Here is a 144,179-nt window from a genome sequence, read left to right on the forward strand (position 1 = left end):
CTAAGCCTGTAACCTCACTGCATGGAGCAGGAAAGGTAAGCTCACATTGCAGCCTCAGTCTGCCCAGTCTGTAAGTAGAAACACCACCTACTTAAATAACTTTACTGGTATGGCCTTCCCTGGTTCTCAAAAGCAGTACAGACTTCATCCTGGAAAAATAATTCCTTTTCAGCACGTTAAGTTCTTTAAACTTCAAAACCAAGATTAGGCTATTTTTTAGTGGTTTATTGTTATTTAGCACGGCAAATAGATTACAGATGGTCCTGCAATTTTAATTGTATGGCTGTGGCCTTTGGACCTACTGCTTCCCCTTGAGTGCACATGCTCCCTGCAGATCCCTACATGAAGTATTTTAGCTCTGCCTTAGGTTCCTCTCCTCCAGTGGGGCTGTCTAGTAAGATTGGAGCCACTCTTGCTCACAGCATGATGAGGATTTTTAATACAGCAGGTTTGAAAAGCTTCTGAGACTTGTAACTAAAGTTCTATGTGCAAAGTTACAGGGAGAAAGATGTAACTCAAGCATTCTAATGGCAAATTTAAAAACTATTTCTGGATGTATATCCAGGGTGGAAGATAAATTCTGAAATGAGAGCCCTTGAATTGCACACCAGGAGACAGGCAAGCAACCCAAAGTTTGGAAGAAACCTTGTAGATTCTGTAGTAGACTCTGTAGTCACTACTGGCATTCTCTCAGGTAGCTGGGCTGGCAACCTGAATACATGACTCCAGCTGGAGGAAGGAAGATGCAACCTCCCCCTCTTCCCAAAGATGAGGGATGAGGAATGCTTCCCGCTGAAGCCACGCCAGGGTAAAACTGGAGAAGAATCACCCCCAGGGACGAGCTGGGGAGAGGAGAGGAATCTCTGTTGGTGCTGCTGACTATGATGAGGACAACAGTTGTGCAGAACTGGCTGACAGGGATATGGAAATGTTGGTAAATATAACAGTGATTCTCAACAGCTCATATTGTGTGTGAGTGTTGGAGTTGTCACTTTTGTATGTTGTATAGCTACATTTTCCAAGATTGACTGAAATTATCTAAAGCATGAAAATACATTCTTTTGTAGACTGGATTGGATAAGGAGTTTTTTACATCATGCTCTGCAACTAAGTGGAAGATGCAGTGGTCTTAGTTTCAGGAAAAAAAAATGAACTGTGGATGTGTTCAAGGAGTTTTTAAGATGGTTGTGTCACGACAGTACTCAAAACAATACTCCTACTTAAGATCTCTGGTGAGAACCAATTTTAACATCAAACTCCTGGAGCTGCAATATTAATTCACACTCCAGTGAAGTAGTTGCCATGGAATAGCCAAAACATAATTCACTGACTTTGATGGGCAACAAAACACAGAAAATATCTACTTTGTTTTCCAAATACTGGTGAGTCAGTGTTTTACACACAGCAGCCAAATTTCACTCCTCAGGAGGTAGAATAAATTATTACTTAATTGTGACAAACAAGCAGACCATATCAGACCATGGATATAATGAATCAGTCTGTGAAGGAATTCTGCCTTGAGTCACAGAACAGCACATTTTTGTCCTGAAATAAAATACTCTTTAAATAAGTCAATTGGTTCCTGCATTAGTTTCTACTCTAAGACCTGCCACTAATATCATGTAACTCATTCTAGAAACTCCCACAGCTCTGCAAAATTTAACCTTTTGTAGAACCTTTACTATTACATGCAGACACTGCTTCTTTTCTTCCTGGGGGATTCCTAATAGGCCTGCAATCCCACAGTGAATTTTGCAATCAAAATGGAAATTAATGCATTCAAGCCACATAAGCAAATTATTTTAAACTCAGCAGCAGCTCCTTAACAAAAGCACAAACAAACAAAACACCCAAATATTTTACACCAATGCTTGTAGGAATTTGGCATGTTACACTCTGCAAAAGCTAAGGGAGTTAAGCAGATTCTGCCCCAATCTTGCCACCAGCCTCCTAAACCACAGAGCACACACAGTATGTGCACAGGTCAGGCTGTCAGTCAGTTGCATTAAAAAATCCACTGAAGATTCTTAGCATTTCAGAACAGTACTTTTTTAAGAAAAAAAAAAAAGTCTGCCCAGCTTTTCTTTCTTATATTTAAAAAAAGCATTAATCTGCATAAATTCACAATTTTTCAACACAGGCAAGATTTTGCCTTGTTATGAATGTCATCCCCTTATTCAAGTTCTGTACTGGGACAAAAATTTTTTCCATAACTGTTATACAAAAAGAAAAAAAATCACCTTTCACCACAGCTTGGGTGGGCTTCTTGCTCTCTAGTCTGCTGCTGGTACCTTCACTTCACTATCCTCTATTTGCTTGCTTCATCAGCCCAGCTGTTCATCCTGGAAAGGATGTCTGGTTTCTGTCACGGGCAGCTAGGATGGCTCCACAAGTCACAAGCATCCAGAGGAGCTCCAGGGTAAGTTTGTGCATCAAAGTAAACCCATGAGACCTGTGGAATAAGCCTTCCCCCTTTTATGCCTATTGTGGTCAATACTGCAACAACTTCTAGTGATTTTTTTATTACTTTGATCTACAAATGGAACAGGAGAACCCAGGCATAGGAAACCAAAGCTACATTCAAAAGTTTTTGGCTGTACCAGGAGTGCTGCATGGCCTGAATTTATCATAAATTTGAGAATCCAGAATGGTAATTGCTGTAAAAAAAAATCTGGACTTTTTTTCTCCCCTATGAAAATTTGTTGTATTGCACATTGACTTTTAATTGTTTGATGAGAAAAAAAAGAAGTAAAATGTTGTAGGCCATTTATATTGAGTAGTCAAGGCTTTGAAAATTCTTTTGATACTGAACTAATGCAGTTAGTTGCTTGACTGCAGAAGGCACAACCCTTATCAGGCTAATTACAAGTCAGATGGAGCCAATTGAACAATACTGAATTATTAAGGTCTTACTGTACATTCTCAGGCTGTTAATATCTATTAGATTACAGCTGCATTATACTGAGTGCTCATTTCAGCAGGAGATTAGAAAGTACATTTATAATTCTGGCTACCCTTTGGGTGGATCATGGTATTTACATACCATATGTCAGCATGAGATTACAGAATGATTTGTGCTTTTTTGCCCAGACCTTTTGGTAAACTGCAAGTGGCTTTGTAGTTAACTACAAAGCTGAAAACGCCCTTCCATCCTGACTGACAATTCAGCTCTCAGGAAAAGACCACCAGTGACTGGTACAATCACATTTCATTCAAAGCAACAATTGACTTGCTCTTTTCTCAACACAACTGAGTGATCCAGGCTGGTTTTCCTAAGTTGCATGCAGGGAAAAAAAATGAATAGCCACCTCATGTTTTGAAAAAAAAGAGCCAACTACCAACACTCAGGTACCCCAGTTCCTTCTGTAAGAACCAGACCACCTTCTGTAACCACCAGACAGTAACTGTCAACCAGGGAACAAGACAAGGAAAACCATCTGTGCTTGGGCAACTGTTATCTAAGAACAGTTACTCAAATACACTATTGATAATTTCAGCAGCGTGCATCAAAAGAGCTAAAGAGTAAGTACCTGGATGAATGCACAAATAGATTAATCAGTGAAAAAATCTAATGGAGTATAAGAAAATACATTGATACACTTGACTAGTGGTTCCAAAGTGGCAGTGAAGGACACTGGGATTTAACACAGTGTTATCTGTCTAAAGCTGAATGGAAGATATTTGAATGTGTATATTGCAAGGTATTTTAAAGACATCTCAAATGAGTTGTTACACTCTGATCAACAAAAAATGGTGTAAAATTTTAAGTAAATAATGCATCATCTGTGTGTGCACAGGCATGCATGGCAGTCTACCTTACCTTCAGTATGTAAAGCTGCCAAACACCAAAAGTAAGTGTGTTGATTACTGTACCACCAGGTTTGTTAAGTTTCACTGTTTCAGAGACTACTAACAGTATGGGCAGTAGAAAAAAACTCACCTGATTGCATTGTCTTTCCTTCCCAGCTATTTTGCCCTTTTCCTAAAATAGTCACACCTTTGACTATGTTTCAGTAAGAGAGCTGGATGTGACAGCAAAAGGAAACTATCATCTTTAATTAGAAAGCAGATTTCCAAGATGATGGTAGACAAAAGCACCATGACATCAACATCACATCTGCCCCTCCATCTGAAGCTTTTGTCCATTAGCTGCATGTCAAAACCCATTTACATGTGGAACACAAATGGAAAGGCTAAGCAGCAGAAGTATCCCTCCCTTTCCCTTATTTAGTTAGTAAAGGAGGCTCACTAATCTGTAGGGACAGAAGGGCTATTAATGCTGCAGTACAGGACAAGCCTGGGAGATTGAGCCTCATAAATATTTCAGTGGCAGCAAGAAGAGAGTGAGATCAAAATACCTTGTCTGTCATCAGCCTTGTCTGGTCTAACAGGTATCTGTGCCTCCTGTAAACATCCCATTAGCAGGAGGGGACACTTGGAGGAGAATCAATTTCAACTACTACCCTATGCTGCCATCCTCTCTCCTTACATGGCACTGACTGAAGAGCCTTCAAGGAGAGAGAGAGCACAGAGGAAGGGCCCCAGAAATAGATGCTTGTCAAAATATGAAGGTTTTTTCTTTTTACCACATCTTACTACTAGCCTGTGACAAATAACAAAAAGCCTTTTGCCAATGAGTGAGGAAATTCCTTTGAGAATTAGTTCAATTCCTTTCTTGACTAATGAAGTAGCAGGAAAGCAGAACGCAGAATTTCATCTAGAGCTACAAAACTATGTATGTCTTCAAAGCCATTTACCTTTGCCCCTGCTGGACAAAGAGCTGAAGGTAAAGTATTAGGCTGCTGTTCTCTTCTTCCTTCTTGGTTCCACAGGTGAACATGAAGTTTGAAAAAATCCCTGTAACTTTCAGTATTGGTTCCCACCACACTCAGGCTGGTGACAACATCCCATCTATTTCCCCATCTGTACAAGTGAAATAAGGGGGAGAAAAGGTAGCACCGGAGGAGGGGGAAATTTGGTAGGCTATCACCGCTCTTTGACACAAGGTAAGTGTGCACCAGTCTAAGAATTCACTCCAGGAAAACTTAGACAAAACTAGCATGGAGGGACAACATAAAACACTTTACAGATGCCAAGTTTAACCACCTGAAACTGAGACATTCTTTGTTCCAGGTCATGAGAGTAAATACAAAACAAGAGATCCTAGACCACATATATCCTGGACCAGTATTGGCAGGAGAATGTTCTCAATTTTCCAGGCCTGCCCTTGAATGGAAGACTTGAAAGAAAAATCTCAGCTGAATTTAAAAGACAGCAAAAGAATATAAATAGTATTGCACCCAACGCAATTCTGTTTTGTTTCTTTCAAAATACTGCACAAATACTTTTTATCATTTTAGACTACTGCTGTATTGCTCAGAAATACTGCTGCATCTGGGAATATGAATTCCTACACTGAAAAACAATGGTAGTTTGTACAGTGGGGTTACAACAGTGAAAAAATCGAAACCTTGAACTTGAAGGTCTCTGCTTGGCAGAAGTGAAACACAGCTCCCTGGATGTGTTTTATTTATTCACTGACTGTAGAAGGAAACATGCCCTCATTTATTTATTTATTTATTTACTTCTTGAACCAGCTAGGCCCACAGTCTTTGGCTGGTAGTTTCACTGACAGCACAAATCGCCTTGGTGCCTCCTACAGCAATAAGGGAACAAGAATACTCAGTAATTATTACCTACTGTTCACATTGCAACATCAATTCCCTCTACTGCCTAGAAAAAGGAATTTTTTTCCTTCTAAATAAACACTGGAATTTACGTTTCACATGGTTCTAGCCCTCCTTCTCTCCATCTGGGAACTTGGAAAATATTTTCAATTCAAGGTGTCCTTTAGCTAGGGAGGGATGGTATGGTTCTCTCCTGCACTGCAAGGCTGACAGCAAAACTAGAGCTTCATCTTCTCCAGGGGAAAAAAAAAAAAATATTTTTTTTTTAAAAAGCAAGATCAGCTTGCTTTTTAATGCTGATGAGAATGATCTTTACATGCAATGCTGATACAAAGGTTTCTCACTGTATCTGCCAATTTTCCAGCATTCTGTGGTATCCACCTCTTTCCTCACATTATGCAAATAAAATACAGACCCCAGTAACTGCTCTGTCACATGCACGCAATTCAATAGAAAATGCTCCTTAAAAATCAGTTGTTTTATCCTTCAACCCTCCTGTCTCTCCTCTTACGACAAGCAATTTTATTTTGTGTCAATTTAGAATATAAAAATTGTGCTAACCACCTCAGCAGCAGCATAGTCCAACAAATTATTCCATTTCAGGTAACATCTGGTTACTCAAGACAAAAAGGCCTGGTATCTTTTATTTTGCATTAGAATTTTCTTATATTCATTCACATATTCTTATATGCAGCCAAAATCTACTAAACTAAATCTAAAACTGTTGCCCCACCCCGATACAAACTTGGGTTTAGGAAACAAAGTAAGTTTTATTTGAAGTTAAAAAGAAGCACATGAACACCACAGCACAGTGTGTAAAAAGAGAGTCATTCTCAGTAATCTGCAAAGGAAAAATATAATTACTGGGTTGTTGCAAAAAGAAATCAGATTCTTTGGAATAGATAATAATGGTTATAAATTTAAATGGTTCTGAAACATTTCCACATTTCCCAAAAATAATCCAAAATATGTCAGATGTCTTGAGGTGTACACTTGTTATTTACCCCACAACCAAAGCAAATACATGGAATACATTAAATGTTATTTCTATAGCATCTTCAACTTATAAATACAGAAATGTCTGCACTTTGGCAAACCTCCAGAGTAGGATCTTCAATTGACTCTGAAGAAAAGAATGTGAAAGGGCATCAAAATGTTAGACTTCTCACAAAATATAAATATAACCCCAGTTAATTAGGAGAACAGTTTAAGATACGCGCCTTGGAAGCAGAGAAGCACAGAGTTTAAAATGCCAGGAAAAGAAAGAGTAACATTATAAAACATTTAACTCAAAATCAGAACGGTTCTTTAATAATTGCAAATGAACTTTTTACAATATCAGTTTTTTTAACCTCCTGGGCACACTTCCTGGTAAACACTTGAGTATTCTCTGTGAGTTACAAAGAGTAAGTTTCCTGTGTTATACAGCTAAAAAAACCTGGACATTCGTAACAACTTGGCATCACATCTTCTTTTAAAAAAGATCACACAATAATTTAGACAGCATTTATAGCATTATAAAATCAGACTCCCCCTCTTTAATCACTCACAAGACCAGTCATTAAGAATACAACAGCTTTAAGAATACAAATAATGAGGATGTAAAACTATTTGTGCAAAACTGCATTATTTTTACTGTCTAAAATTTCAGGGAAGTAACACCGCCAAAAGCAGAGAGAGGATAACAAAGACAAACAGTCATGAAAGCAATGCTACCTTAGATTTTCAAACAGGAATTACATTATGAAGTAAATATTAGGTAAAGAAAAAAAATCTGATGGCACCTTGAACAACAATGAGAAGTGTCCTGGTAATTGCAGATGAACAGGAATTGATACAGGTTCATGTTGAGTCTCTTTCAGGAGTAGCAATTGATCTGGGGGTATCAACTCTAGCATTTCTTCCCATGCAAAAATCTATCTTTCCAACATCTTTGCTTTGCGGGCTACTAATGCATTTAAGAATGAGCAGTCTTTTGAGGAGTGTGCTTTCTTCCATGCATCTGAAATCTTTAAAACAGCTGGATCATTGATTCCCTGGATTTCCCTACTCCAATCCATTTAACTGCAGGAGAGAAAAAGCAAACTTCTATTGTAAGTAATACAAAGCAAGAGTGGATTGTATCTATCTTAAGATACAAACTCATCTTCTTAAGCACCACATTTTGAAGAGAAACACAGCATATACTATTCACACATTAAGAAATGATAACTTTGTCTGTTGTTCTCAAAGAATACACTGACAACTTCAAAAGTAGATATTCTTGAAACTGCCACAATAAATTAATCACTTTTACAGATTTTAAGATAAAGGGTAGTTTAAAACGATCAGAAAAGTAAAAATTTGCATCATCTCCTAACTCCCAGCTTTGGATGGAAACACAGGATCACCTTTATTAGGGAGCATCAAGAAATGTATCATTCAGGAATATATATATATATATATATATATATATATATATATATATATACACACACACATATATATATATACACTCATATAAAATTCAATTCTCAATGTATACTCTCATGAATACTCATATATATTTATACACATATATACATATATACTTTCAATGTATACTATCATAAATAATTCATGATACTAATTAATAACCCATAGTCCCACTGACTTGATGATCATAGCAAAACTAAACCCTGATTATAACCAGTCTAAAAGACACTTCAGCAAGCTATCAAAAAAAAAAAAAAAATCGGAAAAAAAAAATCTTAATTGAAAAAAAAATCTTATCAGAAAAAAAAAAAATCTTAATTGAGCAAGAACTATAGTATAAGCCAGAGAAGGAATGTCTATTAAAACTTCTGAAGATTTTGAGTTCAACAACTAAATAAAAAGTAGTAACACCATAACCACCAGTGGCACCAGGTACATCACAATAAGCACAGTTAGAAACTAGTTTTCAGTACTTTGAGTGTTCATTAATACAAAATACCAAACAGGTTTCATGGAGCAGGAATAAGCCAGACAAGAAGAAGAAAATCTGTTCTACTCACCAGGAACACCCAACTCCATTTCTATAAAACGAACATAGTTTTGTGCATTTACAGGCAGCTCATCAAACGTCCTGGCATTTGATATGTCCGTAACCCATCCTGGGAGTGTCTCATACTGAACCTCTACTTTGTTTAAGACTTCGTGGTTGGCTGAGAAGCAAACAGAAACAAAAATTTTATGTCCATGGATACTGTATGTTCTCTGCCATGAAACACTAATGAGGTGTTACCTCTTACACAAAGAGGTTTGCTCAAAAGCTAATACAAGCACTGCAGCCACCAAAGTGTTGGGGGTTTTGTTAATATAAGCGTAAGGGGAAAAAAATCCAGTAACTACCTGGACTCAAGACTTCAGGAATTCCAGTGCTCAGTCACATGCATATATTTTGCTGAAACCACAATCTTTTCAGTTCAGAAAACAACTTTTCAGGGAAATAATTCCCCAAAATGTTCTTTTTTTTCTGAATACTGAGAATCAGATCCCTCTTCATAAGGGAATTGTGAAAGCAAAATTAAGAACCAGTCTGTAAGTATCAAGCAGCTAAAACATATTTTAAAATGGCATAGGAGTGTACCTTTTACTAAACAGTCATAAGATGTACTTAAGACTTAACTGACCTCTGATACCCACAGATCCTTTGCCCCAAAACTCTGCAATGAATTTCTCAACCAGTGTGGAGTCCCACAGAATGTACAAACAGTAAGTGTTCCCACGACTTCTCAGAAGACAAGCAATATTTTGTCCTTCATTTAGTAAATTGCTACAATGTTGTCCTTTAACTATGAATCCTGTGATGATTTCTAGTACTGAAAAACATCCTAGGCATACTGCTCTGGAACTGAATCGCTCCAGTAATTGTCTGAACATTAAGTCTTGGAATGACACAGGACAGCAAAACAAACTACTTAAATCTGAAAATGATCAAAATATATTGATTTAAAAATGGGAGGAGTCAGGCATTCCTTCTTGCCTTCATGAAGAAGAGGGCATAGTAATTAATTTATGCAGGCTCTGCGTCTCAGTTCGAGTCATTCCTGCCAGGACAGCTAGTCAGCCTGGGAAAAGGTTTGAAGTGCAAGAGGTACAGTAGAGATGCAAATACAAAACCACATGCTAATCCCCTCCTTGTGTGTAGCCAACAAACTCAAGCTCAGCACATTGAACAATTTGTCCTGATGCGGGCAACAGTTCAACAGCAGCAGTGTTGTAAGGACAGCCTTAATGGACTAGGCATTTTGAGAAAGGCTGAAAGAAGACTGCTCTGCTGTCCTTAAAGTCTATAACAGCAAAAAAATGTGCAAAATTTGTACCAAGGTGTTCCCAGGTTCAAGGACTCCTGAACCAATACTCATGGCAATGAGAAGAGACAGGTACATTAAGGATGTCTGGTTGGGGAAGCCAAGGATAAGCACTTTACTGTCAGAAGTAACAACTGAGGTGTTGTCTGCTATGCAGATGATCTGTACAATAGAACAGATGCACTCAAAGTGCACAAACACTAAGTGATCACCAGGCAGTGCAGATGGTCCCTAGCCTCCCTCTTTCAGAAGAGGGAAAGTGAATGAACACCTCATCTTGGATGTCCATAGGCCTTTGAAGCCTCTCTGCTGAGGTCAGAGAGACTGCTGAAAGCATTTGGTATTGAACGGTCTAATACTGACTAGAATTTTCCATTAGCCTGTATTCCTTACCTCCCCCTAAGAGAGAAGAAAAAGAAGGGATGCATTGCTTGATGTTTTAAATGCTTCTTTAATTTTGTCCCAGCAGGTGTAATAAAGATGATGTGTGGTAAAGACAAGCCACAAACTGAGCTCAGTGTAGTACCAGATCTAGTCACCACCTGATTTCTCTCAGCCTTTCACTGAGCTTTTCCCTCAGTGGGTTTTAGGGTTTCCAGATTATTCCTTAACTGCTTAACTATATAATAGAGCAAATACAATGATATCATAATTTGAAGAGCGCTGTGATGCTACTTCCAACTCAGAAAAAATATCTCAGATTTGGGACCTTGGAACCTCTGTAAGAGAAAGATCCTCCAGCAATTTCCAGAAACTGAACATGAAAATAGTCATGTAGGTCAGACCAAAGGTGCATCCAGAATAGTGTGCCAGCTCTTTAACCGACAGCAAATGCTCAGGGGAAAAGTGCAAGAAAAAAAAATTAAAAAAACAAGCATGAAAGAAAAGCTGGTCCAAAGTAATCTCCCAATTTCCTAAGCATCTGTGTTTTCAAACTTCCTAAGCTAGAAATTATGTCCCTCTGTGCTGAAATCAACTGATGTCTGAACTCGAACAGGAGGCATTAGAGAACTAGACAATAGCTTTTATATTCTTTTTTAACTGATTGGCTCAAAGCTAGCAGGAAGTTCTGTCTTCCATAAACTCCTATCATTGGCCAGCAAAAAACTACAGCCTCAGTAACACCAACTGAAGGCAGCCATAAATTCACAAGACATTTTAGGTTCCTGCTTAAGAGGTAATTATGAAATGCACACAGAAAGCTAAGCTAAAAAACCCTGAGTGAGACTTGTATGATTCTCCAATCCAGGTGGAAAAAGAAACAAAATATGAAACATGGCATGCTTTTCCTGAGATGGTGGGTATTGTGTGTCATTCTAATTTAGAGACAGTCATTTCACAAGAAGGGTAAATCATGAACATCTCTAAGACAGTGGGAGGGTAGGAAGGGGAGAGAGAAAGAAAAAGTCTGCCAGTGAGAGCTTCCCAGACTAGTTTTCTACTAAATTAAATTCCAATGTCAGTGGCACCTTTGAAAAAAAAAAAAATTATACAAGCACACAGCATGCAGAAATGTAGACATCAGAAACAGTCTAATGGTCTGCAAAACACACAGTGGGAATAAAGTTACCTTTTGTTTTTTATGCCAGGGGCAGGGGTTAACTGCAGCATGTGTGCTGAAAATGCTGCCAAATGTTGAGGAGTATAGCAAAGAGAAGTGTGGAACATAGAGGCACTGTGAGAGACAGCATCTTCCAGCTTACCAGAAGTTCAGCTCAAACTCCTTCCTGACGCCTTAAGGAAGACAGTATGTCAACAGCTTCTACTAAAGTTCTACCAGAATTCTTAATTGTTCATACAGTAAAGAAAAATACAGGCAGGTGAGCCACATTGTGCTGCTATGACCAAAGGTCAGCTGTTACCTAGAGGTATACAAGGAACAAAGTCTGCTCCCTCAAGAGTTGTATCTAAAAAGATTCTGGCCCTGAGACATACAATGAATGAAAAAAAACCCCACAAATTACTGACATCTTAGTACTGTACAACATGGCTACCTGCTCATGCCATCTTTAAGGATGGACTGCCAGAAAAGGTTTTCCTGGCTTGAGCACAAGATCATACAATGGGCTACAGCAAAAGCATTTACTGAGTAGTTCTCTATTCAAATGTGCAACCTCCATTATGTTCAAAGGCCATTTCAAGTAAACACAAATGTCCTTAATGTTTTGATACGAGTACCAATCAGATAATATGAGAGTCTTAAAAAGGGAAAAGCATTCCCTGGTTTAATGCAAGACGAGTACTAAATTTCCTGAATCAACATCATTCAGCGTGCATTCAGACTGGAACTAGCACTTTTGTTTGAAGATTCTGGACAGCAAATCACTTAGAAAAACTCCCACAAGCACATGGAGAAACAGAAGATTTTTTAAAATTCCTTATGAATTACTCTTAACAGATATGTGCTATTTTCAAGGACTAGTGGCACATCATCACTTACTCCTTTACAAATAATTACATTTTTGTACTACAAAAATCCTACTGTGAGTTGTATCCAATTAATATGGTTGATCTCCTCACCCACAAGAAGTTCTCTGATGATGATGATATCACATGAAAAATTGTAACTGGTGACCAGCCTCTAACCCTCAGGTACCAATTACAATGAAAATGGGCATATATGCGCACATTATGAAAATCAAAAAGCCCAATCCTTAGTACTGTTTTATGTTCTTCCTTTTTTTCTGCAGTATGTCTAACTATCACAAACTGAACACAACATACTATCTATAAAAACACTGGCTTGTGATATTTGAATATTTTAACATGCAGGTAACACTCTTCAAGTAAAAATGACCACTGTCCTCCTCAGGATCTACAGTTTCTATCATGCTAAGCTGATGTACATTGGCCATGCATTAGAAGATAAGTCTTGTTTTCACCTAAACTAGTTGCTAGTTTCTTGCCCCACCCCTTGTCCCTCTTTTACACTGTGTAGCTTTTGTAGGTTTTTGGCTGCTCTGTGAATCATTAAAAGGAAGTGAACTGTTAGAAATGTAACAGAAGGAAAGAAAAACTTGGCCTTTCAACAGAACCTGTTCTCTTATGGGGTTCACTGCATGCTTAAATGAAAAGCTGGCCTGCTAGTAATGGGCATCAATACAGTAGTGGAAACAAGATAACAGAGTTTAGAGTATGAAACAAGCTTCGAATTTAGCTTGAAGGTGATGCAGGCTGCATAAAATAAAAAGGACAAGTAGTAACATATACAGCTATTTGAATCTTTCTAGTAGACAAAATTCAGTATTTGGTACAGGTATCTTTAGGGTGCAAATACTGGTATGGTGTGAAAAGATATGTCTGGTACATCTGAAGACATTAACGGCTTGATGCTGAAGTAAGACACTCCTCTTGTAAGTTTTACAGTAGAAGTGAAATGCATTTAAAAGCACCACATGACATTTCACCAAAATCCAAAACTTTTAAATAAGCAGCCTTACCAGGAAAATGAGGTATGATTTCACCATCTAGTTTGTACGCAACACCAACTTTGATTTCTGGAAATACATCCAAGATATCCAATTTGGTAAGTGCCAATCTATAAAGAAACATTACTCTGGTTAAATCAGTTCAACAACCCTTAAATCTTATCACATTGTTAAAAAAAAAAAAAAAGAAAGAAAAAAAAATCAAACAAAATTGGTTCCTGTAACTAATTTTATTTCTTTAGGAAAATATCTCATATGGCACTATCTGTTAGCTGGTCTGACTTAAAAAAACACCCCGAACCAAAAAAAAAACCACCTCTGAAACAAGATGACAGCAACAAAAAAGGATTAAACAGATTAAACATTTTTTCTTGCATCCTTCAATCTAGTACTACATGAAAATACCCAAAAAAATCAAAGAACAGGTATTCTCCAATTGAATGAATTTGTCTATGGCTTTAAGTGTTATAATTTTAATTTTTGAGGGTGCTGCCAAGATACCTAACCATTTAAGGTATAACCATTTAAGATGACTGTTTCATTGCATAATGCCTGTTGGTGTCTGTTCCTGTCCTCTGCCAAATGCTCCTGTCCTACAGTGAAGGCAGAAAAATAATCAAACACTGGCTCTACATATACCTGGCTACATCTTATTTAAAACAAAACCCACAAAGAACAAGAAAAACAGAAGTATTTAAATAGAATATGTATTTACACTATTTGATCTGCTAGCAATTTTATACCAGTGTTTCAGGCACCTCTCATTTTGATTAACATCCCAAAGACATATCTGTATTTTTAATACTTAAACACACTAATGGAGATACTGATTGTTTCCCATCTATCTTATTTTGAAGACAAACTAACAAAAGAAATCTCCGTAAAGAAAGGAGAGAAAAATCTACATCTATGAAAATATCAAATGTAAAAATATTTCACGATAGGAAAAATGAGGAACAGCTAATTTATCAAAATATCAAAACAATCAACAGATCAGTAGTAACAGTGCAAATGTTACTAACTGGTATATGTACTATTTACAGTAATCTACAGCATTTCATGATTTCCTGTCAAGGTGCCAGCAAAGCTCAGCAAACCAACTCACGCAGTAAATCCATTAATCATATAGACATATCGGAGTGAGACAAGGTCCAGCCAGCCACATCTTCTCTTCCTACCAGTGGTAACACCAAACTCTTTGCCTCTCTGTTGCAGCAATTCTCCAATTTCCTAACAAAGAGTAAGACACATCAGCGTGTGGATTTCTTTGATTTGCAACACATGATGCAGGCGCTTACTTAACATTTTGCAATATATTGTAAATTACCTTTAAAGTCCTTCCCCCAGTTTTTCACAATGCTGTCCACTTGGATGAAGACAGCAATACAAAATGTTCTTTCTAATTCAAGAGAACGATTTTTAGGCAAACCGCAAAATTTGTTCCTGCTCTAACCTTCTATTCCACAGAAATGTCTAAGAAAATTGCAATCATGTTTGGCAGTCCTGTAAGCTCAGTCTAGAATCAGAAGACTGAGACATCCAAACACATTGTCACTTACATACCTGCACTTAACCATTGCTAACACTGACTTAATGAAATTCAGACAGGACACACCAAGTTACTTCACCCCACAGGTCACACCTGAGGCTGTAATACTCACATTATCCTGTTCTGTAGGAAAGGCACCAATTCCAACCCTGGTTGTGTAGGCTTTCACAACCCCGTACACTTCCCCAACGTTCTGCGGCGGCATGCCCAGACCTGTGCACACACCTCCAACTGTGCAGTTTGATGAAGTCACAAAAGGATATGTGCCTATTAAAAACCAAAACATTTGGTTTAGAAAATTATTAAAACACTGGGTTTAAGCTGTTTTTTTCAAAAAAGTCTAATCTGGTGAGAAATACTACTTGCACTGCACTTACCTAGATTTTACAACACTCAAAATCAAAACAACGCAATAAATGTATTTTACAGTCAAGAACACATTCAGTAAGCTCTTAGCTTTGTATGTACATTGTCTGACTCACCTTCATTGGAAAAGGTAGGAATCTCTTCAACTGGTAAAAATGGACTACATAACAATTCTGAATGATGGTACATCATGTAATAACAAAAAACTGGAGTAAGACACCAGAAAAACATGCCTTGCTTTCTTACACTAAATAAACTCACTAACTGAACATTGCAAAAATTTGAAAGGAGACCCTTAAGAAACCAGTATTAAAAGATTAGAGAATGGAGATTTACTATCTTTAATTTTTGGAGGAAAAATAAAATACAAACTCTACAAACCAATCAGCACATTATAAGGATAAGAAATTGCAATGAAATGCAGAGTTCTGGAAAGAACAACTTTGTTTGCATAATCAAATGAAAAAAGATCATTAAAAAAAGAAGACTACTGGAACACAGTCTAGTAGTACAAGTCTGTCTCTAGTTAAATATTCAGCTGTCATTTAAAATGCAGCCTGGACTGCAAAGAAGAGACTTGAACATCTCAAAATCCTTAGGTTTATACCTTTTTTTAATTAAGTAGTGGCAAATGAAACTGAGCATGCCAGTCCCCAGCTGAATTGTGAACAAATACTTCAGCCTCACTATAACTGCACATAAGCAAGATACTTCTACCTGCTGTGTCAGACTTTTTTTGTTATGTCTTTTGACATGAATCAGAGATAGGTAAGAGAGGAACAACCAAGACAAAAGGAATTAAAAGCAATACAGTTCTTTCAGCAATATAGATATCTTTACAAAGTCAAAAATCCTTCAGAGACTCATCAGTGAGGTTTCACAGATTCGCTTTAGGTACTCAAATCACTCCAGAGACAGATTCAGGCTTACAGGTGATACGTAACAGCAGTTTGCAAGCATTAATCAGGTTTTTAATCGTAGAACACAGTGGTAAGACTTTTCTTAGTACTGACAGGTGAATATAGCTAGTGGATGTCAAAACCAGAGTCAATGAACAGTTCTTACTCACTTTCACCTCCCAGTCTGATATACTTACATTGCTTTGTCATTACTCTGTGCTTAAAAACACAGAAGACCATACATCCCCACACCTGCCCCCCCATTCCCAGACAAATGCACACATGAGCTTCATTATAGGCTCCAGGAAAGTGGGATGGATTGCAAGCCTGGGGATTTACTATCCTCACAGCCAATAGACACACATTCAGAAAACTCACTTCAATATTAAGACTTCTATGCAACAAAGCACAGACAACAGCCTCATTCAGAACGCTTAATAATCAAACTGGCAACGTCAAACCTTTTGACTAGGGCTTGTCTATTGTTAATACAAGTGTTCAATCCACTGATGGTATCTACCTATGGAGAGCACGTTTCCTCATGTGCTTGGGTCTCTCAGCAGAGGCAGGAAAAAAATCAAACTAATCTGAACAACTCTGTATGTATTATAGACATACCTGATGTGTTTCAGACTGTCTGCACCTCCTGTTCACATGAAATCCAAAATACTCACCATTTACAAGAAAACAACCCTCCTTGATAGACTTTTTTGCAAATATCTCAGTTTTGCATCAAAGATTTCCCTGTGACAAGTATATCTGAAGACTTCTTTCCTATTAATTTTGTCTTGTAAAAAAAGGATGTGTCTTCTAATATTCAGACTGAGAAAGATTAGTCTCTGTAAGTATAAGCACCAAACTAAGACACATGTTACTCTTAAAATAAGAGGCTTTAAGACTGAGTATGTTTGAAAATACCCAATACCTCAAATCATATTGGTTGAAAGCTGAGTGCATGCCAGTTTCATAATTGTTTGACAGCAGTCCTTACAGGTTTCAATTTCAGGTGTTAGTATCTTCCTAACAATAAAAATGATGTTGTTACAAGGCCAGTGAGACTGAAGAAAAATGTGACAAAATGCAGGAGCCAATCACACAGGCTCACAGTAGCAGATTATCTGTTGTTACAACATAATAACAAAACAATCATTCCATTACAAAAAAAGCTGCCTCTACAACCTAGAATCTTCTAATTTATTAGCAAACTTACAGTGTTTTAAGAAAAACTGCATAATTTTGAATATCAAACAGACTGGGATAATCTTTTCAGTCTTTCCTCATTAGCAATCCAGATTACCAACACTTTTCCCAACAATGTGAAACAATGGAAAACTGAGTGTTAACTAAAGACGTTTTTTAAAAAGCAAGCTGATTTTTCAAAAGTCAAGAAGTATTTTGCATATATGCTTTGCCTCTCAAAGCTCTCCATTTTTATTCTCAAGTGATTTCCACAGATGTAAAAAATGGTGAGTGATTTCATTTACAATTTAGAGATGCTGAAGTAATAGCTACACTCTAAGAGGAGCTACTTGATCTTTACCGTCATTCAAATTATTACTCCCGGGAGAGTCTACAGCTTTTTGAAATAATTTAATTAACAACCCACTCACCCACCCCTGTATTATTTCCTAGTCATAGAGAGTGCTGTTCTTCCAAAACAAAAAACACTTCTGGCATGAGAACAGCTTATCACAGGAGAGTTTATATTTAATGTTCCTTTTACACAATGCAAGTGTATATCAGCATGTGTCTCAAGAAGACCATACCTACCAAAATCTATGTCCAGCAGTGCTGCATTTGCACCTTCAACTAAGATCTTCTTTGGTGGTCCATGTAAAGCCTCATACATGAAATAAACACCATCCCTTACCATTGGTTTTACTTTTTCCATGTAGCCCTGAATAACACAAAAGACTATTGTATAGTATAATTTCATTATGATAAAGGCAGCCAGAGAAGAATTGCTGTTGTTCCCTCATAAAAATGCTCATATTCCTTTCAAAGAGGAAAAGCAAACAAAGAAATGTTAAGTATGCCATAATGTGAACAAAGGGAAGAAGAATGTGAAACTCAGATTTACACAACAGATATGTACACTCTCCCTAGGAGGAAAGAAAAAAGGGGGAAGGATGAGGAGGAAAGAAAAATCCAAACTTCTGAATGCTTTAGAAACATTCCAAGCATGAGTATTATCACTGTACTGCATTTGGTCTTTCACTTCCAAGTGTTCAAAATGTCTCCCCCAAAACCTGCATGTAGGGAGTTCAGCTTCTGGCCATCTGAAGTAAACAAATGCACACAATTGTGAGCTATAATTTTTAAGTAAAAGTGAAGTTATTTATTGGAATTCAGCATCAAATGCCTGATTGCCACTGAGTAGCTGGATGCAAGAAGCCAATAATGTTCAGATTATCACTTGGTACACAGCCTTTCTTCACGAGAACACATGGAAGTTCTCATTTTAACAATTTACTCCATGAGAAATGTAATACTTTGCCTTTCAGAATGGAATCAAGTGCATTAGCATAAGGCAAGTAATTTTCCTCAAGCTACAAATATGTGCAGTGTCTCCACCTTAACAAGGAGTTTCAGATAGTCCATAATCCTGAACTGCATTAAGTAAAGTATAAAGTATTAGGAAGTAATCAACTGTAACTGGTTTCTACACCTACAATCTAATAAAAATACAACAACACCTGTGCAACAGGCCTTACTTAGAGTAAAACAAACAGAAGTGCTAAGAACTCCCATATATTCTACTCTAGAGCTGTAAAAATTAAAGGTAGAGGAAGGATGATTTCTTTGGCCTGATTTTCTTAAAGAATTATCATGCAATTGTGTGTGCCCTCCCTGTTCCCCACACACCTCAGTGGTTTTAAACAATGTCACATTTGGTTGACATTTTAAGGGTTAAAAAAAAAATAATCTCACACAGGTAAGTTTCTACAAAAAGCATGAATAAAAAGGTTGGGTAGAACAGTAAGACACCTCACAAGATTTTCACATAACTTGGATGCTGTGCAAATAAAACCTAATACCAGTGAGGAAACTCTCAACTCTCCCAATCTCATGGAAAACATCAAATCAGAATTCATTATTAACCAAAGACTACTTTGCTGGCAATCAGGCTTCATTAGCTCTGCTGCTATCAATTTCCATTTTTCTATGTTGCTAGACAGTATTTTAAGAGTTATTACTTAGAAAAACTATTTACTTCAATTCTCAACTTACTGAGACAAGTGCTTAACATTCTGCTTTACAATGAAACATACTTCCCCCAACTACAATCTGGTTTTTCTCCTAGACTGTATGTTTGAGTGAGTAGAAGTCAAGAAGAAATCACCCCACACAAGCCTTTTTCTTAAAATTCAAGCATCTCTTTTGAATGTAAGTTTTGAAATGTTACATAAAACAGAGCCAAGAGTGTCCTTAAGGATAGCAGCAGACTCTGCAACACTGATACACATGGTTTCCCATGACACAGTCTAACTCCTCACACAAGCACAAGCATCAGTCACGCCAAGGGATTTGCGTATCAGTAACTGCACACAGTGATTATATAATCAGAGAGACAGAAGCAGGCTTACCTTCAGCTTTTCCAATTCCCCTTCAATATCTATTTTTAAGGTTGGATATATTGCTTTGTACTGATTGGCTAACACTTTGAACCTGAAAGGCAAAAATGCTTGACTGAGGTTTCTGTTTGTTTCCTTCCCACCAACCCTTGATTTTTACTGGTTACGTATCTGCATTTATTTGGTAATTTAACCATTTCAAACAATGAATTATGATAATAATTATGATTGTATAATTTAATAAAATTTTATATAATTTTTTAATTTTAAAAGAACTTTTAATTAAGAAAATTAACAGGAACCAGATGTAATTGCTTACACAGGGTAATATCCAGAAACTGAAAACTATGCTTACAACTGTGTACAGTAATTACCTCTCAGAAAAGTCATCAAAATCAGAAACAAGATCACACATTCTGAGTCCACTTCGAGCTGCCTTTGAAGAATATACTGGACCAATTCCTTTTTTGGTAGTTCCCAAACTTTGAAAAGATAATAATAAAGAGTTATTGATATAAAGATGTTTTTTTCTCTAAAGCTATTACATCCTAAGCATAAAATGAAATGCTGTTAATTGTGAGTATTTAACCTTGTTTCAAGCATTGAAAACAAAAGATACTTTTAGGATGCAATCTAATGTCAGAATATCTCTGTTTATACAAGCAAATATCTTCTACATACCTCCGTTTTTAAATCAATATTTTTTTGTAGTTTAGTGAATGCTTACATATTTATTTTTACACAATTCTAAACCTTTATACCTAAGGAACCAAATGTGAAGAAAACATCCTTCAGTATTATGAACCGAAATGAAATAAACATCTTCCTAAAACACTGTCCTGAAAACCTAAAGAAAGTCCTCCCTAAAGCAACAGCACAAAGAGTATGGATTTCATGTCTGTGTGTAAGAAATATTTCATTTCATTCTAAATACCTCAGTTGGAGCCAGGAAAACAGAAGACACTGTCAAATATCCGAAAGTGACAGAGACACTCAAAATGCTCTCCCTGTGTTAAGAGTACAGGCATGGATTTTCCATTGTAGCTGATTCTGAAAAACTGAACTCTTTTTCTTACCCTTACCTGACCACTCTCCCTGAAAAGCCTTTTCCAGCTTAAGTCCTGATGATATAATATAAAACTTGCTTGCACTGACTTTACTGTGAGAGAAGTACGGCTACTTCAGATAATGTCTTCTGCCAGAGTCATGCTAAGTAGCTATCAAAATGGAGCCAAACTGTACTCATCACAGGCAGATTATCAAATATCTTCCCCATCATGCTCAATACATTAAGTAACTTTTTAAGGAGAAGTGAACAGTCTGCAAGATTGCGATATTGCACAAGTGTGCGATATGTTGCTAAGCTTAATTGTGCACTTAGTTTTAACTGGTTTGGGTTTCCCCCCCAATCAGACACAGACTCTTCTTCAGTTATAAATTCTGCAGATGCAGAGTGTCCCATAGTTCTTCAAAGAGCCTTTGAAGGTACCATACCATAACTCAATTCAAGAGGGCCCTCAGGGAAAGTAGGAGGCACAGGTCATATCAAAACTTTATGTTATTGAGTATCACTTGATATGTGAATGAACAGAAAGACAACTCATACTAAGTATATAACTCCTTAGCAGTATGGATTAGATTCAAAAATACCTTGGGAAAAAACTTCAATTCTTCCAATTAGACTCAATACCAAGTTAACTCAGGGAGTGATGCTTACCTCTAGTCCAAAAAGAAAACAAAAACCCCATTTTAATGAACTTTGCACCACACTGTATCCTTTAACCAGACCAGGACACTGTGGCTTAAACAACTGACTAGCCTCCACCCCAATTCACACTCTCCAGAGAGAAGGGTTGGTTTCCATTTATTTTGTTTCATTAAGACATACAAATTAATAAAGAAGTTGTCAGAAGACTGTACTTACAGAAGCTAAAACAACTGTATAAGCAGAATACATTGTATTAGATTTTGAGACTAGATTGTACTAGGCTTTTCTATAACCTTCCTGCAAAGGAAGCTACAAGATGAACCTTACTGGTGATGGTTTTTGAGCTACATTTGACCAGACAAAAGCATTCAGTTAAAAGAAAAAATAAACTTAACATTTAGAATGGTAATTCTAATGGTAATAGTTAAAGTCTTTTAGCTTGTGCTCCATAAATACTGAAGAATAGCTGATACACAGTGATAATAGCTGATAATGGCTCATTAAAATAAGAATATTCTTCCATATCTATCTATATGTTCTGTTTGCTTTTTAAATCCTAAACCAGCAGGTAACAAGAGAGCTGGTACAGCGCAGACAAGTGTGAAAATGACTCCTTGTAAAAATCACTGACATATTATCACTCAATGACAACCTGTGTGAAGCAAGATACACTCAAATCAGACACTCTTTTAAAGCTTATTATCATGGATGAAACATTTTTCAGATGAGTATGCCTCAATTACTTTTCATCCATGTAATCTCCCTTTTCTGGAAGCTCTTCTAAGTCTACTGTAATCTGAGAAGTCCATAGCACTACAATGCTTCCCAGCTGTAGACAGGTCATTGTTAATTCTGCCAGCTTTTTCCCCAGCCCCAAGAATTAGTGAGCTACTTGGAAAGCACAAGTTAAAAACACAGCGAGATGGTTTCTAAAAGTTTTGAAAGCTTCAGAAAGTCAGTAGCACTCTGTAGAAGACAATGTGAATATCTACATTCACCTCTGACTTTCAGTTATTTGGAGATGCCAAAGGGGTTCTTCAATATTCATAAAGAGAAATATATTTATACAGAAACAAATACCTCCAGTAAACAATTAAAACACTAGGAAGCAGAAACTAGCAAATTAACAATAGAAACCTTTCCATAAGGCAGAATATAAAGACAGAGCCCTTTAATTAGGTATATGATCTTCCACTGGAAGATAAAACTGTAAGAAATAATCCCTGAATAGTTCACATTCAAGAGTCACATGGATAATTTTTTTTAACCCACTGACCAAGCAAAAAAGAGATTCAATTAAGTAAGTCCTGTTTGTACAAAGTCATCCCGTGTTTGACAAAATAAAACTACCTACTTCTTTCCTGCTTGTTCTTGCCTCTGTTGTTCTTGGATGCCATCAGCAGCTTGGTGAAAATCAAACACTAAGAAAATAAAATAATTTAAGTTGAAATTTTGTGTGAAACAAATTATATCAGCAATGATTTCTTTGGACCAACTCTGTTTACCAATGTGGAAAATAAATATACACACTAAAGAAAGGCAAATAAAATTACATGAGTTTTTTCTTTCCTTTTGCATTTTTTCACAGGGAAGAGTTCTAAGTTTTTTCAGAGACTTTTTAAAAAGTGTTTATTTTGTAGAATATTTGCAAAGTGAGTATGCATGTCCCACAGAATCACTAAGCCATTTTGACTTTGTAGTGGCCCCAAAGAACATATCAATAAATGAAGAAAAAATGCAATTAAAAAAAAACATCCTGGAAATCGGATACACTAAAAAAAGGTCATACTGCTAAAATTCAGGTGAGACCTGAAAGTTAACATTGTAACCCATTCTACATATTTCTTAAACAATTTTATGTTTTAGGCAACATCAATTAAAACACACTTGAAAATACAAAAGCTCCTACCAATGTCTGTTATGTCAACAGAAGTCAACTTCATAAGCCCTGATTATGTTTTAAACCATTATACTGCTATTAATGATAAAGATTATGCAAAGTATCCTTTGTATCAACATTTTATCTACCATAAAAGAAGCAAAAAACCAAAACAGAACAACAAAACTCAAAAGACACACACACGTCCACAGCCCCGCCCCTGACATGCCAAAAATCTTACAGGACTCATGTTAAATACAAAGATTGGTGGGCTGGTGCACAGCTTATAGGCTAACAGAATTAATTTAACTGGTTTTCTTAAGCGCTATTTCCTGAAAGTTAAAAACCATCTACACATTGCACAGGAAAGACCCATGTAATTAATGAGTATGTTAATCTCTCCAGAACAAGAGTGGTTTTCCTGTTTGCCTTACGGATTTGGCTTTGTGTTTATTTCCATGCACTCCCTTATTTTAAAGAATTACATCATGCCCAGCAATGTGAACCTACCTTTGGCTGATCTGTTGTTACAGACTAATCATTCATAGATCAATACCCATTTTAGAGAAGACATTTCTTTCATGGTAACAGACTTTCAAATTATCATCAAAACTTTCTAAATAGAGGCATTATGAAAGCTCATTTCTGTGAAGAGGTTGAATGATTATGAGTGACAGTCAGCAACTGGTCCTTTTTACTCACAATCTGTTTAATCATGAAAAATTCACAGCACTGCCACTGCAATATAATCACCACAGAACAGTTTTTCTAGTAATCAAGCAATTTCCAAGTAATTCATCTACAGAATTATCAGAAAAGATACTGGTAACTTAGAAACAATTACTCAACTATTTCAATCTCACTAGTTACTCCAAACTAAAAACATATTTACTCTGAAATAACTGCAAATAAGTTCACTCACTAAGCTATTCCAGATTGGTGTAAAACACAAAACAAAGCGAAACCAAAGAAAGTGAAACCAAAAGCAAAACTGTTTTTCCCCCATGTTACAAGCTTTTATTTTATAAAGTCCTAAACAGTGTGCACCTTCAGAAAATGACTACCAGAGGCAGCAGCTATGTTATAATATCTAAAGAGCTAATCTAAAGGAAAAACTGATGTCATCAAGATGTAGTAGGAGTGGTACAGGAAGAGTTTCTAAAGCTCTGACGGATTGGACTCAATACTATTTCACTTCAGGCTTTGAACTGCAGTGTCGTCTCAAGCACAGGCTGGATTCAGTGCTTCACTGATGAGCTCCTCTCAAGGAGGGCAGCCATTCTCTTCATCCCTACAGAGTCCTTCCCACAAAACCTCCTCTAGGAAGCAAGTGGCAATGTCCTTGGTAAGGAAATCATTAGCTTCAAGTCACACCAGGTCACCTGATTTCCCAGAAATCTGAGTCGCTACTGTAAGCGGCAACACTTTTCACCAAAAGGGGAACAAATCCTGAGTCAAGTCACTGCTCAATGCTTTCTGACTGCTCCGTGCTTCTCATCTGACTTGGAAAGTGAACCTGCTTACCTGCCTAGGTGACCCTTATGGAATAGGATTAAAGAAAAAAAAAAAAAATCACTAGAACATAAACCTGAGAGGGTTCATAGTGAATTTTTTTTCTAGGACCTTCAATAAATCAAAGTAACCCAGGGAGACCTAATCCAAAGAAAAGTACCTATATAGCGAGATGGCTAAAAATTATGACACTTCTACTGCCACAAAAAGTCCATAAAAAAGCAAAAATTAACAAAACCAAAAACCAAACAAAAAACCCACCAAAAAAAAACCACCAACAAAAAACAAACCACAAACAGGAACTTACCAATATGAGCCCTGTCAGAAATTATTAGTCTCTTTTCCCAGCCTTCCAGTCCTTTAAAGACAAAATGAAATAGTTTAAATTATGCTTTGTATAGCATTTTTGTCTTCTGATGTATAAAGTATAAATACTTTTCATGTTTAGTCTTCAGTCAATCTATTTTAAGGCTGAGCAATCATATTACACAGAAAAAAAAAGTAATTTCAGTAATTAAAATTTGGCATCAATCTATAAAGCTGCGAAAATCAGACTTATTCTTAAGAAGAATTCAAGCTACTAGCCCCTCAATTTTAGCAAACAATTAGTAGCTCTTTTGGTTCTGAATAATATAGACCATTGATTTTCCCCACTTCTAGGAGCCGGCTGCCAAGCATGGCTATAGACATAACATGAAGTATCCAAAAACTGAGTTCTGAATCAAGAAGTGATTACCACAGCACCTCTTTACATTAACATGGTCAAAGTGTACACCAATATTCTAAGAAATAAAATTACTTTGAACAGGTTAACACACTTTAAAAAGCCATTTCACTTCTTAAATTCACTTTTTTAAGCAAAGAAAAATGTCTGCAGACAATTCTGATTTAGATTATATTCTAAAACTGTACAGAGATTCCTTTTATCTGCCTTCCCATGAGGGCTCTGGCACTTACTCCAAGACTACTGTCAGAGATCAACAGCTAAAAGGAGTTGTGGAAAAATACATTGTATGTAACCTCCACAGAGGCATCCTCCATCTAAATAATTTGAGTAGAGTGCCATAAACTATTTTAAAATTACTATCTTCAAATTCTCACCTTTTCCTTTCTTTAAGTTTTTTTCAGCTTCTTCAAAGAGTCCTGGCAAATGAATTACAACACCATTTCCTGAAGAAAATCATTATATAAAATTTAATTAATTATGTCGAGCATGGGAAAAAATATTTCAAACAGTTCAAAGACACTTCATATATTGTGTGCAGAGTATTTTATTTAAGTTCTTTAACTTACTGCAATTTTGATTCTTAGGAATTTGTCTAGGCCAGATTTGCTCCTAAAGTATGCATTTCTACCTACATGCATTGAATCTTCCTAATAAATGAAACAAACTTTCAATTTAGACCAGTACAAACAGGAACAAAATTGTAGAACGGTCTGAAATCCAACTTCCTCTTTCTCATATCTAAAATTAACCTCCCTCTTTGTACTTCATTTTAATAAGCTTATTGTTTTCTAAAAGCTTGGCACATTATAAACACTAGCATCCTTGCAGGCACTTTTTTGCTGTAAACAAACACAGAATATTCTGTATGTAGAGGTGGGACTGTTAAGAGACTAGCAAAAACAACAGAGGAAAAAGCCCTATCAAAAGCTAGCTTACCTTCCTACAGCTGTCACATTGCTCAGAAAAAGACTACTAGTTCATACAATTAAGCAGCATCACTGAGTGCCTAGGAAGGAGCATTCTCACAGCAAAACTGATCCATCCTAAGGTCCAACCAAACTCAGTAGATTCAAAGCTACCAGTAGAACATCTAGTTGAAGAAGGGATCTGCCATCCAAAACTATTTGCATATCACCTAATTTCACACCGATAAAAGCATTCTACACATCAAAACACAAAGTATTTTAAGATTTCTTCACTATTGCCTTCATTATGCAGTCCTAAACAATAGGAATATTCTACTATACTACTCAATCACTTTGCCCTTACCCCTTTTTTTTTTAACATACATGTTCTTTCAGGGGAATCCTAAGCCTTTGTTTTTCCCTGAAAGAGATTTTATACATAAGGCATACCTAAAAGAATCTAGAAAAAGCTTCATAACAGGCAAGACCAAAAGACAGAAGATACAGCCAAGAGGATTTGTCATGAGGATTTGTAAAAAGTTCTGTCCCAGCTAGTGTATTGTTAAAGGATGGGGGTCTTCCTATTCAACCAAGTCTGCCAAAGAACACAAGGCAAATGGGCATCCTTGTTTTACTGTTTTCAAGTAATAACTTCAAGAAACACAGTAGAGTAACATCAAAAGAGAATAGAAGTAGTATCATCTGCCTCAGCCCTCAAAACTAGGAACAGTTAACATCCCAAACTTCCCATCATCAACAGGAATCTATTTCCATGCCCACTGGCTCCATTTCTGTAGAAGTATTAGGCAGGACAAGTTGATCCATAACTATCCCATTATCAAGTCACAGTGTAACAGCTGAAAAGGGGCAATTAACCCCCAAATCCCATCAAGTGCAGATTTACTGCTGACAGAGTATACAGTCACTGCCAGCTGGACTGTTTATGAATCAAGTAACTTGTGACAGAGGCTCTTCAGCTGCTCTTTAGCAAACTGTCAATGACCACTTGCTCTTGGCATATACACCAAACCGAAAAGCAAGACTGCAGGCTCAAAGGAATGGGATGCAGGAAGAAGTGACAGGAAGAGCACGGCAACAGAATGCTGAATTGGAGAAGTACACTGTGTAAGGGACAGGAGCTCTGGGTATTAAAGGAGCAACATGGAAGTGCTGCTAAGTCATAGCCAGCCTTTAGTGACCCAGAGACCCAACCTGTTTGGTGAAACAGCACTCAAGCACAAACATAGTTATAATGGTGTGTACATAATTTATGTTTACCCTCATTTTTAGAAGGAAATTCTATGGGCTACACGACATCATTAAGTATGTTGGCCATCCAAGCAATCCAAAGGAAAAAACCCCAACCATTGGAAACAGGATTCCAAGGGAGAGTGGAAAGGGGGTAAGTAGCTTTTTAGGGACAACAGACCAGATAGTCTAAAACCCTCTTCACAAAGCAAACAGATCACAGAACCTCATATCACCTAGTACTGCCACTGCCCTAAACCTTCCCATGTACTCTCCTTAGAGTATTTCTTGGTAAGAACTCAAGAGTGTGGAAGTCTTTTGGAGTTAAGCATTCATTACACAATCCAGTGGAAAAGGGAGGGAAGAACTATGGTTCAAAAAGTACTGGTAAGCACTTAACAGGGCTAAAGATTAAATGAGACTGGGGTATTCTAAGAATAAGAGATATAAATGACAGGGAAAATAAAAGAGAATGGGAGAATGAAGATACACTGGGCAGCTAGCTGTTTACATTGGTAGGGTAGATAAGAACAAAGGTGAACTATCCAAGACAAAAGAAATTTCTGTAATCCCAACCTCACAAATGAGTAAGGGCAGTATTAGGAAGACAGTAAACAATCTAGGCCTATGAAAAATTGAAGGAAAAGAATGCTGATCCTGTATGTTCTCAGATACATTTTGTTATTTTAATGTGTCAAAAGTCTGTAGCTACAGTACTGTCTGTTTTTTAGAGATGTCCCACTTACCAATGAATGCAGTGACTTTTGGATTGATGATTCCACTTGGCAGAAGATGAAAGTCATACTCCACAGCATCCACAACAACTGTATGCCCTGCATTATTGCCTCCCTGGGGGGGGAGGAGGGAGAAAAAAAGTGTTAACAGTTTTTGACACTAAAGACAAATGAACACACAGTATAGAGATCAAGTAAATTGATTTCACAGTTTTCATTTCTGTTACTGACAAAAGATCATTCAGAGACTTCCCAGGAAATCAGCCAAATTTGTTCTGTCAAATTGGACAATTTCAACATCAGTATTATGTGCCATATAGACTTTGGACAGTGTTTTCGTTCATCAAAGGTACAAAACTGTGGAATGAGATTAAAATATTTCTAAAATCATCAGATATAAATATCCTAGAACATGCAAACATTTCTAAAAGCCATCATCAATTTTATTCGTTTTCTGTTACAGTTATGGAAAGTAAAGTACTAAGAGTGGAATTGCAACCTTAGCGAAGTAAAAAAAAAAAAAAAAAAACTCAAATCCCCAGTTAAACTGGATGTATAAAACCATACAGCTATTGGGACTGGCAACACACAGGCATGTTTTTCTGAATTTTGGGTTCAGACCTTTGAGTGTTTTTCTATGAATAGTAACCAGTATTTAGTTCATTCTATTCCTTCCTGATAAGAGGAGTTATGTAAGAGTACAAGTAATTTATGTTAAATACACGTTATGTTATACATGCTTTTAAGGGGTGAATCTAAAGACAACTAAAACAACTGCGTTTTCCCAAGCTACCAGAAACTATTTACATCAAACTAACACTTTAAACATTTCTAGCACTTTTCATTACAACAAAGAGAGCATTAAGAGATTCATTAAACTCTGAAATCCATCTAAAATACTAAAAGCTTGTGACCAAGTCTTAAAGACGGTCAAGAAAGGCTTATGAAACTAAAAAGATTACAAAACAGTTACCAAATCTCCCCAGCTCTTGTTTGCTGTACTTTTGAAAATAAGCTTATACTCTCTTGTGACCCAGTCCTTTGTGCAAGACAAGGTTACATACAAAACGGTTCTGTTTGTCATAACCACAGGAACATCCTTTAAAGGCTCCTCACACCAGAAGTTAAACAAACTGTTTCACAGAAAGAAAACCTTAAAGAAAGACTTTTAAGCTGAGACACCTTTCAGCACAAGACAAACTGAAGAAAGGCATTATATGAAAAGAAAATAAACTATAAGAATTATTAATCCGTGGAATTATAAATCTGAACTATTTCAGAATATTGTATCACAGATGGACTTTTCTAAGCTACTCACTACTTCTGTACATTCACAAAGCATGAATCCAATACATAAAGCTATATCTGACAGTACAAATAAAGAGTAGTTGTAGATATAAACATTTGTGCCAGTACACAGATACACATGCCACAGGTACAAGCCTAATCGCAATGAAGTCAGCAATGAAAATTTTGTAATTTCAGTGTTATTTATTTGAGGACTTTTGACCACTTCACCTCCTCTGAAAAGAGAGAAAATTTACAAACCTTCACTCAAAAAAGGAAATGCTTGAGCTTAATAAAAGTTTTAATTTTTAAGTAACATACTGCATAATTTTTCCATGAACTGAACGTTACCTTGAAGTAGCTGTAAAGATTTTTGGATGCAGATTTTCTCTGCAAGTGATCTAACAATGATAAATTTATCAACAATGATAAATTTTCAATTCACAACAAATGAAACATATTGAACCAAGACATAAAGCAGGCTTTTAAATTTACTCTTTTAAGAAAGTAATAAATGCTCAGGAATAAACTTCCTGTTCCTGTTTGCATTCTTTCTACTCAACAGCTTTAAAGAAGATTATTTAGCAGTCTGCCACTCCACAATTGTGTGTTTGATTCAAAAGGATGTTAACTACATTAACAGATAGATAATTTACAATTATTTTTGAAATGCAATGCTGATACTCCTGAGCTACTGCAAGTTACTCCAAAAGTAGACAATATTTTAAGAACTATTAAGTTATATACTTATATAAAATGCACTAGGCATTTTTTGTAATAAAAGACATTCGTTTTCTACCTAATGTTTGAGAAGCTAAGCAAAACAGCACAGCTATGCACTAAAGTATCATTTATAGTCAAGTACTTGTGCTGAAAGTGGTAGTTACCTTCTTCCACATCAGATTCCTTCAAATTATTCCTTTCTATTAGATTCCTTACTAATATCAGTCAAGACTTGAACATGAGCACTGAAGTGCTTTAAATGAAAATTCAATAGATAGGTCTAAGTACAACACTGAAGTACTGAGGAATTAGTAATTTACAAATGAGAACACAAGTCCAAAGTCTCCCACGGCAGCATAAATAAACTGGACTAACTCATAAATAACACTAACATCAGTGATTGACTATTCATTTGAGATTCCCTACTAGCTGGACAAATTAATTTCATATTTTGCTTCTCAATTTATTTAAAAAAAAAATAAAGGTTCTCTTGTGTCATGAATGTCAAAAAAGAGAAAGAAAAACTGGCCACCCTAGAAATTAGAACATGATCAACAATAAATCCTTAGTGTCCTAAAGTTTGCCAAGTAACTAGTGCCATTCAGACATGGCAACCTAAAGTTCAGCAGTCACATGTGCTTGAACAAGGTGTACAGTGTGCAGCCTCTCACTCTGCTGGTCACGAGAGCGTAACTGCTGACTTCAGGCGGTGTCAAGATTTCATCTTTGCACTGCTGAGTGATGCCAAGGGTGTCAGTTCCATGCTCACTGAAAAATACCCCATGGCTGACAGAATAAAAATGGCATTTTACCTTCTAAACCTTGACTGTTCATGCAACAGAGCTCATGCTTCACCTAGAAGCAAACTAGTGGTATTTATTCTGCATGTTTACTGTGAGCAGCTTCACTTTAAGGGATTTTGCTAGACTAAAATAGAAAATGTGTGACAAATCACCATCTTAACCCATATGAATGCCTCAAGGTTTCCAAAAGCGTATTTTCAGATTAGACTGAAATTTGAATCTCACAAATTATTGATTATAATATTATGATGCCCACAATGCAAAAAGATTCAATCCTGAAAGTGTTATTGATGGAAGCTGTCTGTCAGAATATTAAGTCAGTCCCCACACTGCTCTTGATGTCATTCAGTCAAAATGAGTCATTTTGAAAAGCATTTTTAATTTCAAACCCTATTTTAAGAGAGCATTAAAGTAACAGCATGTCATTAATTCGATTTTCAAAATTCTTCTGCTTATTTACAGGTAAGCTCTACCCTAACTGAAGAAGTGCAAGCATGTGGTTACACAGTATGAGTTGTAATATTTTAAAATAATGGTTTACACTGTACACTTTACAGTGAACTTGCAGTGAAGTGTACACATGTTGTGTGCTCAGACATTGCTCAACACAGGTTTGGTAAACAATTCTAATTACAGAAATCTGAACTCAGAGTTCTAGTGGTGGTGAGGTAAAGGGGAGGGTTGTTTTTAGGTTATGGGGCTTGAATTTGTTTTGGGTTGTTTTTTCCCTTCTCCAGATACTGATCTTAATGCAGGCAACTATTGCCTCTGAGCATAATTTAAGCTTTAAACTGATGAAGTCACTCCCGGCTTCTGTGCTTTCCATCTGAATTTCTCACTCCTCCTCCCTCACCCAACTAAACCAAATGGGATAAGCTAGGTCATTCAAATTAACACTCCTCTGATTCACATGTTTAAACATTAATAATGGAGAAGTGTGGAAATTATTTTCACTATTAGTTAAACAAAGTTCATGTTCAAACTATATTGAATACCTTACATAAAGCTTTTGCCAGAGGGAAATTAAGATATACAAGTAATTTCAGTCAAAATATACAGTCATTAAGGCTGGCAATACTCCCTAGTTAACTAAATAAAAAATCAGTTTACCACATCTCAGTAATCTCCTAAGTACCCAAACAACAGGACTTCTCTCCCATACACGTGAAAACAAACACATGTGTGCCAACACAGGCAGTGGACAAACGTGCAGCAAGACCACAGGATGCTCTTCCTCAGTCTGGAATTCACCACACACATGTAGCAGTGGCTTCCTTTGCCTTTCTCCCTGCACAAGATTTCCTCTGGCTGAACCAACAAGTGCACCATGGCCAAGATACTCAGTCCTGAGGGCAAGGCAACTCTGGATTTGCCTACAAACAGACCCACTGCACAAAAGGACTGACCAGGCTGAAAGATGACTTATACATAAGAGAGGTAAGACCCCAGCAGCACTCTGAACAAAGAACTTTTTCACTGGGATGCTTTCTTCCCATTTGGCAGAAGAGCAGCAGAGGAAGCCTTTTTCACCACGGAAAAATGAAAATATAGGAATAGAACAAAGAACATAAAACCAATTCTACAATTCTCCAGCAATAAAACAGCAACCCAAAACAAAGAGCAGTAAGAACCAGCAACAACCAATAACACCATGCTCCTGTCAAGGGGCTCACTCAGGACTACACCAGAAGTCCCAAGCATACTTCACTTAAACACAGCGCCATTAACTTTGACATCTCTATCTAAAGACATAGTACTGGAGTCTAAGCATACGTTAAGGTTTCTAAAATTGGATTTTCAGAAGTCAGCAACCTTCTTAGCACTAAATTAAGTTAAAAGCATTTGGTTTGTTTGTCTTCCTTCCTTCCATTATTTTTCCTCCTTGTATTTTTCAGCACAGTACTTGGAACAGTTCTCTCTCCGCTCCCAAATGATTTTCAGTGACCAAAGAATCAGCGCTCTCAGCAGCCCACAGCTTTATCAAATTACAATGTAAAATCCAGCTCAAAAGGGTGCCAGTTGGATTGGAATGAAAACATTTCCTTCCATTTATCGGGAGACACAGCATGAAAACCATCATGAATAACAACATGAACCTTTGCTGTGTGTCCCAACATGACATGAGCTGCTGAAGCGAGTTCAGAGGAGGGCCATGAAGATGACGGCTGGAGCATCTCTTCTGTGAAAACAGGTTGAGAGACCTGGAATTGTTCAGCCTGGCAAAGAGAAAGCTCAGGTGCAACCTTTCTGCAGCCTTCCAGTACCCAAGGACCTACAAGAGACCTGGAGAGGGACTTTTTACAAGAGCGTGTAACGACAGGACAAGGGGGAATAGCTTTTAATGGAGAGAAGGCAGGCTGAGATTAGATATTAGGAAGAAATTCTTTACTCTGGGGGTGGTGAGACACTGCAGCAGGCTGTCCAGAGAAGTGGTGGATACCCCATCCCTCCCTTAAAGTGCCTAAAGCCAGGCTGGATGGAGCTCAGTCTAATGAAAGGTGCTCCTACACATAGCAGAAGGGGGCTGGAACTAAGGGATATTTGAAGCACTTTCCAACTAAAACCATTCCACAATTCTGTGATTTTAGTACAAAGATTTAGTCTAAGGTCTTAGTTTGATGCTCTGATGAATGAACAATTTAAAATCCTATTAAGAGATAGTAGCTTTTTTTCTCCTTACATAATCTTGACACTATTAAATTACAGTATTATTTTAAAGTATTTCAAGGGAATAAAGAAAGTAAGATCAGGTACGTGATCACTACTTAATCTGTAATATTTAAACAAAACCTGTGTAGGATAACTGAACATATAAACTCTTAAAAGGCATTATTCCAGTTTTACTAGTGCAGTATGCCTTAATGACTTTCTTGAAAAAGCATATGATCCCCGACCACTAGCTAGTAATCTTGAAATATCCAAGTTATTAAACGTGTAGAAGAGCTAAATTTACAGGAGACAGAAAGGTGCCCACTAATACACAAATTATCACACTACTACTGTTAAGACTGACAGCAATCCTTGTAACAAAGCCTCATACCTATCTGCTTTCTATAAACATAATTCCATAAAACATTCCCTAGAAAACACTATTTTTGAAATATTTTACACTGATAAGCTGCTCAGAGATATTTTCTTAAAGTAAACAAAAAACCATGGTTTTTTTTGTTTACTTTAGCTTGTTAAAGATTAATTAGCCCAAAAATCCTTCTCAGTGTAAGCACCACACCTAAGAATCTGCATATTCAATTCAGATAGGTTGGTCAGTACTACACACAAAAAGAGATACCATTCTAAAACATACCTATCCTGGCAAACAGGAACAGAATCAGTGACATGCACACAAAGGGGTCAGAAGATAGCAAAGGCAGCTGCAAGCATTGCTCTTCTGGGAGCTGTTTGATAAACATTCTTTGAAAACACCCTTTTCACAAGAGTGTTGAACGCCTGAAAATACTCATTTGAAAGGGGAAAAAGTCATTATCTGCTAGCTGACATTTTACTAGAAACAAGCTTGAAACATCAATAAAGCAAACAAGTGACATCTGCTAGCCAAAAGCCACTATCAAAGCACCAGAAAGCAACACTCACCACAAACACTACACTCGCACACCTGACACAAACACAACACTTACACAACACTGTGCCCTTGCCCAGAGAGCATCACTGGAAAAACCACTGAAGGCTAATGAATAGTATCAAAGAGGACACACTTTAAACACACCGATTGAACAGTGTTTCTAATAGGACGTCTATGGTAATTTTAAGGGTTATCAGTTGAGCACTTCCCCTGGCTATGCAAAATTACTTATTTTCTTTTGCTTTCTATAGCTTTAAATACCCTAACTGCTAACATTTTGGGTAAACAACAGAACAACACTAGTAAAAATATTAATGCAAGCACCTGACTGCAATTTTACAATTTTTTTTCCTTATAGCTCTGAAGACTGAGAAGTGTAACTATTACAGAGTCATACTTTGGACCCACACTGGTAAACTCCTAAGGATGTATGAGCAACTTTAAGGATAAGTCTTCTCATTTTGAACCTTCCCAAAGTTCTTTAGATTGCTACATTCTGTCCATGCACAATAGCTTTCTAATCACATATACAGCATAGAGAAGAAGCATTGATAATAATATTTAACAGCAATTTTTTTTCCAGAATTGCCTTGTTGTACTAGTGAAAAGCCCCCAATGAACACTTATGTATTAAGCTGATTCACTGGACAAATAAGAACCAGCCTTTTTATTGAAGTTCTATAGGAGCCTTGATAATTTAATAAAGTTAATTTGACAAAACAGTAATGACCTATGATGGTCTTTAGAAAGGTGAACTGATGACGATTTAATCAACATTTTTGCAACATGACCTCAACTCCCAGGATTAAAGAGAGATGCTCTTTTTAAACCAAAAGATTATTTTCTTACTGAATTAAAATAGCAAAAGGAAGTTGATCAGCTAAACTTCAAGTTTACAGTGCATAACCAGCCATTACCAAAACTCAGCTTATGGAACTGGATGTTAGAAGCTATGGTATATTTTATGTGGAATGCCTGTTGACTTAGGAGCTCATGTGAAGCTGAGTGAAGCCAACAACTCAGGAAACAAGGAATCTCACTTCCCAAAAAGACTGAAAATTATACAAAGCTCTACTCAAATGCTTACAGAGACATCCTCCTGAACCAGAACACTTTTTCTCTGGTGACTTTGATCAGAGAAGTTCCTTGCTCCTCAGTTTGCAGCCAATCTCACTGGTTTGGCAAAAATGCATGCAAGAGACATCACCGCTTGTCCTTCCAGTTTAAAGGATAAGAATTTGTAGTTCTTCCATCTTCTTGGCATATGGAACTCTTTCAGTGAATGATGGATATACTTAGTATGTCTGTCATTCACTGAAAGACAGTACCTTTCAGTTTTAAATTCATCCTAGCTTAAAACTTTGGAGGTTTCCCTTCCATTTTTCTTTTTTTTCTTTTTTTTCTTTTTTTGGCAAAAAAAGAGTGCCAACAATCTAACAGAAAACATGAATGGACCAATTTAGATATTCAGCAAAACCAAAAAGCAGAATTCTTGTTCATAAACTGAAAGCAAAAAATATGACTCTGCATTATAAGCGGAAAAAACCCCAGCAAAACATTCCTTGTTCTGGAAAACCTTTGTGTAGAGCACAAAGAGCAAGAATGAATGTGTGCCATGTGTGTTACCCAAATATTACATGTGCACATATATAAATAGAAGATGCAAGTAAGAAATCACCGCAGGAACACAAACATAGTGCATGTAAAATCAAGACAGAGGAACAACTGCATATCTTTCTCCCTTTCAGATCTACATATGTTGATGTTGTGGTGTGAAGCTCTGCTTCCCCCTTGCCTTCCCCCTGCCCTCTTCCTAATTGCTGTCTGTCAAGTTCCACATTCCAGCAAGGGCATCGTGTAATTGGCAGAAGTTCAAAAGATGCTTTTCAGACCTGGAGTCATTGGCCTGTCCAGGTGTCATTGTCCCCTGAGACCCTCCCCCTCCCACCTGGTTGGTGGCTCACCTATCCTCTCCCTCCCACCTCCCTGGGAGTTTAAAAGGTGCTGGAAACATGCGGTCGGGGTCTCTTGGAGCTGTACTGAGATTCAGAACTGTGTCACCTTGGAATAAACTCTGGATTTAACTCTCCGGCAGAACCCGCTCCCTTTCTCTTCACCATTGCCTGAACCTTTTCCACTAGAGGTAAACTGAGTTTCTACTCTACTTGGGCTCATTCTGAGTGCCTAACTGCAACTGCCAGCGAGCCAAAGGTGTCTCTGAGGTTAAACATCCCCAGCAGTTACCTATAGCTCGGTGCACTAAGGCCAGACGAACCCAGGCACGCTCTTCTCAGCAATAATATGTTGAAAATAGGTATTTTATTTCCAGAGCACATCTTTGTTAGTCAAGAGCAGACCAGATGTTAGCATAAACACTAGAACAGTTAAATCCCTTCTGAATACATCAAGACAGTTCAAACCTCCTTGCCTACAGCAGTCCCACGATAGCTGCTAAGAATGGTCTGCATTACTACAACTTTACTTAGCAGTGGAGGTGCTTATGAAAAAGAAGACTGGAGGAAAGCAGATTGAAATCGCAATTAACAGCACATTGTGAAATGGCTCTCTAAACTGGTACTAAATACAAGAGTATTCAGAGCAGCTTTGAAATACTGACATATGCATTTAAGAGAACCATCTACCCAAAAAGTCTATGATGACAATCACTGCCTTTTCTTATGACATGATCATGCCAAGTTGTCTATCTCAAAAATATGATGCCTCAGGGAAGAGCAAAGAAGTCTTTCAAGTTATTTCCTCTAGAATAAAAATTAGTTGTCTACTTTAAAGAGATGTTATCTCATGCAATGTTAAGGAAGAAGCCATACACTCCTTTCAACTCTCTCCATCAGATGTGTGTGTGCATAATTTTTTCTACAGTTTACTTTTATTGCTACCACATTCCAGCATTCATTTTTAGCTCAGGGCAACCACTGTTGTTTCTGAGCTAGCTATCCAAGTGACTGCCAAGTTGGGCAAGAAGCAAGTCAATGTTGCTTTGGCATCATATGCTTGCAAACATTTTCATTTAACTCTTAGACAAAAAATAAAAAATATACCAAGAAAGTTGGATACTACCATTACTTACAAAAAACATGTGAAAGGCTGCTTTTTGCCACAATCAGATTCTGGGAATGCTGAGCACACCTTTAAAAAATTCATCAGTCTAATGAGGAGACACATCTGAAGCCCATGATGTGTCCCAAGTAGACACAGCTTTGCAACTACTATGCTATTCACTTCTCATTTCAAGACATATTGTCAAAAATATATTTTGACCTTAAGACTGCAAACCATCCCCCTTTAAAAATGTATAAACAATTTTAAAAACCACAAGCTTTTGATATGAATTCATTTTCTCATATTCTCATATATTTTGTGATTAATTTCTCTCTCTCTCTCCCTTCTCCATTCCCACTGAATAAACAGCTAACAAACCCTAGTATATAACCTACTACTGAATTTCAGTATAAACAGCAGCCAGCAGTTAGCCATTTTCTTCGTTTACAGATCCATTCATGTCTGCAAGATCTAAACCTAGTTCAAGGAGCCATCATGTTACATACTTTATAAAGGTTTCTCAAACTTTGGCTAGACTTCAGAAATTTCTGAATGTGTAGTACAAGCGTTGTTGCATCAAGAATGTGGTTTGAGGCAGAATGTAACAAAATAAGAACACTGTGTTTTACACATTCACCTGTTTTCTCCTAACAAATAAAACACTAACTTTTCTGAAGTCTATTAATCTTTAAAAACTCCATCCATTTCTCTATACTGACAGAATTAGCTCTGAGGACTACTACAGAAAGGAGTTATTCAGAAAGACTGTTTAGAGATGATTCTGACTTTGTTTTAACTGACCTGCAAAACTTTATTCTGCTGCAATGCCTATATATGCTAGGTAGGAAACAGGAGTCATGATTGAAGTCCAGAATAAAGACCAATCTATCCCTAAGAGATAAAAGAGATAAAGTGAGGCAGGCAGATAAGGGACAAGAAAAACATCCAAAGCACAGATATGTCCAGCACTGCATTGCCTCAATGCACAAAACTCCACCCATGTCTGCTACAGTCACAACAATATTCAAGAAAGGACAGGAAAAAACAAAAAGTTACTTTGGGAATGCTTACAGAAAACATGTTCTAAATGCATTAAGTAGTACAGTAGAAATAAAAAAAAAAAAATGCATTTGAAATCTTAAAAAATTTCTACAGAGTATTGCATCTCAGTCAACAAACACACTAAGCTTCTGTAGTAACAGCTAACAGTGAGATGTAAAGAGCACTAAGAGATCAGCAGATCAAGGTATAATTTGCCCTTTAGGGCTTTTAAGGCCTTCTTTGTTAATAGTGCAAACTTTATGAGCTGGAAAATCACATTTAAACTGTTCTTCTGTTTAAAATAATGTAGACATTGTGTAATTGTTTACAGTAATAAGAGATCACCTGCCCATGATGCTTTAAAGTAGGTCTGTAAGTGCAGGACTCACTGATGGGGTAGGCCAAAGACATCACTTCAGTGACTCTTTCCTCAGCAGAACACACCACAGGCACGCTGCCAACCACAAGATCCAGCAGTGCACCCAGCACTTAGAGAAAGCTCTAGCTAGGCATCACCTACTGAATGCCTGAGCAGCTAAAAAATGAGCACCAACAACTACAGCTATTGATTCTGGTATTCCTAATTCTGCACGGCTTGCATAGGCTCTAGACTTTAGTATTTTTCAAATTAGAATATTCAGAAAAAACAGTGGGTTTGGCAAATGGAAGATTAAAAAAAAATTCTTTTTAAAAAAAAAAGTAGCCATGTAAAGATTAGTGAAGGTATCAGGCAGCATTAGTGTGAGGACTTCAGTCAGCAGCTGATCAATGGTAACCATTATCAATCAGTTATCAGCTGATTGATGGTGACTGCTTAACCCCAAGATCTGCACACTGAAAACTCCTCTAGATGTTGCACTACAGTTGCCACATTATCAAGCGATTAGCAGTGGCATTGCTGTGCACACTGCTGTTGGGCAGAAGAGGAAAAGGAAGTATGAAGCCTCCACACACTGCAATTCCTATGCATTAGCAGCTCAGAAGTAGAATCCCACAGCAGGCAGATCACACTGAAACCAGATAAGATGACCTGGCAAGAAGCTACAATTCTGCTTTGAAGCAGCAACAACTTGTAGGACAGAACTAAAGAAGCAGCAAAATGGTATTCTTCAGCATGGGGAATATGGCATAAAAAAAAGAAGTGATAACTTAGAAATCTGACTCACTTCTGTGAATTACAGTCTCTGACTACATCAACTACCTCCAATAGTAAGAAAAGGAAGTGACCAAAAACTTGCTGATGAAATGAGTGAAAGAGAATAGAACCAGTGCAAATATTACGTTTTTTGCAGCATGCTGAACACTGGTAAACACTGGAGGGGTGCTGTTAATGTAAGAGACACACAGCATCTTTTAGTACTGTATTTGTTTTGAAAAAATTTAATCTAATATAACTTGCTTGCATTAATTTCCCATTTCCATCACTCCCACTAACAAATGAAGCTCTGGTAATTCATTCCCTAACTTGGCTGCACTCTGCAATGGTAGGAAATCCTCAATCACAACAAGAAATGTTTTCCTTTAACTTTCCATTATCTGTGGAATTTACAAAATACAATAACCTTAAAAACTGGCAGGTTTGCTGGCATCAAGGCTAACTGCTTACAAAGAGAAAATTATATCAATCAAATCATACAAAACTAAATTTTTTCTGGTAATTATTCCTGAATCCCAAATCAATTCTTGCTCTGTTTTACGGTCTGAACTATGATTTATGTGATAGCATGTAGACAGACTTTGTTCTTTAATACACTGAAAACAAGATACAGGTTTAAGTGCAAAGTGTCACCAATGTATTCCTTTTATCAACAGTATCATTTTACCAGAAACTCTCAAGAGGTAAATCAAGAACAATGAACAATTCTGATTTTACAGTGGAAGAACAACTACATACTTTACCTGTCATATAAACATGTTTGTATTAATTGTACCTGAACCCTGTGCAGTATCTTCACAAAACTATCATAGCTGCCAGTGCAGCTTCAACTACATACATGCAGCCCCTGGACATATTTTAGTTTTGGCTTAGAATGCCTGCGGAGAATTTAGCTTCTTCTAACAGTTGTTTTTGAAACCATAATAAATTAAGTTCTGTTAAATTCTGAAGCTGTCTTCTGAAAATACCATTCTCTTTCTCTGAGCATGAGACTAAACCTAAGATAAAATACTCTAGAGGGTGCTATTTAAAAGTAGAGTCATAATGCAACTTATTTCCTGACACACTCATTCAGCTAATTGCACCCAAGTAAGCACCTGGTTCCAAATGCCATAGCTGGTTGATCAAATTGGAGTCATCAGCACATACGCTGCTTAGAAGACAGGAAGGTATGGCTACAGATTTCAGAGTAAAACTTCTTTCAATGCCTCTACAGGCATCATAAAACTAAGTGATAAGTCACATCTCGCTGCAGAGACGGGACCATTTTCATGCTCTGCATCTGCCCAGAACAAAGGACAACGAGAAGAACCCCAAAGTGTTTCTTTGCAAGTACAACACAAGTTTCCAAGACATCTCAGACCTGCTACATCAACTTTGCTAGGCCTCCAACACTTGTACTAATAAATTTTCCACAAGAGCACTCTGGAAATATTTGACGTCATCTGCAGGCATTCTAGCAACTCTGTGGCATGATGAACAGAAAGAACCATCCTGGAACAGTGAAATAAGAATCAGAAGCTCCAATTACAGAAAGCTGATATTAGCAAGCACCAGACCAAGTGTGTGACTGTCTTTCTTTCTGGACGTGTACCACTAGAAAAAGCAGAAGGGTCAGACTGATTTACCAGCACTAACAAAAAGTTCACAAATATGCTTGCATACATAGCAAGAATATTCAATAATAATAAATTATTTTATCAGTGCCACTGAAGGAGAATATTCATATTTTCTCCTCTCATTCTGAGAAATCATTCTTTCTGCTTACCCTGTTCTGGACCTCTGTTCTCACCAAGGTCCTCTGAACCAATAAAATTCAGTTTTATTTACTAGAACAGTAGAAAGTAAATCCAACAAGTAATAGTTTCCTGCCACTCTGATGAGTTAAATCAACTTACAGAAGTGTTCAATTGCCAGAGCTAGTGCATGGGTGGAGACTCGGGGAGCACAGCCATTTACAGGAAGGGAAGAAATGAGGAAGAAAAAGTTCCTTCATCAGGAGCAGCAAGCTGTTAAAAATGGCAGAAGTTCATGGCCTGGGATATGGCCATGAAATAACATCAGAATGGCCTGAGATAACATCAGAATTGGCCTGAGATAACATCAGAATTTTTCCCTTTTCTTCATCCTTTACCCAGCTGATTCAAAACAAGTAACAAGCACATTAAAACATGTGCACACAGAAATTCACTGTTTGCCTCTCTTGTCTCTCCTCCAAAACTTAGTATTAAACATACACATTCACCTAGGTGCCCTTCAAGTTCCAAGAACAAAGTCATAAAGGATGAACTGAGTCACTCTGTTCTATGACCCACAAAGCCAGGCAGTCATACCACAGCACCACATCAATTTTATTATTAAAAAAGAAAAAAAATAAAATACCAAACAAAAAACCAGAGAAGTGGAAAAAAGAATTCATTTGTGAAAACAGCTATTTAAGAATATATTTGTTTACTTCAAAATTTAATTCCCTGAAGTTCAAGGTATTGACTTGTCAGCTCTGTAACTGACTTGTTTTTGAAAACACCAGTTTATGTGCACTTCTCATTGGATAACAACAGTTCAGCGTTTGGACTCCTTGGGGAATGGTAGGCACTTCCAAAATATGTTTATTTAAAAGCAAATTTAATTTGCGCATTCAACAAAGGCACACAGATAACAACACTTACGTGAAACCTGCACATCCTACAGGCATTTTATGCTGCTGTATCTCTCAACTTTATGAAAAAACCGTGTGTAGCTTCAGCTCACTGTGTTGTGCTGTACAGAATTACTATACTAGAGATACTAAGAAAAACATCTCCTTAGATCTGTGTTGTTTTAACGCAGGCATTAAGAGTATTTTGCTTGCAGGCTAGAAAAGGCTAGGCTTTTTTTTTGCTTTTTGGCTGGAATAAGGCCTCCGTAGAGAGGGGGAAAATATATAAATATATAAACAGGTAAATGTGGGATCCCATTGACACAACAACGATCTTGGAGCGAGGGCAGGCGAATCATTTACCAGCTAGTTTTTGCTGAAGACGACCGAGTTGTGGCGGACTACACGAATCCCCCACGTGCATCCTACAACTCGCGGGCGGTTTCGCGCCGCTCCCGGCGCTGCGGCCCGGGAGGGCTCCAGCCGCCACTGCCGGGGCGGGATCCCGGCCCCGCGGCGACGCTGCCGGAGCCGCCGAGTGCGGCCCCTTCCCGGCGCCCCCCGGACACAAAGAGTGGGAGGCCTGAGGGGGAGGGAGGACGCGACCCCAGGCGCATTCCTCCTGCCGGGGGCCAGCTCTTGGCGGCGAGGAGGGCGCCTTCCTCTTCCTCCTCTTGCCCCGGCGCCGGGACAAAGGAGGCGCGGGAGGGCTGCGGAGCCCTGCACGGGGCTCTCACCAGGGAAGGCTCCGCTGCCCCGCAGCCCACGCCGCCCCCGGCCATGCGCCTGCCCGGGCGCTCGGGCTAGAACCGGCGCAGTTAGAAGCGCCCGGCGGGGCCGGCGGCGGGGCCGCCCGCCTCAAGGTGACACTCGCGGCCTCCCCCGCGCCCCGGCCGCCTCCCCCCTCCTCCTCCTCACCTGGCACCTGCAGACGATGTCGGCGTCCTGCGCCAGCAGATCCACCACCTTGCCTTTACCCTCGTCGCCCCACTGGGCGCCCAGCACGACGGTGACCCTGTTGCCGGGGCGGCGGGCGGCGCACTCGCCGTTGGGGATGCCGGGGCCGCCGTGCTCCGCCATGGCTCGCGCTGCCCGCTCCGGCGCCGCTCCAAGCACATGCGGCAGCGCGCGGCAGCCGCTCCGTTCCCCCCGCCTCCGCCTCCTCCTTCCCCTCCCCGCCAGGCGGGCGGGCGGTGCCGCCGCTGTCGCGTCCAGGTGCCGCCGCCTATCGGCCTGACCTGCCCCACCAGTCCTCGCCAGGCCGACCCCTGCCCTTAGCCGGAGCTCGCCGCTCGTTCGCGTGGAAAACCGGAGCGGCCACCGCCGCTCCCGGCCGCTCTTTTCCCAACCACTCCCCCACAACGCATCCCAGTTCCGACTACGTTACCCAGCGCGCCGCGCGGCCTCCCCGACGCGTGGCGCCGCGGGGAGCCGGGCGCGGAGCATGTTGGGGCGCGTAGGCCCCGCGGGCCGCACCTGCGGCAGGACGGCGCCTCGGCGGTTGCCCCAGGCGGCCCCGCGGCGGCGGGAGGCCGAGGCACAGGGCTGGCGCGGCCGTGGCCACGGCGCGCGCCGGGGCCGGATGGCCGCCGTGCCTGGCGGCTGTGGGAAGAGGGCGCCAGGGCGGCGCTGCCGTGCCCGTGGCGCAGAGGCGTCGGTGGCTCCCGTTTCCCCTTGGGGTTCCAGCTGCCTCGCTAGCTGCGGCTCTTGCCGCGGGCGTCAGAGCTGCACGCGTGTGTGCAGTGTATCACAGCGCTGCCTGTGCGCTTGGGCTTGCTGGATTAATGATCATAAGACTATAATTAGAAGTTTAGGGAACGAAGGCTGAATATAAGAGGCCATTTTCTCCAGAGACACCGGAATACGGCCCCAGGCGTATTCATAAGGAAATAAAACAATAATGGAAAAAACCATAGCAGAGAAACGCCTTCACCATGCACACTCAGAAGTGGAACTGATGTCTCAGTGGCTGGTTTCATTCCTTCCTCCTTCATAGAACCAACAACCCCGAGAGAAGATTTTTTTTCCTTTATTTATTACTTTTTTCTTTTTTTTTTTCTATAAAGCAGCTATTAAAAAGGCATAAAAATGGGAATGATGTAATGATTATTGCCAAGACAGTTACTCAAAGACCTGAGTCACTGAGCAGTCACAGTCTGCAGCTGTCTGGCAGGCTGTAGTCTTTGATTTTAATTGCTTCTTTGCTCCTTCAGATTTCCTCCAGCCAAGAAGTTGAGGATCTATAAAAGCCACTGGAGAAAAGTTTAACTGTGTCTTGTAAAGCTAGAGAGGTATGTAATACATAATTAAATACAATATTTACAATATTTATACAGAGAACTTTTTTTTTAAACAACTGGAAATACGTAAATCCTGAATGTCAGTGCTAACATGCTATGACAAAGTAGTCAGTTCAGAACAAAGACACTGAGCAACTGCAAATGATGGGAGGCAATTCTCTGTATACAATTCAAGGAGCATAATTCCTTAAAGAAACCTTATAGTCCATATTTTGTCTGCTTTTGCTAAAATAAATAAATAAATAAATATATATATATATATATATATATACAGTCATGACTTCTGTGTCCCTGCACAGAACTTGTGGGAAGTCTAAAAGGCACATGGAGCTGCTGAAGTAATTTTTCTCCAGTCTTCTTGACACAATGGCAAACTTTGCACCAGTACAGTCACTTCTGAGGCCATAGATCATCTCATGACTCCTCAAGCAACAGTCAAGATTGTTTCAGGATATGATTCTCCAGTATAGCTGAATCATATTAACACTTCACTGTTGCCAAAGCAAATATTACCTTGGATCTCAAAATAAATTTGGATTCATAGTGTCCTAGTAATGGGGTGTTAGTGTAACTAACACTATGTAATGTCACTTTCCAAAGAGTCTCAGACACAGGAATCTGTTGTTCTGCTATTTTTGTTTGGTGTAGGAGAGCTCTGAGATTATATTTTGGTATGGTTTCTTGTTAGGGAAGAAAATGATAGACACATCGCTTCCAGAAAACCTTATATTTAATAAAGATCAAGTTAATCAATACTGGCTGGTGCTGCAACATTTAGAATTTTTATGTAATACATGGTATTATGTGGGTCCATCATCTGTTCCCTCTTCTTTGCAAACTAAATGGAGGCTTTCATTCCAATACTGAAAGATACTAAATATTCCTTATTGGCACTATTCACTAACTGTATTTGTAGTATAGTTCTAAAACCTGGTAACTTTTGACCAAAGCACAAACACAACTGATGTCTAATGCCTTCTATCAAAAACAGGCACTGCACTTGTTGTAGCTCATCTGGTGTAAGCAAGAAAACCAGCAAGAAGGTGAAATGCTACTGTCCTGGGTTTTTCCTCTCGCACACGTGGACTGTATTTGCTTTTTGCCTGCCTTGGTCAAGCTTAGCCTGCTCTGGGAGAGGTCAGGTGGGCATTTAGAGCTGTCACGAAACAGCAAGAGCTTATGTTAAAGGAATGAAGTAATGTGACTGCCTTTTTGGCATTAGCAAGATGGTATGTGGGATTGCCTTTGTAAAACTGAACCCATGGAAGGAGTGTACCCTGGTAAAGCTCGGGTTGTATCATCTTCTAGATTGTTTACAGTGTTATTGACTGGATACAAAGAACTGAGGCAGTTACATTTATCACAAATTTCACACTCTTTTGGGTACATTCAGGCTTTTCATCTGACTCCATTTCCTGCCTCCCAATAAATGCAAGAGACTCAGGAATTTTTGATAAACACTAAACAGAAGCAGTGTGAGATCTCCATTTCATTCAGATGTTTTAATGATAAATGTGAAATTGTTACATCCCTGTGTTTTCAATTATACTAATGAAATATCCCACATATTCTGATTATGCATTTATAAAGATACATACCAAGTAGTTTAGAGGAGAATTTGGGTAAGAACTCCAGTAGTTCAGAAAATCAAGAGGGTGCATGAATGAAGGGAAAGTGCTGTAACAAGGAAGAAGGCCAGCTGGACTGTTAGCTCATGGGTCAGAGTGTGCTATTTCTTTCCCCTTAATGATACATCTTAATTATGTTGAAGGACTACTGAGTGATGTTAATACTTTTCTGATATGGTTTCTCCTACTGTAAGCAATTTCTGAGTCTCAGGAAAGATACAGATTGAAGAAATGACCCTTGGCAATGAAAATGTCAGGGCACATGGCCTGTGGTAGGAGTTTTCTGTTAAAATTTGTTCTGCCTGTGACAATGATGTAATACACAGATATTTTCCAGGGAAGTCTTATCTACATTAAAACAGTGGTTGCAGAAAAGTAGTCTGTGGGCCCTGTGGGCCATGGTTAGCTAATGTGCATGTGTCATACAGAACAGTGTTAAAGAATAAAATTTTGAAAATTTCCACTAATCTCATTAAAACATCCAGTAAAAGATAAGTTAGTTTTACTTACTGATTAGTTACAGCATCTTTAGAGCATTTTCTTGTTTTAGGTTGATGTTAAGATGTACAGTGACTCACAAAAAATATTAGGTGTTGAAAATGCTGAAGTAAAAAAAAGCCTTAGAATCACTGTGCCAGACACGGTTGGCATCTGTAGTATTTCAAGCTCTCCAGAATGCTGTCAGCTTAGCTTAGGAGGAAGAGAAATCATTATACAGTCAGGATAATTTTATTTGAACAGTGTGCTAATGATGGGCAACAGATCCCTGCTTGTTGCCTGTTATTACTATTTTAAAATTAGTTTTTCCATTTAAAATTTCCCTTAATTGTTTTTGTTACATTCATTAATCTTTTTTCATCATGATAAAAATGAGATAAAGAACATTACAAAGTACTGGTTTTGTATGTTATCACAAATTACATATTTGGATGCACTAGCAAGTGTTCCTAGGTCTGTTTTTTTTGTTAGAATAGGTCCCTTATCTGGGTCATTGCAAAAGTGTCAGCTCAAGGGAGGGGAACACGGTAGCCCCAGTTTACACAGGCTTAATCTGTTTGAGAACAGCACCCTGAGTTCACAATCTCTTGAAAGTGCAACTAGGGCTGTGGGTAAGAGCTACTTACCCACAGAAATTCAACAGAAATTCAACAGAAATTCAACAGAAATTCAACAGAAATTCAGTTTCGTTGTTAAATGCAGGTTAGAATTAAATTTTGTCTTTGTTAACTTGAAACCCATATACCCAAGTCTTGAAAACACCTAATTTCTTCTGCTACTAATCCTATCTGATGTTTTGGGCCATGATGGTATGAGACTAAGCAGGTGAATGGGGCAAAGTGTGACCTTAAAGGCAGGTGATGACTATGGGTCACCCATTTGGCATTCTCAGGGAGCTCGGGGCTGGGAAATGTGCCCTGCCAGCTGCCTGTCACTCAGGGACTTGTTTATGGAGCTGTTGAGACACAGTCGTCTTGTAGCTCCCCAAAGTGTCACTGATACTGCACAGCAGCCAGGTTGTCTCATATACATGTAAGAAAAACTTGAGCCAAAAGCTTTACAAATATTGATGCTTTTATGCTCAAGTTTCTCTCAAGTTATTTTTTCTTTTTCTCTCTCTTTTTTTTTTTTTTACATTTGGTCCAGTGTGCTTATAAATAATGCTATAATCCTTCAGTCTCAGAGGTGTAGATTGTCTGTCATTGGAATGTTGAACTGTAGCTATATTCTCAGTTTAAAAGAAAAGTGAGGTTTTTCTCAGAGGATCCTGAAATCTTAAGTTTTCAATGTTTACTAGAAATACATTCTTAGTCATCTTTATCTCATGCTAATGAGGGTTAAGTATTTGTGTGTTATTTAAAAAATAATTTTAGTTCTCCAAAACCAACACTGAATTGTCCATTTGCTGAGACTTAGAGTAAAACAAAAATGAAGTCTGTGTGAATAAATTTGTGATCTGATCATTCTATACTCATGATACTTTGGATGCAGATGTCTCTCACAGCACCACAGTCTGTAGCGAAATGGAGCTCCAGAACTGGATGTGCTATTTACAGAATAACCCATCTTTATTGCTAAAAGATTGTGAGGGAAAACTGCCAAGTAAGAACAGAGTTTCATTAGTGCAGAGATGGTTTGATGAATCAATGACTCTAAGATTTCTGATAGCCTTGTTTATTTTATATAAATATTAAATATTTTGCATGCATCCCTTTAGCAACCAGCTACTCTGTTTGCTCTACAGACCTAGTGGCATCCCATTCTTTCTCTGGGGACAAAAGGCAGCTGGTTATCATGTGCAGCTGCAAAACCCCTCAGCTTTTGCAATGACCACTGAGTGGTTTTGTACCTCTTTCTGTATTCTGCAGTATGATTAAGGTTTAAAAAGGATGTTACCAAATTTTTATCTTACATTAAATGGGAGATAAAAAAAACCATCATGCAGACATTACTGATATTAAGTAACGTTGAATGCAAAAAATGTGAGGAACATCTCTTAATTTCATATTTTCTCTTACCAGATGAGATTGCTGAAACTTAATTCATGAACATCAAAACTAATTGATGCTTGTTTGTGTTTGCTAACTCTCTCTGAATTTCCAAGCATGCCCATGTGTTTGTAAATAGTCTCAGTGAACACAACTGGACTATCCATGAATCAAAGCTTTTTCTACAAGTAATAATACAGATTTATATATTGCTATAAGCAGATGTATATATTGATACAAGCAAAACATAAACTGATAGAACTAGGAAGAACAGTGTATCAAAGCAAAATGTACTCCTGATCATTCCAATTTTTTCATGTGGTAAGTGATGGCAGCTTCACAAACAGACAGGTAAAGTATTTTCTTGTAATTTTTTTTTATAAACATGTAATGGTATTATTTTCTGTAGAAAATAACACAAAGTATTTAATTATCTGATGTAAATAAAATAAAAATCTATCAGTTTGGAATCTATGATTTTTGGATAATGTATATCTATATTCAGGTCAAAGTGAGGTCTCCTTTGTTTGTATTTTGAATTAAAATCTGTAAGAAATTTCTGTACTTAGAACATGTCTAAAAATGAAGGATGTTAACATGTGAATTCAGATGTAGCACTGAACAAATCGACAGCTACCCATTGCCTGAGGTAAATCAGCATTTCAAGGCAGAATTGCAGAAGGCAGCTCATGAGCAATAGATTACAAAGAAGAGACAAACTTGAGAGAATAACGTTGCAGCTAAAAAACATCCGCTCAAAGAAATGGGAGTTAAAAGTAACTGAAGAGAGGGTGCCACTGGTGTGGAGAGAGAGAGAATGCTCTTGAAGTGTGCTAGAGAAGCCAGGAAAAATGCATAGTGAAGCATAGGAGCACATATTGTAACATAGCAAGACCTGACAGGAACCCTGGCAGTTGTCAGTCTTGGAAGCCCTACCAGAGTTATGATCACCTTGTACTTGGAAGCGTTAGGAAAAAGGAAAGGAAAAGTCTAATGGTTGTGAGACTGCTGAAAAAAGCTCCGTAGACTTTCTGAATAAACCCATTAGCTTTTAGGTGAAAACAGTAACTTTTATCCTGCTGCTATCGTCCATAGTGTTTGCTAGTATTTGGCTTGCTTTATTAAGTGAGGAGGAAAACATCTGTAATGCTAGTCAGGAGTATTTTACTTGAACACTTTTGCTTACAAAATATGTATACAAAGTCCTGTTTCTCTAAACATAATAGGAATAAATAGCAGTACATTTATTTCTCATGAGTTTTTCTGTCACTGTTTGATAAGCGTTAATATTTTCTGAGAATGTCTTCCTAAATTTCCCAGATACTACTGTAGAAATGAACACTTAATTGCTCTTTTAAATTTTGTTTTGCTGGAAGGAATCTCCTGAGCACAGTTACCAAACTTAAACAAAATATGATAGACAAGAAGCCAAAACCAGCCTTAATAGCAGCAATCTCTCATCCTAGAAGAAACAAAGATCAACTTTTTCTTCTTCCATTTCAGACACAGTAATTAAAATTACTTGTGTGTTTGCTTGATAACTACAAATTTCGTTTTGTAGTTAGAGAGGGGTTTTTTTCAGCAAATTTGAAGATAATCTGTAGTTACAGGGTCACAAAATCCTTAGGGCTGGAAGGGACCTCTTGAGATCATCCAGCCCAACCCTCCTGTCAAGCCAGGATCACCAAGAGCAGGAACTTATCCAGGTGGGTTTTAAATGTTTCCAGAGAGGGAGACCCCACAACCTTCCTGAGCAGCCTGTTCCAATGCTCTGCTGCCTTCAGTGGAAAGAAGTTGTTCCTTATGGTGAGGTGGAACTTCTTGTGTTTTAGTTTATAGCTCCTCATCCTGTCACTGGGCACCACTGAAAAGAGTCTGGCACCATCCTCTTGGCACCCTCCTTTGAGAGGTTTAAATGCATTAATGAGATCCCCTCTGAATCTTCTCCAGACTGAACAGGCCCAGATCCTGCAGTGTCTCCTCATGGGAGATGCTCCAGACCCCACATTGTGTTTGTGGCCTCTGTTGGACCCTTTCCAGTAGCTCCTTCTCTTTCTTGTGCTGAGGAGCCCAGGACTGGACACAGTATTCCAGAGGTGGCCTCACCAGGGCTGAATCATCTCTCTCAGCCTGCTGGCCACACTCTTCCCTGTGCTCCCCAGGACACCATTGGCCCTCCTGGCCATAAGGGCGCTGCTGGCTCATGGACAACTTGTCATCCACCAGGAACCCCAGGTCCTTCTCCACAGAGCTCTCTCCAGTAGGTCAGTCCCCAGTCTCTGCTGGCACTGGGGTTATTCCTCCCCACGTGCAGGACCCTGCACTTGCCCTTGTGCCCTGTTATGCTGCCCTCTGCCCAATTCTCCAGCCCATCAAGGTCCCACTGAATGGCAGCAGAGCCTTCAGGTGATCCATGACACTCCCCCAGTTCAGTGTCATCAGCAAACTGGCTGGGGGCCTCCTATGCCACTGATAAACAAGGTGGATAAGAATGGGCCCAGTACTGATCCCTGGGGAATGCCAGTGACTCCACACCTCCAACTGGATTCTACTCTGCTCATCACCCCTGAGCTCTGCCATAGTTCTTTAACATTGCACTGGAGGGGTGATTAAAACATGCTTCCACATTTTAAACTCTGATCACTGTCTACAACTTATTTTTTCCACTTTAACTGATGGATGAATTCTTGACCTTTTTTTTGAAGGCAGTGGGTGATGTATCATTGACTTAATCAGTTTTATCATTTTTTTAATTTAAATTCAATTTTATTTATTTAAATTAAATCTTAATTTCACATTTTGATTTCATGCAAACCTAATTCAATTGTATTTCTGATGTCCAAGATAGAGCAGTTTCCCTGCCTTTCCCTCACCCCTGGACCTTGTTCATTCCAGCTCAGGTAAGGCTGCAGAAGACTTTGAGGCTCTAATTTTAATACAAGCAGCACTTTGCTCCATCATGCTACAGAGAGGGATGTGTCTCCTCTGTTTGAGAAGTGAGTCTTCTCCTCATATAGGGCACAACACAAGGTCTCCATTGTGCACTCTGAGGCAACAGATAAACTTCCTTGAAAACTGATCTTTTTAATCTGATAACTTTAAATAAGGCAATATTTTCAGAAGTGCTTTCTTTAAATAGTACACATTTTTGGTAAGAAAGAATCTATGTTAGAAAAAAACCTATGAAAAATGCCTAGAGTATGTTTAAAAATGAGAAACATCAGCAAATAAGAGTCCCTCTTTAAGTATTAAAATATTTATGCAGTGAAAACAACCAAAGCCAGTATGTTAAGAACATTCTTTTAGACACTGTACATACATCTCATACAAGCAGACTGATTTAAATTGTGTAAAATATTCAACAGCAATCTTTTTAATGATAATTTAAAGTAATACATAATTTACTATTTTTGTAGAGCTGATCCACTCTCCATCCGTGAAAGCAAGGTAAATTTGAATTTGAATATATTCTTTGGCCTTGTATCTTAATTTAGCTCTTCCATTTTTTCCCTCATTTTTATGGAAAACAATTTTGACACAAATTCAGGCTGATTATGGCAGACTTTGGCAGACCAACCCATTATTAATGTCTTTGAATTTCTGTACTTGTTTGAAATTTTTTTAATGTGTGTGGCATACAATGACTCTGATTAAACATTCTATTGGTACAGTAAACTAATATCATCTTATTTATAAAATTCCTTATTTCATAGCATCTGCCAAATTCAATATAAAGAGTTGATAACATACATTATTTCTTACCTCAACCCCTCTTTAACAAATTGTGATCATGTGGGAAAATATGAAAGCCTTCAAAAGTAAAAAAAAAGTGTCCTTGCTAACAAATTGAATTCATAAGTAGTTTGCAGTCTGCTAAATTTATTGAACTTCACAGCTGTGGAGGCAAGCTTATATTCTTCCTGTGCAAGTTCTTCTACTCAGCCACCTCTGAGCAAGCAGCTGTATGATTACTCAGCTTGCCCTATTCTAAGGATGGATTGCAAGACTCGGCATTTTGATTTGAGCAGATGAATAGGAAACCACAGGATGCAAACTGTAGGATGTAAACTTGCAGCACGTCAGCTGTTTTATAAAAATTGCCTCTGTGCACATCCCTACCCTGCTATAGTTCATGGGGAAGGTGGTGAGTCCATCCCACTGAATGTTTATTCCTCTTGCATATACCATGAGATGGAAATACCAGGTGTTAGTCTTCATGACTGACACAGCAATATGTCAGCAATGTGCCAGTCATGGAAGCATACGTGATACACAGAGAAATAACAGCTCTGTAACATTTCCTTGACAAATTCAGCAGTGACTAACTCCTCTTCCTTTGCTGCAGCAGAACAGGCTGTATATACCTGCACGGCACACAAGAACAGAGAGAGACTGAGAAAGGACTCCTGGGGGAAGTGTGATGTCATGAGAGGACAAAAAATTCTTCTGCACAAAGTCTTATCCTTTCCCCCTTTATTTCTGAGAAAGGAGTGCTGCTTCCCTCACAGAATCCCTAGAATGGGGCAGGTTGGAAGGAACCACTGTGGGTCATCTGGTCCAAGCTCCCTACTCAAGCAGGGTCATCCTAGAGCACAGGATTGCATCCAGAGACTTCATAACCTCTCTGGACAATCTGTTCCAGTGCTCAATCACCCACACAGTGAAGAAGCTCTTCCTCATATTCAGGTGGAACTTCCTATGCATCAATTTCTGTCCTACTGCTCAGCACCACTGAGCGGAGCCTGGATCCATCCTCTCAGCACCCCTCCTTTAGATACTCACAGACATGGATGAGGTCCCCTCTCAGTTGTTTCTTCTCCAGACTGAACAGTCCCAGCTCCTTCAGCCTTTCCTCGTAAGAGAGATGCTCCAGTCCCTCAATCACCTTTGTATTCCTGAGGAGCCAGAACTGGACACAGCATTCCAAGTGCACCTCACCAGGGCTGGGCAGAGGGGCAGGATCACCTCCCTTGACCTGCTGGCACTGCTCTCCTAATGCACCCCAGGATTCCATTGACCTTCCTGGCCACCAGGACACACTGCTGGCTCATGGACAGTTTGTTGTCCACCAGGACCCCCAAGTCCTTCTCCACAGAGCTGCTCCTCAGCACGTTGGCCCCCAGCCTGTACTGGTGCCTGGGGTTATTCTCCCCAGGTGCAGGACCCTGCATTAGCCCTTGTTGAATTGCAGGCAGTTCCCCTCTGTCCATCCCTCCAGCCTGTCCAGGTCCTTCTCAAGGGCTCTGCAGCCCTTTGGGGTATCGACCGCTCTTCCCAGCTCTGTGCTTTCAGTGAACCTGCTGAGAGGCATCTGCTCCTTCATCCAGGTCATTGATGAACTTGTGAAACAATACTGGGCCCAGTATTGAACCTTGGAGACACCACTGGTGACAGGCCTCCAACTAGACCCTGTGCCACTGATTACAACCCTCTGGGATCTGCTGTTCAGCCAGGCCTCCCTCCACCTCACTGTCCACCTACCCAGTTCACAATTCCTGACTTTGTCTATGAGGATATTCTGAGAGACCTTGTTGAAGGCCTCACTAAAAGGCAATCAGGTTGGTCAAACATGATCTGCCCCTAGTGAATCCACGCTGACTACTCCTAATCACCTCTTGTCATCCATGTGAATAGAGATGGCCGCCAAAATGAGGCACTCCATGACCTTTCCAGGGATTGAGTTGGTTGTTGTTGCCTGTGAAAATCAAAAAGAAACAGAGTATAAGATTACCTTACAGCACTTGCCTTATTTAAGTTAATATTGTTACATTATCTTTTGTGCTGTCACAAGAAGAAATACTATTGTGGTGATAAATTAGTATCTGTAAAAAACTATCAATGTGTCTCTCTTTTACCCATTCCAAGTTATTTTTGTGGCTGTGTGATCCTGAAAAATGCAGATCCTTCCAAAAAGATCTCACTGCAGTTATTCCATCCCAAGCTGAAATTATGTTACTTAAGAGAAAAAGTTAAATGCATGCCATGTGACAATTTACCAGTTGAAAATGAAAATGTCTTATTGAAATATACTGCTTGTATACATCTTTATTTATTTGCTTTAACTGTGCTAGGAAAAATAAATTTGCAGGGGTTTCTTTCCTGATAATACTGCAGCACTAACACAGGTATAATAAGTAAGGTGAAGCCTGTTATCCATTTCATAGAGATAAAATAATTAGTAAGTTTTAGTGATTCAGTGAAGTTTCAGTTTTTGTGAAAATTTTATTCAGAAATTTTAACTGGCAGTAGCATGACAGTCAAACCAAAGACTCATCTCAGAGTTCCTCATACACCTGTTTGGCAAACTGTCAGAAAAAGGTTTAGGCAAAAGCATTGTGGAAGTCATGATATATCAACAACAGGAATATCAATTTACTTGTTTAATTTAGACCTAAAATGTGACTACCTATTGCACAAGCTATTCCCTACAGATTGATATCTGAACTGAATGGAGATTCATTTAAGAGATTATTTCACATGGATTAGTTGTAGGGATTAATATGTCTAATACATTTTGTTAGGAATGGGTTTCTGACCTAAACAATTGGTGGAAAGTAATTAGTATTTAGCACAATATCTGGCACAAGATACGCATCCATGGCATCACAATGCATTTTGATTTTTTCTTTATTCTTAGGTTGCCATCATTATATCTTTTTGGGTTTTTTAACATTTCTTAGTATCTTCAAGATTTAAATGAAAGAGAAGGAAAAGATAGCAATATTAATTGTATTGTGAAGGTGTTTTTGCTGTTAGATAACTAGATGTTAGGAATCTTTGTTTTGTCTGCTGCTATGGAAAGAATGCAGTGAAAACTGAGTGTTGTATATTCTGAAACTATTAGATTGAATAAATATCATTTTAATGGTATTTATGCCATTGTTTGAAAAATTATTTTCTAATACCAAAGTATTTTCCAAGAATTTCAAAAACAAAATGATGTAATAAACAGCCTTATCCTAGGTGGACTAAAATATAATTAATAATAAACTTTATTCTTCTTAAACAGTGTTCTCAGAGACTGTGCAAACTTTTTTGGAATTTAAGACAGGTATCTATTGTTCATACCTATTATTCTCAGGAGCATCAAAAATTAGGATACAGTATAATTTTGGTTTGGTTTTATTTGTTGAATGCTACTTAAAATTGTTGCACTTGCAACTCTACAAGCAGCCAGTGATGAGTAGGACCATGATGAAAGTAAGCTCTTGAAATGCCCATGTCTGGGTCTCTTTATTCTACTTTGAGATAACTTTGTGCTTCAATAATGATTTTGTAATTTTTCTTTTTCTTTGAAGACAGGTTAAAGACAGTAGATAATGAGCTGTCATCTGCACATTTAGCTGCCCTTTGTTGCATTCACCACAGTACCTAAACTTAAGTAAGCCTTTCTGTCAGTCCTAAAAAACTCACTGCATGTAATTGTTCTACTTCCTTTGAATAAAGGCTTATGGAGTAAGAAGAAAGCAAGATCAAAAATTCACAGTTTTTACTTGATTGAGAGTTTATAAGAAAATAGAACAAAGCATTAACTAACAGTGATGGGAACATACTAGGAGTTACATGTAGCAAAAGTATTTGACACAAGTTTTGTGATCTGTAAAATTTTATACACCACAGGCCTTCCTAATCCAAAACTAATCCAAATCTATCAAATCTAATTTTTTCATGGGGTAGTGAGGATGTCTCTGAATGTGTATTTTACAAGGGGTTCTCAACTGCAGATGTTTCCTGAAGCATATTCACCATCTGACCCTTACCCGTTTTGCACACTCTCTTAATGCCAATTATAAAATGTTCACGTCTATTTTTGTGGCTTTTCATACTTTTTGTTAAAGAGTTTACTCTCAGCATGTAATTAATGCTATTTATTATACTGCAAGAAACGGGTATGATCTTTACTGGGATAAACAGTGCGGTTTATGTAGGTTTGGTTTCCTCTCCCTCGGCTGCCATCTCTTGTTCCTTTCTATTTTATCACTAGATGGCAACATAGCATAACTCCAGATCAAAAGCTCCTATAACCAGAAATGGGCTTTTCCTATCCCGTTTTTCACAGCTGGGCATCAATACTTCACTTCCCCCCTTGGAATGGGAACTGACGCATTCTGGCAGTTTCAGTAAATTGCTTCTTAAAGGTGTGAGTTCTAGTATTACTTACTAACTGCTACTTTTTTTTTTAAACGCAACTGAACTGCAGAATAATCAAGTCAGAGAAAACAAAACTGCCTCATTTACAGTCTTTTTTCTCCTACCAAATCCATTGGAAGGAGCAGAATCCATTGATTCATCCGAATTATCTCACATGTATTTGGTTATTTTGTGGAAACACCTTAAATTGAAGCCAGTGGCACATATGTTCACATCCAGAAGAGCAGAATTTGCATAATTTTTGACTTTACAAATATTTCATTTATTGAGATAAGTCTGAAAGTTAATATATGGTAGAAACACCTGAAGTGAGTTTGGGGTGAAGTAACTTGTATCCATTAATCATTTGCAAGAGATGCCTTACCATCCCTTTTGAGAGCACTGAGCACATAGATTAATTCAAATTTTAGTCAGACTGGACAGGAAGATTATCACTAGACAAGGTATGAAAACTGAAATTTCAAGCTCAGTTTCTCTGGAGATACATTTTCCAGTGAAAAGAGAGAAAAAGAAACAAGACCAATGTAAACTGAGCTACCCGGGGTTTTTGCTTTTGGAACCTTAAACAGACTCAACAGTTTTGTTCAGTATTTGGTAAACAGTTAGTTTTAGAGGCTCTTAGGCTTCTTAAGTCTTCTCTGAAACTCAGCTTCTCAGGAAACTCAAAACAGTTTTTTAGAGTAAGAATAGGTTCTGTCCTGCATCACATTTACTCCTGAAGCCATAATTAGAAAGCTTAATACTAAGCTGAATTGTTTGATTTTTGAGTTTCTGTTAGCCCTGCTGCATTCTGATGTATTGAAACAGAATTGCTTGGGCCTTGATATTTGAACAAGTCATCTGCTTCAGAGATGATGGTCTTTTGTAGTCAGATCCATTATTACCCTATGTATTTAATGAGTCATATTCTGCCAACTGAAATTAAGGAAGCAATATTGGAAGGCTGTTAATTAACTTTCATTATCCACATTCTATTTTTCTTTGGAATGTTTTCAAGGAAACCTCATAGGTTTCAAACTCACTCCAGACCAGAGCCATGTTCATATCAATATAGATCCAAATAAAGTGGCAGTATGCTTTGTACCTATAACTGGGAGGATGACACAGATCATTGATCTCTATAAGGAACCCATCAATGAATGCTTTAGTAAAATTCATTAATAATGTAGCAAATAGACCCAGCATGGCCAAGTGAAGCATATAAGGATACAGAATTACATAATGTGATTTATTATTTTTATAGGATTCTCTAAGTTAGTTGTATAGCAAGCATACTGACATTTTCTGCTTGCAGTGCATTAGGGATGCATGTGTAACCGTCAGCGTGATACATGCACAGACACACACAGACAATGGGTAAGAAACGAAGAACTCTTCTTCTAAAGATTTAGAAACTCCTGTTTTCAAGTTTGCTAGCCTACATGATTTATAATAAGCCTATTCTTGCACAAAGGTTGTCCCTTGTAAGTCCCATTTTCTTTTATTGCTTATCAACACAACTCTTGCAGAACTATCACCTGCTTGATGTATACCTCAACATGGTTTGCTATTAGTTCTCCTTAAAATGCCTTCTTCTACACACTGCTAGTAGCTCAAAGGAGATTGTGGGAAAGGCAGGGAGAAGGTGTCCTCAGTAATAGTGAAAGCTGTATTATTCCATGGTGTTACAATGTTACTCAGCCAAGTCTTTCAGTCAGGTATAGTTCTCAGAGAGCACTGGGATACGGATATGCGTGGTTTGCTAAGCTTAGCAGTTAAAGTCCAGCTGCAGGCAAATTTTGTTATTTTTCTCCCCGATTTTATTTCATCATCTGTCTGATGGAATTAGAACAGAATTTGGAAATAGTTGTGTACCACTGAAGGTGCAGTTCTTCCACAAATGTGACAGTAATCATGTAGCTGAATGTTTTTCAATCAGTTAAATTAACTGAGGTTTCCATCTTTCCAGTTTCTTTCTTTATGTGCTGTTTCTTCAATTTTCAGATTATGAACACTCAATGGACCTGCAGTATCTGATGAAATGATAGCAAAAATGCATGGAAAGCAAACAGTACTTCAGGATTGTTTTATTTTAGATATTTCTTATATCATTCCAAGGCCCAAAAAATCATTTCCTAGCCATGAAAATTGTGTCTCCCTCTGTTCCCTACAAAACAATCTCTCCATTAAACCTGTAAATCTGTATGCTTCCCAACATCAGGGTTTTTTTTAAATGTTGGAACTTCCTACATAAAGGATGGATTCAGAACTTACACAGAAATAAAAGTACATTGTCAGGTGCTTTGAGCAAAGGTCCAAATAACAATGTAACTGATGTGACTTAACAGATAATTGAATCAAATTTTTAATAAATGGTACTTGTAAGTGAAAAGCTAAGGAGTAAAACACAAGCTTCCTGAAAGTGAAATAACAGGAATATGTTCAAGATTCTGGTGTTCATCCATCTATCCAGTGCAGGTAGATTATCTCTAGCTCTCATGTGACATTTAAGATGTGGATGGTGTTCATTGAATGTCTGGATGAATCTATTTTAGATCTACTTTCCATTGATGTAATGCTGGTTTTGGAATTAAAAATGACCAGACAGCAACAAGTTTATTTAAAGAACATTTTGACATAAGGTCAGCCCACTGTCTCTGGTTCTCACTGCATGAGCTCATGCAGCCATATGAAATCATTTTTAGGGTCACAGCTTAAATTTGTAAATGCATTTCAGTGAAGCTCTTCAAATTACATTAGCTGCAAATGTATCCCAAACCATCTTGATTTCCTAATGTACATCCTTGATACAAACTTTAAGATATGTTACTATTTACCTAATCACTGTTTCATTTCTCTTACAGAGTGGAAAACAAGTACTTGGCAGCATGGACACCTTTTTGGATATAATGAAACATTTAATAAAATAGGAGATACAGCAAACTGAATAAAGTTCTTGAATTTTGAAAATGCTGCTTCTTTATCTAGAGAGCTTGTTATCTATGACTCAGTCCCATCTAAATTTATGTTATTGCTGATCTACAGTGGCTGCAGCTCCTCCACATTTTTTTTTCCCCAGTTTATAATGAAGACAGATAATTTTGGGGTGTAAAAAAATTCTACTTTCCTGTTCCCTGCAGGTCTGTTATGAGGATGACATGCATAAATGCAACATCTTTTGGGCTGCTGTGGGATGATGTATTTACTACATTTACAAAAACAGCACTGCTAATGGATATTGCCAAGTATTTGGATCAAAATCTTCTCTATCAGGAATTCTTCATAGGATCACTCTTGTTGCCAGATTATTCTCAGTTAAGTAAGTAATATTTTAGAGTAGTTATTTTTTTAAATTAAGTGGTAAAGTAATAGAAATTCCAGGTAGGAGATCATTGAAGATCATTTAATTTTTTAAAATGACAGCAGCAGAAAAACTCATTTTATTGCTCTGTTTAGACTGAAAATTATTATTTTTAGATTAGCAGATATACCATGAAGAGAGTTAGCAAACTAGAGCTATTTATTCTTCAGATATTGTAAGCCTGCATCTATATCAGTATGATTCTAATAAGAAAATTCTGGTTTTCAGCCTTAGCATTTCTTACAGGAAGATAATTAGATTATTTCTGTCTGATTCTGTTTGACTAGAAGGTAAACGGCATAGTAACTTTGATTTTTGCCAAGAGAAGGTGACTAAAATGGCATGATAACTTTTCAGTACATCAAAAAGAGATTATTTTGCAGTTTTCTGTCATTGTAAGGCATTGACTTTTGGATTACAATCACAGAATCATACTGAAGATATGTGGAATTCCTAAGTGGAACACAACTGTTTCTAAGAAAAGTCCTTTTATTCATTATTCTAGCCTAAGGAAATCTCCTAAGTCTTTTCCCATGGTAATGGCTCCTCTTTACTTGGCTATTATAGGAAAATCAGCAGGTACTATTCACTCAATGGGCAATGGTATGGTTTTTTGGCTACTTGAGTCATCTGGCAACTGTACAAAAGACCAATCTCACTCCATCTCTATGAAGTTCATCTCAGTCCATCTCTATGAAGTTCAGTGGACCAGTGCTGGACATCACCACAGCCATGTCCTACAAAATTGTTCGTGAAACTTGACAGATCTTACTCTACAATTTTGAGCTGCTGTTCTATTCAAAAACCTTTCAGATGGTGCAGGACCATATGGAAAAAATCTCTCAGACAAAATTAGCCAGTTCCAAGGCCACAATAACCATCCATTGGAACAAGGCTTGCAAGATGAAGCTATCAGGCTTACTGGGCACTCAGTCTTATCTACTGATACATTTCCTGTGACACAGAGGCAGATCTTTACAAGGCAGCCTGGTGATGGCTGTGCATAGAGCAGCAGCTGAGGCACTGCAGACAAAAAACAAGAAGCAATCAGGCAGAGTGGGGCACAACTGCCAGCCCAACCAGTGCACACTGCAGGCAGCCAGACCAAGGGTATTGCCAAGAGTATTTTCATAAAAGGACTAGATAAATATTTCTGCTAATAACCTCTAGGTACCATAAAAAGGCATACTGACAGTGCCATGAGAGGATGTCAAGGCACTGAAGTCATTTTCTTGTCGATCCTTTTTAAACAGAAGTCAGTGCTCTCAGAAGACTCTACCATTTCCATGTTGATTGAGCAAGAACCATGAGAAAGAAACCCATAAATCAATCTTCCAGCGTTCTTTGTTGGGAGGGTTTCTGCCACAAGGCCACTGCAGCTTCCCCAGCTGACCCACAAAAGTCTTGTGTTACTACCCCTGGCATAGGCAAGGGAATTCTCTGTCCAAATGGGAAGACAAGCTAAGCCTTTGACCTTTTTTTCTTGTTAGACTGTAGGATGTTTAAAATAGAAGTGCACTTTAATATACTGTAGCTATAAACAGATCTGCATGACTCAAAATCAGGTCCAGCAACATACCTTACATGAGATAATGATTGAGCTCAAATGCAAAACCAAATTATTCAGGAGATGGAAGGAGGGCAAGCTAACAAGGGCATGCAGGGACAGAACTGGGAAAATCCAAGCTTGGTTGGAATTGAAAGTAGCAAGGAACATGAAGGGTAACAAAAGATGGGTTTGTAGGTTCATCAATAGCATAAGGAAGAAAATGGAAAAGGTGAACCCACTGCTAGGTCAGGCCGGAGATCTACTAACAAAGGGTAAAGAGAAGATTGAAGTACTTAGTGCCTCCTTCCTTCCCTCAGTCTTCATTGATAAATTCTGCTTTCAGTTTTTCCAGGTCTCCACTAACATTAAATTTTGTGGAGTTACAACTTACAGAATCAGTGGATCCAACAGGGACTCCTTAGACAAGCTGGACATGCACAATTCACAGGATGAGACAGGATACCTTTGTGACTGCTGAGGGACCTGGCAGATGCCATTGCAAGGCCACTCTTCGTTGTCTTTGAACAGCTGTGGTGATCAAGGGAGAAAAGACAATCAATAACAGATGATTTTAAATGCTCATGTATTCTTTGTGCCAGATTTCTACATTTTTTATAATCTTTTAAGAGAATTTCCAGAAATTGCACCTCTCTGAATCTAAGGCACCTTGGGTTTCTCTAACTTCTCATTTATGGCTGAAAATTGGTGCTTTGCTAATCTTGGCTATTTCTACACTTTTGAAAATGAAACAGAAAATAGCATTTGCCATAAAGACAAAGAAACCTCTGAATGTATTGCTCCAATACAAGAACTGTATTGGAGCACGTCACTGCACAAGTAAATGTAAAGATTGGTGAACAATGACTTTGGTTGTGTTCTTCTCTGAGATTTTCTGTGTTTCCATTAAGGGCTCAGGCACCTTGTTTTTCAGTTTTACAGTGCAGAAGTCCCTCGGTTCACACATTTTGCTTTATTTGTGGTGACAGTGCCCACAGCTGATCTCTGCCCCTTGACCAAACAGCCAGACTGATCTCTGTGAGAATCCTGGAGTGTCCCCATACCATACTTCCTCACTCTCCCAACTAATCACATAAATGCAAACTGCTGTAACACACACCATACATGGCACAGCTTTCTGCAGTATTCACTCATGCTTAACATTGCTTCTCACATCTACCAAACCAGTCTTTCGGCTCAAAAGAAGGATTTTCTTGTCTTTTGCAGATAACTGGAGGAAAAGATAAGCTGCAGCACTGAGGAAGTCAGAGCTGTAATACTGTGTTATTCCTCTATCTATAAAGTCTAGTATTTAAACAGGAAAAATTCAATTTTTAAGTCAAATAAATGACACTTGGGATTTATTCCTCATAGGACATGAAATTTCTCTCTCCTGTCACTACAGGCTACAAGTTATGTTTTCCTCTCCTTCTGCTTTTCAATGCTTCTTACAGACAGAAAACAAACAAGAGACAATGAAGACTAAGTGATTTGTTACAAGTCATTTGTTACAACTATTTCTTCCAGTTAATGCATACTGTTAGTAGGAAATGGAGCCCCTGCCTTTTCAGGTAAGCTTTTTGACCTCTGCAGATTTAAGAAACAATATTTTCCTCGGTATTCCTCAACAAGGAAGCAACGATTTCCCACAAAAGTTTTCAGTTTAATAGCCACAAGTTTCCTAGCTTTTAGCCAAAGGAGCAAAGAACCATTACCCAGTGGACTTATGGACCTGTCCACATATTTTACTGGCAAAGTAAGGCATTACTTCCAACCTCAGGTTCACACACGGGTCCCTCAGGTGCCTTAATTACGTATTCTGACAATCAGGAGCCAGGTGTGTTTTAAGTTTTTGCGACAGTACTCGTTTCCTCTAACCAAAGATCCCTCCCCAAAGCAGGAATTGCTTCTTTAATTGCCTGCATCAGCTATGCTGTACTATTCGAGGGACAAAGCTGTTCTGCACACAAAATGGAGATCAGCAGCCAACTGGAATTCTAGCTAAGAGGGGCTAAACATCTAAATGTCTGCAGCCAGAAATGATGGTGGAAGCCAGGAAACCCCTGAGGTGGGAACATCCTCCCTCCTGCCGCACCTTTGCCCCACGGGCGCATCCACAGCCTATTGTGAGCAGCATCTTTTAAAAAAGTGCTATGAAGGGCCACTCCTTGTCTTTATCAAATTGAGTCTGCTGGAAGAGAGAATGCTTTTTTTTTTTCCCTCCTGCTTCTCTCCAGCTTTTAACAAAAGGCTTTTCGTTTTGCTGTCGCTTGACAAGGCTGGAGATGAAGCTTACATGGCAAGGTTACTCTTGGAAGGTGCCTGCCGCCTTAGAAGCGGCCCTGCCTTCAGCAGCACCCACATGTGGGTTATCCGCAGGTCCGCACGGCTCAGATGTTCTTTCTGCCGAGCCACTTAAAATTTCCGTTCCCCCCTGAACTCAGACGTGAAATGGCGGTGCCGGGGGATGCTGTGAACCACCACAAGGACAGGGAACTAACTAACAGTTGTGCGGCCACCACACGGACCGGGAACTAATTCTCTTCAGGGAACCAACCACCTTAGGCAAACGAGTGGTGGGCAGGGCAGGCGGGCACAGCCGGGCAGCCGCGCCGGGTCGGGTCGGGTCGGGTCCCCGGAGGCCGGAGGGAGCCACAGCAGCGCTCTCCGGCCGCCCGGGACAATGCCCCAGGAGGCGGCCGGGACGCGGCAGGGTGAGCAGCCACGGCCCGGGCAAGGCCCCGCGCCCCCAGCCAGGCCGTGGGGCGGCGCCGGGCACGCCGGGAGCCGCATTCCCGCCCGCATTCCCGCGCGGCGCGCCGGGAGCTGTAGTCGCGGCCGTGCCGCTCGGCTCGGGCGCTGGGGGCGGGCTGGAGCGGCTCCATTTTGCGCCCGTCGGCGGGGCTGCCCGGCCGTCCCGCGGCCCGGCCTGGCGCCAGGCAGGGCGCGGCCCGCCCCGGCGTTTCTCCCTTCCCTCTTCCTCCCTTCACTCCTTCCCGCCCGCCACCGGCACCGCCGCCGCCACCGGGGTGGGGCCCGCGCCCGCTGCCCCCCGCGCCGCCCGGCCCCCGCTGCCGGCCGCGGGCTGAGCGCGTCTCCCGGGGGCGCGGCCCCGTCCCTCCGCGGCGGAGGCTCCATGGTGCCCGCCGCCCCCCGCCGCCCCGCAGCAACAGGCAGGACGAGGAGGAAGCGGCCCCCGGGGGTCCGCACCGCCCCGCCGCCGGCCTGAGCGGCGCCGCCGCCGCAGCGGGAGCGACCGAGCGGGCGGGGGGCGCCCGCGGGCCGCCGGCGATGGCGAACCAGCTGGTGATCCTGAACGTCTACGACATGGTGAGGCACCGGCACGGCACGGCGCGGCTCTGGGCGGGGGTCTCGGCTCCCTCCTGGCAGGGCAGCGGCGGGGAGTGGCGTGTCCTGCGGGGGCCAGGGCGGCTGGGAAACTTTGCCTGCCCTTCCCGTGCCTGTCCCTGCGGGAGCTGGATCCGGGCGCAGCAGAGCGGGAGAAAGAACGAACCCGGGGAGGGGAGAGAAGGAGGGGGGGAGGGCGAGGGCGGTGATTTGGGAGGTCTGACGATTTTTGCAGCCCCTCTGTGACCTGCGACAAAAGTTTGCCGGGTCGGGTCTTCCAGTGACAGGTGGATCCGCTCCCTGTCGCGGGGGAAACTTTCCCTGCCGTGAGCGTCCCTGTGCTATGCTGCTCCCTCTGCTACTGCCCCAAAGCTCAGCAGCAGGGAGGCCCTGCCTTTCTGCTCGAAAACCAGAAAAGGGTCCAGTTTTCCTAGAGGATGGTAGTTCAGGGTAACCTCTGTCTCTACAAGGATAACAGCTTTTTAGCACAGTGTCAGTAAGGTGATTTTTTTTCTAGACCATGATTTTTGAATAGTTTTGTTGTGGCTGCGACTTGGTAGAAATAAGGGAATCGCTCCAGCTTGATTTGCAGCCGTGTATGAGCTCACCTTCCCTCCCTCCTGGATAATCTTTATGTGGCACCTCAGCAACTGTGGTATTGTCTTATGTTCAGCTGGAAGCTGCTCAAATGCCATGGTAACAAATGAGGTGTAAGTACCTGCATGGAGCAGTAGGTTTGGATAACTAATAAGAAAATATTATCCGTTAATGCGTTTCAATCACTGGAAATCAGAACGAGTGGCAGTATTTCTCTGACCAAGTTTTAAGTCTCCTGATAGAGGGACGGTAAGATGGAGAACTAGCTTCAGGTGACAGTGGTTGTGTTACTTAGCTTATTTTGGATCTGCTTTCCTACCACCACCATTTTAAAGTGAACCTTCGCTGTTTTGAAGGGGTGAAGGTATATAGTGTAGTGCCAGTGACTGCTGGAAGTGAGAAAATACAGCTTGTTTTCCTTGGGAACAGTCACATTCAAATGCTAAAATGTTTAATAGCAATCAATAGGGATCTATCTGGCTTGAAATCAAATATATTTACACTATCATAGGAACTAGCCTGATTTTTGTCATTATTTTCTTTCACTCTAATACTTACCTCAGAAATCAATGTCCCTTTTTGGGGTTTTTTTTTTGCCCACTCCTGTGTTTGAGCTCTCTCTCCACTGAATATAGCCTGTTACCTTGACTTTGGTTTCCTTCATTATAGACAGGGAGGAGAGACTGGAGACAGGAACAGTCTGTTCACTGTGATTTTCTGAGAGATGGGTGGAAAAAAGAAGGGGTCTTTGCTCACCTGGTTGAGCTCATATGTGATGCTAATATGAGAAAAAGTCACAATAAGGCAATAAGTGCCTTATTTACACTAGCCTTGAGGAGGGAGGGCTGCCATATCACATGCATATGACTTCTCTGGACTACAGTCCAAATACATATATTGGGGAATCCCTTTTAGCATAAAAAAGATGGTTTTACATATATTAACTATAAATATTTGTACAGAGAAAGAAGTAGGACTTCTTTTTCGTGTCTCTTACATAAGAATATCTTTGAAGTCAAGACTTGACGCACTTCTGACTCACCAAAATGGAAGACCCACTGTTCTCATAAAGACTTGTTTAGTTGTGCAAAGTGGGCCCAGTTCACAGGCAGGCTGTGAAACCTTAACAGAGTGGGCTGACTCCTGTGTAAAGGCCTGCCATGGCCTCTAAGAAACTCCATTCTCGCTTCGATGGTAGCACTGGTGGGGTGTGACTTTACCATGCTGTTTCTTTTTCTCTTGTGGTAGTCCACTCTTTCATTCACATCATCCTTTCTTTTTCCTCCAGAGCTGAATTGCTGTGATCAGTTTTACTCCAGCCATACTAGGAGGGCTGACAGTTGACATGAGGGAAGTGAGGACAAAAAGCAACAGGGAGGATGTGCTCCTAAAAGCTAGTGTCATATTTTTCCTAAGGACACGTTAGGGGGCTGTTGGTTATCCTGTTGATATTACTGGGATTCTGCCTCCATCGAGAATTCACGTAGTCTCTGAAGCCACCATCTGTGGAAGGAACTTGCTCTCCAAAAGAAGCAGCCAAGCACATTTATTTGCAAATGTTTGATTACATGTAGGGGTGACTTTAATGGTTGAAGCTGCACATCACCACAGATTACACATAGTATAAGATGAAGCCACTAAGGGGAATATGTCTGTTTCCTTCTTCAGTCCTGTTTGTTGTTTTGTAGCGATATCTGCTTTATTTGACCATTAGAGAAGCAGTTTTCCTTCAAACTGATGAGAAAAACAAAGGTTTGTGTGATTTCTATAAGATACCACCAGTGTACATCCTTCATCAAACTCCTTTGCTAAACCACATCTTAGTCCATTTGAAACTTGTTTGAGACCAAAGCCTCACTTTCATGTTGCATAGCAGTTTTTATTGCTTGTACAACAGCCTGCTGAAATCAATGGTTCTGCTTTATTTGGGGACACTAGGGGTGGGTGGAAGAAGGGAGGAGTCCTCTGTAATAGCAGTTTTGAAGTTCTGTTTATTCACCAAACCATGCCAGCTGTGTATTTGAGACATTAGCAGGTTTGCTCTTTATTCCTGACATTCCATGTCACTTAGGTTTGGAGCTGTTTTGTAGTTTAGGTTTGGGACTGGGTTTTTTTGTTTCTCTTTTGGAACAAGAGACCTTTGTTATTCACCTGGTTGACAGAACCAGCATTACTGTAATAAACGAACAGCTTTATTTTAACCTGAACACAAACTGTGGCTTCATTTCCCAGGCAGCTGCTTAGCTGCTTAGGTATGCAGGGGAGTACTAAGTGACCTTGCTGCTGTTGGAACTCCTTACAGCGGTGAGTTGGTTGCTTTTGGAGGGTATACCCTTCCAATGTCCTTAGTGCTGGAAAAAGCAAAAATCTTCGATACAACCAGAGTGTGAGGGGGATGTGTGTGTTGTAGAAGAAAGTCGACTTTCAAGTACTGGTAACTTTATGGAGGGAGAGAAGCTTAAGGGCATATTTACGTGGTACAGTTCATGCCTTTGAACATCTTTTATGATCATTAAAAGGGTAGGGTGAAGGCTTTGATATATTGTGTTTTGAGAACTGGAGTACTTTATAGCTTCATTTTAACTAACTGCTATTTTTGGGAGTCTAGTTTTTTTGTGCCCAAGTAGTATCCTATTTCTTTCCTTGTCAAATAAGGCAATAACAAGCTAAAGTATTAATGTAAATGAAAGCTCTGAAGATATTTTTGAAGCACTGGGATTAGTGTTTTTCTTTCATTGCAATGACATGACTTTATTGTGCACATAGAAAAATACTTCTCTAATAATTTTCCTTATGATAGATTAAACGTGAAATCCTGTTTTACAAGACTGACATGTTGCAAAATATTGAGGATATGGGATTGCACCATATTGCTATGGCAAAATCCATATCAAGACTAAAGGGAATCCAGTTTGTGTAATGGAAACAAGGATGTAGCATTTGGAATCGGTTTGGGCATGTTACTGAACCAGTGAGCTATACAGATGTAATTTAATTTAAAGTCTTTATTTTGTAAGTAATATATAATCTTTTCAGCTGCAGCCAAATTCAGCTCTCTTTGTTGCGTTTGTCCTGCATTTCTTCCTTCAGTAAGATAAGGCATTTTGTTCAATGAGTAAATGGGACCAACCTTCCAATAGCTCATCCAGATTAAGTAATAATTAGATATAATTACTTTCCTAGGGGGAAAGTAATTCTGCCTCATTGAAATTCTTTTATCTTCAATTAACCTATTCTGTTCTTACTGGAAATAAGAAGCAAAGTGCCAGCTTGCTTCAGGCACTTCTTCCAAAGCTGCTAACTTTGATTTTATTTGCCACCAGTGCTCGCTTTGTGCAGGGTAGCGAGCCCTGAGTGTTTAGGTGGCACCAGTGCGGAGGAGCATGTGCTTGGATAGGGGCAGGCTGTGCTGAGTACCTTGTTGGATCAGCTTTCCCTCCCCTTCATCCGCTTCTGTGCGGATCAATGAGAAGGCTTGGTGACTCACTTTTCTCTCTCTTCCCTATACTTTGTGTTTGGTTTCATGGGGTTGTGGGTGGGGAGTACCGTGAATACTCTTTTTCCTCATTTTTTTCTGTCTAATAACCAGCTAGGCTTTATTCTATCCCTCTGCATGTGGGGTATCTTGTGTAAGTTTTGTTCTCTTTTCAGAAAGCAGCCATAACCTTGCTTGGCATTAACAGATCCAATGGGTACATGATATGTAGGTTGTTTGGAATTCAGCAGCCAAGTTCTGAGTTTTCTGGCCACAAGTGCCCAGGAGAGGGACAGACTAGAGCACCAGAGACCCTGTCTAGCTCAGTTCTAGATTTGGTTCATTTGGATACACCTTCCCATTAGGCAAACGTACTTTATTCCAGTGATGACAAACTGTACCTTGACTGTGCCTACAGTTTTGACTATAAATATAAACCTGAAACTATTTTGAAATGGTGAGCTGGTAAACCGTGGGATAGGAAGGGCTTGAGAACTGGAACACATTTATGTTGCAGTAGTTCTCTGTTTTCCTGGGGACTTTGTTTTCACCTCGTGAGCAGAAAAAATCCTTTTTTTTATGCTCACAAACCCACTAAGATGAGTAGTCTTCGCATCCTTCTCCTTTGTTTCCCTCTTGGTATTCTCCCAATATATGTCTTTCTATACAGAGTAAATTAATGCCGTGTATTTCTGGATGTAGCTTGTTCATACAGACTTGCTCTCTGTTCTTTTCTGGGGGGTGGAAGGAAAGAACTGCTAAGCCCTTTAAATAGACTAAGGTGATGATTTAGTGTAGTCATCCATACCCCACTAGCTAACATAGCACTACCCTGACAAAGCCAGAAATTAAAGCAAATGGTAAAGTTTAGTCTTAAGCAAAATTTATCCATTGATCACAATTGAGCTTTAAATAAATATAAGGTGCAAAATCTGCCTTCTCTTAATTCGTATTGACAAAATTTCCCACAGCTGGTTTGTCTGTTTGTAACTATTGGCGTGGTGTGCTCTTTTTGCCATTTGACTTGTTTTCATTTTTATTAATAGCCTGTCAACCTGAGGTTTAGTGTATCATTTTTATTGGGACACAAAAAGCCTACACGCTGTAATGTTTGTGATGCTGCTGTAAATTACACACTGACTCCAGCCAGCACATCTTCAAGTGTGACACCTGCAACCTTTTACGTTTTTATCACTGGTTGTGCTGCATAGTGGCTTTGCATCAGAAAACACTGATTATGTCAACAGGTTGTGTGAAGAAGATGGCTTCTTTTTTTCTGCCTGCTTGCTAAACCAGTATTAATTTACTGGGGGTTCTGCCTCAGCCTGAATCCTGCCTGCCAGTTGACTTTTTGAAGTCTGCTTTGTAAAAGCTCGCGGAGAAGCTCTGGGAAGAAAAACTCCTGTTACTGGAGTAATTGACAAAATAATGTTTTCCTTGTATTTTCCTGAGGTTTTTCTTGCTAGCCAATTTGAGTTTTAAGGACAACTGAGGCTTTTTTTTTAAGGCTTTGTTTCAGGTTCCTTCTCAAATTGTGTGTCACTTGAAATCTTTTAATGCTTGGAGACTGATACTTTGAGAGTGGTGATGCAGACAGGGAAAGAGTACTTTGAGGTTTTCCTTTATCAGAGTTCTGCATCTTTGAGGTCTTCAGGGTAACAGCTTCTGATAGACACTTGCTGCTGCTGCACTTTCATGAAAGAAAAGAGAAATCACTAAGAGAAGTTTCCTTTCTTTACTATTTTTTCCATTTTCTAAAAAAAATTCACTTCTGATTCCTTTTGAAATGCATCTGTTTTCTGTTGGGTACAATACAAGTGATATATTGGAAATAAGTGTCAGACCTGTGCAAAGGACTTAAATCTCATGTTTGGAACCCCATGCATCAGCAACGTGGAGAGAACTTTGTCTCTTGAATGGTGACCTCTAATTTAGTGTTCAAAGACAAAATATAAGAAGGTAATTTCAGTCCATCTCTGAGTATGTCTTGTGCTCATCTGTTCATAAGCAGGTGTGGTCATTACTATTAATGACAGGGGGTGTGTGTATCTCACAGTCCTACGTTCAGATGTACCTTGAAAAAAAATGTGCTCCTTAAAGTTACAGCAATTGATTCTAGAATGTGTTCCACCTAATGGCAAACTTAACAGCCTACAGCTTGTTGACAAATAGAAGGCTGATCTGGATTTCTCTCAGGTTCAGACTCCTTGGCTGACAAACTTTGACAGTACTAAAACCCTGGAATAGAACCTAATGGAATTAATTCACTGCATACACTTGGGGAATTTTAGTGACATTCTGTTCCTGTAAAATGGATTGTGCAGTTTACACTTTGTGATAAGGTTTAATACTTTGTGATAGGGTTTAGTGCTTTTGATGTGTGGGGATGCATGTCTGCTCTGAGAAGATAAATCTGTACTGCAAACTAACTAGAGTTTTGGGTTTGGTTTTTTTTTTCTTCTTTCCTTTTAGTATTGGATGAATGAATATACTTCTTCCCTTGGAATTGGAGTGTTTCATTCAGGTATAGAAGTGTATGGCCGAGGTATGTACAAGAAAAGCATAACTTACTTTTTGTTTCAGTAATACTGTTATTTAAAAAGCATTTTTCAGGTAGTGAGGGGAGCCTAGCTCCTGAAACCTGTTAATCTCTTTTCTCATCTATTCTGCCTCTGGAAAAAAACCTTGGACGTGAATAATCTGGTAGCCATTGTACATTCTTTTGTATAAAGCTATGCAACTATGAAAAAGTGTGTAACTTATTCAGCCAGGCATAGAAATCTTTATTTTAGATTTTGAAATACTTTTAAAAACCTACATAAAACAAATGTGTGCTTTGTGTAAAGCATGGTTGAATCTGTTCCTCAATTTTCTGTCAGCACTTACTGCAAGGAGTTAATTTTTAACTATAGGAACAATAATCTGTTGCAGAGAGACACCTATAAGTGCATGATGCTCAGGAAAAGGTCTATTCCATTTTTGTAGGTTGGTTTGTTTTAGAGACAGTTTCTTTCAAAGGCATCCCATTCATGCTGTTCATAAAAGATGCCCTTGTGATAAATAACAGCAATGCTTCAATGCTTTTCAGTTTTGCTAAATAAGTTGTGCTTGGGTGCTACAGCCTCCTGGTCTGTTCAGGCCACTTGAACCTGCATTGCAGCCAGAAGGTGTTTCTGTGCACACCATAGCACTGGCTCAGGTCTGAGGTGTTTCTGCCCAAAGCGTAATGACAGTCTGAGGTGTTGGTGTTGCTGAAAGTAGTCCAGTTAAAGAAGGAAAATCTTCTGCTGTGGTTTTTTGTTTGTTTGTTTTTTGTGGTTTTTGTTTGTTTGTTTGTTTTTTTGTTTTGTTTTTTTTTTTGAATGAGTTGAGAGGTGAGGGGAAGGAGCAAAAGGTGGGGTGTGCGCTCCAAAGACCTCGCTGCCCAAAGTGATCTTATACTATGTTTCAGGTACTGTAATGGTCACATTGTATCTGATTTTGCAAGTGTTACCAGAGCAACAAATTGACAAAAATACAATGCTTATTGTTAAAACTTTATTGGGGATTTTTTTTTAATCTGACCCAGAAAGACCTGACTCTTAATAGTGCTGTGCCTGAAACCCAGTTTTTGAGCTGTGCCAAATACATGTGCCTCCCTTCCTGCTGGGATTATAGCAGCTTTCTCATATAGCAGGTCATGCCCCTGCTAGAACAATGACTTGCATTTTTCCAGGCACATCAGACCTTTTATTTATTAACCTGTTGTAAAAAAGATTAGCCACAAAACTGAGTGCTAGACTTGGGTGATGTGTTAGGAGTTTTGAGGAAAGGAAGTGTGAAGTCATGCTTAAAGCTTTTTATTACTCTCTGGGTGTGGCATGCTCTGTTATCTTACAGACACAGACGGAAGCTGCAGCTCACCATGATACTTTCATGTAGTATGAGTGCTTAAGCCAGCAGGTGCTATGTGCAGATTTGAGATGCATGCACTGGTTTACTTTCTTGCTCTAGTAAAGAACTTGTGAAACTTGTGAACTTGTAAAAAATTGAACTCTTGCAAATCAAGAAATTTAGAGAACCTGTTAGGCCACTATGTGCTGCCACACTGAGGACTGTAGTGTCCACTGAATAGAAGTGCCATCAGTCCTCTGAGGATGCAGTACTTTTAATCTCCAGTTTTGATGTATGTAAGTGGAATTCTAAAGACAAGTATGTATAAAGATGTACAATTTAACTTGTAAATGCTCACTTATACAATGAAAACAATATGTACTTTCTGCAAAGTTATTCAAGTTAAACCTGCACACTGATGTAGGAAATTTCCTGTTAGTTTTTACTTAGGCTGAGTAGTAACTGACAAAGCTTTTTCCAGCTCATTTCATTTGCTCCCCATGTAAATAACATGTCTGGTTGCTAGCTTTGGATCCTTGTGAAGTCACCTTCCAGTCAGTGATCTCTGCTGTTTTTTACTGTCATCAGATGCTGGTTTTGTTAAATTCGTGCTTTCTCTTTCAGAATTTGCCTATGGTGGTCATCCATACCCTTTTTCTGGAATATTTGAGATTTCACCAGGAAATGCTTCTGAGCTAGGAGAAACATTTAAATTTAAGTAAGAAAGATTACCTGTTTTCTTGTTCTTTGAGAAGGCATATGAAAAAGACAATTTGTTGCATTTATTTTTGAGGATAGATGTATTGAATTGTAAGGGATTTCTGACTTTCTGAGAAATTCATGTGTTTGCATAGAAATGAAAAACAGACAGAGGTGATGAGACAATGAAGTGTCTACAGCAAAGAACTTTTTTTTTTAGCATACCATTAAATTCCTGAAATGCATACAAATTTTGTGGACTTGTAGCTAACTTTTATTACTTACACAGCATAAGCAATGCAGTAACTTTTTCAAGGTGGGTAATCAGCAAGAAAACATCATCTCTCATGATAAAGGTGAAAGGGGTGCCATAAAATGAAATGGAAAGAACCTTTGTTATTCTTGGAGACCAGAAAGATCTTGCTACCCAGAGTGGAGTGACTTTTGATCAATGTATGAACAGTAGCCCACCTATATCATGGGAGCCTGATCAACTTCTACTCTCTATTTCTCTTCTAGAGAGGCTGTGGTTCTAGGCAGTACTGACTTTATGGAAGATGATATAGAAAAAATAGTAGAAGAGCTTGGAAAGGAATTCAAAGGAAATGCTTATCACCTAATGCACAAAAACTGCAATCACTTTTCTTCAGCTTTATCTGAGGTAAACAAACTTAAAGGTCTACAGAATGGTGTTTCACAGGTGGTTACAGAGCATCATATCCTTCCAGTCCTTTGTAACATTTGGTTTAATTTTCCACTTCCTATCTCTGTTACCTTGGGCAAATATCATCATTTTTCAGGTTGTATTTGTGCTTATGTCCAAAGCACCAGATTTTGCTGCTAAATATCGTTGTTGTACATAGCTTATGTTAGAGCAGAGGTGCGTTTCTAAAGAGATACCTAGTAAATGAAGTATTAAGAAGATCTAGAAATAATTTTAGTTGTTCCAGGGATTGCCACTGAAGATAGAACTACTTGTTATTTTTATCACATTATTTGTATTTCCCCACAGAACCATCACACTGTAAATAATTTTCAAAGTTATGACCTAGTGTTAAAGAATAGCAAAGGCATTAAAGTTCCCCAGATAATGTTAATCTTCTGCTTGAGAAGCTTTTGTCAAGTTATTGCTCTGCAAGCACCTGTGTCCTGGTCATCTAGATACTTGAGTGGTCATGCAGAGTATCTGACCGAGGAGTCAAACGGGCTTTGCTTTTTCCCCCTCGGCTTTGTTGTAACACGATCAGTTTGCCAATATGATTGACTGCTTGATCATTCACATGTGTATCCACACATGGGAAAGGGTCAGGAACAAGTAACCCAGGTCAAAGAGGGGAATGGAAACTTTGATTTTCATTGATAGTTGGCAATCTCTGCTTGACAGAATTTATTCTAATGTTTCATTGAAACACTCCAAAACAAGGATGGCTGTTTTTCCCATGTGAAGTTTCACAGATTTTATTTGGGTTTTTTTCCAAAATAGTTAAGGCATCCTTATTGTATAGCCTGTGGTTTATGTAGACTGATCTTCCAGTGGTAGTGGAAAATTTTATTGAGATGATGATTCATGTGCAATGCTGGTGCTAGTAAGTAGGGTGAGACACTGACAAAGCTGCAGTTGGTGTGAAATCTGGCCTTTATGGCCAGGATTTTGCCATACTCTTCAGCTGCATGGTCATATTGTTTCTGTTTTAGGTCTTGTCCTATTTAGTGTTCAAATTAACTATAAAAGTGGGTATAATTGCAAGTTAAATGGTGCTCAGTTACAGCAGAGTAATGCCCATGTTCTCCAGATTTGCACTGTAATACCAGAAGTGAATATGGAGGTAGTTAAGTAAAGTAACTCACTCCTTGAATAGTGACAACAAAATTATTTAATGACTGATGTGCAGTAAAAGTAAATACTTAATGCAACTTTATACATTTTTGAGAGTTGAACCCAGCTGTGCATTGTATAGCTTCTGCTTCTCTTGTTCCAGTGAAGCAAAGTGTGTGCTTGGCCTGTGTTGTAGGATAGTGACGTCTTGTGGAAGTCGTCAGAGGCCACCACAGTGAAGAGAGCCTCATCTGTGTGTGTTACTCCATACAATTATAGTACTGACAGTGTCTTTCTGGCCACTTGATTTCAGGGGGCTTTTTTGTAACAGTGGGGTTTCTCCTGCAATGTCTGTTTCTGAGGAATTAGCACTGAATAGAAACCATAGCTTAACTAATTTCTGTGACTTTTATATAAGTTATTCAAAAAGAGTGAAGTGGTTAGGCTTTCCAGGACTTCTAAGAAAATCATAGAACCAACCACGTGTCCAACTTTAACAATGGAATGTAGGTGTGTTTCTGGGACTTGGTATGCTGCCTTTACTGATGGATGGAGAAGATCACAATGCAGCTAACTTGGGTGCTTCTTGACTGGCATTTGTGATATGTAAACTGTAAGGCTGCTGCAGCTTTTGCTGCTTGTTTACAGTACTGCTGTTTTGTTACTGCTGAATCCAGAAAACAAATTAACCCTTTCATTTTCCTTCCCCCATAGATTCTTTGTGGAAAAGAGATTCCACGATGGGTGAATCGCCTTGCCTACTTCAGCTCTTGTATACCCTTCCTCCAGAGCTGCCTGCCAAAGGAGTGGCTAACTCCTGCAGCCCTCCAGTCTAGTGTTAGCCAGGAGCTACATGATGAGCTGGAGGAAGCTGAGGATGCAGCAGCATCAGCTTCCTTGGCAAGCTCAGCATCTGGGTCTAGAACTGGACGCCACACCAAATTATAAGTCCTCCTCCAAAGTAGCAAATACTTCAGAAATACTTTTGAAATACTTCAGTTTGATCTCTTCAGCAATTGACTTCCTGACAGAACATGAGAGCCAACTCTAGAACGTTGTTTTTATATGCAAAAAAAAAAAAGCTCTCATCAACCCCTGTTTCAGCTCAGGATTATTTACGTAGTGAAAGGAATTGCTGGGAGAAAAGGGAAGGATTTTGTGTGAAGCCACCCTTTTCATTTTCACCTGTTTGGTAGACCTGAGTTAACTTAACATCTTGCATAAAGCAGAACTTAAATTATTTGTTTACAGTATTGTGTACTGCTGTTTACAAGTCCTGTAAGGACTCCTGCTACCATGGAAGAAGAAAGAATTTGAGTTTGATTTAACTGTTGATATAAATCAAAAGCAGTGGTATGATGCCCTGAATGAACTTTCCCCTTTGTTTTCAAGATTTAAGGCAGGAGAACACTAAATTGAGGAATGCCAGAAACTGCTGAATACTATCTATGTGAACAGGGTACTGTGCGCTTAAAGTGGCTGATGTAAACAGGTAGATTCCAGGATGTAGGGAGACTGGTTTGGTCTAAAATCTGTTCCTAGAAGTATGACCTCTGCATTATTGAAACTGTGGATTTTTGCACATATGAAGGGAAATTTCTATCTCATTGCAATGCACATCAATCCATTTCTTTTTTTTTTTTTTTTTCAATTCAGCCATTTTGTTTTCATCCTGTCTTGTGTCTTTACTTGCAGTTTACTTCAGGATTTAAACATGTCAATATCATCTGCTAGAAGCATCAACAAATTTTTCACTTCTTTGCTTTACTTGATTTCAAACTTGTATATATAATTTAGTACTTGTATTCCTTTTTTAGTTGTTTGTTTCATATAGTTTGGAATCGTGTAAAACAAGCCATTTATGGTTGGGGAATGGCCTTTGCTTCCTGCTGCTGATTTTGCTTCATTTGAGTTCGTAAACATTCTTGTTCTTCTTTTTTTGAGCTATAAATTACTGCCCAGTTGTGCATATCCGCACAAATGATAGAGAAATCCTAATTTATTTTCCCACAGTCTCTATCTGTGGCATTAACTTTCTTATCAGATGTAATGAAGAAAAACCTGAAAATTGCTTATGCACCTGCGTGTTTACACAGCAGAACCCACTAATCTGCACACATAATTATATCTGAAGGTAAGAGATATTATTTTCTAAAATACAGAAGTATGTTTGCTGGTAGATTATAATTAGAGCTAAATTATAATTAGTGATCAGAATATATAATGGAATGCCTTATTCTTGTTCACTTACCAAGAGAATTAATTGTTCTTCCAATCATTAGTGTAAATTAGTGAGGTTCTATTGTGCACATAAGGCTACAGTAGCACAAACATGAGAGAGGTGAGCTTGAGTATTTTGTAAGACTTGCTGCCTTAAACTAACAAAAAACATACCATCCCTAAACAGGATCAGCTCACAAAGAAGTGTTTATTACTAGAAATATGGATGATTCTTCTGAGCTTTATTTACAGTATTTTGCTGGGTTTAGTTTTTCTGTTGAATGAAATACTGACTCTGCAGTTTCTGCTGTTTAAAAGCAAAAAAAAGTCCTCTTGGAAGGCAAAATGCTTCAAGTTATGAATGCTCCTGGCCGTGGGTAGTGGTTGCCATTGAATCCTATGGGAAAGTGCAGTAGCTGTATCATAGTAAGAATTCTCATGGTTGCCAGCTCCAACTTGTGTTAGAAGCAAGTGGAAGTTTTTCTGCTGCCACCTGGGTTGAATCCTTCATCAGACAGACTTTAGGTTTTCACTTATCTTCGGTGATGCAGTGTAGTACAGAGAGAGATATGCTCAGTTCTGGGGGGGAAAATCAAGTGAGACTCTGGAAAGAGCGAGATAATAGTAAACGTCTCCATAACTGCATTTTGGTACATGTTTTAATAATCTCCTCTATCAAGTGGGAAATGCTTAAGGCTAGTGAGTCTGCCACTAACTTCATTCTCTGTTTGATCTCCAGAAGCTGGATATACTGACCCTCCCTGTTGAGTGCTTTCCACTCTGAATTTGAGTTCTCCTTTCCTTCTTTTCCCTGTAGTGAAAATGAATATGGTGGTCTCCAGTCAACTCTCAAGCATTACAGAACTGAATCTCACACTACTCACGGCTCAGACAACAAGCTGCAGACAGGTTATTTTGTCTCTGCTGTGCAGCTGTGGTAGAAATGTGACTAAGTCTCTTGGCCAGGGCAGGTCCTTTATTACAGCTCAGGGTTGAGGCCACTGATCTAGCAACGTACTGTAGCTTTTCCTAGGCTTTAGGAAAAATAAATAGAATGAATTTTCATTGCTACCTTTTATGTACCAAAATCAGCTTTTTAGGCTTCTGATACATCCAGAGTGCTAGGTCACAAATCTCTTCACCTTCATTAATACACACAATTACAGCATGTACAATGCAAGAACATGACAGATCACAGCACAGTTTTTATTTAGAAGTAAAACTAAGACTATTTTTTATAAAGCAGACTGGAAAGTTTGTAACAAAAACATTCATTTTATTGTTAGCTGTACAGGTGAAAATACTGTCTTATGCCCCATAACAACTTTTTTCTGTTTGTTTTGAAACCATCCATTTGTAAATCCTGTAAGGAAACTGACATCTGAACCCTGAATGTTGTTGGGTATTGAATCTAAGCGAGCAGTACTGTAACTTCAGTCGTGTGCTGTCAGCTCAGCCTCTGCTGGATGCCTGCAAGTCACCCTGCCAGTGGTTACTCCAATTTGTTAGCAATAGAGCAAGTTACCTTTCACCAGCATTACTGCCAAGCAGGGATTACTTTAGTCTACTAATGACCACACTGTGCTAGGACTAGAACACTTCAGAATGCTGTGAGAAAGCTGGACACCTGTGGAATCTTTTCCATCAAAACGGGTAGAAAAATATCACTACTTCAGGGTTCTGCTCTGTTTACTCTTTCATTCTTGTTAATTTTCTGTGAGATAGTACTTTTGATACGTATTGCATTGTTTAACTCAGTCATTTTATTTAAATGCCATTTTCTGTTCAGCAAGCCAAAAAAATCCAATGTACTGTCAGTGTGCACCAGTAACTTCGGAGTGGCTTGGTAAAAAAAAAACATAGTTGCATTACTTCTAAAATTTGCAATGCAATTCTGATCACTATTGATAGATGATAATTTTCACTGTTGGAAGTTGGTTACAAGCTGAATATTCACTGATGCATTTTTTGTAAACTTGTATTCAAGTTTACTCTACTACATAGTATTTGTATAAAATTCAAAGAATTTTGACTTTTGTTACCTGTACATGGCAACAAGTTGTCTAGCATCTTAAACTTAAATCCATCAGTTTATTAAAATACTTTTATAAAAAAAAAATTGGCTCTGTGTGTTACTCCCCTTGTACCTACAGCTTGTTTTGGCAGTGCCACCCAAGGTGATGTTTGGTTTTGAGCGATGGTTTTGAAGGAGGTGAGACTATCCAAGGGTTTCCTGTAGTTATGCTTTAGGCTGACATGGGTATCAGGCACTGTGGTTTGGTTTGTGTGAGGCATCTTCCCCAAACATCCCAAGCTCTGGCACAGAGCTGGCAGCAGCCCTTGAGGACATGCTTTGCCAGCACTGAAAGGTGGAATTTGCAAAGGGCAGATGAGTCCATGTGTTTTAACAGCAGAGAGACTTCTCTGGAAGTTGAGGGCACTGATGAATGTGAGTGGTGTCCTATGCCTGAGCTGGTGTGGTCCCTACCCATCTCTCCCCACAGCTGGGAAGGGGATGTGTTTTGCCATGTTGTGCATGCTGGGCAGGACGTGTCTGTGTACACTGCTAATGAACGTTGGCTAGGGCGTGACCTGTTGGAGAAGCTGTCCAGACACAGATGTGTTCCCTTTTCTGTGTTTCCTTAATCAGCAGCAAACCCGCAAGAGAGTTTGAGCAACTTGCAACATACTGAAAAGAAACTTGACAATAGTTCATCAGTTAAAACAAATGTGAGTTCCAGATGAACTCACTTCTGGCATCCAATGGCCAGGAGTGCCTGTCAGTTTCTGGGAAGGTGATCAATACACAAAAGTATCTACTGCATTGTTTGCTAGTGGGTGAGTGGCTGCATTCAGTGGACCTGCTCTTGAAGAAAAAATAAATGTTCCAAATGAAAATTTGTTTTCTAAAAGTTTCTTCGGCCATGCAGAAGTATATGATAGATTTGTCATGGGAACAGCTTTGCAACATGCAGAGGTTTTTTATGGCTAAAGCAGCTTAGTCCTGTCACCCCCCCAGAATAAATACATTCTTTCTCAGTGCTTCATACATTGCAATGGAAATGGCTATTGGACAGTTCCTGACTTTCTCTGAAATCCTGTGGTTTGGTCTAAATCAGGTCATAAAAAAAACTTCAAACTTGTCAATGTAACAACTTGTCAGGGAAGCCATGACAATTCTTTGGAAAAGTAGCTGTGCTCCACTGGCAGCTCCCATTCCTGCTGCACTAGAGTAAGGATCCAGTATTTTTCACATGATCTGGTCCATTAAAATTAGCATATAATGAACTAAACCAGGATCTAGGCATAAAGAAATGCAAGATCCTTCACTGATCCTTTGGGCATGACAGAGGCTATGTCTGGGTCTCCATAGAGAGGGACATTGCTCATACCAGAGTGGCTGTCCACCCCATCCATCTCTGAGCAGCAGCCTGGGACACATAGAACCAAGGGAACACGGATCCTTCTGCATGTTATAGATGGGTGGTCAGCAGTTCTCCTGGTCTTTTGAAAGTAGTTGGTCCTGGAATCCTCAAAGCTGTAAGCCTGCTGCACCTGCTGGTTACCTGCTGTGCTGTTGCAGACCGTGTGTTTGTGTGGAAGGAGAGAAATCACTGTTGGTGTCTCCTGAACGAAGTGAAGGTGAAGGAGGGGCTTCATGTGTGCCCTGCAGGAGCTGTTGTTCATGGGCACTAACTCATGATTTATTTTTAGGGAGCTGTTTTTACCTCTCTATCCCATTTCACCTTTACACGGCCTGAAACAAGGCACCCAGACACAGAACTTCAGGAAGCTGGGGCTGTGTTGCTCAACTGTTCCTGCTGGGGCTCATGACAGCTTGGGAGGAGAGATAGGAAGGGGTACAAGCCATTGTGGATGAGAGCAGCCTTTCCCATGTGCATGATGCCAGCCCTGTCTGCTGCCCCAGGCGGCTGTGGGATAGAAGTGTGGGGATTTTCATTTGCACCCCTTGTGAGGTTCTGCTCTGGTCCCAGAGTGGCTGATGGTCAGTATGGGTCCTCCTTTACAGGGACACAAGTGATGTGAATCAGACACCCTCTGGCCAAACAGGGCACAGACAGGTTTTTATCAGACTCCAGAGAAGTATGTCCAAACTCCCTCACCAGGAAGGGATGGGGGCAGAGGAGACCCTCTGTTCCCAGTGAGTGCCTGAGCGATGTGGCAAATGCTCCCTCACGTTTCCCAAGTCGGAATGGTCATTACTGTTAGCTCAAGCAGAGCCAGGGCCTTCCTCCCAGAATAAGTATAAAGCCCTATTAAACCCACCTAATGACAGCACAAATCATGTTGAACAGAAAATGTCTTGTGCTCCCTACTCAGGCTGCAAAGGCTTGCGGGTTTTGTCCTGGTTTTCCCATTCCTAATTTGCCTGTGGGAAACACTGCCTTCCCCCAGCCCTCCCAGTGCCAGCACACAATAGCTGCTTGTTTTTTGCCTGGAAGGAATTGCTGAGCCTTTAAATAGCTGGAATTGGGTTTATTTTTCTTCTGTACTTCAGCTCATTCATTACTCAGTCGTAGCATCCTAAAAGTGAAGATTTCCAAAAGCATTGGCATTTACCTCCTTTGTTTTGGTTTGGTTTTTTTACCACAAAAAGATGCTCTGCATCTTGAATTTCATGCACCAGCCCAGTGTTAGTGTCACTAACTAATCTTGCAGCAAAGTGTCAGCTTCCAGCAAATTAATTCACATGCCATTAAGCAAACATGAACTGAGTAGTGAGGACTAGCAAGAGCTGATGGCAGTGTAGCTGGCTCAAATGCAGCTGTAAAGGTCAATTAATTTTTATGTCAGAGAGACTTGGAAAGTTTAGTAGAAGCCCTGTGGAGGCTGTCCAGGCTTGCTCTTCCCTCCAGCACTCTGGAGTCGAGGGCAGAGAAACACCTCAGGGAGTGCCCAGCTTTTGTGGATGCTCTCATCTCTGCAATTGCTTTCTTTAAGCTGCTTTGCCCTTCCAGGAGCCTCGTGGCTTCTGTACATTTTAAGAGGTTTGAAGGAAGGACAGACTCCATGCCTCTGCCCGTGGCTCCCTGCACAAACGCTCCCCCAGTGAAATGCCACACCGTGACATGCACCCAGGGATGCCATGCTCAGCCCATGCTTTTGGAGAGTAGGGATGAGCATGGCATGGGAACCTGCAATGCATCCTTCAGACAGGCAGCCTCCAGCATCTCTCCAGCTGGCACTGAGCTTCAAAGGTGTATTGATTGGTGCTAATATTGCTGTCTCCAAATGAGAAAGAAAAAAGGGCTTTTTTACTAAATAAACAGGTATGTCATTATTTATTGATAATAAACTAATACTGCAGAATTAAACTAAGTACAAAGTGGAATCTCTTCAGAGCTTGACTACACGTCTTCCTGGTCCTGGCCTGTGGCATGACCTATTTGTACAGCACTTCCAGAGCAGTCAGCTCCTGAGAATCAACTTTTTCTCCCTCAGTCTGCCCCCTGCAGATGTTCAACTTCCTAATTGGTCTCTGAGGATTCGCTTTTTACCTGCAGACCAGGAAATCTGATTGGTCATGACACTCTTCCCTGACTGTCATGAGCTGATTCATACTTCTTCCTTATCATCTGGGGAGGTTTACTGAGAATGCAGTTTGAAGAAATGCAACCAAAAGCTGCAGCTGAGCCCAGGTCAGACAAAGGCTCTCCCTGCCCAAACACACAGACAAAACTACCCATTCTTGAAGACTGTGACATAGGTTTGTGCCTTCTTAAGGAACACCACAGGGAACAGGTCCTTCACCTGGAGAGCAGATATTTCTGGTAGTAGTTAGAAAGAATTCCAAGAACATTTGTAAACGTAATGCTATGCATATAGGGTTTTATTATAAATATACATCTTCAACAAGTTGACCTCTAGGAGTATTCTAGCAGCAGTGGAATAAGTGAACAAAGTATGTGAAATAAGTGGGTTGGGGGGTCAAAGAGAAAGGGACACATGCACATTCAAAGCTAACCACAAGTCCTTCCATCACTGCTGAGGCCTGCTGGGATGATACAGAGGTGGGAAGGGGGGTGAGAACATCTACAGACCCTTCTTCCCTCTGCCCTTCTCCCCTGGGTGCAGGACAAGCTGCCCTGAGAGGCAGGATGGGGAGGGATGAGGAGGATGTGCAGCAGCACTGCACTCAGGCTGCTGCCAGTGGAATGAGCTGAAGCCTTTGAGTCTGGGCTTGTCCATCTCACAGCAATGAGCAAAGGATGTGCATGTGCCGGCTGAGGGGAGCCCATCCACCGGGGCCAGGGAAGGACAATCAGGTCAGCTGTCGTCTTTCCTATGCATGCTGCCAGTCGTTTCTTGGTTTCCATGGAAACTGGCTGCTGCAGAAATGATGTTATGAAAATTACTTCCGAGATTTTAAGCTCACAGATTTGCTTTGCTCTAACAGGGGCAGAGAGACTCATCACAGTATTGCCCTGCGTGTGGTGTGAAAGCGGTTTCGGAGAAGTTGCAGGTACCCCAAGACAGCCTGCACCACCTGCCCTGTGCCACTGACAGTCTGTGCAGCCCCAAACCCCAGCCAGGGGAGCAGGAGGAGGAGGAGGTGGAGAAGGAAGGAGCAGAAATTTCAGATCACTTTAGCTCCTTACTGGTGGGTACAGCTCACACCAGCACAAGAGGCAGCGCTGTTGCCATCTCTGGGGGCAGAAATTTATTTTTTGCCCTGCAAAGTCCAGCCCAGCATTAAGCCAGCAAATGCACCAGCCGTGTGTTGAGCATGTGGTGAGATAACCAAGAGGCTGCAAGGAGACTGTGCTGCAGCAGCTTGAGTGCAAATAGTAAAGGCAGCAACAGTGGCTTAGAGACAAGTGCAGCCACTGTGAGTCTGCCTGTCCCTCTTACCCAGGTACTGAGCAGGGCACTCTTTATTCAGTGTTTGCTTTCATACACCGAGTGGTCAAACATCAGACTTGTTGGATAGGCCTACTCTTACATAAGTTGCTCTCAGAAATACATGTATTATTCAATAAACCAAGGTCATGGCTCGCTGAAAAGCTCTGTAGCAACAAAGCAAGCCAATCTTTGATGGAATAATTGGCACAAAAGCATGCAGAACTTAAAAAGCTTAACTCTCCCTCCATGTTATTAATTACTCAACTGAGTTTCATTTGGAAGGAGTCCATGAAAGTATAAGGAGGTATTTAACCTAACAAGAGAAACTCTACAGCCCAGGTTAGGCAGTGTGGTGGAGGCCTGTGGTCGATGATCAGGAGCGGTGGTGTGAAGTTCAGCTGTGCCCACCACAGCAGTGACTCACATCTCCCATGGAAGGAGGCAGGACAGATGGGTACAGCCCTGTGCCTGTTCAGCTTAGTGCAGTGCTTGCACCTGCAGGTAATACCTTCAGCAGAAAACAGCCTTGAATAATAATCAGGCAATCACAAAGGATATCTGGAAGCAGATGCCAGTAGGGTGGAATTAATTTCTAGCGTGAATTTTGATGTTTCTAGAAGTTGATCCAACATTTTACAAAAATGTTGTCAATAACACAAATGCTGAAGGCAGCCAAATCAGACATCAAACTTTATTTTTTAAGTCCTGCAAATGACAGTTGATCATAGCACTAAAGCACAAGTGCTTGTAGTTGAAAAGTTCATTGGTGGAGTGAGAGCTACATGATCCTGGTATCTTCCTGTGAATATTTTTCTGCATCTCTGCTGCAAAATCCACTCAAAATGACTATACCAGGTTACCCGTGACCCAGTTTATGGGGAGACTCCCTCAGCAAGGGTCTACAAAACTTGAGGATATAAAACTAGAAATCCTGGGAGCAATGCATAGTCTGTTGTGCAGTGTTTCATCTCCTTATGCAATGTTAAAGTGCATCTACGCAGGCCTGAGGAGTATAAACACTAATCACTGAAGTCATAAAGAACTTTACAGTACAACTAACAAGCAATTAGATACCTCTTAATTTAGAAGCAGAACTTGATGGTCTGTAATCCATCAAAGGAGGAACAAAGCCCCACAGAAGACAGATCTGGTGTTTTATGGGAGAACTGTGTAGCTCACAAATGCCTGTAAGCACAGCGTTGAAGACACACAGCATGATCAGACACACGATTTGCCAAAGACCTGCTTTTACATCTAAGTTTAGCTGATCAATAAAGTGTTTAAAAGAACATAAGGGTCACTCCATGGAAGAGGACAGCAAAAGAATAATGCATTATGTGATATTTATATATAAATATATATATATATGTATATATATAAAAGGTGGTGATTAAATGTACAGAGAGGGGAGCTTGGGCTCTTTGGACTCAAACTGCTGGACAGGCAGGGCATGATTCAGTTACCTACCCCCTGGCATTGGCTGCCTCTTGATTTAGTACATAAGGTGTTTTCCCAGCTGATTTAAATCTCTCATGGGAGTAACAAAACACTCGTACCTGAGAGGAGCTTGTTTGGCATGGATGGAGTTTTCAGGATTGAGTAAATTTGCCATCATGTAGCCTTTCCCAGATTTGCTTCAGAACCTTCCTCCCAGCTCATGTCAGAAAAGGCTCAGATGTTTCTTGGAGCCTTGCCAGAGAGAGTAGAGGCTGATGTGGGGGAATCAGCTTTCCAGCCTACTGCTTTTCTTCCTGGATGAGCAATTTATCTCAAAGCACTCCACCTCCTCTGAACACCTCTCACCCAGGCGGGCAGCATTCCCTGACAGAACAGCTCAGTATTTTTCCTGATGAGTTTGCAAAGTGCTTGGCTTTGCACTCCAGCTGGTCCAGCCATGGCTTAGCACTCAGGAGCTTCAAGGAAAAGCACAGAGCCATGGTGCTGCCTAAGTGGTCGGGGCCAGAACAGAGTCAGGAGATGGGTCCCATAGGTGCCGCAAAGCAACCAGAGGAGCCAGGTTCCGTATCCGACTCAGGCTAAGGAGGAAGCTTGGTCAGAAGATAAGGAGATGTTCAAAAAACAAGGCAAGAGCCTGGACAGAAGAGAGGAATTCAAGGAAACTGTAGAAGAAAGACTGTCTGTCTTGTAAGAACCCAGCGAGTAAAGGATAGATTTGTTTTCAAAATCTTTATTCTATCTTACAATGTTATTTAGAGAGTTGTGTTGTCAGTTCCAACTCCTTTTCTGTTCCAACAAAACAGCCTTGGACAGCAGTGTGATAAAAGGTGGAGAACAGCAGCACACAGTTCAGCTCAGTACCTTGTGTGACTCACCCAGCCCAGCAGAAACAGCAACCCTGCCAGCTCAGGGATGCCAGTCCATACCTCCCTCTGCTCTCAATGCCTCAGGCTGCCCCTGAGACAGCCAAACTCTCAGATCCGGGAATGAGTGCTCACACCTGACTCCCAGATTGTTCAACCGGTCCCTTTTTATTCAGGCAAACACATCAACTTTCAAACCAGTCTAGAATTTGCTTGACCCACAGTAGTGACACAAGTGGAGACTGTAAGTTTCAAAGTTAGTTCCCAGTGTCCCTTTCCCACAGCAGCACACAAAGTACGGGAAAATCACCCAACAGCCCTGTGCAAATTGTTATCTGAGAATCTGACAAATGCAATTAGATCACACAGTGATAACTGAACTCTGTCTCAGATCACAACAGAGGGGCCTTCTGATAGTGTCACTGAACATTTCCTCTGTAGCTTTGTCTTGCAAACCAAGGTGTTCCTTCAGCCCTGCGGGACTGCCCGTGCCACTGCTGTGCCACAGCACTGAGACAGCATCCTCAGCACTGGGAGAAGAAAGCATGGCTGGCAGATACACACCCAGAACTGCTGCAGGTGAATCCAGCAAATGACATGTACGAAATCTCTGTATCCTGATGTGTGTTAAAACAGCACAGGTTTTTGGCTGTTTTTTTGTTTTAACAGACTCATGTATTTGGTTTCTCTGTCTGAGGGCAATATGTATGTGAGACCTTCACTTCCAGGAGCTAGCAGAATTTTCCCCCAGATGGAAGTTCCTTGGTCAGTAACTGGGGCAGAGACAGAAAGGTATTAATCATGCAGGAGCAGGAGGAAGTTTCCTTGCTGAGAAGATTCCTTCAAACCCTTCAGCGCAGAAGCCACCAGCTTCACCTCTGACCTTCACCTCTCTAACCTTTATCAAATTTTCCATCTGTGACTGTGGCTTACACAACCATTTTCAAGTTTCTCTACAACTTGTCTTTTCCCCAAGAATTATACTAACAAACTTAATAAATTTGAAATTATCAGTAGGCTTTAAGACTTTGGGAGGTTAGTGTTTTGCTAAAATATCAGTGAATGTGTGTTAAAAGGGATTCTAGAGACTTTTTAGAAACTTAGCTGGTTTAATTATGAAAAAATTACGTTTAACCAACACTTACATAAATCTGCAGACTCTGGACTACTTGTATCTGACAGAGCTTTACAAATAAGCTACAATCAATTCACATGACATTCTTTGTAACTACAATTTGAAATTGTCTAAGAATATGAAATTAACTGAAAAAGCAGCCTTTTGTGGATAATACTAAAAAAAAAAAAAATTAGCACTTTCCTTAGCTGAAGTCTGCACGATTTTGTCAATTATCTATCTGAGCTCTGGCTGTGAAATCAGTCGCTTAAAAGCCCTGTGACAGGTGACAGGTTGTTCTTAGCAGACACACCCCTAATTACTAAGGAGCTGATGGTTTCTGAGGCTTAAATAAAAACAAGTGCTTAAATTCTCCTCCTCTGAATGTACAGCAGTTCTGCATTTTCTTGGAGAAAGACCTAATAAATGAAATGGCGAGGGGTTTGGGGACCATTTCATGATTTATCTTAAAAATAAGAGCATAATGCCTGAGATTCTTCTTAGTGAATGCCCTTTTGCCACAACTTGTCTGAGCAGATAATTATGTCAGTTATAGATAAGATTTTAAAGAGATCTCTAATATGTTCAAAATCTGAGACTTGCCTGTAGTTAAGTTGGGAAAAAAACCCAGAACTCTGAACAGCATTAGTTTTTTAGTGTTCATGATGAGCATTTGAAAGAGATGGGGGATTTAAGACAAACTGCTGTATTGCAATGATCATCTTGAGTGATGAGTTTAAAGGCAAACAAATGTAAAAAGGAAACCATAAACTAGGGGAATGCACTTACTGCTCCCAAGTACAAGAATGAGATGAGAATCAGGAGGAAGCAACACCATTATTCAGAATTATACTGTCAGGAGCCCGTGTTAGTGCTCTGAAGGACCATTCATCACAATAAGCCCTCCTTTCTCTTCCTCACCTGAGAAGTGGCCCCTTTCTGAAGCACGGGATTTGGTGATGGTTGTTGTTGAATATTTCTGCCAACAGAGACTTTCCCAGGACTGGAAGAACAACTCACCAGCCACCTCTGGCTGCTGTTAGCCTAATTTAGCTTGAGCAGACGAGAAAAACCAATCTATCAGACATCAATTATGTAAGAATTTTAAATAGTTTGTAAGTGAGGCAATTAAGCACGTGTTTAGCTTCTGCTCTTGTTCCTGCAGAGGTACTGGGAAGGCACAAGTCAGACATGCTGGGAAAATAGAACTATCAGCATGGGAAAATGTATGGGAAAATAAACCCACGAGTATGAAGGAAAAAACCCTTCTGTATAATTCAGTGGCCCCTGAACAGATGCCTGTGCTCAGGAAGTCTGGTCTGAAACTCAATTTAGGGAGGAGGTAGTTGTCACACTGGTGAGGGCAGCAGCACTGGGCCTTACCCTAGGGAGACTCCAGAAGGCTTCCCCAGCAGCACCGCTTGGCACACGGAGGGGAATGGCAACAGTTGAGTGCAGAGAGTGCACACAGACCCCCCCATGTCCATCTGGGAGCAGTTTCCCCAGCAACTCAAAGAGCTCCAGTTGTCCTGCTGCTTTCCAAAACCTCAGAGCTCAGCTTCTGCACTGCACATGCTGTCCCGCTCCACCAAATTCTGATGGCTGTCTTGCATCAGGTGCTCTCTCCAGTTAATGATTTTAGCCCAGCTCCCGATGCTTTAGGCAGGAAACCAGGATCCTCCAAAATCAAAATGTGACAGAAGGTTGTAGCCCTCGGTAGCCAGCCACCAACAGACTGACTCAGCCTTCAGCCAGGTCACAGTGAGGCATCAGGAAAAGACCTGAAAACACCAAGCAACAAGATATGAGGTATTTTTAATCTCTGCTGCTTCTCAGAAAGCAGCAGAAACCATACCAGGTAGAGAAATATTTATGTGCTAAATTAACACTCTCAGTGTGCAAGACATGAAGTCATTCTGTTAGCGTTCAGGAACACATAATCACGAGAAATTATTATATGCAGGTGCTTTTATTGAAGAGCTCTGGGTGTCAGGGGTACAAACCCAAATCTGACTCCGACATAAGTTTGGGATGAACATGTTTTATATTCTACTGTTATATAACTTTCATGTTAATTATTAAACTTACATTGTTCTATAGTATACACAGATTTCAGCCAAGCATGGCCACCTTAGACTAGGAACATACAGCTTCTCATTGTTCTTCTTTATGATTATACAATAATTATTTTAATTACTAAACAATTATCACATCTAGCAATTATACTACTTACGCAGGTAAAACACAAGGCTTAACATTTCAGAGTTTTATCTTAGCATTTTTCCAAGGCCCCACTATCAATTCCTGTCACGAACAAGAAAAACCTTGAATTCTTGCCAGGGAATCTGGACACCACAGCAGGACACCTAAGGTGCTTGCAAATCTGGAACAACTGTTTGGAAATAATATGTTGTGTTTGACTTTGAACTCTCAAATCTCATCCTTGCAGACTGCCTGTTTCTCGTGAGATCCTTCTGAAACCATGTGCAATTTTTTTCCTTTACCCCTTGCCAAAGGTGTGTTATTTTGTGTAGGAGATCCTGCCCTAGCAGACTGAAACCAGCCTTTGTAGCATGACGAAACAACACACACTGACTTCTCTGAATCTCTCCATGTATTTTGGATGGCAGCTGTCTCAGGAATATACTGTAACTTCCAGTGGAACAAAACACCTTACATGTGGCAGGGTACTGGCAGAGAGTCATGTCACCAGACAATGTGGGGTGGGGATAAGCCAATGAAATATACTTTAAACTTGATTACAAAACTAAAATAAAACTCACAAACTCCTTGCCCCCCCTCACCCACTAAAGGGTAAAAACAAAAGGAAAAAAACCTCAACAAGATACAAGAAGATCTACCTGATACCTCATAATTTTTTGACGCATGGCATGGCTTCTGAACATCCTCTCCAGCTGTCTGGTTTGAGTGTCTACTTTGATACGCTCTGCTCCTTGAATGTGACTCCCCTCTCCCTGAATGCTGCTAATTACCCATCCACTAGAACGGCACACTGCATGCAAAAACACATCACCAAAGTGGCTGCTGGCACACCATCTCTTTTCTCTAGCCTTCAGTGATATCACTGTCTGTGTTGTATCACTTTCCCTTCTCCGGGCTTTAGCCTAATCTTGGCAGAAATGCAAGAGCACCAGTGAGTCATGCAAAAATTTAATTTATCTAGTATTGGATATATAGGGAAAAGTGTAAGGACAGAGGAAGCACACCATGATAACTCCTCAGAATACCCTTGCAGCTTCCAGTGACTTGTGCTGAGGGAATTCTTACGTCTGAGAGGGTGCCTGAGCATTAAATAAGCTTCAGTATACTTTTTCCCCTATGAATTTTCTAATTTTGTTGTGCTATTTAAACAGCTTATTTCTAAATAAATTTCATACTCATGCAACTCTTTCCAGTTTGTTATGAATTCTCAGAAACCACATCCCAAAAGAAACAATTACCATACAAATACTTTATTAGCTCTAGTCTTCAGTTTTCCCTCAGGAATTAATAAAGATTAAGCCTGATACATTCACATGACAGACGTGGAACACAAGGTGCAGAGTTCGTAATAACCACCCTCCACTCTCTTCGTGATAGAAACCTCAGGGCAGCCACTGTGTTTTGAAAAATGAAGATGTGAAATGGAAGTCTTGACGTAAGGTTAGATGAACACGTTAGGAATGAAACAGGGCCAAAGGAAAGTAGCTCTGAGGCAAGAAAGGAGTTCTTTCCATAGTCTTGTGCCTATGACCCTGTGGTTACGAGGTCACCATTCAAATTTGTGTCAGAAGCAGTTTATATCTCCCAATGACTTCAGTTTAAAAAAAAAAAAAAAAAAGAAACAACAACTTCTACAACTTAGAGAGTTGCAGATTAAGAAAAAAAAGACCAAACATGCAGAAATAAATAGTACCATCATATGCCTGAAGTGGATTACAGTGACATACAAGAAAACTTGTCTGTTAGTATTTGCCAGTAATACATTTAAGACATGCTTTATAGATGAAATAATTTACATTATATGAAAAAAACTGATTATTTAAGGAAAACTGCTCTATTTTTAGTCAGAAGCATCCTTTAGTCCAATTTATACTAGTGAGTCAGGAAATTTTAAATCTAGCTCTACATCCAACAGTACAGCTGCAATTATAACCCTTATGTTTTATATAAGCTGCCTTTTTTAATATAAAACCCTCTTCCTTTTTGAATCAAGTGCCTAAATAACATAAAGAGATTAAAAGATATGGCAGAAAAAAAATAAAGCTATTAGAAGCCTGCCCTTATTTCCTTGGCTTTCAGAGGAGTACATTGAATTAAAATCTCTTATGTGTTGCAGATGAAAAGATCCTTTGTACCAGCAGTTAGGAATAAGTTAGGCAAAGTCAACCTACAGAAACAATCAGCAAAGCTAACCCAGAATAAAACTGTCATGCAGTTGAAAGTTAATTTGCATTAACATTAATGCTTGGGGGGAAAAAGAAGAGCTTTTTTAAAATTCAATTGCACAAACGTGGTTGCTGACTGCCTTGGCAACAAGGAGCCTGCACATACTCCTCGTGCCTGCCCTGACCCCACAAGGGTTATTCTGACATAACCTACAGCACAGTATCTCTGCAGCCATCATAATAACAATTTACCCCCAAAAAAGCATCATAGCATCACAGAATCATAGAGTACCTTGGGTTGGGAGGATTAATAAAGATCATCTAATCCAACCCCCTTGCAATGAGCAGGAGCATTTTCAATTAGATCAGGTTGCTCAGAGCCCCATCCAGTCTGACCTTGAATGTTTTCAGGGATGGGGCACCCACCACCTCTCTGGGCAACTTGTTCCAGTGCCTCACCACTCTCACAGGGAATAATTTCTTCCTAATATCCAACCTAAATCTACTCTCATTCAGTCTAAAGTAATCACTCCTTGTCCTTCACAACAGGTCCTGCCAGAAGGTTCCCTTCCAGCTCTTGCAGGCTCCCTTTAGGTTCTGGAAGGCTGCTATAAGATATGCCCAGAGCCTCTTCTTCTTCAGGCTGAAAAACCCCATCTCCCACAGGGTGTCTCCATACAGGTGCTCCAGCCTTCTGAGCATCTTTGTGGCTCTCCTTTAGGCTCACTCCAACAGATCCATGCCTCTCCTGTGCTGAGGACCCCAGAGCTGGATGCAGCACTGCAGTTGGGGTATCACGAGAGCAGAGTAGATCAGAATTCAACCTACTGGCCACTCTTCTTTTGATACAGTCCAGGATGCAGTTGGCTTTCTGGGCTGCAGGTGCGGCTCAGAAATACGTAACCCCAGAACACATTATTCCTACACACTTGCATTCAGTAACATAATGTTCTTCTCTGGAAGGACAAACACCCTCAAGGCAACTGAGGACATGAGTGGAATAATCATCCTCTTCATGAGTTCTGGCAATTCTAACTACTTCTCTGCTTTCATGGCTTACAAAATGGCACATGGTTACCACAAGCAAATGCTTCACTGCTACTTAAGTAGCTTCAGGGTGACCATGAAGACAAAGCCCTGCTGGACATTTCCAAAATTTGCCTTAAGGCGTGATTCAGCGACTAGCCCAGCAACACAATGGCCTGCTGCTACCTTCCAAACATCTTCAAGAGAGCAACTTCTTGAGGCACTTGATGTAAATCAGCACTGCTCTCAAAAAAGCAGCCTGTTTGCCCCCACATCACGGCCAGGAAGCAGCTTTTTGTGTAAGGCTAACTTTCAGCTGCAACAGGTGGCACAGCTGGTGATACAGAGCAGGCAGGATTGCACAGCAAAGAGGAGGAAGGCCTGGACCACCTCTGGTGTCAGCAGCCCACCTTAGAAGAGTTTAAGCTGGTATCTATGGATATGAACAGGCAGAGCAGCCTCTGCTTGCCAGTAACAACTGTTATGGACAGACCAGCAGAGCCTTTGCAAACGCCCTGGGCAGAGCATGCAGCCCTTGGGAGATGCTGAATTCATCAGGAGCTTTAGTTCTCTGTCCATGGTGGCCATCAACCTAAAGGGGTTGTCATCCACACCCTCTAATAAATGTATTTCTATTTCTTAGGACAGACTGGCACAGCTTTTGCAGGCGGTTGCTTTTCCACAATGCTACATAAACACCCTACAGTATAGGAATAACTTATATGGCCAAGAGGTACTAAAGGTAGGAAATTCCACCCTTGTGTGATGGTTTCCTCCTTCTAGGGAGTACAGCCCAAAATTGTGTCAGAAGTGACGAGACCCATGTATGTAGGGATCGGACCCCTCAGTGAAGTCTTCTGATGAAGGAAATAAGCACTGGAGCCAGGTTCCTGTCTGCACTGCTGTGACATGAGCACTCTCTGTCTGCTGCTTCATGTCCTGTACACGCTGGCCTCTTTCCTGCTCCTGGACTGACAAGAGTTTTTCCTGGCCTAACCTTTAAACACAGAGATGAAGGGTGAGAGAACAAAGATGCTGTCAAAGACCAATCCAAACCATTGACCAGCTGTCAATTTCAGGCTGGAAAGGCATATAGCTAAGGATGCTACAGTTTATTGATCAGTGCTAATAAAAATAAGAACTGCATAAATATAGGAAAAGTTCAACCAGCTGAGAGCAAGTGGCAATCAGCACACTATGATGGATAGAACTGACCATGCCCAGGCAGGTCTGCCAAGGGTCTGCAGCTCCAGCCAATGTCATTAAGGAAACAAGAATGTTTAGATATCTCAGTTGTGTCCTTTAGGGTCAGAAATTGAAGGCAGCTGTTCCAAACTTGCATACATACAAAATGCCTAGCTTCCAGAAACAGCTCAGTGTCCCTGCTAATGGAGAGAGGCATGCACACAGGGGCTTTTGCTGTACCACCTTTCCTGTATGCACACTGGCAGAACACAGTGGAAGATGCTCTGGGATGTGCCTCTGCTGGGCCAGGTGTACCAAGGGTTTAAATAAAAGTCAGTTCAGCTCTTGCAGCAAGTCACATTGGCAAGGCAGTGGGCATATTCCAGCAGCTCGCACACTCCCTGTGTGACCACCCTTATAAAGTACCACATGCCCACAGAGTCTCAACCTCCTCGATCAACTTACAGGCTAAAACCTGCATTTCAGTGAGCCAGAAGTAGTTACCCTCATTTTTATTTGCATCCAGGATGTGAAAAAGAAGACCCTAGTCCCAGAGCCTTCAGAGCACACCAGGGTAAGAGCAGCAGAAGTACAAGGCCCACACTTCAAGAGCCCTGTCCTCCTCAAGTGCTGGAGGACATCACCGTGCTCTCTGCACACCCTGGCATCTCAGGTCCCTAAGGGACACGAGGGAAGATGGCTGCATGCTTCAGGCCATCCCAAGTGTCCCTCTTCCTTAAGCTAAGCAGGCTCCAGCTCCAGCATCTTCACTCATCTGAAGCACCGACAAGCGGCCCTGTGTACTTCTAACTCCACAAAGGGCAATAGTGATTAATTTTGGAGCAGCTTCTGAAGGACAAGAAGCAGAGCTGTAAAGCAGAGTAATGGCCAAGTACCAAGGAGAGGGAGAAAAAAAATAGAATGGTTTTGTTTATTGCAGTGTAATTTGTGTGATCTGGGTATTTGGGAAAAGGATAAATGACATATAGGGAAAACCACGTACTTCTCCTTAGCCTATTCTTGACTACCAGACAGAAGAGGCTCTATTTCTGCACTTTGCTCTCCACCATCTTAATTCTTTCAAAGCAAAAAAGATCCTTCCATTCTTTTCCTTAAAAATATGAGCTGCTGTAGGCCAGGCCACCTCATTAGCAGTAAAAGCAATGTCTCTTTTTCACCACTGTGCCCTTGTTAATCTCAGACATGTCAACACTCTCTTGGGATTTCTTGCTACATTCCTCAGTATTTGTCACTGCTTAATTTTTAAACCAACTAAAATAAAACCGGACATTACAAGGATTTCCAAGGACAGATTATGTCAATAATTTTGGTTTTTGCATCATATAGCAAACGTCCTATGTTTGCATCTCCACATACATAATATACATTAATTTTAAAAAGGCCAAACTACTCCCAATTCGAGTGCCTCCTACTGATCTTTTTAAAATGGACAGCAAATGTTGAATCAGTGTTCCGTGAATTGAGAGCTCTGCCTGCAACGTCTACGAAGATGACAAAACAGTGATAGATTGGGACTGTTGGGAAAGATTGAGACTGGTTTCTAATCTATGGGAGATTTGAAAGAGCTCATGCAAATGTGCAGTGGCACTTTTCAGCTAGTGAAACATGAAAATTGGTTGTGTGAAAGTACATTGTTTCCAAAATCCCACAAACACAGGAAACACAAAAAGTAGTAACAGAAAATCCAAATGGACATAAATTTCAGTGTGTGAAAAAAACCATTTTATTTAGCATAGGATTAAAAAAGCCCCAAACACATAATAATATTTAAGAAGATCCGAAGATATCTCATGCCTAAGTCAGGACACACTATTTTTTAGATCAAAGAGCAGTATTACACATCTGTCATCCTTGTTATACTTCATTGCTTAGATAGAAAAGGTTCTAAATTGAATCTGCCCTGTAATTCGCTACTTAGAGGAATGTCTTCTTGCAGCAAAATATATTTTTACAGTATCCTGGAGAACTGTACCTCTGTCCTAAGTCACTTAGCAGTATTTACCTTTTCTCATCCTTACTGCAGGTACAGTTACACACCTAAGGGGTGATTTCCAGCATGTCCAAGTGATTTAGCACAGGCTTACCCCGCTATATCAGGCTGAACCCGCTGGGGTTGCGTCCGATGCCGCTCCGCGTGGCCTCCTCAGAGGAGGCCATTTTCCAGAGCACTTCTCAATCAATTCCTCCTCCACCTCCTGCTTCCCGCTGCCACCCGGGGACTTTTAGCCTAGCTGCACATGCCATCTTTTCCTCATTCCCGCACCCTGGCACGCTCTCCTGACAATCAGCTCTCCGCCACCTGCGATGGGGATACACATCCCCACATCCATCAGGCTGGACACGGCGCGCGAAGGATCCCGTAACCTCCTCCTACCACTAGGTGCTACCCACTGCGCGCGTTTGCACCTCCCAGCCCCGTCGCTTCTCTTTTAGCTTTGAACAGCCGGGCTCAGCCCAACGGCGGCAGGGCCTATGGCGCCCGGTATGCCGGAGCGTGGCCCTGCCGCGTGCTCCCGCCGGGATCCGTGCGGATTCCCAACACCGCCCTCAGCCCCGCCCGGCCCGGGTGCGCGCCCGCGGCGGGGAGGGGGCGGGCGGCGCGAGGCCAGGCGGGGGCGGGGCGGGGCGAGCGCCGGCGCCCCGCCCCCCCGGCCGCGTGCCCGCGCGCGCGCCCCCCGCGCCGTGACCCATTTCGCCGAACAAAGGATTCGCGCTGGAATCTCGCTCGGCGCCGGGACCTAAAATGGCGCCGGCGCGCCCGCCCCCGCCCCTTCCGCGGGCGCCATAGAGACGGGGCGGGCGGAGCGGCCTCCCCTCGGCGCCGCTCTGTACGCGGGCGCAGCCCCGGCTCGCTGGTGCGGGCGGGAAGGCGCTGCCGCGGCATGGCGGGCGAGGGCGACTCTGAGCCGGGGAAGGTAATGGAGGGCGGGAGGGGGCGGGCGGCGAGGGGCCAGGAGGAGAATGAGGATGATCGTGAGGAGGAGGAGGAGGATGAGGAGGAGCTGCACGGCACACGGCTGCCCGCGGCAGCCCCGCGCTGGGGACACGGGAGGTCATTGCAGAGCAGCAGTGACTGTGCCCCCACGGCCCCGCCCGCCGCTCCACCGCCCGAGGAAATAGCTAGGGAACAATACACGGAAACCCACGGCAGAACTGGGGCTCGGGCGGGCGGGGTTTGGGCTGTGGTCCCCTGGGTCCCTCCGCGGGACTTTGTTTTGGTGGGCGAAGCACCGCGGTGAGGCTGGAGGGTTTCGTGAGGCCGGTGCTCGGCAGTGGTCAGAGACATAACAAATGATGCCCAGCCTGGCAACAGGTGAGACGCTATTTTAAAAGGATGCATCACGCTGCGTGGATGTAGCAGGGATACCTTCTTAGCCAACAACAGCAACATATCAAGTGACTTCTTCCATATGAGAGCGCTTGAAATTACTGATCGGGAGGTTCGACCAACATAGACTACATCCTTTCTGTCTCGCTTGTACACAGGGACAGCTGATGGCTGTCCCTAGGGAACATGGATAAAACTAACGCTTGGGATTTCCATGCTTGCCATCCCCATTACCACAGTTACACAATGACTTCTCTCACAGAGCTGTCACCCTTCCACACGCAGTTGAGCCCTGTAGTCGTCCGTCTTCAAAATCTACTTTGACCGAGTGGAATACCTTCCCAACAAAATAAAACCATCACCTTTGATGAATTTTGGTACAGTTGCACACATGATTCTTCATGCTGTAATGATTTAAGCACAACAGACTGGAACATATTCTCACACCATCCCTGACCAAAGGACTGACAGCAGAAAAATGTGTAGGGGTTACTGAGGGGCAGCTGCCTTGACCCTGACCCATGTGCCCAGCCCCTGCCTAGACATAGGGCAAGGTCATTAATTAGTTAGGTTTATAAATATTTGTATTCAGTATTAGGTTCTCTACTACATGCTCAATTCTCCAGTAAGTTAACGTTTTTCAAGCACATTTGCTTGCTTCAGGTACTAAGATTACATGGCATGACTACCTGCATACTTGATTGTAACCTTCCTTCTTCGTTGCAATGTAACAAAAATCCTGGATTCTTAAGGGTCTTCTCTCTTCTTTTTTGGGGAAATTTAAAGGTAAGAAATTAAGCAGTTCATTTGTAATATTCAGTGGAAAGGATGGATCAGCAGTTTTGTGCAAAACTATATTATATAAATTAATAGTTAACTCTTCCAAAAACATCCCTGATACATCTGTATCTGTTCACTTTTGGTCATCTATAACCCTGGACACAGTAAGTTCTCAGCTAGTTATGCTTGGCTATTATGATAACAAGTCAGTTTTACAGTTGAGTTTGCATCATAGACTTCTACAGAAGTGATTTTTAAAATTTATGGGGTTTTCTTTTTGTTTTGTCTTACAGTCCTTTAAACTCCTGGGATTTCTCGATGTTAAAAATATCCCATGTGCACGAGAATCAGTGCTCTATGGCTCCTTGGGGGCTTTAGTTATGGGTCTTGGACATTTTTTAGCAACTAGTAAGTACTTACTCCTTTTGGGTTTTATATATATATTTATTTGCAAGAATATATATTTATTTGCAAGACAAAAACTTCTGTTTGCTGTTAGGTGTTATTAATAATGGGAAGTCATACAAGTTGTTTTCTCTGACTTTTCAGAAGATTTTTTGTTTTTCTTTCAGGTAGAGTTAAAAGATCTTGTGATGTTGCAGTTGGTAGTTATATTTGCACAATGTTAGGATACTGGTATGTAAAATTCTTCTTCAATTTTGACAGGCCTATGTTGGCTGAATTGTACAACATGATCCCTGTGTTTCAGTTTTCAGAAACAGTGTTTCATGTTGGTTTTGAAACCACATTAAAAACCTGTCTAGCAAAGCGTCCTCTTCCTTCTCCCCAAAATAGTTATCTTCTTTAAAGGAAGACGTTTCACTGTGTTTGAATGTTTATGTTTCTATATATATTTTAAACACTTCCTATTGTTTCTTGAATTCTAAGCTATCAACTCCCCCATTTATTTCCATTTTTCTTAATTCTTTTTTCTTTTTCATACCCCATCCTTGTGTCCTAATTCCAAAGGCAGCATGCTTAATTTTACTAGCAAAGTGGTTGCAGCTTTTCAGCTGCCTGACTGACTCTGGTTTGATCCTGCCACTCATACAAAGCAGGGAATTGTGATTCATTTTCATCCCCTCCTCTAGGTTTTACTGCAGGTACAACTTGGCCCAGCAAAGGATCCGGCAAAGAATGCTTAAAGAAGGAATGAAAAACAGAATTTTATTTGAAGGCAGTTATCTTGATCCAGAAAAGAAACAAACCAGCAGTGAAAGAAGCGATTCATAGGCTGCTCCGGAAGAGTTGTGGTTTCATACATCTTTGGGAGAAGGTGGTCCAAAAAAAAGTCAGTCGACACTGCAAGCCTGTGAGCTGTCTAAAACTGGTAAATCATGGTTTTCCTAGCAAATCTGAGCAGGAAATTCATAGTGAATCTGTTAAGTCGGTACAAGCCTTGCTTTGTTTCATGTATGTATGTATGTGACTGCACACATTTGGAATGACGTCCTGTTAAACATCTGGGAGCTGGTGTGTTCTTTTCAGGGTCTTGGAGGATTAAAGACAGTGATTTGGGACTGCTTTAACTTCCATTATAAACAGAGTGTGGTTTGTTTTAGTAAAGTTGTAATTACATCTCATTTAAATTCAGGAAAATATTTCCATCACCTGTTGAGTAAATGTGTCCTTCAGTGCTATTATTAACAGTACTGTTTGTGAAACAGGAATATTTGAACAGTAGGAGAAGGCTTTGCTTGTGCAAAGTGGGTGATAGTCAGCAGCCTTTGTAAGATTTCAGCTGCAGGATAACCAGATAGCTTACATACATTGTGAAGCTGAAGGATTTCCATCTTTGTTCTGTTTGAAACTATGAATAAAATCACACTTCAGAGCAGTCTAAACTATGTAATTAAATAATTTTTTTACTTCATTAAAAATCTTGCGATTTAAGACACTTCTCTACTATTTGTGGAATCATAATCTACATTATTTGTAAGTAGCAGTGCTTGTTTTTTCTTTCATGTTTTTCTTTAAAGGCATGTTTTACAGGGATTTTTCAGTTAAAAGAAATATCAGTACATAATGTCAAGGAAACCATCTTATTTGGAAATACAGTGTTAGGTCTAATAGCATATTGGTCAAAAGATGAGTGATGACATCACTCGGTGGCTTCTGCCTGCATGAGTGACACAATGTTTTTATTTTTTCATATAATGATTTATGGTTATTATGCTGTAAGCACTTTCTGGTCTAAAGGCATGTCACCAAGCAAAAAACAGTCCTTTTCCCCCACCCTGTACTTAGTCTCAGAGAGATTGTGATCTGTTGTTAACTCACATTGGTGCAGGGAGGTTTGAAAATCCAGATGTAAACAGCAGTATTGCTCCACTTATTTATTTGGTAATATACTTGAGAGTACTAAACAAACATGCTATTTACACTGAGAAAATTAAACTTTTACCCTCTGTGGATTAGCTTCTTATAAGAAGAAAACAAACCTATATACTCTAATTCCTTTTTGCCCCTCTATTCCTCATGTTTGTTCTGAAGGAAACAAAGACAAATTTAATTGAGGACATTGACTTCAATATTTTATATAAAAAGTCTTCAGAAGAATTAATGCAAACGTGAAACACTTACTGTCCTCACTGCAAATTCCAAACTGAGAAGTTAATTGGTAGTAATTCAGAAGAGAAAAATGTTTCCCCTGGTTCTGTGCTGGCTGGGGGGCCAAGGGGACGTGGGAGGCTTCTTCTCCTTGGGGTGGAAGCTGTTGCTTCGGAAAGCCCTTGGAGCAGCAGTGGGAAACTGAGCGAGCCATGAAGCTGGTCTTAACAAGCTCCTGTTTTAATACATGGTTGAGTTCTTTGCTATCTGGCCTAAGAAAAGAAAGTGCAACCTAAGCAGGGGGTCTTTTGGCTGCGAGGTCATAGGTCAGCTGGGGGGGTTAGGCAACAAAAGCACAGGGATGAAAATTTACTCCTTGGCAAAGAGCAGTTGTAGAGAGAGAAGTGAAGGGTGTTTTGTGCTGATGGGAAAGAAGTTAGTGTGTGCATAATGGCATCCTTCAAAACACAAATACTGTGGTGAGAAAGTAGAAGCAGCATAATGATACTGTGTAAGTAAAAAAATCTGGGGAAAATTGCAGCATTAAATCCTCTCTGGTGTTAATTGGTGTCAGTATAAGTTGCTGTATTTAAGGATATTAGCCCAATAGAAGCTTAACCACAGTTTTAGCAGTAACTGTGAAATACTAGATGTATCTGCATTGCATAGATAACTCATCTAATACTTTTGCTTCACTGTGTAGAGTGTAAAATGAGCATGCCAGACAGAAAAACTGGGGAAGATGCAATATGCAGGCAGCCTGGCCAGAACATTGGAGCTTCAGTGTTTACTAAGACTTGAGGTGGAATTAACTGAAAGTCGCGGCCTTTGCCGAATAGGGCGAGGCAGGGATATAAGACAAGGAAGCAGTGAGCAGGACTCTGTTGGTGTGAAAGGGGGGACCTGCAACAGCAGAGGGAAGAATGCTCATGGTCAAACCTGCAGGGGAAAAAGTCTGGCATAATTCCTCAAAATGCTGGCTCCAGCTGCTTCCGTGCCAGCTATGGAGAGTGAATTGAAAGTGACTGATGGGTTAGCCCAATTAAAGAGCGAGAGACAGGAAAAAACAAAAAATTCCCGAAGCTGTTGGTTGTCATAAATGAGGATACGTTGACAAGAAAACAAAAATTTCTGTTAAGTAATTCTGACATTTGAAAACAATGACATAACTATTTTTTTTAAATTAGTGAGTTGTATCCCTATTTATCTGTTGCTGCTAATTTCATATATATTAAGTCATTGGTGGAAATGTGTGGCACAACTCTGCATTTTATTACCAGAATTGAAATGTAAAAGAATTGCACCTAATGACAGATATGACAGTGTTTGCTTTGCTTTGCCTAAATTAAAACTTACCAGACAGCTACTAGGATGCAAAAGAAAAAAAATAATTTTAAGAGGTTTGGTTTTCAGCCCCCTCAGAATAAACCATAAAAAGGGAGAGAATGAAGTATAGTAACTTGAAACTGTAAGTTGTAAAAACCCTGTTTATTTCACCGACAGTTACATTACTTGGTCACTGAGCAGTGACTGACAAGCAGTTTTTATCCCTGAAGTTAGGGAAATCCCTCCTTAATACAACCTAAACCGCTAGCAAAACAGGGAGACGGGTTTATGGCCCCATTGCTCCTCCACACCTTTCTCTTCCTGTTCCCCGCAGTAGCGATACTCTGGGAAAAGGCATTTGCAGCCTCCTCCAGCAGGAGCGTACACTTGGGACTCTGGCAGCGGCCAGAGGCCACATGTGCAAGGTGTGTCCTTTGGGAAGGGAAGTCACTGTGGGAGGCACCTGGAGATCTAAGGTTAATTGCCAGCCCCATTCCCAGAGCTGCGGTGCGATCAGGTGCCTTCAGTGCCTCTCACAGGTTCTTCAGCCATTGACAGATACAACAGGCTCAAAACCCAGGAACTTTTCTGAAGGGGACAGCACAGGCAATTACAGCTGCCATCCCAAACTTGTCGTTTGCCTCTTTACCCAGAGATTTTAGGGAGATGTTTGCCCTCTGCATTTTCCAGGCTTCCAGACTCTGTGTGTCACCGCCCACCCCAAGTCTTTGAGTGCTGCAAAGTAAAGGTCATCTCTTGTCACTGAGCCCGGCTTTTGGTAGGGTTTTTTTATTTGGGTTTGGAGGAAGTACGATTGTTATTTCTGGTATAAGCAATCCAGGTAACAATGAAGTACTGTGTGAATTCAGCTGTAATGAGCTCCCAAGCAAAATATTTTCTCCAGCTTAGTAGACTAATTCCCATACTTCTCTTGTTCCTATCCAGACATTTAGCTCAAGAGCTCAGTGGTTACTCATGAAAGTTGTTTGCTTGCTCCGTTTAACTCTTGAAACAAACACATTGTTCTTGCCTTGGAAAACTGATCAAAACAAAGTTTTCCAGTATATTCGGATGCTCAAGATGATCCTTTGATTTTTTTTTCCCCATAAGTGAAGAGCCAAGAACTAATTCCATATCAGAAGTGGAACTGAGTTTTAGTCAATATGACTCAAGGCCTTGGAACAGATAACTTTATTACATTTAAAATGAAAATATTACATTAAGTACGTACATCTGCTAAACCTTCAAAGGGTGGTGGAGGAGGAGGGTAATGAGAGGTAGAACCTTGGATGACAGTTCGAGGAGAACACAGACTTTTGTTCATGGCTAACAGCACCTTGACTAAGGGTAGGTCCCCTCTTTTTCACACACTCCTTTGGTTTTTTCCTGCTTGAGTTCATAGTTTGCCTGAGAGCCAGCCAGCAGGGGGTCAGTCTGCCTGTTCCTGCAGGAATAGGTCATGGCATCCTTATGTCTGCTTGTTTTCAAGATTAAGAGCAGTTTGTTCTGAGGCTATTTTAATCCTGCCAGTTTCTGTCATCTGTCATGAGCAAGAGTGCATCAAAACCCTCAACTCTCCTGAACATGCCAGGAGCCCTCTGGCAGTACCTAAAATGTACCATGGGAGTGGGCAATTACCACGGCAGGGATCTTTCTCTTCAGACTGACCACAGCTCCAAAAATACCCAGATTATATAGAATGGTGATCTACTGAACAGAAACAAAGATTCCCCCTTTTCCTGCTCTGGAGAGAAGGAAGCACATGCTTTGCATATTTTTTAAACTCCCTGTTAATTTTGTCAAATGCTGTAACCAAGAGCAGCAGGTGTGCTCTCGGCCAATGTGAGTTTTCTCCCTAGACAAAAGATCCTCATCGCTCCTATTGATGGCAAATGGCTTGTGAAAACTCTGGTGCTCACAGTGTGCTTTTATCCATGACACATCTTGGTCTTCAACCCTGCATATACATGCATGGAGGGTCTTTGGAATTCACTTACAAGCTTTATAGCTCTGGCTGATATTCATGCTTTCTGTCATCCAGGTCAAGAGTTCTTACCACCTTTACCTTTGCCAGGTGGCCACAGTGAGAGATGTTTCTCCACCATGTCATCGCTGTGACACTGCACAGATGCTGTGGAAACAGGATGAGAGATGCAGCCCACCTGCCACTGCTCTTTGTTACGTTACTTAAGCAATTAAGGGGAAGCTAATACCCCTCCCTTTCAGGAAACGTTCAGGCTCTGGCTGAGATAGTGGCAATATCTCTGAGGATGAAAAGCCAATAACAGGTTTATTACTGGACTGATACATTTCCACAAATGGCTGTTGCAGGAGTCCTTCACAGAGCAAATACAGAGAAAAAAAATTGTAACAGCCTGTTCCTCAAAATACAGGGATAAGTTCCCTATTCAGACGCCCCAAAGAAATCTGGAGCTACCAGTGATTGTTACATGCTGTGCTGATAATGCTTTCATCCAATATTTAAAGCCCTTGAGGGCCGTCCTTAGGCAGCACTGGCGGGCCATGACAGAACTTGTTTGACTCGGTTTCTTAGCTCTGATAGTATCCCAGTGTCATATTCTTCCATTACTGCCTACTGAGACTCCCAGATGGGTAAAAAGAACTCAGCCTTTCCTCCTAAACCTCACAAGGTCCCCTTGAACCTACCATAGACGGCTTCTTACACCCACTAACAAGCACAATGGCCCTCTCCTTGCCGAAAGGCAGTCAGCATTAATTTCTACTCAGACATTTCTCTAACACTATTCATCCTTCTACTGGAGACACCATACCTCAGTCTGTACATCTCTGTCACCCACACCTGCGCTCTCCAAGAGACTTATCTCGAGAGCACCTGAGTGGGTCACAGAGTGGCCACCTGCCAGACAGCCAGGCTCCCTGGGAGCACTGTGTGGTCCCAGCAGAACGAGGGATGCCCCCGCACACGGCTCTGTGGACACACACGTGCAGCCACACTCCCCACGCTCCAGGAATGCTGTGAGATGCCACAAACCACAGCTCTGTGTGAAGTTACACACTCCTGCTATGGCACCAAACTGGAAAAAATTCAGAGGGGTGTAGGTAATGATGTAGCAGCAGCACGGTCCCTCTACTGACGGCCTCCTGTGGGATCCATGCTAATTGGAATACAGCCGCCATACAAGGAGGAGCACATGAACTCCCTCCCTTCCCCCACCGGCCCTCCAGTTGCTTTCAGCACTGTAATCTTCCCTGGTTTGTTCTGGAACTAGAGAAGGATACTCGTACTTCGTAAATAATGGACCTTTCAAGGCAGTAAGGACCTATAAAAACAAGATCATTCCTGAAAACTTTTCTTCATTGTCTGCACGAGAATCTCCTGAAAGAAACGGTTGGAGTCTCTCATTTCCCTTCTGCGGGTGTTTCCTTAAAGGAAAAAAATAAAAAGGGGCTGGCCGGCTGCCAGGCTGTGGAGGCACATAAATATTCTGGGGCTGTGCCAACGCAGCCGCTGAAGCAGCAGCAGCAGCCGCCCCCTCCCAGGAATGTCCGGGAGCCGCTGATTTTCAGGAAGTGTCTCCCGGCCTCCACCACCTTCTCCATCGCCAAGCAGACTGTGGAGTTTTCTCAGTGCCAAGCAGGGCTGAGCTCGGCGTGCAGCCCTGCGGACTGGAGCACTGGATCACAGTGATTGCTCCCACCTCCTTTCCTTTGGAGGAAGCAGCTCCTCTTGCAGCCACAGACGGGAACCAGCCAGTCATCTCGAGCTTTGGCAACTGGTGCGATGCTTGGTGGGCTCTGCTCCGCACAGGAGATACTTCTTGTAACAAAGGGGCAGGCAAGGTCATGCAAAAGGTGTGATTGATGGAATATCCTAGGTCTGGGATCCAAATACCCAGATGGTGACATTTAAATGTTGTGTTCACTGGTACTTGAGTATTGAAGTAGTTCTTACTGAACTATCACAGCTGCTTTCTGCAAGGTCTCTCAGACTAAACAGGGCAAACACACAAGACATTTAATTTGCACTAGTAATTTACAACTAATGCTTCTTTTTGAGGTGCTTGTCTCACTATTTAACAATAGATTCGATTTTATTATTGTTGTTGTTGTTTTACAGGGCAGCTGCTTGCCTAACGGGGTGTCCACTAGAGGCTGGGAAGCAGTTAGCTGAATCACAGCCCTGCTGAAGAGGATACGACTTACAGTGCCTGACAAGTTGAATGTGGGCCAGGAGAGCGTTTGCTCTGCAAATAAGTCAGCCTGCAGTCTGGTCTCCATCACAAAATATGTGGTCAGTGAGTGCAGAGGTGTACTTATCCACCAGTACTGACACTGCTGAGCAGTGCATCTAATATTGCTGCCAAGCTTTGGGCTTCCTGCTCAACAAGGATGTCAAAAAAATGTAGTGACTCCAGTGATGGGCTCCTAAGGTGTCCACGGAGCTTAAGTCCTGCCCTCTGGAAAGACAGTGGAAGGAGCTGGATTTAGTCTGTGGGGTGAACTAATAAGAGCCAAGTATTATCTGCAGGACAGTTGCAAAGATGGAGCCAAACATCTCCTGGTAGCTGCAGGAGATGGGGCAGGGGCAATGGCCACAAACTCCAGGCCAGGCAGGAGGACAGGCCTGGTTTACTCTGAGGGCAGTGCACTGGGCAGCCCAGAGAGGCCATGTAATTTCCACCCTTTGCAGGTTTTCAAGCATCTCTAGACAAAGCCCAGCTGACCTAAGCACAGGTGCTAGTCCTGCTGCAAGTGGGAGGATGTCCAGAAGCAAATCTCTTGATTCTGCAGCCTACAGAGACACAGAGAATCTGCAAAACCCAAGGCAGGAAAAGCCCACTGCCATGCAGAGGGCAATCTTTTTGAAGAGCATCCCTTTTTGCCTTCAGGAATTGTTCTCCCCAGAGCAGTGCTCTCAGGCTGGGTGGGAGGCCCCACAGCCTTGTAGGTGCTCTGGCAGCAGCAGGGAGCACATAGCAGAGAAGACAAAGTGTGCAGCATGTGGAGGTGCCAGGCTTTGGATGCCAGGCTTTGGACAGCCCTACTGCCCACAACCTGCGTGTGATGCTGCATGTGGACTCACCTCTGGTAGCTCAACTTTTTTTCCTCTTGTTTCTCAGCCAACCCCAAATGTTTCAGCAAACCCCAAGTGTCACTTCTTTCAGAAAATGATATTACAAGTAAATACCTCCTTCGAGACTTACTCATTTCTTTCCCCCATCTCTGTGTCTTACCCATAGTTTTGATTTTAGTAACTTCTAGGACCAGAAGTACTCTGTAGATCAAAGATTGTCTACTAAACCAGAAGAGATAACAAGAACTTGCTCTAAAGTAACACTTGCATATCAAGTCATTCACAAGTAATTGTATTTCTAGGTTTTTTACACTTGCCTTTGTTTTTTGCTGTTGATGTTGACAACATGTTAAACATCGAGCATCTTTTTTAAGCTACAGCTAAGTTTACTTAGCAACCAACATAGCTGAATCCTCCTGCCACTCCCAGTACTGGCAGAAAGACAAACTAAGGAAAGAGTCACATCCAAAGTAATTGCTGGCCAAGTCCTGATTTCAGCCAGTTCCCTGTAAGGGCTGGCTCTGGAGAGGCCTTCTGTGCTGGAGGAGATGGCTGGTGCCTAGCAAAGCAGAGAAGCTGCACAAAACTAACCACTACTCTGCCACTGTTTAAGGAGAAGGCCTCCTTTCCCTCTCCACCTGCATGGGGGCTTTGCCCGGGATGAGGATGTGTGAGAGAGGCGCTGCTCTAACTTCACCACAGCTGGGCTGTTACACACCCGATTTACAAAGCTGCTCTTCTGAGTTTCCACTTGCTTCTCAGCAGCTTTTTCTGACACCCTGGAGCTTTCCCCATCCTCCACAGTGCTTTGGGCCAAGTTGTCTCCAGCTGCACTTACTCCTCCCTTGCTAGTTCACAAATACAGCGTGTGCATGCTTCTCTGCTTGGGAAAGCCCAGCCCCTGGCAGCTAACATCTGCAGAAGTGTCAAAGTATTTCATGTCTCTCCAACTCAGTTTGATTTCTTGTGGCTTTGCCTGAGGTTGCCCTGTTAGAAAGCACTGGCCTAGTTTTTCAAAAGGTCATGGGCAAGGAAACTTCCTAATCTTAAAATATGACTTCATCACCTGTTTCTATTAAAAGCAGTGCTTGGACTGTTGCAAGAAAAAAAAAAAAAAAGTGGCTTACACCATGAGTAAGAATTTTTCTTTCAATGCAAGTGGCTTGGACTGCACAGGACATAGCCAGCAGACTGATTTAATTCATTCCCCTGTCAGAAAAAGTGGGCACAATGTCTAAAAATCTCTTCGCTGCTGAGCTGTCCTGCAGTAGGCACTGAAAGGAGCTCGTGTCCAGGTGCCACTCACACTGAGCTCGTACACACAGGTGGCAGCACTGCCGGCTACTCCCGGTGCCGCAGAGGAAGCGGCCCAGCACGCTGGAAAGGCCAGCTCCAGCCAGCAGAGCCGGCTGTGGGGCAGGGATCTCATAAGCCACCCCAGAACCAAAGCTTGCCCCTGATGTCCCACAGCTGTTTACAAAGTCCTCTCACGCAGGACACCGCGCCTCGCCAAGACCCTGGCGTGTCAGGGAAGCACCTCCACTTACACAGCGTGTATCCTAGCGACTGTTACCAGCAAAGGCAGAAATACAGCTGGAGTTTGTTTGGTTGTTAAGCGGGCGCTTCCTCCCGGGACACGGAGCACAGCCCTGCCTTGAGCCTGCGGCTCAGCGCGCACGGCCCCCGCGCAAGGCGGGGCGGCCGCAGCCTGCAGAAGGATGGATCAGGTGGCAGCAGCTGCATCACACAGGGCTGCAAGGAGAGCAGCATCAGCAGCACTGGCACTGCTGCCAACAGCTGCACGGGCACCACGTGCCATGGTCCCACTGGCACAGAGCTAAGCCCGAAGCTATCCACGTTTGTACTCTGTTAAGAAAAAAACCCATCTCAGGTAGAAAAAGCCAAACCCAGTTTGCACTCCAAAACGAAAAGCACCCCAAAACATGAGCCCAAACCCCAGTGTTGTATGCCGCTATTTGTGCCACCGCCACCAGCAGCACGTATGCTCCAATCCAAGTACTCTCCTGCATGTAAACAAACCCTTGTAAGCTGCAAGAAATCACTGAAGGTGACAGATGGCTCAGCCCTCTCGTTTTGGCAATGTACCCTCTCGTTTGGCTGTGCCCTCCTCACCTTTCTGTAGCCACCAGCTTTCATAGTCCTTTTCAAATGCAAACTGTGGGTAATTTAGTATTAGTGACTCTTTAGGCAACTACTTCTCTATAAAAGCCATTTTCACGTTGCAAAATAAATCCCTTCTCTAGGAATATTGAGCTACGTTGAGTGTGTGGGCGGACCCAGGCTGAATACACGGCTCCATGCAAGCGCTGTTCTCCACTCAACTGTGACAAATCACGAGCAGGATGTACGTGGACTTTTCCACCCCCTCTCTGAACTACACGTGTCCCAGGTAGAGCATGTGCTGAAGCTTTTTTGAATTCAGTTCCTCAGACAGTGCTGAACTTACCAAAACAGCTTTTGTTGGAGAGGAGTATTTTTAATAGAAACAGGATACTCCTTTTTGAGTGTGAGAGTTGAAGCATCTCACGTGTGGCTGTTTTGTTGGGGTTTGTTTTAAACACCATACAGCAAAGAAACTGAAAACATAACATCCCAGACTTTTGAATTGAATACAGGCTTTACAACCACATAGTAAGTGTAGGCTCTTATATTTTAGTTTTAAGACTATATCATTTTATAGAGTACCAAAATAAGCAAAGGATCAGCACTCCATACAAAGTGTTAGCTCTTGTGAGGAGGGTAGAAGAGAAATGGACTTTAATTACACTAAACTTTTTTTTTGCAAGTCTAAAGAAAACTCCATTTCAGCAAAACATATTTGGGTTTCAATTCCCCAAATTTCATTAAATAATGTTTCTTTTAAGACAATTTACATTTTTCTCATTCAAAGTAAAGGGATGATTTAAAGCACTATTAACAAGGAGGTGGTGCTGTTAATGTTTAATGTCAATATGCAATGGCATCTGCTATAAAGGCTAGAAGAGCAACACAAGCTTATCTTTACTTCTGAAGACTACTAGAAATTGACTAACACTGGAGAAAGGTTTCAAGCACAGCACACGACTCTAGCTCTAGGCTGCTGCCAGGAAGCCTCTGCTAGTCCATTCACGGCCACGGGGCCTGCCAGCACACTCCAGGGCCCTGATGGCGGCAGTGCCACGTGTTCTCACGCGTGTACCCCGTGTCCCTCTTACAATGGGTACATCTTTTCCCTGTCTTACGGCATTAGAATGCAAGTTAGCAGCTAACATTGCCACTACAACTTTACAAAAGCATAAAGCTAAACAAAATAGCAGTTAAAACAAATTGAAGCTCTCTGTTAAACTCCATGACAATCCTTCCTCCTGTCCTACTCCCTGTCCAAATCCTTCTCCTGCTCCTTCCCTAATGTCTATTTTACAATAAAGAGGTTAAGTGGATTTACATGATGCAAGCGCAACTTAAAGACTTTTGCCCTATACATATAACCATGTTAAACTGTGAATTATACATGTGATAGATCTCTAACAGAGCAACCACCAGATTTTTTAAAGAAACACAAGTATTTCAGCATGTACAGTAATGAGTTTAAAACTGTCCAACATCATCACTTTCATACATTCTCTTCCTCTTTATAGCATTAACGGGATTTTAGACCTTGATGGCGACAATCCCAAACAAGAGTAAAATGAATTTATTTTATTGCAAACAAACGTCTAGAGTTAAACTTCTCCACCCACTTTCTTTAAAGAGAAAAGGAATCAGCAGGCTAAGGAGATACACCCATTTGAGAATTGACATGATTAGAAATTAAGATAGAAAATGGGTGACTCACAGTTTCATTAGCTTACAAAATGGTGGAGGTAACTACTACAAGCACACTAGGTATACAGTATTTTGTGGGGAAAGAGTTATACAGACACACAGCTAACTTCATATAGATCCCATTAGACAACTGGATTTACAACAAGTTTTGTTTAATAAGAAATGGGCAAAGCCAGCTTCTTTTCAGAATCAAAATGCAGAACAAATGGAAAAAAAAATTATGGTGTTGTACCTTCACAAGTTTGAGCCTCCACAAATAAAGCAACCGAGTTTTACAACTTTAAGAGCTTCTACATACACTCCACCATCACTATTTAGCCCCAGGTTTCCTCTTCGCCCCCAACATCTTGAGTTCCAAATGTTACAAAAAAGTCCTAGTTATTGCCAGAAACTTTTGCCTCCCCCTCCTCCCCTCCCCACCCAAGAGCTTCATAGAGAGGATGGAGTGTAATAGGGAGCTTTACATAATCTCATGGTATTTGAGGGCTACTAAGATGCCTCCACACGAATCTGGTTGCTAACATTTCTATCATATTGTGACATGACTCACGACTGTTTCTTAGAAATTGGGGGATGGGGAAAAAGGAGAAAATTCTTTAATAAAAAGACACCAGGTACAAAGCAACGTTTTACTTTTGTTGTGGTAAAAAAAAAGTCACATTTTACAGATAAAATGTAGAACCCTGAAATACTGACACATTCTCTTTTCGTGCACAATGCTGAGGTTCTCTTACGAATCACTTTAAAACTGCAATTAAAAATGTACAAAAAAAGAAAAGAAAAAATCAACCCACAAAGCTTCTAAAAAAGGAACCCGCAGGCACTTCCTCTTGTGGAATGTTTAAAAAGTTAGCCTACTAAAGAAAACAGTCGACTTCTTGTGAAGGTTTTGGAGAAATATGTATCAGTTCATTTATTTGGGTATTCAATAATATCCTTGGTGATAATGCTGACTCCATGGCTTCTGACCCCAGAATTGCTGCAACAGATTAATAAATAGTTAGTTTTAACCTGCAATCACATAATGGTTAAGTTTCTTACTTGGGGGAAAAAAAAGCATTTAACAAATGTCTAGTTCCCCTGGAACTTGAAAAGATTAAAGTCCTCTCCAATAGCAGCAAGCTCCTGAACAACTGAAGGCAGTTAAAAGTTCACTTCACAGCAGTAATGTGAAGCCAAGTACTACATACCATTAAGAATGTTAAGCCGCAGCTGGTATTTGATATATCAAGACCATCAAGGCAGATTAAGTTCTGCACAGGAAGCTATTTATAGTGATATTACCTAGCATTAGAAGATTTTGCTATCCACTTTTGACTATGCATCACTTTATTTTAGCCAGCATTTTGCAACATTCAAGTTAACAATCAGTAAAAAGGTTAAGTTGGGACTACTTACACCCTGCTGCCACTGGTTGTAGCCCTGAGATTGGTTTTTGTAGCCACGATTATTTCCCCTTCCTCTGAAGTTCTGCAAGAGGAGAACAGTTTTTAACTACTTCGTCTACATGCATTTTTAGCAGTGTCCTAATACCAATCTTTATTACCACCAAAACTTCACACATGATATAGAAGTATCAGCCTCAGGTTAATAGAAAAACACACCACCAAAACTACTTGAATACCAAAAGCCTCCTTCCTCCCTGTATGCAACTGCTTTTTAAGCATAGTGGCAAGAACCTCAGAATTAATAAATAAACCAGCTCAAACTGTTGTTGCCTAGTCTGGAAAGCTGGCTAATCCAGTTTTGACTCACCCTATTTCCAGCTGCTAAATGCACCAGGACAACTAAAAATACAAGAGCTTGTCTATTTTTAGTTAGAGAAGGCTGTAGTTGCCACAAGGATATGTTATCTGATCAGACAAAAGGATATGGGTCACACAACTGAAAATAGATAAGCTAGCCCACAAAACTTCAACAGAAGTTATGGTACAACAAAGGAGCATTAATACTAGTAGATAAAATTTTGCTTTTCCCCTGTTTGTCAGTATTAGGCAAACCTGAACCATGTTTACTGGCTTGGGCTCCATCTGCTGGCTCTTCAGTAACCCCAATTTTGTTTTTCCAATACTTCCACCGATATTCCATCAGGTAAGATCTAGGCTAGTGTGTCTTTATTAGCTGTGTTTGACACCAGACACCAAAACAAAGACTCTGTGTGCAAAGCTATTTTCAGAAAGTTCTCTACATGCTTGATAAAGATACACTATGACCCTCAGGCTAAACAACAGTTACTATTATTGAGGAAGGGGAAGAAACACACAAAAAACCAGAGACCAGCCTTCACACACTTGCACTAAAAATCTTCATTTTTAACAGGACAGCAGTACAGCCCTAACACAAACCCCCTGCATCAGCAGTTGTTACACAACATTCAGAGCCCTGGGCACATGCACTAAACTAGAAAGGCCTTGCAGCATGGCATCAGTGTAGTACCACAACCAAGTTTGTGACTCCTCACAGGCACCAGAGCTGTCAACAACACCCAAAGTACTGTAGTTCAACTAGTCAGTCCCCCCTCATAGCATCACCTGGTTGTAGTTTCCCCTGTTGGGCATTCCACCTCTGTTATAGTTTCCTCTGTTTGAGTAGCCACCTCTGCTTGGAAAGACAGGGCCGCGAGGATAGGGGTAGCCAATTGCTCCGCTGCTGCCACCGCCACCACCGCCACCTCCACCACCTCGCTGAGGCATGTTGCCTCCCCTCCTGTTGTATCCACCACGATTGCCAGGGACTGCAAGGGAGAGAGAGTTACTTTAATCAAGTAATTGTTAAGTCATATATTTCCTACACCAAGATGAACAGGGCAATCCAAGGTCTGACAAGCCTCTCATTTCAGATGGACAATTAACTATGCACTGAAATGTTAAACTTACTGAAACTCAGATAAAGGTTCCCACTATATAATAACTGCAATGAAGTACTACAACCTTTTTCCCCAGCAGCAGCAACCTCCAGAAGTCAGATTTTTTTCCAGGCTCACCTCCTCCTCTGAAGTTGCCCCGCATGTTGAATCCTCCACGTCCTCTCTGACCCCTATTAAATTGATTTTTATTGCTCTTCTTGTTCTTCTTTGAGCCAGTGTTCTGTTTCTTTTCTGGCGGAAGAGCTTTCTTACTTTCTTCTTTATACTGTTCCAAAAGCTTCTGAGCTTCTTCTTTTTGCAACTCTACATAGATTATTTCATCAAAACATTCTGCTACCTCTGGCAGTGTGAAGTTCCCTATAATTGCAAAAACACTGAGTATTCAGCATCTACATTCAGCTATAATCAAAGCCGCAATTTAACCACCTTTCCCCCATTCTTCCTCCCACCCTCTGCATCCCCTCAGCATAGGGACAAAATTACATAATCTGAGCATTTAGGAAATATAACAGTGACAAAGGAAATAAACAGGTCTTCATGGAGTTGCCAGTACTGTTCCAAACCTTGAAAACATTCTGCCTATCTTTTTTTTTTTCTTTTATAAGCCTCCACTCAGAACACCAGTTTCTGCCAAATATGTCACGTATATAGGGCACTTTATGCCAAGACAGCTTTGTGCATCTGCATGAAGCGTATCACCGTAACTGAGTAGTGTTAAGGACTGCAGCAGAGGGAACACAATATAGTGTTATCCTACCAAGTTACAATAGTCTTCCAGTTTTGTATAAGTACAACTGTTTAAGATAAAGTGGTTTTTTAACTTCACGTTTACTTAATCCTTTAAACAGATACTCAGCATCCTAAAACACAGTATAGGATTATGTTCCATGCCTTTCATTTTGAGAACTGCATGCTCTGGAAGATCTTTTCCCTCCACCTCTGCCTTCTTTTGTGTTCTTTGCTTGTAGTCTTCATCTTTTGGGCAAACAACAACTGCTTTGCGCTGGAAGCCTGCAAACAGGCACATTTTTCTCCTCTGCGCAGCTGCAGACACATTTGTCTGAAAAAAATGCAGTAACTTACTACACGTAGCTGTCATTGTAAGAGTTAAGGAAGTCAACTTATGGTGTATAGACTTCACCTCTACAAGAGCTTGCAATGAAGTTTACAAATAACTGGACATAAAGATGCTGCATAATGCAAAGTTACGAGCTCGTTTTAATGTGTTAAAACACTTCCTCCCACATCCCATAAATCTAGAGAAGTTCAGACAAGCATTTGTAGTAATATCTCAACTTTGTGTCCCCTGAACGAGTAGTAAGTCAGTAACTAACTGAAACAACTGCTATTATAACATAACTTTAATCCCAATTAATTACTACAATACAGCCTATAAAAATTTCCTTAACCGTTTTTCACTGAAGCTTCTACCTGATCCAAAATGAAATTCCGCTTCTTACGAGCTGCAATCTCAATGAACTTTCCAAGACACTGTGGAGCTCTCTGCAACAGTGTGTTAAGTTTTCCAGTGTCTGCCATCTGACGCTTAAAACCTGCAACCTATGGAGAAATTTTCCAAAGTAAGTCAGTGTAGTCCTGATACATGGGGCTGACGTTCTTTGTTAAATGCTTTCCACCGTACTTCAAGGGTTGTTCAACTCAAGGCCACAACTGCTGCAAACTCGTAACTGAAATTCTCAACCCTCCATAGAACGTAAGAGATTTATAAACAAAGACTCCACAAGAATTGGTACATTCAGTTCAAGGTATACTCATCATAATGGTAATTCCAGCTCTGAGAACAGTGATGTATAAGAGAAGTAGAAATACATTCAGTAGTCCGCAAAAGCTGACTATTTCTTACATTTTACCACAAAAAAAGCTTCTAAATCCTGCCATGTGTGAATTACCATCTCAGCAAGGGAATAAAATCTTTACACAGAACCATTCGGATGGGAAAGACCTTTGAGATCACTGAGTCCAACTAACATCACTACCACCACCTTGTCAACCAGACCACAGCAGTTAGTGCTACAGCCAGTCTTTTCTTCAATACCAATGGTCACTAGCTAACTAGTAGCCAGCTTCTTTGATACCAAAGAACCCCATGGTAGCCAAAGACCCTGGATTTACAGCAAGTTCTCAACAGATCAAGAAATAAAAAGTCTTGTCACTTACCATCATTTTGTCCATAATAGTATTTGTCCCAAGAATATTGTATTTTCCAGGATTTGCTGCTGCATGTTTGGTAACCCATGTAGTCTTGCCAGCTCCTGGCAAGCCAATCATCATCACCACCTATGGCAAAAAATTCTGTATTTGAGATACTTGTTCAAAGATTTTCTTTAATACACAACTCAGCCCAGCAAGCCAAATGGGTTCTGAGGGGGGATATGTGGGGGTCTTGGAGGTGGGGAAGGTAGTGGTAGACAATAGGTCACGAGACACTAAGTATTAAAGCTTCCTAACAAAAGTGTCAGATGAGGTGGAATAGTCTCCGTAACTCTAACCATTTCCATCCATGTGCTTTATAATAACTTTTGAGATCATCAGAAGAAACTTACTTCACAATCCTTCTTTTGCTCAGGTCCCTTTGGTCCTCGGACCCTATCCTCCAGGGGGACCTTCTGGATGAAGGTGTACTCTTCAGGTACTGGAAAGTAGGGTTCCTCCTTCTGACCAAAGTTAAACTCAACCGCACAGTTATGGCAGAGAACATGTGGAAAGAGTGGTCGCCCATCAAGAACTTCCTTGCTTATTTTGAATGCAACACCAAGCTCTTGTCCATTCTTGGAATATGAGAGCTCCACTTCATCACCATCAAAATTCTGTTTTTCAGACAAAGCATTATTTTGGATAAAATTAACTCACTTTATACAGTTAATTAGTCACTTCACTCTACTGGCTATGTTCACTTAACTTCTCTAACACTGTTATTTCATAAAGGAACTGAAACCAATTTTCTCTTCTAATGAGTCACTGTCAATGATCATTTTGTTAAAGATCTGATTTTTTGTTAAAAGGCTTTAAAAAACATTTGTCAATGAATATGAAATTATGTTGACAGCAGTCACTGTTAGTAATAGCTGCTGTCTACTGCCTGCCTATGTTAACTTGTCTTGTTCCCATGATTTTTTGTATTTGCTTTACTGCTTCTAACATCAAAGCAGTCTAAGAATTCAAGGCTATTTTCTTTTGAGGGAAAACAGAAGTGAAAACTTACAGCAAAACATCCAATCACATCATTTTCATCAAACTTCTCACCAAAGTCTTCAGTCTCACAATTGCAAGTCTTTATTCCTTTTAGAGAATAACCGTAAGAAAATTCTTCTTCACCTGAAGGAACAATTTAAACTAATTACAAATAGGCTTTCCCATCTAACCTTTTAGACATAAATCACCTTACAGCTACTTAAATAAGCTGCTGTTCAGAGTATTTTTATTAATGCCAGAACATCTATGACACCCCCCAACAGCTCATTCTTCTATTCAATACTTTCACTTGAGATAGAACAGCAGCGTTTCCTCATCCCTGTTTAAAAGCTTTATGCCGCTGGTTCCAGATTTATGCTCTCAATAAAAGCCGAACTGTCAGATAAAGACATGAACAAGTATTTTAAACTGTGAAGAAGACCTGATTATGCACTGGTATACCTGCTGTAACGTAGTCAGAAAGGCTTTCTGAAGTTAGTCTCCAGGAGCACTTACCCCTCCCATTTTAAAGGGAGTTTAGCAGACAGCCTATGCAACAGCTGAGGATGAAGCTGCAAGGAACAAGCTAACAGGAAGTATCAAACACAAGGACTCAGGTGTAACTTAAGTAGAAAGCTGTTGCTGATGTCAGAACACACTAACTCACCAATACTCCCCCCAAATATGTGTTTCAGCAACAAGTTATAAATATTATCATCATCATTTTTCATATATAATGAAGTTATACTTCTTTCCTTTCAGCTATTTTCAGAAATTAGGATTTTCCCACCAAGAAGAAAAAAAAAAAAAAAAAAAAGATAATGTAGTTACCATGGGTTAAAGGCAACTCCCCCTTTTCTACTTTTGACTCTACATGAAAAAGACAAATCCTTTATCTTGTCAAGTATTTAACAATGTTCTCCATAACCCATACATAATCATTGGAAGAATTACTTCTTACATTATGGCCCTAACATGTCTGAATACTTAATGACTTTATTTGGTCCTAGTAATGAACTTTCTCACACCACGTCCAGAGAATGACTCAAATTAAGACCACTTTTCGCAACACACAGACTACAGTCACTAAGCTTGTCCCCCCACTTCAGGAAAAAAATTTTAAAACTTCAGCCACATCAACATAAAAGCAATTAAACATTTAAGTCTTACCAAGCAACATTCCACTTGTGTTCAGTGACCAGCCAACTCGCACTTCATGTATGTCAATGTCTTTTGTATACAGATGTTTAACAGGAATCTTTTCTGTAACCTATTTTTAAATTATTCAGTAAAAGGTAAGCAGTATTTATTATACACTAAAAATATGGAAGAACAAAAGGTAACATTTTGAACCTTTACACTTTGGTTAAAATCTTTGCAAAGTCTAAGTGATCACCTTCAGCAAAAATAAATCATGCTCTAGAATATGAAACCGCAACCAGTGATTAAACAGTTCTATCTCCTGACTTAGCAATGAAGATTGAAGATACCATAAATCTTCATCACTTTGTCACAGCAGTCCCTGTCAGTGGTCAAAAACCGTAAGTCCTTTTGACACTGTATAAAAATCACAACCAATACGAATATTTATTTAAAAAAACCCAGAGTTGCCATGAAGCTGGGATTAACAGTAAATTACTTAGCTAAGAAAATGTGCACTGTATTAAAAACCCGCTTCTTAGAGGGAAAGTATTACACTGTCCCCTTTCACTGTGAGAGACTTCCTGGGCAAGCTGCCAGCTTCAAAACAGCATAACCAGATTAAAAAAAAAAAAAAAAGCAACTAACAAAAACACCCCAGGAACCCCAACAAACCACCTAAACGCACTGGAACATACATGCAGCCAGCTGCTTTTAAACTGTCTTTAGAAAGTTTACTAAAAGGAAATGAAAAGCCCATCAGTATCCTATCAACCTCTGCAACTATTCCAGTCAGGTGACTGAGCTGAAACTCATTTGAAAGCAAACAGGACAATAGTGACAAACTTCACTTCACTGGTCTTCCTAAGTTACAGGTATCAACAGACACAGAAATGACTCCATGCAAAAGGCTGGATAATGGGATCACTACCCAATTCTCATGGTAACAGTTACATTTGAAAGCACTAGAGGAAGAGAACAGAGTAATATACACAGGCCCATCATATGCAAAGAAGCCTTTAACATTGCTAAGTAAAAAAGGAGTAAGAAAAATAAATTCAAGCCTTGTGGTTTTGTTCCTCTTCCATCAACAAGCTGGAGAAATCAGTTTATTAGAAGGCTGATTGCTCTTTGCCATTCTTACCCTTCAGGGGAACTCTTGCTCTCAAAATTCAACTACCTGCTAAATACTCACATTCAATGCATCATGTCAGAGTAATGATGTTGAAAGGGACCTCTAGAGGTCATCCAGCCCAAATCCATGCCTAGAGCAGATCAAACTCAAAGACTAAGCAGAACCAGAAAGGACTGTTGGGATAATTTATATTCCTTTAAAAAAAAAGTCAATCCTTCTGTAATCTTCAGAAAGCACATGCAAACTTCTGAGTAGAGAGTATAAAAATACTTTCAGTGCTGATGCATGAGATGACAAATAGAATGAATGATTAAAAAATAAGACAAAAAAGTCTCATATTCACAACAAATTTAGTGTTTTGTGAGTTGTTTTAAAATTTCTGGTTTTCGTTTGTTTGTTAAAGTTCTTATAAGAGAGAAAAGTTTTGCAAACTGAGCCATCTTCTTTTAAGGGAAGGCTGTTTAAGGGTCCTGTTCACATCAATTTGTTTCAACCAAGTCCAAAAGTGTCAAGTATTAATATTATATTTAAGCATGCAAAAGTCTCCCATAAACATTAACTCACCTTCATCTCAAAGCAGACTTTGCCTTTAGAAACTCCATAGGAGGCTCTCCCTCCAGCCCAAAGGAAAGCAAAGCTTTCCATGGTCAGAGAGGAAGCACTAAACCGGTCTCTTGAGATTTTAAAATGCAGGTCACAGTTATCTGTTAACATAAAAATCATTCTGTTTACTCTGATTACAAAATTAAGTACAGGTGTCCAATTTTATGCAATAAAGATGATGCCAGCTTTTAAGGGTGATTTTAAAGACAAACTGCCAACAAGTACCCAGGATTTTTCAGAGAAGCAACATGTCTAGATGGAACTGCAGACTGAAGCTCAGCCAGAATCTTAGGAAAGCTAGCTAACAAGTAATTTTCAAGGTGCTATCTTCACTTCTTCTGTCACACAAATTCCCTCTATTTTTCCCATCTGCTTAAAAAGCCCTAACTTCCACCGTATCTGTTTGAACCCTCTGTCAGTTACCTCTTTCCATCAACTCCGAGCCATATGCATTGTGCTCTCCAGTACCCTCTAGAGACCTGCTTCTGAAGCAGTCTCACTGCTCAAGCCCTAGACTAAGGGCTGCTAAGAAGTAAATGTGAACACAAAAGTTTTTATTTAAGTACTGAACATAGTCTTTGGTTAATACAGTCAATCAGCAAGTCAAATTAGATTATGTCTATTAAAATAAAGGCAGTTAAGTCAGATGCAGATATGCTAAGCACAGAGAGTGTGCTAAGAGAACCTACTTCAGCCCAGAAACACGACCTACACACTGATTTCACCTATCACTCCAAGAACCTTAGCAGAACCTTGGTTTTACAAGCATCTTCAGAGCTGCACACCATGAAATTGCAAATTAATCTCCCAGTAGGTTTCAGAAAAACAATGCCAAATGGTAACAAGAGGTGCAGCATGCAACACTTGAATTCCCCAGAGGGAATCCAAAGAAGCAGCTCCAAACCTACCTGATAGTTACAAGAAAGGAGCAAAATGAGCAAACAGTGAGGAATTCTGCTCTGGTATAAAACCTGCGGGATGCCAGAATACACTAAAATGCAGCCTGCCCTGTACTACTGGCAACTCTTATGCACAAGATTCTGTTTTGTTTGCATACAGCCATCCCCAATTTACAAAAATACTATTAGTGATCCAAATGTCGTCTCATCAGTACTGCTAACTTATTTGTTGAAAAACAGATAGAAATCATACAGAAGGAACCCACCTTTGCAGGCTACCTTTAGAATGGGAGATGAGAAACAGAATTTTAAGTTACAGCTTCTATGTAAGATACAGGCAATAAAAGCACTTAAGAGTGGCTAAACCTCTTACATGTCTGGATCACTATCCAGAAGAGAGTGCCAATTCGTTACACAATTCAGCCTTACAGCTCTCTTTGAATCTTATCTCTAAAGAGTCTGCCAACACTTTATATCAGAACTTGTCCAGTAACAAGATTTTCCGCTAGAAAATACTATTATTATTAGAAACAGTAATAATGAAAAGCAGTTATTTATTCAGCTATTGGAAAAATCCAAAGCTCCCACAGAAGTGGCTACTCACCAGGTTAGCAGCTAGAAACTTGAGACTTAGTTAGCAAAATGTCAGGGATGGCATATCCAGCAATTTATGTGACTGTAAACTAATACCTCCTTCCATTTCAAACCATTTCTTGTGGAATAAAACCACCTGAAACTTCTAACAAGTATACCAAACAATGCCAAAAGTTAAGCTTTCCTTCCATGACACTGTAAGAATCCTACAAGTTCAAGCATTACTTCAAGTTCTAGTTTTCTAATATTGCGCTGAGTCCTTATACTTACCCTCAAGAATACGAATGTCAACTCTGCCATTATGGAATGTTACAGCAATAAGGATGTTTATAACCTGCCTCAAGAAACACCCTGTGTGCAGACACTTCTTAAGTTCTATGCTCTGCTGACCAAGTCTCTCTGCCATCCCACTTGCACAAACCACTGCCCAAAGCTCACACACTCACAGGTTACATGAATGGGTCACTTCTGAGGAGGCATTACTAGATTTTGTTAAATTTATTAGAAGATAGAAAGAACACTCCATTGGTCAGTACCTAAATAGGGGTACTCATGCAGGAAGCTCACTTCCCAAACTGTATTTCGTAAGCACTTATGCTGTTGTCTCTCTGAGCTTTCTGGGCAGTAGTGCTGGACAGCTGTTTCATCAAGCTGTCTGCAGGGTGTTCTATGTGCACTCTACACTTACCCACTTAAGCTTCCATACCAGATTAGTGTTTTGGTTAAGATTTCTTCATAGAACTGTCTATCACTAGAGAATTCATAGGAAACCCAAACTTATTACTGCTAACGTACTCATAGCCTTCTGTTCTTTTCTTTGCTAAAAATGGGTGGAAATACAGTATTTTTCTTGTTTTTTTAAAGTTACCTGGTAATGAAAATCAACAAATGTTATCCTCCCCGTCTCAGAAAGCGTGGCATTAAGATTAGAAGCCTTAACACCACATCTTTCCAGAGCAAAGGAAAGCATGTTTACTCACAAGTATCAAGACAAACCACTGTGTCATCAAAATGTTCGTCTTCTTCTTCAACAGGTGGTTGAGGGGACTTGGCCCTGAAAAAACAAAACCAAACAAAACATAATAAAGCTACACGCATTTTCATGAAATTAAAAGAACACTTCTGTACTCTATTCCTCCTCATCACAAAATGCTGCCCAGCACCAATTCTGTTTACCTGCTATACTTGTTTTCCTCAATGTATTCAAAGTATCCCCGGCCATGGTCTTCACGTGGTCTCTTTACTCCCCTCTTCTTCTCACCAGGCTTTTGCTCTGTTTTACCCTCTCCTGTAACAGAAACAATTATTTATTTAGATTATTTGAAGTTTTAGCTTAATTTGGAATAAAATCTGTATAATGGTTTCGACTTTGCAAACTGCAGCAAGCTACAGCATGAGATAAGCAGTAACATCTTAAAAAGGAATTTTACTATGTTACTAGGTTAAAGCCCTTATGTTGAATTTTCACGGGAGATTCAAAACTTGTCGCCAATCAGAAATGATTTAGCAAACGGAAGTCGCCAAAACAGCACGCAGCAGCCAGTACAGCCCTCAGTGTTATGAGCCCTACTGAAACCACCCCGAAAAAAAGAAAAAAGAAAAGAAAAAAAGAAAAAAACTAAAACGATAAAAAAATCCTCCTGACCCGCCGCGTCCCCAAACCCGCAACACCATCACCGCCCGCCCACCACCGAGGCAGCGGGACATTGCCAGCCTCTCGCAAGGGCACCATGCGATCCGCACGACTGCGCCTCCTCCCGGCGGGCCGCGGGCGGGAGCCCCAGGGAAGGGATTCCTCCTCCTCCTCCTCCTCCCGCCTCCATTGTACCGCCAGGCCTTCCCAGCGCCATCCCGTGCGGCGGCGGCGCCCAGCCCGGAAGTGACGTCACGCGCGCCCCGCGCTGCTCGGCGCACAATGCACAGCGCGCCCCAGCGGCCCCTCCGCCGCCCCTCCTCCCGCGCCCCTCCCCCGCCCCCCCCGCCGGGGCAGCACGAGGCGCGGGGCCGCCAACGTCCTCCCGCGCGCGCCCCGGAAACCACCCCCCCCACCCACGGCCGGGCAACCCCGTCATGGCGGGGGGGCTGGGATTAATGGGCCCCCACCCCGGCTCCCACCGCCACGCTCACTCACCCCCGGCGCCCTGCGCCCCAGGGCGGCCGCCTCCGCCGCCGCCTTCCGCTTTTTTCTGCTGCTGCTGCTGCTGCTTGGCGGGGCCCGCCGGGCCAGAGGCAGCGGCGGGCCCCGAGGCACCCCCAGCGCTCTTCCCGGGAGCCTCCTTGGCCGTAGCGGCGCTGCGCGGCGGGAGGAGCGGAGGGGGCTGCTGCGGCTGCTGGGGCTGCGGCGGCTGCTGGTCACCGTGGCCGTTGGCGTCTCCGGCCGCGGCCTCCTCCTCGTCGGCCAACTCGTCCTCCCCCTCTTGGAAACCCTGGTCGTCGCCGTTCTCATCCTCCTCCTCCTCCTCTTCCTCCTCCTCGCCGCCCGCCTCCTCCTCCATGGGGCCGCCCCCGGCCCCTGCCCGCTCGCCGTTCTCCTCGCCAAGCTCCATGGCGTCGCCATCGGCGGCCTCCAGCCCTTCCTCGTCGTCGTCCTCCATGGCGGAGGCCGCGGCCTGGCCGGGGCCTCCCCCCTGGCGGAGCTGCGCGGCGCCCCCGCCGCTCTCGGCCGCCTCCCCCTCCACGCTGCCGTTGCCGGGCTCGGCCGCGCCGCTGGCGGGGCCGCCCCCGCCGGCCTCCTCCTGGTCTAGCGCGGCCTGGAGCCGCTCCATGAGCTCAGCCTTAAGGCCCTTGTCGGAGAGACGCCGCTTTTTCAGCTCCTCCTTCAGCTCCGACACCTTCAGCTTCTTCACGTTCACGGGCGAGCAGCTCATGGCGGCGGCGGCGGCACTGGCGGCTCGGTCCCTGGGCGGCGCGCGGGCGGCGGCGAGCAGGGACAGACGGGCGGCTCTGGCTCTGCGTGCGGTGTGTCAGTGCCCCGGCGGGCTGTGGGTGCGGGCGGGAGGCGCGGGGGGTTCGTGCGGCTGCGGGAGCTGCGGAGCCGGACCCGCCTGGCGCCAAATCCTTTCACCGCGAGCTCGCGAGGGAGACGCGCCTCGCGGGGCCGCGCACGCACCGGCGCCGCGCCCGCGCCGCCCCGCCCCCGCGCACGTAGGCCCTCCCGCGCTACCGTAACGACCGCATTACCGTAAATACCCGCCCGAGCCCAGCGCTTCCCGCCGCCCTTTCCCTGGCGCGGTCCTCGGCGGCCGATCGGCCGATACGCCGCTCCGGCACAGTGGGCCCGCTCCGCTCTGCCAGCCACCCCCGTGCCAGCTCCCGCCCGCGTGAGGCCACAGCCCGACCGAAATGCCCCCCCAGCCCTACGGGCTCGCATTCCTGCCACAGCTTCGCAGCACCCTGTCCTCATTCCCCTGGCTCCTCTGCGCCCACGTCGGGCCTAGTCCCGCACGGTTTGTTGCGTACAGGCTTTGAAAAGGGGCACTGCTGCTCGAAACGGTTCTCTGGCACAGCCCTGCTAACGCAGTTACGTAAGGGCAGGAGCGGGGCTGCTCCGTTCCCGCAGCACCGGGAGGCAGGCACGGGGCTGAGCCTCAAGCAGAGCCGGCGATAACAAAGGTTCTCCAGTGTATGAACTCCTAATCTGGAACCAGGCAAGGGGCTAATCCGCTGACCACAACTGCGCAGCTTTCCGTCTTTTCTTTCCCCTGCCTCCCCCTCTGCACAGCGTTAGTATGGGGCTCTCCCCAGCCACACAAGTTGTACAGTTATCGAATTTTGGATTTTTCCAATTCGGTCAAAAGTAACGTGAAAACAAAGAGCGGAGAGGATTTCGCATGAGCAGAAAGGCAGCATGGATCTACAAGTCGGTTTCCTTAGGGAGCCCAGATAAACAGCTAATTTTCAGTTGCAGGAAAAGAAATGCAAGTCAAATGGCCAGAGGATCAGTATGGAGCACAGCAGAAGGGAAGGTGTGTTTGCCACGAAGTTGCCTTGTGTTGGTACAGATTGCATGGCCTCCTGAACCAGAACAAATTACGTTTACCTGCCCCAGAGGAAGGGAAGAGAGTCAAAGAAGTCATCCTGTTTGAAGTGTGCAAGGAAAGGACCCTTTCACACACGTACACACACACTGCTCTGTCCTCAGTCAGGTTACATCTACTTGGAGAAAACTCGACTCAGTCGGCAAGGTTAGCTGAACCCAGCACTACACAACAGCTTGTTGGAACAGATTCAGGAAGAGATGCAATATGTACAGATGAGAAAAAATTTGCCAGAACCTTTCCCTTACTTTAAGGTCAAGTTAGTAGATTTTATTTCAGTCCAGTAAGTCAGAGTCACCTCAACAGCAGAAGGAAAGGGTAAGAGTACATCAATGCAAAGGAGAGGTCAGTATGTGATTAAGCTGTACCACTCTAAATCATTGCCTTCGTCCATTCCTTCATGAGGGAACAATCTTAGCTAGTCTGCTGAGGGACTCCTGATATACACTGTTCTGCCAAAGTGACAACAAAATTAAACTAGTTAAAATTGCAAGATTACTGACTGAAAGTTACAGATAATTCTGCATTCATTTGGAAGGCATTTGTCTATCCAACCCTTATGTTCTTTTTTTTTTTTGTATGTAAACAAATTTAAACAGAAAATACATCAATAACTCTGTATTATCTGAACCTCAGTCAGAGCCCTGCGTGTTTAGACCTTGATCTTGCACAGAGCTTTTCACATGTTGAGTGAATGTGAATATGTGAAATATGTTTCACATATTTCTGAAAGAGTTTAATCAACCACGATGCCTGATCATCCCTCCCACCAATGCAAACTTTATGGATTGAAGATTTTCTTTTAGGCCAGCTTTGTATCCCTAAGCCTTGCCTTAAATGAGCACATCTGCACATATTGACAGTGCCTCTGTGCTAGAAAACACCCTCATTCAGAATCACCTGAGAGTTGCAGTTGTTACATGTAATCCCGTTCCTAAACGATGTCATGTCTCCCTACTTCAGTAACATGCTCATACTGCTTTATACTCCTGTTACCATGGAGAAACAAAACAGCTAACAGCTTTGAGGCACATGGAGAGATTCCTTTCCCTAAAGTATCCAAGCCTGTATATAAAGGCACAAATAGATAAAATAAAAATCATTTCCCCTCCCCTCTCCCCCTTGAAATTTAGCACTATTTACTTGAGGCAATTTTAAAGTTACTACAGCTGTCTATTTATTAAACCACTTAGAAGGATAAACTTATTTTTAAAGGAGATTAACTCATACCATCATAATAAGGGTAATCCTTACTATCTAACCACGCACTTAATTACACTACCAAACGGGTGTAGCAAGACTTTTCAGACTACAGTTATGTTACCTGTTATTACAGAAGTGAGAAATCCCAGTTAATTTTCAGATGTCAGGTGATTCAATTGTAAATAATAAATAAATAGTTTTAAATCATCATAAAGCTAAGTAAATAAAACACACACATAACTGAAATAGATGTGTAACTTTAATGACTGCCTCTCAGTGTTAAAAAAAAGCACTTTTTCTATATGTAAGTTAAATCCATATTTATTACACATCTGTCCCTGGGAAAAATCTCTCTTAAGATACTGCCCTGTCCTCTTTGAGTCCTGTGTTTCAAGAGTTTGCCTTTCCCTTATTCATACTTTGAAGGGGAAAAATGGCTTCATGATGTATGCTCCTCTTTGCCATACCCTCTCTTTAGTTCAGATACTGAGTGAATCCTTCAACTCTGCTTTTCACAGAACATGCAGGTAGATAGATGCCAGCCATATAAAAAAATGAGTGTTTGGTAATGCAACCTCCTGAAATGGGATAACTATAAAGAAAAGCACTTTAAGCTTTAATGTGCAAAGCTGCTACTTGTATGATGATGGCCATATGAAAAACAAAACATGATTGCTGGTAACCACAATACTCCTCTATTAAAATTGCCTTTTTTGGTCTCAAAATATATTGAAACATAATCTTCCTTTCTATTTAAATGAAAAGTGACATGCCCCCATATATAAAAGATGCAATCCTATGCACTTTTTATCAATCATATAGCATTTTTCTCCTACCTGTGTTACTTCCTAACCTGAACTGTTTTTCTCTCCAAACCAGTCTTCCCTCTCAAAAGTAATTTCCAAGTCCTCTGGGACTTGGCCCTTCAACAAATCAGTTTCTGATTTCTCTCATTTTTGTTTGTTCTCCCTTAGACTTCAATTAGTTGCTCTATTCACCTATAATGTTCTTTCCATTATTCATCCTTAGTCCTTCCAAATCTCTCTCCTCTTTCTGTTTACCAAGAGCAGTGACAAAGAGGTAACAAAAAGAAGAGGAAGCTTTAAGGAAGGCATTGAACAATCACAAGAATCCAATCCCACCTGGGCTTTGAACCTTTCCACCCATCTTCAGTGCTGCAGGAGGACCCAGGCATTTGTGTTTCCTTGTTCTGCTCTCTCAGAGCCTTGTCTGTCCTGTTCTGTCTCCTTTTGTTGTGCTTTACCCTACATCTGACCATCATAGTATGTTCCTGGTCTCTTCTGCATGTCCTTAATCCTTTTACCCTCAATTAATATTGCCTCCAGATTCCCACATTCAACACACCATTACTTTAAAAGAGGATATCATTATTGAAATACTCTGCTGCCTTTTATGCTAGCAGGCAGCATGTGGAGTGAGTCTTTTTCTTTCTCCCTTTTCATCACTGCTCAAGAAATAGTCATTAATCATTACTAGACCCAATGAGAAATTTTCAGGCATTTTTAAAGTGCTGATTTGTCTCAAGTGAGGTTGCATGACTAATGGGCTGTTCTGATGATTTCTTAGCCCCTATTTATTTATATCCATAGGTGGGTCTACCTTAGTATCTGTCTGCCAGGAGGCCAGGAGTTTGTTTTGGAGAAATAGCACCGTGCTCCTCATTCCCTGACATGCACTTCTGCTCACCATCAGAGTCAGGATGCTGAACTAGATTGACCTTGCCTTGTACTATTGTTCTGGATTGCAAGGCAGGATGTATTCTATTACCATCTGTATGGCAGTTGTCTAGGTGTTAAGTGGGCAATTTCCCCTTATCTCTCTCCCTGCGAGATCACAATCACTCCTCCCTCAGCAGGGGGCATCCCGTGATAAGAGGCTATTGAATGTCACTGCATGGCTGATAAGAACTGTAACATCCCATTGTGAGATGCTCCGCCCAGAGGGAGGAGCCGAGCATTGCTATCCAGATATAATCAGGAGATTCTGACACACCAGCACAGCTTCTCCACTGGATTCACCAGAGGAACAGCAGCTGCTTCTTCTTCCACGGATCTGCGGAGGAAGAATCACCCTTTTTCTACAGGACCCCCTGCTCCAACAGAACCACACCTGACACCTCAGGAGGACTGCAGCCACTTCTCCAACTGGACTGCTGCCAGCACCCTGACCAACAGGGTGTCAGGTTGAGTTCTGACTCTGTCATTTTAGTGTACTGCATTGTTTTTATTTTATCATTTTATGGTTTTTCCCCCCTTCCCTATTAAAGAACTGTTATTTCCTGCTCCCGTATTTTTTTTGCCTGAGAGCCCCTTAATTTAAAATTCATAGCAATTTGGAGAGGTGGGGAGGGTTTGCATTCTCCATTTCAGGGGAAGCTCCTGCCTTCTTTAGCAGGCACCTGTCTTATCCAAACCAAAACAGATTTTTGGCGCCCAACGTGGGGCTCGAGGGCAAATAAACAAAAAGGGAATAACAGTTCTTGAGTAATCTAATTTTTGTGTGGCTATACAAACCTCATCAAGTGACACCATGTGGTCCAGTTTACCCTGGTTTGGGTGGCACGTGATCATGGCTGTATTTCTCCCATTTGTAGGCCCTTATCTTAACATGGGTCCTATAACCAAGGCTACTGTGGCTATTATCCGGTTTGTTTTATGGGTGAATAAGGTGAGGAATTCATGGATTTTTAACTTCCTCTGGAAGGCAGGCACATGGATTCACAGCTATCACACCTTAACTATGTGTTTTTGGGGTTACTTTAATAATGGCACCTGCTGTAAGGAAATTACACCAGGGGAAATTTTCTCCCAACCCTTTAATCACCTCTTTGGGTCCACCCCACCAGTTTTTGAAGGGTTCAGATCCAATCTAAACATTAATGATATCATACAGTGGCTGGTGTTGCTGATAGGCCTGTTCTATTTAGCATTTAGAGAGAGAGAGAGACTAACCTGGATAACTACCCTGACACCTGCATCAGAACCTAACACGCCACCAGAGTCCAGGGATGCTGTTGCCCCAGAGCCTACTCCTACCCCACAGCCCGTGCCAGATGTGAACTACCCAGATTGGGTGGGGGGTCTGGTGAAGGAGATGCGTGAGATAGGCCAGATCCTGAAGGAGTACACTTCCCCAGCTGGTGCAGAGCCCTCCCCCTGCTTTGAAGAGAGAGAATCTAATAGTGCAGCAGCAGAACCCACAGATGTTACAACTGTCCAGGTTCCAGCTGAACTGCAGAGGCAGTCACAGCCAGCAGCAGTTGCCCCTGTAGAAACAAGGAGATCTAAAACAAAAGCAGAGCACCCAGATAGGGGAGGGCCCTCACAACCCACAGGGGAGCCAGAGGTTGCAATCATCACCGAGTCCCTGACTTACGAAAGTCTCCGTAATCTACACAAAGACATTGTACGACGGGGACGTGAGGCTTATACAACCTGGCTACTTCGGGTCTGGGACCTTATGGGTACAGGTGTGCAACTGGATGGTAGTGAGGCAAGGAATCTGAGACCCTTAACTCAAGACTCCGGTATCAATCAGATTTTTGTAAGGGAGCCAGGGTCCCTTTCCCTCTGGGAGCGGCTTTTAACAAGTGTCAGAGAGAGATTTGTCCACAGGGAAAGAATGCAGGAGCAGCACCACAGAATGCGCTAGAAGACTCTTGAGGAAGAGATCCAACAGCTGAGAGAAGTGGCAGTATTGGAGGTACTCTTTGGGAGAGATGGACAGCATGATAATGACCCCGACCAGGTCAGGTGCACAGGGCAGATGCTGTAGAGTCTGGCAAATCTGGGGCCATCTCAATACACCACTTTCATTGCAACGATCAATGCTGATACCAACCGAGAGACAGTGGGTTCTGTGGCAAACAAACTTAGAAATTATGAAAGTATGATCAATGGCCCCATGCAAGCTCATGTCTCTGCCGTGGTCCAAGAACTCAGAGAGGAGATGAGGGAGATGAGGGAGGCGGTGAGAAGGAACAATTCCCATATTGCACCAGTGCGAGTCACAGGCCCCAGAGTTAGAGCCCAACATTTTCCACCTAGAGAGAGAGGGTACACCCCACGGGCTGACTTGTGGTTCTTTCTGAGGGACCATGGGGAAGACATGGGAAAGTGGGATGGAAAACCCACTTCAGTCCTGGCAGCAAGGGTGCGTCAACTCAAGGAGGGAAACACTAACCGAGAGAACTCCAGTAAAGTGAAGGTAGCCTCAACCTCCCATGACCGAGCTGCTGAGTATGATCCGTCAGATCCCCTTGAGGGTACCTCTACCATGTATGCCCAGGGAAGAAATAATAACCAGGGTTAGGGGGGCCCTGCCTCTAGCCAGGGAGAGGCACGGGAAAATCGGATTTTCTGGACGGTGTGGATCCGATGGCCTGGCACATCAGAACCACAAAGGTACGATGCTTTAGTGGATACTGGTGCACAGTGTACCCTGATACCATCGGGACATGTGGGGGCCGAACCTGTTTCCATTGCCGGGGTGACGGGGGGATCACAGCAATTGACCCTTTTGGAAGCTGAGATGAGCCTGACTGGGAAAGACTGGAAGAAACATCCTATTGTGACTGGCCCAGAGGCCCCATGTATTCTAGGCATAGACTTCCTCCGGAATGGCTATTACAAAGACCCAAAAGGACTCAGATGGGCTTTTGGCATAGCTGCTGTAGAGGCAGAGAACATTAAGCAGTTGAACACCTTGCCTAGACTGTCAGAAAACCCATCCGCAGTAGGACTCTTGAATGTGGAAGAGCAACGAGTGCCAATCGCCACCTCGACGGTGCACCGCCGGCAGTATCGGACGAATCGAGACGCCGTGATCCCCATCCACAAAATAATCCGTGAGCTGGAGAGCCAAGGGGTGGTCAGCAAGACTCACTCACCCTTTAACAGTCCCATCTGGCCTGTGCGCAAGTCTGACAAAGAATGGAGATTGACTGTGGACTATCGTGGCTTGAATGAAGTGACTCCACCACTGAGCGCTGCTGTGCCAGACATGCTGGAACTCCAGTACGAGCTGGAGTCCAAGGCAGCAAAGTGGTATGCCACCATTGACATTGCTAACGCGTTTTTCTCCATTCCTCTGGCAGCAGAGTGCAGGCCTCAGTTTGCTTTCACCTGGAGGGGCGTGCAGTACACCTGGAACCGACTGCCCCAGGGGTGGAAGCACAGCCCCACCATCTGCCATGGACTGATCCAGACTGCACTGGAAAAGGGTGAGGCCCCAGAACATCTGCAATACATCGATGACATCATTGTGTGGGGGAACACGGCAGTGGAAGTATTTGAGAAAGGAAAGAAAATCATCCAGATTCTGCTAGAAGCCGGTTGCGCCATCAAGAAGAACAAAGTCAAGGGACCTGCTCGAGAGATCCAGTTCCTGGGAGTAAAGTGGCAAGATGGACGGCGTCAGATTCCCATTGAGGTCATCAACAAGATCACCGCGATGTCTCCACCAACTAGCAAGAAGGAAACACAAGCTTTCCTGGGTGCCATAGGCTTTTGGAGGATGCACATTCCCGAGTACAGTCAGATCGTGAGCCCTCTTTACCTGGTCACCCGCAAGAAGAACGAGTTCCACTGGGGCCCTGAGCAGCAACAAGCTTTTGCCCAGATTAAGCAAGAAATTGCTCATGCTGTTGCCCTTGGCCCAGTCAGGATGGGACCAGAGGTAAAGAACGTACTCTACTCTGCAGCCGGGAACCATGGTTTGTCCTGGAGCCTTTGGCAGAAGGTGCCTGGGGAGACTCGAGGCCGACCACTGGGATTCTGGAGTCGAAGCTTCAGAGGGTCCGAAGCCAATTACACTCCCACAGAAAAGGAAATCTTGGCTGCCTACGAAGGAGTTCAAGCTGCCTCAGAGGTGATTGGCACGGAAGCACAACTCCTCCTGGCACCCCGACTACCGGTGCTGGGGTGGATGTTCAAAGGAAAGGCTCCCACCACCCACCATGCCACTGATGCTACATGGAGTAAATGGATTGCCCTCATCACACAGCGCACCCGTATTAGAAACCTGAATCGCCCTGGGATTTTAGAGATAATTACAAACTGGCCGGAAGGTGAAGATTTTGGTCTTTCTGATGAAGAGGAACAAGAGCAAGTAACACGTGCCGAAGAAGCTCCACCATACAACCAACTCCCAGCAGAGGAAACACGCTACGCTCTTTTCACTGACGGTTCCTGTCGCATCGTAGGGTTGAACCGGAAGTGGAAAGCAGCCGTATGGAGTCCCACACGACAGGTTGCTCAGGCTATCGAAGGAGAAGGTGGATCAAGTCAACTTGCTGAACTCAAAGCTGTTCAGCTAGCCCTGGACATTGCTGAGAGAGAGAAATGGCCAAGGCTCTATCTTTATACTGATTCGTGGATGGTAGCCAATGCTCTGTGGGGCTGGCTGGAAAGGTGGAAAAAGGCCAACTGGCAGCGTAAGGGAAAACCAATCTGGGCTGCTGAGGAATGGAAAGAAATTGCCGCTCGGTTGGAGAACCTACCTGTGAAAGTCCGCCACGTAGATGCCCACATCCCCAAGAGCCGGGCTAATGAGGAACATCGAAACAACGAACAGGTAGATCAGGCAGCAAAAATAGAGGTGTCGAAGATAGACTTAGATTGGCAACATAAGGGGGAGTTGTTCCTAGCTCGATGGGCCCACGATGCCTCAGGTCATCAAGGTAGAGATGCCACCTATAGGTGGGCACGAGACCGAGGAGTAGATTTAACCAAAGACAGTATTTCTCAGGTTATCCATGACTGTGAAACGTGTGCTGCCATCAAGCACGCCAAGAGAGTGAAGCCCCTGTGGTATGGTGGGCGGTGGTCCAAGTACAAGTATGGGGAGGCCTGGCAGATCGACTACATCACACTGCCCCAGACACGCCAAGGCAAGCGCTACGTGCTGACCATGGTGGAAGCCACCACGGGATGGTTGGAGACCCACCCTGTGCCTCACGCCACTGCCCGGAACACCATCCTGGGCCTGGAAAAGCAAGTGCTGTGGAGACATGGAACCCCTGAGAGAATTGAGTCGGACAATGGGACCCATTTCAAGAACGGCCTTATCAACACCTGGGCCAGGGAACATGGTATTGAATGGATATACCATATCCCCTACCATGCACCAGCTGCCGAGAAAGTTGAACGGTGCAATGGACTACTCAAGACTACCCTGAAGGCACTTGGTGGGGGGACTTTTAGAAATTGGGAGATGAACTTAGCAAAAGCCACCTGGATGGTCAACACCAGAGGGTCTATCAATCGAGCTGGTCCTGCCCAGTCTGAACCCCTGCACACTGTAGATGGAGATAAAGTCCCTGTTGTACACATGAAAGGTATTTTAGGAAAGACTGTTTGGATTACTCCCACCTCAGGCAAAGACAAACCCATCCGTGGAATTGTTTTTGCTCAAGGACCTGGTTACACTTGGTGGGTAATGCAGAAAGATGGAGAAAGCTGTTGTGTACCACAGGGAAACCTAGTCTTAAGTGAGAACTGTGTGTAAGGATTCATTGTGATGCAGATGGAAATAGAATAAGGGGTGGATTATGTTCTGGATTGCAAGGCAGGATGTATTCTATTACCATCTGTATGGCAGTTGTCTAGGTGTTAAGTGGGCAATTTCCCCTTATCTCTCTCCCTGCGAGATCACAATCACTCCTCCCTCAGCAGGGGGCATCCCGTGATAAGAGGCTATTGAATGTCACTGCATGGCTGATAAGAACTGTAACATCCCATTGTGAGATGCTCCGCCCAGAGGGAGGAGCCGAGCATTGCTATCCAGATATAATCAGGAGATTCTGACACACCAGCACAGCTTCTCCACTGGATTCACCAGAGGAACAGCAGCTGCTTCTTCTTCCACGGATCTGCGGAGGAAGAATCACCCTTTTTCTACAGGACCCCCTGCTCCAACAGAACCACACCTGACACCTCAGGAGGACTGCAGCCACTTCTCCAACTGGACTGCTGCCAGCACCCTGACCAACAGGGTGTCAGGTTGAGTTCTGACTCTGTCATTTTAGTGTACTGCATTGTTTTTATTTTATCATTTTATGGTTTTTCCCCCCTTCCCTATTAAAGAACTGTTATTTCCTGCTCCCGTATTTTTTTTGCCTGAGAGCCCCTTAATTTAAAATTCATAGCAATTTAGAGAGGTGGGGAGGGTTTGCATTCTCCATTTCAGGGGAAGCTCCTGCCTTCTTTAGCAGGCACCTGTCTTATCCAAACCAAAACAACTATCTATAATCTCTCCATGATATTTTAATATCAAGGGAGTTCAGTCTCAGAAATGAGGTGGTCATATGCCAAAATAAGGCCTATTAATTCCACAGAAACCAGATTAGTTAGGTCTGACAGCATCCTCAGGACCTAAGGGGTAGTTAGTGTCTAATTACAAGTAGATCTGTCAGGGTTCAAGGGACTGAATTTCAGGTTTCTGGCACTGGTTTGGTTAGCTAGTTCTCTTCAGAAGCATCTTTGTCTTATTACACTTTTTGCCAGCTTTGGGCCTGCAGGTGAGCTGTCACTTCAGAGTCAGTAAACAAGTCCTTTTTAAGAGACTAATGCTATTTTCTTTTCCTGTGTGCTGGATGACGTAGCTCAGTAATCCCACCAAGCAGAAGGAAGCATTGGAAAGCTACACTGGGACATCACATATCAGCCATGACCCGTGTTTGTCACCCTCACTGACCCCATACCAAAAAGAATACCCCTTTTCCCATTTCCAAGGAGTAACTTGTTTTGCTAAAAAAAAATTTCAAAACCCAAGCCCATGAGTTTCTGAGAAGCAGTTCCTCAGTTCAGAGCATTCAATGACTCACAGTTTCTAAGACTAGCCTTGGGAAAAAAGGCTGCATTCTCCAGCATTAAAACCAGGATTCATTTTGGCTTTAACCAGAGTCATACAGAAGTTTATTCACTACACATGTCTCAAGTCCTATATGTGAACTAATTCATAAGAAGATACTTAGCTCCACAAATCAGACATCTGCAGTTCCTGGAGATTTTTTTGGTAACTTGCCACATATACACATTCACTAGAGTGGAGTTGTGAACTCTGGAAATTTAGATAGACTAAACCCCTCTGCACAGCATTAAGTCTGTGGAAGAGGAGGTAGCATTGTAAATCAGCTTCCAAAAATATGGTTCTCCTGTGAGAAAACAATGTGGAAGAACCATTTCAAGGGAGTATCAGTTAATCTCTCTAAGGGACTATTACAACAATCATAAGCAGTTTTAAGGTTGACTATCAGTTTCATTGTACCTTTCTGCTCACATATGAAGACACATATGGTCAAGATATGTAACTAAACCCAATTATGGAGACAGGACAATTCAGAACTGTCAGCCACAGACCAGCTCTTGCCTAATGCAACTTTTCTGTTCAGCCTGACTTTGAAAATACACCCCCCACTGATGTCCAGATAACCACCTTTTGGGGTTAGTTTTCCCTCCTGGTACTTAACGCTCTTTGCAGTACACACTATACATGCCTATTATTATTTTACACTTAAAGAATTTTACTCTTCAAGCTTCTTCAATCCATCTTTCTCCTTTCCCTCACAAGATGCTCTTGCCAAAAAGAAAAGTCATCGCACACTTTTTGTGGCATCAGAGTACTGCTAGCTCTTAGACCATCTCCTCTGTCCACTCAGTTCACAGTGGATGGCCATGCTAAAAAACCCACATAAACCTCCTAGAATTTTTTAGAATATTTTATGGTAACTAAAGGTACAACCACGGCATGCCTTAAATCTGTGATAGGTAAAGCTGAGTAAGTGAACTATTTTAAAATATTCATTAATACATGTTAGAATGCTTTCAAGATGGCTACTTCTGTGTGACACACAGCTGGAGCCCAGATAGATAGATAGACCCCGAGTAGCTTTCCCTGTTTAGACACTACCCTGGCAATCCTACAAGGCAGTTGTTACAAAATCCTGAGGTCTGCTAAGCAGACTCCAAAGCACCAAAAAGTATCTTGGAGAGTACAAAACTGCCTTTCCTTACAATCTTGCTTGCAGATCTCTTGGCTTTTACCTTTGGAAGCAGTATCACAAGTCCAGCTGCTTTTCTTTTAGCCCCAAATGAAGCCAGCTCAAGAAAAGAACAGGAAAACTTAACTTTAAGATTGAACACTATATCATTTTTAAAAGGAGGATAAAGAAATTAGGTCAGAGGTTTGATCAGTTGATTCATTTTAGGAAACTGCATTAGTTGAGTTAACTTCACTGCTTTCTCTGGAAAGAAAGCCATTTTGTTATAAACTGCTCTTAAACCTGCTCTGCTGGAGCAAATCTGCTCAGCCTTTCTGTTTTTTTTCAGGCTGAGGGAAGCCAGCATCATTTCATATTAATGACTTAGCAACAGAAACTCTTTTGACAACACACTAAAGCAACTGCTGGCAAATGACTACAGGTAATTTCCTAGGAAAGCATAAAAAACTCAGTGAGTCTCTTACAAACTCTCTGAGAACAATTATTTGACAATAAATAGCAGAAGAAAAGCACTGTCATGTAACCTTGATGTTCCACATCCATAGGCTAAGAATATTTCTGGGAGGCAGCCCTTCCAGCATGTACTGTGAATCACAACCAGGTATCCCATCCGGTCACGCTGTTCTGAAGGAACAGTGCCAGTAAAGTCAGGGAGGAGGTGTTTTCTAAGGGCTTTCTGTTGTAAAGAAGCTAATCCAAGAGTTAACAAGCTCCTAAACTATCCAACTATGATTTTCTGATAGGAACATAAAGCTACCCTTTCAAATAACATCAGGCCAATGTGTTTTGAGCAGCATCCTGAATTGTCAGTATTTGCAATCCAAGACTTTCTACCCTATAGCTTTCCCTGTGTCCCCAGACCCATGTGACTGCTGAGTTCATTACGGGGTCAGGGCCTCAATTAGATTCTGGATTTTATGACTTCTTTTTCATACAAAAGAAAATAGAACTGCCTGGCAGTTCCTCTATGAGACGAGGCATCTGCACTCATTTTTCCTGCTTCACATAACAGCAAAATAGGAGACCCTCAGCAGCAAAAGTTAAGAAAGTAAGAAGCAAGGTGAACACAGCATGCCTGTCTTAACAAATAACTGTTTTAACAATCCTATTATCATAGACAGGACAGTGTTTCTGAAATAAGATCTGTGTGACAACAGTGTGCTTTTCTATCATTTACAAACTTGAAAAATTTACAGCCAAAAGTATCTTTATAAAGGAGTGAAAACAGACATGCACTTCAAGTACAAATCTCAAACCTTCAAGACAGAGAAAGGCAGATTGTCCACAATATCTAGAAAGATTTTTTTTTATCACCAGTATGTTCCACATGGGAAAGTCTCAGATACTGTAGTAAAAAACAAAAAACAACAAACCAAACCAAAATAACTGCAAAACACTTGAAAAATAAGCAATTACATGAAGAAAAGCTCTTATTACTGATCAGCTTTAAAGGAAATTAATGCAGAGCATTCAGATGGCAAATCTGTAAATGAATGCTTAAACCTAGCTTCTTTTCCTTTATCCTCTCTTTCTTCTCTGAAGCTGGTCTCATCACAAATGCCACATTTTTTTTAACTCCATAGTAACTAACTCTAGCCATCCCTGTCCAACTTCTTAGGCTTAACAAGATGAGTTTCTACCTAATGCCGTGGTTTTGCAAACAGCAATAAATCAGAAGAAAGTTTTAAGTCCATTGTTTATTTGAAGCACGCTTATCATGAGGAAATATTTCTGGTAATATTTCCTTTTGTTCCTCTGTACTTCTCACTTGCTGATTTATAGCTTTCCCTATATTCTTCATCCATTTGTATGTATCTCAAATGCTTTCATATACTTGAAATACTTTATCATAATGATGCAGAACTTTGCTGGAACATTGAGAAATCTGGCTTGAACCTGACCTGCGCTGGCAGTGGATTGCAGCTTGCAGCAGCCCACATGAAATGAGCTGAAAATCTCCGTCTGCTTCCAAGTGAACGAGAGCTGCTTTGGAGAACTCTACCCCAGATAACCCCCAAACTGACAGCCTGGGAAGGAAGTGAATGAACAAGGGTGCTGAGTCACTTTTCACTTGCTTTGCTGTGAACAGGTAACAAATCCAAAGAAACCCATTTGGATACTCAGCAGAAAAACGTGTGAATATACCCCTCCTTCTCTCATGCCTTCCTCCTCCTCTCCCCAACACACCAGCTGTTACTGGTGTGATGGGGGATCACACTGGAAGCTTGCACTTTTGGACCCAAGGACAGAGCACTTCCCTTTGCAAGCCAGCTAAATGAAACCCTGCAGGAGTCAAGAGCTGGTAAGCACTCATCACCCACAGCCAGCAGGGCTTGGGGCCCCATCTGCTCGGGAATAAGCACCTGGAGACCAAAGGTACCTCTGAGCCAAGGCTGGAAGAAGTCTGCAGCCTGACTCAAGAAAGGGAAGAATTTGGTTGGGATGTGTACTATGGCTTTACTGGGAGTCTGTGGCTTTCAGTCAGAGGGCAGGAGGGAAGAGAATGAAGTGCAGGAGCTGGAGCAGCCCACCCTGCGTGGGCTGCAGGAGGAGGGCTGGTGGAGCAGCAAGGAGCCTGCCTGCACATACACGAACAAGGCTGGGCTGTCAGCTGCCTCATGCTGGGATGCTACAGGGTTTATTCTTGGGTGGTATCCAGAAGAAGTTTGAATAAAGCAAAGTTTAGAAAAACATTTAATAAATACCAGTGGTAAACACTGTGCTCTTCTAGAATGTGTTCTGGATTTTAAGCATTTTTGTTGAAAATTGAAATTTGCTTTCCTTCTTTGGTCAGTTTATTAAACTAACTTATTACTTTTTCCTTCTGAAATCACTTCAGAGATTCTGTTAATTCTAAAGAATATGAAAACTGAGAAAACTCCTTAGAAGTAAGAAAAGAAAATTTATGAAACAGTGTTCCAATTAGCAATAAGGTTGCTTATTGCAGGGCACCAGGATCTCTTAAAAGCCCATCAGCCTCTTTTTCAAAATTAAAAGGTTTAAAGCTGGGTAACAGTATGTTGGCTTTCCCCTTTCTGCCCTTTAGGTCTTTTTGAAACCACATTTGTAAGGATAAAGAAGTATTTTCTTTCAGTACTTTTAACAGTCTGATGTTTTATCTGAATTGGAAATTGCATTTCATTCCTGTCTTCTTTTTTTTCCCCCAGTCTTTACTGTGGCTGCATCTGCTGAAACTGGGGGTGTAAGAGAGGGAGAAGTGTGATTTACACTGGTGGAGCTTACTGCTGAACTCACTGGTGTTGTGTGAGGTAAAGCTAAGCATATTTTTTTTGCCTTATGATTGGGATGGAGTATGAGTATGTGCCTCAAGATTGGGATTTTTCCATTAGCCATTTAGGTCTGCTGATATTTTGTATCACTAGATCATCTTCTCTTCAATTTTTGTTTGGACCCTCCCCCCTCCCCCGAACTTAAAGATTCTTTATATATCAGTCTGACAAATACATTTTTTTCTACCTAACTATCTATATGGAGTTTTACTTTAATTTTTTCATTTTTCCCTGATGCTTCTGTTTCAAGTATTTGATTGTGGTTTTTTTCACTCCTGTTCTTCATTTTTGTTCTATTTTTAAATCCTCTCATTTAGGTTTCATTCTAATTCTTCCAACAGTAATACCTCACAGATTCTTTTCTTCCCAGTGCATATTTCCATCAGTTTTTCTCAGCAGATAGCACGTATCCTCTCTCTAGCTTCCAGAAATTAGCACTTTTATTCTTGATTTCCAAGTGACAATATAAGTGATTAATTCCGTGCAATTATTTGTGATCACAAAGTTGACTAAAAAAAGGGCTCTTACAAGCTAGATTTGTCTGTGAAACTTTGTGCTTAATATAAACCCAACTCTTATCTGCTGCAATCCACTAGGCTATTGAAAGATGTGGGGAGGATGGAGAAAAGGATTTGGTAAATGTTCTCTTCAAAACAAAAGATATCCTTCCAACCACTGAATTGCTGCTAATGGCACTGGCCCCTTCAAAACCAACCACACCTTATGCAGATAAGATGCCAGGCCAGGAGCTTTGTGTGATCTCTGATTGTGAAAGTCCCCCCACCTCCAACTCCTTTCTAACTCAGATGTTACTGAAGATTGTCCCTACTGAGAAAAAGACATGGGTATTTATTTCTTCAAAGTCTAAAATCAGACGTTCTCCTCTGTGTTTCTCATTTCTCAAATCTATAGGGAAGCCAGTAGCTCTAGGCTGATAACTTTATGCATTCATATTTTATGTCAATGAATACAGGTTGGAAAGTGATAAAAACAGAGCTCTGAAAATCAGCTTCTTGCTTCTACTACTGAATGCAAGTAATTCACAAAGACAAAAAACCTCTTTTCGTCCTTTCTGGGATTGTGCTGTATTTACTGAGGAGCTCTTCAGTCACTCTGGGAACAGGACTTCTGAAAATATACTAAAAAATTGGCTGCTAGAGTTGTTTAGGAGAACAAGAGGTTCTCAGACTTCTGAAATTTTAGATTAGAATGATCATGTGTATCTCCATGACTACCAGATCAGTTCATGAGCATCCTGGCAGATTTCTGGTAGCCATTTTGGAAGGTCTCATAGATAAACTGCTTAATGAAAATACTACTGTGGCCATGCAGGCTTGCTGGGGAGACCAAGAGAGGTTGGACCAAATGACCCCATTTGTGGTCCCTTCCAGCCTTAACTACTCTGAAGGCTGTAAATATTTGACTAGGAGTTAGAAGGGACAACATGTTACTGCACCATCTTGTTATTTGATCCTGTTAGATTTGCTGGTGTCAGGGCTAGAGATCAACAGTGTGGTCGGTGTAGTGTTTTGGGATCTGGTGATCCCGGGTATTTCACTATGGGAGGAGGAAAAGTGGTGGTGCCACTGAAGGGAAGGCTTCAAGTATTGTGTCTGCTTCCAGAAGCATCTTTGGATGTTTAAAGAAGCACACAGGACACAAAAGGAGAACCTCTACAGAATGCTCAGCACTTGGGTATGCCATCTGTACCTTCAACGCATCTTGGGTGCTCCATGCTGCACATAAAAGACAAACTCCTTACAAAGGGGATGGGGAGAGAGAAACAAACACTATCTTAAAGATATCCTAAAATACCCAACACTGATACTCAGCTTACAAGCAACAGCAATACGATACAATACTTTTCAGGTAGGGCATCCTGAGCTCTTGGAGGCTGGTTTTTGATCTGGTGAACAGCTGCACATGAACATTCACTTACATGTCTTGGTCTTTGACAAATGGAGGTTAAAATACTTATCCAGGCTCCCAGTTGAGGTCTGGTAACAGAGAACCCACACTTAGTAATTTCAATGCCAGATTGTCTCTAGTTTAGCTACAGTGGTTTAAGATTTTAGTGTCCTAGCAGCTGCACTGTTTGAGAAGTGACAAAATGGGATGTGTGACCACTCCCTGGGCCACAGCTATGTTTATCAATTTAAATTATTAAATATGCTGTGCTGTGTTGAGCAGCCAAGGTGAGAGGAAAGGAGGTGGAACAGGACATCCACACCCACTGTTACTGGGTTCTTCCATTACAGACTGAGAGATGTGAGCTGGTAGCAGAAGGTAAGGTCACTAAGAGACATTATTGCCTCAAACCACTGCAGCAAGGTTTGGTCTTCAGGCCTCCAGAATTTGTGATTTAGCTGAAAAATGGACTGTCTGGTTGAGTTAATCTGAACTGACAATAACTCCAGCTTTCAAGGTGTTACTGATATATACAGCAATGCCAATATATACTGTTGTATCGTGCAAGTGTATATAAACCAGATAAAAACTGTGTTCTGTTTCAATATATATTTCAATAAGCAATTAGAAAAAAATAATTATCTTGCATTGCAAGTGGTACCACTTTTAGGTTTATTTCCATAGCTATCCTGCTCCTGAGGGTAAACCACGGTGCTAATGAAATAGAACTGGGAAGAGTTTACCTATCTAGGGTTTAGAGATCCAGAGTTTCAGATGGATTATTAACTTGTATTTCCACTTTGGAAAGTTCAGTTAGCAAGAAAAACTTATGTATATATTAAGTAGTCAATTTTTACTATCTTGTGTAGTCTCAGACATAACTTCCTTATGTGAGGAGGTCATTGATCACAGCTTTCCTATAAATCTTTATATGTTGGAATAATCTTACTTACTGACCTGTGTGTGATTAGTGTGCCTGACAAGCAACTGTCTCATCAGCAGCCATGGCTTAAGTAGTTGTTGCTCCCTACATTACACTGTGCCATGTCTTTATGTGGCTATTCAGCAAATGAGAACTCGTCTCACACAGTAATAACCCCTTAGTACTTTGTGGCCAATTTGTATTTCCTGGGTTATTTTATATGTTGCTTGTCATTTTCCTGGTGTGGTTCATTGCACGGTTTCATAAATTCTTAAGTGATATAGCTCT

General features: G+C 41.4%; 4 protein-coding genes and 1 long non-coding RNA gene across 7 annotated transcripts; 2 read left to right on the forward strand and 3 right to left on the reverse strand.

The window, feature by feature from the left end:
- Positions 1–6,437: 6,437 nt before the first annotated feature.
- On the reverse strand, positions 6,438–43,969 carry ADSS2 (adenylosuccinate synthase 2). The gene is made up of 13 exons (XM_059841468.1): positions 43,737–43,969; positions 28,543–28,645; positions 26,018–26,086; positions 25,224–25,274; positions 22,880–22,946; positions 20,192–20,299; positions 19,830–19,911; positions 18,013–18,139; positions 15,090–15,244; positions 14,534–14,658; positions 13,441–13,538; positions 8,702–8,851; positions 6,438–7,751 (listed from the first exon to the last, which is right to left on the reverse strand). Exons 1-13 carry the CDS (start codon positions 43,896–43,898, stop codon positions 7,699–7,701), a joined length of 1,350 nt encoding a protein of 449 aa, XP_059697451.1. The 5' UTR covers positions 43,899–43,969; the 3' UTR covers positions 6,438–7,698.
- An 8,491-nt stretch (positions 43,970–52,460) lies between these two features.
- Positions 52,461–65,101, reverse strand: LOC132324873 (uncharacterized). 2 transcript variants are annotated; one of them, XR_009485756.1, is made up of 3 exons: positions 64,566–65,101; positions 62,664–62,800; positions 52,461–54,927 (listed from the first exon to the last, which is right to left on the reverse strand). It is a non-coding gene; the product is annotated as an uncharacterized LOC132324873 (long non-coding RNA). The 2 variants fall into 2 exon arrangements; XR_009485755.1 differs by having other exon boundaries at positions 62,664–65,101.
- Positions 65,102–65,238: 137 nt separating this feature from the next.
- Positions 65,239–92,002, forward strand: DESI2 (desumoylating isopeptidase 2). Of its 2 annotated transcripts, none has more exons than XM_059841469.1 (5): positions 65,239–65,599; positions 72,162–72,234; positions 74,187–74,280; positions 74,781–74,922; positions 84,716–92,002. In XM_059841469.1, exons 1-5 carry the CDS (start codon positions 65,561–65,563, stop codon positions 85,013–85,015), a joined length of 648 nt encoding a protein of 215 aa, XP_059697452.1. In that variant the 5' UTR covers positions 65,239–65,560; the 3' UTR covers positions 85,016–92,002. The 2 variants fall into 2 exon arrangements, with proteins under 2 accessions (XP_059697452.1, XP_059697453.1); XM_059841470.1 differs by lacking the exon at positions 84,716–92,002 and adding an exon at positions 76,792–80,416 and having other exon boundaries at positions 65,358–65,599.
- Positions 92,003–97,914: 5,912 nt separating this feature from the next.
- On the forward strand, positions 97,915–101,217 carry LOC132324872 (cytochrome c oxidase assembly protein COX20, mitochondrial). The gene is made up of 4 exons (XM_059841471.1): positions 97,915–98,131; positions 99,618–99,732; positions 99,897–99,960; positions 100,416–101,217. The coding sequence occupies exons 1-4, from the start codon at positions 98,099–98,101 to the stop codon at positions 100,555–100,557; spliced, it is 354 nt and encodes a 117-aa protein (XP_059697454.1). The 5' UTR covers positions 97,915–98,098; the 3' UTR covers positions 100,558–101,217.
- A 10,723-nt stretch (positions 101,218–111,940) lies between these two features.
- On the reverse strand, positions 111,941–125,611 carry HNRNPU (heterogeneous nuclear ribonucleoprotein U). Its single transcript, XM_059841472.1, has 14 exons — positions 124,642–125,611; positions 123,687–123,798; positions 123,491–123,564; positions 120,979–121,118; positions 119,310–119,409; positions 118,171–118,283; positions 117,512–117,775; positions 117,126–117,245; positions 116,379–116,507; positions 115,839–116,007; positions 115,065–115,304; positions 114,613–114,815; positions 113,480–113,551; positions 111,941–113,060 (listed from the first exon to the last, which is right to left on the reverse strand). The coding sequence occupies exons 1-14, from the start codon at positions 125,375–125,377 to the stop codon at positions 113,007–113,009; spliced, it is 2,526 nt and encodes an 841-aa protein (XP_059697455.1). The 5' UTR covers positions 125,378–125,611; the 3' UTR covers positions 111,941–113,006.
- Between the last annotated feature and the right edge of the window lie 18,568 nt (positions 125,612–144,179).

Source organism: Haemorhous mexicanus, chromosome 3 (assembly GCF_027477595.1).
Source record: "Haemorhous mexicanus isolate bHaeMex1 chromosome 3, bHaeMex1.pri, whole genome shotgun sequence".
Taxonomy (NCBI): domain Eukaryota; kingdom Metazoa; phylum Chordata; class Aves; order Passeriformes; family Fringillidae; genus Haemorhous; species Haemorhous mexicanus.

Bases quoted from the DNA above. Each gene is read 5' to 3' on its own strand.
- ADSS2 (XM_059841468.1), bottom strand. From the start codon at position 43,898: ATGGCGGAGCACGGCGGCCCCGGCATCCCCAACGGCGAGTGCGCCGCC. The intron at 28,646-43,736 runs GTGAGGAGGAGG...CTCCCCCCCCAG, and splicing joins ACATCGTCTGCAGGTGCCAG to GGAGGCAATAATGCAGGGCA. The intron at 26,087-28,542 runs GTAAGTGGGACA...GATTTTCTTCAG, and splicing joins AAAAGTCACTGCATTCATTG to GAAATGGTGTTGTAATTCAT.
- DESI2 (XM_059841469.1), top strand. From the start codon at position 65,561: ATGGCGAACCAGCTGGTGATCCTGAACGTCTACGACATG. The intron at 65,600-72,161 runs GTGAGGCACCGG...CTTTCCTTTTAG, and splicing joins TCCTGAACGTCTACGACATG to TATTGGATGAATGAATATAC. The intron at 72,235-74,186 runs GTATGTACAAGA...TTTCTCTTTCAG, and splicing joins TATAGAAGTGTATGGCCGAG to AATTTGCCTATGGTGGTCAT.
- LOC132324872 (XM_059841471.1), top strand. From the start codon at position 98,099: ATGGCGGGCGAGGGCGACTCTGAGCCGGGGAAG. The intron at 99,733-99,896 runs GTAAGTACTTAC...TTTTTCTTTCAG, and splicing joins TGGACATTTTTTAGCAACTA to GTAGAGTTAAAAGATCTTGT. The intron at 99,961-100,415 runs GTATGTAAAATT...CCCCTCCTCTAG, and splicing joins TGCACAATGTTAGGATACTG to GTTTTACTGCAGGTACAACT.
- HNRNPU (XM_059841472.1), bottom strand. From the start codon at position 125,377: ATGAGCTGCTCGCCCGTGAACGTGAAGAAGCTGAAGGTGTCGGAGCTG. The intron at 116,508-117,125 runs GTAAGTGACAAG...ATTTCTCCATAG, and splicing joins CTATTATGGACAAAATGATG to GTTGCAGGTTTTAAGCGTCA. The intron at 114,816-115,064 runs GTGAGCCTGGAA...TCTCCCTTGCAG, and splicing joins GGGCAACTTCAGAGGAGGAG to TCCCTGGCAATCGTGGTGGA.